At 34.2% G+C, this 121,896-nt stretch overlaps 5 protein-coding genes across 5 annotated transcripts; 3 read left to right on the plus strand and 2 right to left on the minus strand.

Moving 5' to 3' along the window:
• Positions 1–13,565: 13,565 nt before the first annotated feature.
• LOC134244779 (mucin-2-like) lies at positions 13,566–21,202 on the plus strand. The gene is made up of 10 exons (XM_062727020.1): positions 13,566–15,768; positions 16,046–16,137; positions 17,916–18,031; positions 19,346–19,438; positions 19,569–19,768; positions 19,877–20,054; positions 20,220–20,387; positions 20,530–20,662; positions 20,750–20,881; positions 21,101–21,202. The coding sequence occupies exons 1-10, from the start codon at positions 13,566–13,568 to the stop codon at positions 21,200–21,202; spliced, it is 3,417 nt and encodes a 1,138-aa protein (XP_062583004.1).
• A 39,575-nt stretch (positions 21,203–60,777) lies between these two features.
• On the minus strand, positions 60,778–78,078 carry LOC134244787 (FACT complex subunit SPT16-like). The gene is made up of 25 exons (XM_062727028.1): positions 77,929–78,078; positions 73,831–73,926; positions 72,949–73,107; positions 70,624–70,683; positions 70,433–70,525; positions 70,025–70,171; positions 69,477–69,628; positions 69,031–69,203; positions 68,729–68,893; positions 68,347–68,441; positions 67,979–68,140; positions 67,384–67,499; positions 67,152–67,234; positions 66,986–67,056; positions 66,751–66,878; positions 66,262–66,397; positions 66,021–66,147; positions 65,679–65,797; positions 65,392–65,517; positions 64,962–65,150; positions 64,457–64,626; positions 64,025–64,154; positions 63,624–63,756; positions 61,876–61,944; positions 60,778–61,459 (listed from the first exon to the last, which is right to left on the minus strand). The coding sequence occupies exons 1-25, from the start codon at positions 77,995–77,997 to the stop codon at positions 61,215–61,217; spliced, it is 3,213 nt and encodes a 1,070-aa protein (XP_062583012.1). The 5' UTR covers positions 77,998–78,078; the 3' UTR covers positions 60,778–61,214.
• A 2,832-nt stretch (positions 78,079–80,910) lies between these two features.
• On the plus strand, positions 80,911–95,145 carry LOC134244788 (DNA topoisomerase I, mitochondrial-like). The gene is made up of 20 exons (XM_062727029.1): positions 80,911–81,041; positions 81,316–81,349; positions 81,806–82,527; positions 82,622–82,704; positions 86,831–86,933; positions 87,122–87,219; positions 87,743–87,858; positions 88,035–88,156; positions 89,388–89,510; positions 89,604–89,791; positions 90,013–90,076; positions 90,619–90,699; positions 90,785–90,928; positions 91,101–91,355; positions 91,520–91,634; positions 91,715–91,842; positions 92,039–92,133; positions 92,710–92,788; positions 93,221–93,291; positions 93,397–95,145. Exons 1-20 carry the CDS (start codon positions 81,006–81,008, stop codon positions 93,497–93,499), a joined length of 2,760 nt encoding a protein of 919 aa, XP_062583013.1. The 5' UTR covers positions 80,911–81,005; the 3' UTR covers positions 93,500–95,145.
• Positions 95,146–96,591: 1,446 nt separating this feature from the next.
• Positions 96,592–100,940, minus strand: LOC134244793 (trafficking protein particle complex subunit 2-like protein). The gene is made up of 5 exons (XM_062727034.1): positions 100,843–100,940; positions 99,891–100,063; positions 99,657–99,744; positions 97,000–97,079; positions 96,592–96,741 (listed from the first exon to the last, which is right to left on the minus strand). The coding sequence occupies exons 1-5, from the start codon at positions 100,873–100,875 to the stop codon at positions 96,702–96,704; spliced, it is 414 nt and encodes a 137-aa protein (XP_062583018.1). The 5' UTR covers positions 100,876–100,940; the 3' UTR covers positions 96,592–96,701.
• Positions 100,941–100,981: 41 nt separating this feature from the next.
• LOC134244790 (uncharacterized) lies at positions 100,982–121,375 on the plus strand. Its single transcript, XM_062727030.1, has 5 exons — positions 100,982–101,308; positions 113,881–114,019; positions 116,524–116,660; positions 118,795–118,972; positions 120,412–121,375. The coding sequence occupies exons 1-5, from the start codon at positions 101,106–101,108 to the stop codon at positions 121,042–121,044; spliced, it is 1,290 nt and encodes a 429-aa protein (XP_062583014.1). The 5' UTR covers positions 100,982–101,105; the 3' UTR covers positions 121,045–121,375.
• The last annotated feature ends 521 nt before the right edge of the window (positions 121,376–121,896 follow it).

Raw genomic sequence — 121,896 nt, forward strand, 5'->3', positions numbered from 1 at the left:
GGTGGAATACAAGACTGGACCCTTTTGTGATTAAGAGTATTACTTATATTAACCGCGTTAATTTCATGTGATCCCACCTCAGGAATTTCCAAGGGTTTTTTTTTATGTCCTATTTGCAATTTTTTTCCCCAAGCTATTGCCCTGGGGGTAAATGCAGCCTCATTAGGGAATCTAAGATTTAATTATTATAAATTATATAAGTAAAAGAAACTGTTTGAAAACTTTTCAAAGTTATTTAGGTCCACAATAAATCAAATCACAAATTTTCAATGCACTTTGCGAATAGAGGTGAAAAAATATGGCAATTTTCCCTTTTATTCAAGATATTTAATAATTTCTTTCATGAATCTCTCCGGGTTTACGTAGGATATGTGGTGAATTCCTGACACTTGTTCTCCAGAAAATATGTTGCACATGGTTAAAAGCAATATTCTTAGCAAAGCATGTGCTTCATTTTTCTACAGTTTCAGAAACCTTTATTTTAATGCATATTCTTACAAAAATAAAAAAATTAGATATATACATTCAAGGATTCATTACAAATGATACTAGAGTTTTTATTACTCGATTCATATCTAATTATGGGTGTCCCGTCTGGATCCGGGTTAGAATAGGTCCTCAGTACCCCCTTGCTTGTCGTAAAAGGCGACTAAATGGGGCGGTCCTTCGGATGAGACCGTATTAACCGAGGCCCCGTGTCACAGCAGGTGTGGCACGATAAAGATCCCTCCCTGCTCAAAGGCCGTAAGTGCCGAGCACAGGCCTAAATTTGCAGCCCTTCACCGGCAATGGTGACGTCTCCATATCAGTGAAATATTCTGGAGAGGGACGTTAAACAGTATACAATCAATCAATCAATCTAATTATGGGTTGAAATGTGGGTTTACGTTAACTGAGGTCCACGACTTGTACTAGTATACCATCAGACTCCTAGAGGAAGTCTGACTCTTATGCAGCGATTGTTCTGTTTTCTAAATAAATATGACAATAATCAAGGCCTTGTTGTTATACTGAATAGATTTTTTTATCGAGGTATCCTTTATATTCCTTTGTATAACTTTGATCGTCCAGCGTGGCCCCAATCCTACCCCTGGGGGTACTTAATTGAAGAACTTGAATCTACAATACCTGAAGATGTTTCAACGTAATTTGAGTAATTCAGTTTTTTATAACAAGTTCTCTTTTTTTCTAATTCAGTGGTTGCTGAGAAGATATTTTTGAAACTGTCAAAAATTCTACCACGATTATTGCCGAGATCAAAGAAATGCCACGGACATTATTCTCCAATGCATCACGAACGAACGTCATCAAAAAACTATCAGATCAGAAACACGTATCAAACCTGTGCAGTTGAAATGTACATTTGACTTAAAAATGAAATGCATACTTAGACCACATCGATGTGTCGTCTTTCGCAACTAAAACACTGTATATTGCAGAAAGTAACTGATGAATGTAGGTTTCTAAAGCTAAGCGGGGCTGTTTCACGGACCTCCCTACGCCACATTTAAACTCCGTGACTTTAGTGATAAAGTGGTGGAAAAGGAAACGTATTTTGTTATTGTATATTCCAAAAGATTGATCTACTTAAGATACAAACATATTTATAATTAATAAAAGGGACTTTTTAATGAGGCAAAAGCACAAACCGTCTGCATTCTATTCACGGTAAACAAACAAATTTACACTCTGGTGGTAAATGAAACAGCGTTATTGCATCATGGTGACCATCGTCGGAAACCCACGGGTGATCTCGTCTTTACTTATCACCCGTGGGCAAACTCGCCGAAATATCGTCGTAAAATATGCTAATTTGTTGTTTTTAGTCAACCAATCAGAAAGTTGGAACTCTTCAATTTTGAAAAATACGTTTATTACTTTGCTATTTATGGTAAATATTTTGACGCTCGTTAAAACGTGCAAAGTTTTATTTAAAACAATGAAAATCAATTCGTACAGGTCACTGACATTAATATCCGTCAGATATTATGAAGAAGTACCTCTTTCTAACTGCAAAATGCACCGGAGAATGGATTTATCAGCTGTGTTAACTACGGAATGAGTTTTTGATGTTTTTGGCAATACCGAACTTGCATACGTAACGTGAACTGTGATTCGTTGTTACGCATCGCGACTCTGTAATGCGGCCAATCAAATGACCCATGCATATTTAATTACATACGACGATTTTTCGGCGAGTTTGCCCACGGGTGATAAGTAAAGACGAGATCACCCGTGGGTTTCCGACGATGCATGGTGACCTAATTGGTTTCTCTATAGAGAAACGATCAGCCGTATTTTACTGCTACTTAGTGGTATAGAAATAAAGTCCTTGTTGTTGTGAATGATGCAGAATAACATCCCCGGTCTCGAAATGATGTTTGAATATGAAAGCCTCGGTTAACGCCTCGGCTTTTATCTTTCAAACAACATTTCTCGACCTTGGAGGTTATTCCGCAACATTCACGAAAACGCAGACTTTCTCTCTTAAATCTATACGATCTGGTGAATTGATAAACTTTTTCTGAAAACTTGAAAACTTTGTCATTGGCTTACAATACGACTCATAGTATGTCAGGTTGATTTACTTTAACAAATGCATTTGAAAAGACCTTAGTTACGTTTCATTGTTAAGTTTTTAGGCATATTTATGATCTCCAAAACCGAAGAATAAATCATCCACAATACACGACCTAAGTTACATTAAATATCACTGTTTTTCGATATTGAACATTTTCTGATGACGAGTGTAGAAAGTGCTGATTATTTAACAGAGAGAGGAATGAGATATAATTGATGCTAGTGGAATATTCCAGAATTCTAAAAAAAAAAATCGGCATGGAAATTTACATCGGTAAGAAGTTTTTTCTTTGAACTAAATAAAGCAAAATCCAATATTCTTTAGCTAATGCTACTACAGAAACTGTTTTCAGACTCATTTCAAGTAATAAATCAAAAACAAAACCTATGATAAGCTGATTTAGATTTCGTTGATTTCATTACATTAAAATCACAACAAAGTTATTATTGCTTTTAACAACTTTTAATTATTGTTTTTATTATTTAAAAAAACTTTATTGAATGGTTTGTTTTAGTGCGCCCGTTCACGGTTGGGGGAACATTTTCTTTTCTTCGTGAATAAAATTGATATGAAGATAACGAACAGTATCAAAAGTCGATTGACCTTTAAAAAAAATCAGAGGTGGTGTCTTTCCTGATGTACTTTATTTTATCAAATAAAATATACAACATGACTATCGATAGTTATGTTGTATATCTTATTTGATAAAATAAAGTATATCAGGAAAGACAGTGGGATCAGGTGCCATGGAGAAGTGAGCATCCCTAACCGACCTATTACACCCACCGTCTGTTCCTTGATCGCGAAACAAAACGAAAACGGAAAAAAAGCCGCAGACGATTCAATGTGTAAATAATGGCCTAACGAATAAATATGAAAAACATCAGTCAGCATTACAAAATAGGTTATATTTATCTCTATAATCTCTTCCATTCTGCTCTATGTTCACATAAATTTTTGTGTGCATACATAACTTTGTTGTATTAATTTTTCAATGAATACCACTAACACGCGCAGTACGACATCTGCATCTTGCAAAAAAAATCTAAAGATTAGAAAGGATAGTTATGATAGGGTGTATATAAAATTTATTCAGCGTTGCAAAAAGCGAGATCATATTTAGTATCATTATATAAAAAATTCTATGCATTGTAAATATTCTGAAATTCAATAGCGTAAGTATTATAGATATCACCAAAATGGTCCGTATTCTAGTTTTAATTACTTATATCGTCTTCAGTTTAGAGGAATGGACTTAAGAATATTTGCTTGTGACTATATATATAAAGGAAAATTTGCTTAGCTTTTAATCGAACATACAATGGAGCGGTTTTGGAATGAACCAAAATTGTCAATTTATCCAATAGTCTTTTGAAAATTAAAATAAATTCTTTTAAGACTTTCAAAATGCGGAATCAATTTGAAATTTCTGTGCTTTTCGCTTAGTTTTTGGTAAATCTTGTGTAGTAGTTCAATGATTCGTTTTAACATAGACATAAAGCGAAGGTTCGCTTTAGGTCTATGGTTTTAACACCACATTCGGCAGGCCGTATACTGTTTTGATTTCAATCGGTTTCTGGCTCATTCTCGTTTAAAGTCGTCATTTCGAAAGTTCTTTAGTCGATACAATGACCTTGTCAGCAAATAAATTTATCATTGAGTCAAATGTTTTTCATCTTTATACAAAACTTTACAAGAAAAAACTTAATGTGTATCTTAAAATAAAGCATCTTAATTCTAATCTTGATTTTTTAAATAGCTTTTCCCGTGAAACTGTATAGTTTTCAACATACTTAATAAAATCAGAGATGTGTAAAACCTTTTAAAAACAATTTGGTAGGTAAAATATTCTACGGTATGTTGTCCATCGTTTCTACTACTAAATAAATGTATGTTAAAGAAATATGGAGATTATGAACAGTATTCAAGCTGAAAAAGTCCACTAAAACAATGCAAATGGGGGGGGGGAGATCAAACATGGACCTTCTGTTGACCGGTCATACCCGTCGTGTGCTCCTAGTCATGATCGGGAAAAAAAACAGAAGAATCCGTAGACAATTCAATGTTTAAATAATGCTCTAGCAATTTGTTTGAAAAACGTCAGTCAGCATTAACTTAATGTTAACGTTTTCGCTAGCAATGTCATTGTATCGACTATGATGACTTCAAACAAGGCTTTTGATATCCTTGTTTCATTAACGTGTTTGTCAGTACCTTGCCACGTTTTGGTTACTGTTCAGCATGCTGTTGCTTTTCGATTCAAATGAGAGATATAAACCCATATGCAGGAGATTAGGGCATATACATGTAACTACATAAGTAAACCTATTGAAGTTGACGATTGAAAAATAAAGTCATATCGTTTATCATAAAGCTTTGTTGATATGTTACCATTAACGTCATTTTCTAATTGAATATCCGGATATGAAACAGATTTGTCAGACCGTGATTTCTTTTATTTCAAGCGCTTTGGGATATATCGAGTCGACATATGAATGGAAGTAACTATTGTTAATCGATTAAACGTCGTCGATATACTGTATCTAAATGTCGAGTTGAAGACCAAAGCAAATGTTGTCTTCTTCTCATGTTGAATTTTATGAATAAATTCTTCATTTGAATACAAAAATTGGTCTGTTAATAAAGAGCGCAATTAGTACTCATGGAAATTTCAACAGATTGTTGGAAGACATGATCTCCAAAAACTAAACATATATTGATAATCAGAAACTCAAGAATCTTTTCTATATGAATTAAGAATACCTATGTGTACAATCAGAATGCTTTATAACAAAATAATTTTGCAAATGACCAATGACAAGGTAAATATATTTACGAATTCCATTATCATTGATAAAGCAGATGCTTATGGTATCAAAAACCTGAATTTTAATTTATTGTAAGGAATGATTATATAAGTTTCTTGGTTTTAAAGTATCCACAACTGATTCATAGCATTTGAATATATTGTTGTACAGTACGACATTTTCTGGATCCCGCTATGTATCTTTGATTGTAAGGATTTTTATGGAGTTTGGATTCCAGTATAGGTATGATGAGTCAATTTCTTTTGATTGGCGGGAATAATGGGAATAATAGCATTTCAAATATTTAAGACTGACATATGGTTTTGAAGAATTTCCTCCTTAGAAGGGGAACCATGGGTATAAGTGGGGATTACCACTGGCAGAATTAAATCCTAGTTCCTCTAAATACAATTCAAATAAAATACCTTACAAACATAGACAACCTGCTTTGTCAGCGGGGTCCAGTACGTACTGATCGTGTACCTAATTCTTGGTTCATTGCTGCATTGTCGAAGCCAGAAGGATAGATGGTTTTCATTTTGCCCCAAAATCGCTTAATGCGTAATTTCAACATCCATCTGAGACATGTAAACAATTTTAACAATATGTAGAGGTTTTCTTTTTCATATTTTGCTCATCGTTTTGCATAAGCTTCTACTAAATTCATATTTATGAAATTATGACGGCCAATTGAAGATCGGAGTTTCCCAAGCATTTTTCCTCTTATTATCTTTTGATGTTATTGATCATAAGATGCTATTCCAACGCCTAACTGTGTCTTATGGATCTGTGATGGTGCTCTTGAGTGAATCAAGTCTTACCTCAAGAACAGAAAACAATGTGTACGGCGCTTTCTTACAAAAGAAACCTGCAAGACCATGGTGAACGCCGTTATCACTGCCAGATTCAACTATGGGAACTGCCTTCTATATGGAGTTTCAAAGGCCGTACTAGAACGGATTCAGAAAGTCCAGAACATGGCAATCGTTTAGTTACAAGATCATCGAAACGGGAGCATATTACACCTATCCTAGCTGATATTCATTGGCTACCCGTTTCTTTTCGTCCACAATATAAAATCTTGACGTATGTCTACCATTCCTTACACGGGATAGCTCAATCTTATATCAAAGATATAAAAGATATCAAAGCCCACCAGATCACTGCGATCTGAGTCAACATCACGATTAGTTCCTAAAATTAGGACAAAGACATATGGCGAACGTCGACTTGGTTGGGCAGCTGCATTTTTGTGGAACGACCTTCCTTATAACATAAAACAGGCCCAGTCCCTGGGCATTTTTAAAAGACAATTGAAGACGCATTATTTTAGAATAGCTTTTTAATTATCTGGTGCGCAACTTTTAGCAGCAAATGACAAAAGATGTTCCTTTATTGAGTTTTATTAATGGCGTAACTGTATTTAGCAGCAAATCACAAGAGATATTCCTTTATTGAATTTTAATAATGGCGTAATTGTATTTTGTATGTAATTTTAATGTTTTAATGTTATAATTTCGAACGCATACACGAGTATGTCTTAATATTTTATATATGTTTTCATAGCTTTTAAATTATGTTTACTTGTGTTTTATTGTACAGCGCTTTAGAGTTAATTATTTAATATTTAGCGCTGTATAAATTCATGTATATTATTATATTATTATTATTAGAAGTGATTTAATATCCTCATTTTTAACTATATTTACATCACCAGTAATGACATGTCCAGCAGGAGATAAGTAGAAGGGTGAATAAGAAAAGAAAGATGTTGGATGTTTATGTAGCAGATGTTTGATATCTAGGCTCAGTAGAGTTTATTTTTTTTTGTAATAGAAAAAATTAAAGGTGAAGAACATTATGAAGACGTTGGAGGATTATGTTTCAGATACTCGATATCTCGGAACTCTAGTGGTTTTTTTTTAAATAAGAACTTTGGACATAATTGTTGACGTTTTGGTAAATTGAAGTTTAAGGAATAAACGGGTTATTTGAGCAGTGTCTTCTTCCGCGAAACGTGGATCCAAGCCTGTATTCTGGCGTTTTTTTAAACAATGTGTTGAAATAAAGAATAATGAGTCTCTTATTTGGCTATGTGTCTCTTACAGATTATTTTCTTTTCATTATGCCCCCGTAAACGAAGTTTCGGGGGTATATAGTTTTTGTCGTGTCCGTTCGTCTGTCCGTCACTCTGTCTGTCTGTTTGTCCGCAAAAACTTTAACCTTGCACATAACTTCTGATTTAGTTGAGCTATGAGTTTTATATTTCACATGTGTATTCCTTGTGACAAAACCTTTGTTTGGGTACCACCAAATTTGACCTTTTGACCTTGGAGTTTGACCCACTTTTACACAAAAATTTTGAACTTTTACTTTGGCCATTAAATACCAGACCTTTCATTGATTACCAACAACCTTGACCTTTTGACCTTGACCTTGGAGATTTCCGTACTTATGAAAAAACTTAAACCTTGGTCATAACTCCTACACGGTAAGGGATAGGGCTTTTTATACTTCACATATGTAATCTTTGTGGAAAAAAAACTCTTCATTGGATACCAAGAACTGTGACCCTTTTACCTTGACCTTGGAGTTTACCTATTTTTAATATGCAAACCTTGAACATAACTTTTAAAGGGTTAGGGCTAGTGCTTTCATACTTTACATATTTAATTTCTTGTGACAAGACCTTTCATTTGATAGCAAGAACTTTGACCTTTTGACCGTGGAGTTTGACCTACTTTTTAATTTTTTAACCTTGGCCATAACTCCTGAACGGTAAGAACTAGGGCATCCATACTTTACAACTGTATTCTTTGTGGAAAGAATTTTGATTGGATACCAACAATCTTGACCTTTTGAACTTGACCTGGGAGATTCCCGTGCTTATGAAAAAACGTTAACCTTGATTATAACTTTTGAACGGTAAGGGATATGGCTTTCATACTTCACGTATTTAATCCTTGTTAGAAGACCCTTCATTGGATACTAAGAACTTAGATCTTATCTGATCTCATGTTATTTAATACTTGTCACAAGATCTTTTATTTGATAGCAAGACCTTTGACCCTTTGACCTTGACCTTGGAGTTTGAGTTATTTTTTAAAATCTTTAACCTTGGCCATTACCTCTGAACGGTTAGGACTAGGGCTTCCATATTTCACATATGTATTTTCTGTGGCAAGACCTTTAATTGGATACCAATTACCTTGACCTTTTGACCTTGACGATTTCCGTACTTATGAAAAAACGTTAACCTTGGCTAACTTTCATACTTCAGAATTGTATTTCCAGTGAGTTTAATTTGCATTTAAGAATATTTAATCTTCGCTGTATCGCTATACGGGGGCATCAGTGTTTCACAAACACATCTTGTTGTATGTATCCTACAATCACCTGCGCATAGTGTTTATGTCTCCCAGCTAAATGGATAATCAAGGTTGTGTTCTGGACCACGATCAATTTTTATAACAGAAACAAGGTACTGACAAATACCTACTGACATGATTCCAATTTATTGTTTGACCATTTTGAGTAAGGATTACTCTGTTTATCTAATGTATGCCGAGGATTCTTGGCGTATATCAAGTAGACGGTGGATGCTGACAACTCTTGGGCTTCTTATTCAATCACTAGAATTCCTATTCATTTTTGTATTTGTCAAGTTTTACATTACATATATATATTTGCTTAACCTGAGTGAAAGAAAATGAAGCTAAATAGAATTATGTTACTAGTGTTTAAAGCTTTGGAGCTATATAATTATAATATTTGGGAGTCCACCCCGTCAAAAAAAATTTAAGCGTACCCATAACATTTCCCAACAAAAAAATTAATTAATGAAATGTAAAAGAAAAAAAAATAAAACAAAAATAAACTCAATTTCCCAGATGTGAAAAAAGTATTACTTGGTGGTGGTGTTGGGGTTCACGTTTTCCAGGTTTTGTCTATAGTCAGTTTTTATTTGCTTTATTGTATACTCTTAATAACTCTGCTGGGGAACGGTCCGGATCCCCATCCCCACACATCTAGATCCGCGCATGACAATGATTCCTTGATTTAAAAGAAAAGTCTGAAAAAATATATAACGGACATACGGGTATGTTTTCATATAAAGTTGACGATAAACTCGCAGTCCAACGTGTTGGGTGAATTCTTATTCAAATGTTTTTATTTCAGCTATATTGGGATTTTTAATAGAAATTACGAATGCACATCTAACAAATCAAAATAACGTCATGTGGACAGAGTCAGTAGACGAATCACTTTCTTCTGATTTAGTATCAGGTCAGTCTATTTATCTTGTATCCTTAAGGCAACAGCTTCACATAAAAAACAAGTACAGCTGTACAAGCACATTTAATCAAAGGATGACTGCACTTTTTTGTTTTCATTGTAGGAATGATCAACAGCTTATCTACAACTCTACTTAATCACAAAAATTTAAAGTATGGACGTATTTAAGGTGTAAAAATCTCTTTTCATATGGCGGGGGTTAGCTGCAATAATGTAGCCCTCTTCCGATTTTTTTTTTTTTTTACAATTCCACAGCATCTCCGTATTAAATGGTGCAAAAATTTTTTAAATACGAGTGCCTGCAGGCAGAATAAATTGCTTTTACATTCAACTTACCTCTAATAAGACGAAATTGTTATTCACTGTCGACAATATTGCCCGTTAAACGCGAAAAACATGTAAAATAAATCCATGAAATCTGTATACATGTATTTACTTTTCGCTTAACTCAGCAGCCATGACAGTTCACGCGTGACGTACTGAGACTTGCGCTTGAAATTTAGAAAAACTCAGTAAAGCAAATGTCGATATTTATAGCGAGCGCAGCGAGCGTCGCGAAGCGACGCTCGCGAAGCGAGCTCAATAGACTAACGTGTAAGAACAGAGGAAATTCGGATTGAAATCTGTACATACGTCAGCCAAATTTCTCTGTGCAACATTCCCAGAATTCCTGCACTACCCAATGTCCTTTGCGCGAATATTGCCGAATAAATAAATAAATAATAACGTAAAGCATATATATCAGACTTTCAGTTTGTAGAAATCTTTCAAAGAAACAAGAAATAACTCTGCAATGTTTTTCGACAAAAATTGCACTAGTTCTATAGTTTCAAACAGACGCTCGGCTGTCTCCGTAAGCTCCGACGAGTTTTGTGACGTCGTATGACGTCACAGCTAGTCGAGATGTCTCGTGCGGCTTGACGTTCGAAGTGGCTGATCTCAAGTGTTTTTAATGGTACAACTGCGCTCGCCCCAACGGTCACACCGTAAAACATATTAGCGAGCGCAGCGAGCGTCGCGAAGCGACGCTCGCGAAGCGAGCTCAATAGACTAACGTGTAAGAACAGAGGAAATTCGGATTGAAATCTGTACATACGTCAGCCAAATTTCTCTGTGCAACATTCCCAGAATTCCTGCACTACCCAATGTCCTTTGCGCGAATATTGCCGAATAAATAAATAAATAATAACGTAAAGCATATATCAGACTTTCAGCTTGTAGAAATCTTTCAAAGAAACAAGAAATAACTCTGCAATGTTTTTCGACAAAAATTGCACTAGCTCTATAGTTTCAAACAGACGCTCGGCTGTCTCCGTAAGCTCCGACGAGCTTTGTGACGTCGTATGACGTCACAGCTACATGTAGTCGAGATATCTCGTGCGGCTTGACGTTCGAAGTGGCTGATCTCAAGTGTTTTTGATGGTACAACTGCGCTCGCCCCAACGGTCACACCGTAAAACATATTAAATAATTGTGATAAATAGTAACACTAAACATCGATAAATAAAATCATTCCATGTGTCATTTTTTCGTAAACAGCGATATTTAGGCTTAGAATAAGGTAATTCCAAAGAAATCCGCTCCCTATAGATCTTTAATCTCATTAGCTGTTTCAAAAAAAAAAACTGTCAAGGTCAGTAAACATGGCGGAAAATTTAAGTTGAGATGTTGACATACACGAAAAATACGGATATATGGATTGTTCTCTACATTTTTTGGATCGATTTATGTCTGGGATAACTACATTTTTGGAAGTCCAGGTACACATAAGGTAAGACATAATATGTTTTACGGTGTGACCGTTGAGGCGAGCGCAGTTGTACCATGAAAAACACTCTAAAAATTGATCAGCCACTTCAAACATCAAGCCGCACGAGACTAGCTGTGACGTCACACGACGTCACGGAGCTCGTCGGAGCTTACGGAGACAGCCGAGCGTCTGTTTGAAACTACAGACCTAGTGCAATTTTGGTTGGAAAACTTTGTAGAGTTATTTTTTGTTTCTTTGAAAGATTTCCACACTGATCTAGCCTTTATGCTTTACGTTATTATTTATTTATAAAAAGGACATTGGGTAGTGCAGGAATTCTGGGAATGTTGCACAGAGAAATTTGGCTGACGTATGTACAGATTTCAATCCGAATTTCCTCTGTTCTTACACGTTAGTCTATTGAGCTCGCTTCGCGACGCTCGCTGCGCTCGCTATAAATAAAATAGCCGAAATCCGTGTGAGAGTGAATCGCTCCCGCTTTGCACCAGTACGGAGATCCTAAGAAGTTGTAGCCCCCCCCCCCCCCAACAAAAAAAGGGGAGAGGGCTACATTATTGCAGCTAGGCGGGGGTCAACACAATTTCTTCAATCTCCGTACGATAATGAGGACGCTCACTTTTTTTCATTGACTTTATTCATAGTCAGCGCATGTTTTTCTATTGTTCTCCTTTTAACAGTAGTTGTATATATGCATTAGTAATGTTGTGTTAAAAGGAGAACAGTAGACAAACATGCGCTCATAGTTTAAAAGAGAAAAAAACTGCTTCTTCTTACACTTGCTCTCTCTATTGTAACCAAGGGCAGGAACACGTTGAATATTATAATCTTTCCTCGGGTAATTTTGTGAATAATAAATTCCGTCACGTGACTTTTAGGTGACATGTTTTGGGCTAACTAGGACATTGAGTTTGAACACGTTACAAGTAGAGCTTTTTAAAAAAGCTTACCGTCTTTAGCAACAATCTTAAACAGTGAACTGATCTACAACTATCAGGCCGTATAATTCTTTTGAATTTCTTGATTTTGTATTTCTACATTAGCTTTTTACTGGTATTAGCGCTACCACGGTTGTCGCTCGGTCATCTCCGTAAACTGGCCCAGAGCTTTCGGCAAACCTCGGCTGATTCCATTCCCTTCTTCAAACAAGAAAGGGGAAAAGAATAATAACAAATTGTAAAGCCTGCAAGCAATTAAAATCAAATTTTACTTATAATGAAATTAAAGAGATCTTTTTATTTATTGCTATACAAAAAATCATGTTATTAGGAATTAATTACTGCTGATTTTGTTGTTCGTTTTGTCATTTTTATAAGATTGAAAATCTTGCAAAATTGTTAAGTCGTACGAAAATTAGATCATCAGAAAGTTATCTCCCTTGCCTTGAACAGCATTTCAACCAATGAAATAATTGAAAATTTTCTCATCATTCATTTTCTACCAATCACTAAAAAGAGGAAGTGCATAGTCCGAAGACTGTAAAAATCTTCAACTATACAATACCGTCTTCCAAGGAAGACGGTAATAACAGTCGGCCCTTGATTTAAAATATTCTTTACTTACACGGATGGTCTCATACGTGTTAAACCTTAGTAAATAATGTACTTGTGCCATATAAAATAAATAGGAAGATGGAAAATAAAGATCTCGTATTTTTTGATACGTCATTGTTATTTATCCAGTCTTAATTTTAACTCATTCTTACGATTTAAGCCCCACCTTTCATACATAATTATATTATGTTCAATCAGGGGCAGATAACTGTGTACATTATCTGTATTTGGAAAACCTTTAGGACAAAAACATGAAATTAAATATTGTATTGCAGTCTAAAATTGATTTTAACATTTAAATTGGATGTCAAATTGACGGACTTCTGTAGTGAATATTTAAAAGTGAAACAAGGTTAAGATTTAAAAGCAACAGGAGCGACTGAAAAAAGACCCAAAAGCACGGCGTTAAGCGCAGTCATCCTTTCTCTAAAAGAAAGTCAAATGAAATCCTAAAAAGAAATTAAAAGCATTTATACAAAATTTCGAATGTCATTTTCTATAAAACAGAAACAAAGAGTTTTCCAGCGTTCCCGACCTTAAGGCCACGAGCGGCAGAAATCATGAGTGATCACGATTCTCTAAGTAGTGGTACACCTCCTACAACAGCATCATCAACTGTAACTACGTCTCCTACATCAAAAACAAGTGATGCTTCGTCGTCTACAACAGCATCACCAACTGTATCTACAACATCTCCTACAACAAAATCAAGTGATGCTTCGTCTTCTTCAACAGCATCACCAACTGTATTAACAACAACTCCTACAACAAAAACAAGTGATGCTTCGTCTTCTACAACAGCATCATCAACTGTATCTACAACATCTTCTACAACAAAATCAAGTGATGCTTCGTCTTTTTCAACAGCATCACCAACTGTATTTACAACAACTCCTACAACAAAATCAAGTGATGGTTCGTCTTCTACAACAGCATCACCAACTGTATCTACAACATCTTCTACAACAAAAACAAGTGATGCTTCGTCTTCTTCAACAGCATCACCAACTGTATTTACAACAACTCCTACAACAAAATCAAGTGATGCTTTGTCTTCTACAACAGCATCATCAACTGTATCTACAACATCTCCTTCAACAAAATCAAGTGATTCTTCGTCTTCTACAACAGCATTACCGACTATATCTACAACATCTCCTACAACAAAATCAAGTGATGCTTCGTCTTCTACAACAGCATCACCGACTATATCTACAATAACTCCTACAACAAAATCAAGTGATGTTTCGTCCTCTACAACAGCATCACCAACTGTATTTACAACAACTCCTACAATAAAATCAAGTGATGCTTCGTCTTCTACAACAGCATCTCCAACTGTATCGACAACATCCCTTACAACAAAAACAAGTGATGCTTCGTTTTCTACAACAGCATCACCAACTGTATCTACAACATCTCCTACAACAAAATCAAGTGATGCTTCGTCTTCTACAACAACATCATCCACTGTATCTACAACATCTCCTACAACAAAATCAAGTGATGCTTCGTCTTCTACAACAGCATCACCAACTGTATCTACAACATCTCCTACAACAAAATCAAGTGATGCCTCGTCTTCTACAACAGCATCATCCACTGTATCTACAACATCTCCTACAACAAAAACAAGTGATGCTTCGTCTTCTACAACAACATCATCCACTGCATCTACAACATCTCCAACAACAAAATCAAGTGATTCTTCGTCTGCTACAACAGCATCATCCACTGCATCTACAACATCTCCTACAACAAAATCAAGTGATGCTTCGTCTTCTACAACAGCATCACCAACTGTATCTACAACATCTCCTACAACAAAATCAAGTGATGCCTCGTCTTCTACAACAGCATCATCCACTGTATCTACAACATCTTCTACAACAAAAACAAGTGATGCTTCGTCTTCTACAACAACATCATCCACTGCATCTACAACATCTCCAACAACAAAATCAAGTGATTCTTCGTCTGCTACAACAGCATCATCAACTGTATCTACAACAACTACTACAACAAAATCAAGTGATGCTTCGTTTTCTACAACAGCATCACCAACTGTATCTACAACATCTCCTACAACAAAATCAAGTGATGGTTCGTCTTCTACAACAGCATCATCAACTGTATCTACAACAACTCCTACAACAAAATCAAGTGATAGTTCGTCTTCTACAACAGCATCATCAACAGTATCTACAACATCTTCTACAACAAAATCAAGTGATGCTTCGTCTTCTTCAACAGCATCATCAACTGTATTTACAACATCTTCTACAACAAAATCAAGTGATGCTTCGTCTTCTTCAACAGCATCACCAACTGTATTTACAACAACTCCTACAACAAAATCAAGTGATGCTTCGTCTTCTACAACAGCATCATCCACTGTATCTACAACATCTCCTACAACAAAATCAAGTGATGCTTCGTCTTCTACAACAACATCATCCACTGCATCTACAACATCTCCAACAACAAAATCAAGTGATTCTTCGTCTGCTACAACAGCATCATCAACTGTATCTACAACATCTCCAACAACAAAATCAAGTGATGCTTCATTTTCTACAACAGCATCATCAACTGCATCTACATCTTATACAATAAAAACAAGTGATGCTTCCTCTCCTATAACAAATACAAGTGATGATTTCACAAAAGGTGAAACAACAACTCTAACAGTAGTAACAACAAGTGATACTATATCTCAAGGAGGTCCTGGGAATAACGAATTTCCCGTAGAACCCATCATTGGTAAGATTTAATTTTTTTCAGACGAAGTCTTCTAATAGACTTAGAAGACTTAATAATAAAATTCTTTTTAGAAAACCCGGATAGGTTTTAATTTTAGATTCATTAAAATATGAAGATTTTTTTTTTTTTTTTTTTTTTTTTTTTTTTGATTATGACATTATGACACATTTGCAAACAAAAACAAATTTTGTCTAAAACTTGTTTTTTCTTCATCGGCCGGAAATATTAAAATAAAAAAGAACACTTTTTAGATGAACTTTATACTTATTTTTTCTAGTTGCAGGAGCAGTTTTCCAGATTCATTTCATTTTTATGTTTAGCGGTAACGTTTTTGGTGATCCAAACTTCACGGAATCCTTGGAAGATCAGGTACATGTTGTTTTGATATAGTAGGGTCTATGTATGGCAAGCCCTTTTACTGTTTATTTGTGAAATAAAAATTTTCTTTCAATAAGAGAGATATCTCTCTAGCAAAGAAATATATCTTTTTAGCTTAGAGAGATATCTCTTTAAACAAAACAGATTTCTTTTTTTATTGAGAGAGATATCTCTTTTACTAAGAGAGATATCTCTTTTTTCTCAGAGAGATATCTTTATAAGCTAGAGAGATATCTCTTTAATCGAGAGAGATTTCTCTTTAAGCGAGAGAGATATCTCTTTAACCAGGTTAAAAGAGATATCTGTTTTAATTAGAGAGATATTGCTTAAAAGATTTTCAAAAAGAGATATCTTTCTGAGCTAAAGAGATATCTCGTAAAATGAAAGAGATATCTCTTTTCCAGTCATCCTTAAATTAAAATGATTAGTTCTCCCTTTTAAAACAAAAGCGAAACAGGAAGTAAAGTGTTGTGGAATAATTTCGCTGTTATAAAAAAAAAGACTTCGAGGAGCATGCAATACCCAGAATAATATATGTGCTATGTAGACAAAAATGCTATAAATCCCTTGTTTAAAACAACAAACAATAATGGCAACTTCGTTGATAAAAATGCTAAAACTTTATTATTCAGGAAAACGAAAGTAAGCATAAAATTTCAGATGCAATGGATCAAATTTTTTCATCTTATGAAATATCAAATATTACTAATTTGAAATCTAGACAACACTGCATTACTTGTCTTGTTTAGTAAAGCTATAATGTAGAAAATCATGAATATGTCGAAGTGTAAAAATACTTTAATGTACTTCCATGAATAAAATGCTTATTTCTATGGCAAGCCCTTTTGCTATTTATTCGGAAAATAAATTTTATCTGAAAATTACAGAGAGATATCTCTTACAAAATAGAGATATCTCCCAACTTAAAGAGATATCTCTTATTTTTAAGAGATATCTCTATAAGAAAGAGATATCTCTTAAAGTTAGAGAGATATTTTTTATACTTAGAGAGATATCTCTTTTTATAAGAGAGATATCTCTTCCACTTAAACAGATATCTCTTTCTCCTTGAGAAATATCTCTTGTGAAAAGTGATATCTCTGAACGTTAAAGAGATAGATCTTTCACCTGGAGAGATATCTCTTTCACCTAGAGAGATATCTTTCCAAGTTAATGAGATATCTCTTAAAGTAAAAGAGATACCTCTCTAACTTTACCTTAAGAGATATCTCTCAAAGTGAAAGAGATATCTTTCAAAAGTGTCTACAAGAGATATCTCTCAAGCTAAAAGAGATATCTCTTTATTGCGAAGAAATATCTCTCTTCATTATTTTTATGTAAATTCCTTTTGAAATGACTTCTCTCTTTACCGGAAGTAGGCTTTTTATTCATGGAAGTACATAAAAGAATTTTTAAATTTCGATATATTCATGATATTCTACATTACTATAGCTTTATTAAACATGAAAACTAATTCAGTGTTGTCTAAAGTAGATTTCAAAAGAGTAATAGTTGATTATTTCATAAGCTGAGAAAATTCGGTCCATTGTATTTGAGATTTTATGCTTACTTTCGTTTTCTTGAATATTAATCTTTAAGCATATTTATCAACGAATTTGCCAATGTAATTTATGGTTTCAAACAAGGGATTTAAAGTATTTCTGTCCACATCGTACATCTATTATTCTGGGTATTGCATGCTCAGTCTTTTTTCCTCCATTAGCGAAATTATTCGAGAGACTTTACTTCTTGTTTCGCTTTCGTTTCAGGGGCGGATTCATGAATTGAAGTGGAGGGGGGCGCAAGACTTAGGCAGGGGGTCTGAGGGCCGCCTTGAGGCCCCCAGTGGGTCCCGGAAGCTCATGGATTCCAGTGGTTTTGTAGGGTAAAAATGAGGTCCTTACAAAACTATGTTTTATGCTAACTTTGACAATTTTAGGGGACACGCGCCAGGTGCGCCCCCCCCCCCCTTAAATCCGCCACTGCGTTTGAAAGGGGAGAATTAATTATTTTATTTTAAGGATGACTGGAAAAGAGATATCTCTTTCATAAAAAGAGATATCCCTAGCTTAGAAAGATATCTCTTTTTGGAAATCTAAAGAGATATCGCTCTAACAAAGAAAGATATCTCTTTTAACCTTGTTGAAGAGATATCTCTTCGCTTTAAGAGATATCTCTCTCGCTTAAAGAGACATCTCTCTAGCTTATGTCTGTCTCTCACAAAAAGAGATATCTCTTTGCTTAAAGAGATATCTCTCTAAAGTATAAAGATATCTCTGTTAGTGAAAGAGATATCTCTATAAGCTAAAGAGATATCTCTCTATGCTAAAGAGATATCTCTTACGTTGAAAGAAAAAATATTTTACGAATAAATAGTAAAAGGGCTTGCCATATATTTCGGTAAAGGGAGAAGTCATTTCAAATGGAATCTAAATAAAAATAATGAAAGGGATATCTCTTTGCAATAAAGAGATATCTCTTTTTGCGTGAGAGATATCTCTTTTAGACACTTTTGAAAGATATCTCTTTAACTTTGAGAGATATCTCTTAAGATAAACTAAGAGAGATATCTCTTTCACTTTAAGAGATATCTCTTTAACTTAGAAAGATTTCTCCAAAAGTGAAAGAGATATCTCTCTAAGTGAAAGAGATATCTATTTCTCTCTGAGAGATCTCTTTTCACAAAAAAGATATCTTTCGGGGAGAAAGCGATATCTCTTTCACCTAGAGAAATATATCTCTTATAAAAAGAGATATCTCCTTCTCATAGAGATATCTCTTGAAAATGAGAGATATCTCTTAAAGTTGGGAGATATCTCTATTTTTTAAATAGATGTCTCTCTAAAGTGAGAGATATCTTTGTATTTTTAAGATAAAATTTATTTTCCGAATAAATTGCAAAAGGGTTTGCCATACCTATCACTGATAATATCTGTGATAACACAGTTGATTATAAGGCATACAAATAATGCAAAGGAAGTATGAATTTATGTATGAATTCTTTATAGATGAAAGAATATATATTCCTTGGGTTCGAAGACGTGATAGATGATATTAGGTAACTCATTGATATATTTCACAGTGACAATTCATACGTTCGAATAGATTATTTTTGATATATTTACTATACACGCTTAGGTTTTAATATTTCATAATCACAGATTAACGATTTTCGTATTGCACTTTTTGCACTTTGTAGAATTTCTCCATTAACAAACCCCAGGAGGAGGGAAAAACGAAATAGACATCTTATAGATGATAACAGCAATACTGATGGAAACCAGACTTTAGAGTATGCATAGTTTTTTTTGTGTTTGGCCAAAATCCACTCTACCTTAATATTTGACATATATTTTTGAAAAAAATATGTACTGCATACTTCTCTAAAATCCGACATTTTTTATATCCCCTTTCTTCTGTAGACAAAGGGTAAATACATCTGTTAAAATAGACGTTGACATTAGCGTGGCAGACTTGAGAGGTAAACAACTGAGTTTGGTAAATCTTGGACAGGCAGTGACAGACAGCATACAATCCAATCTGACCAAACTGAATACAACTGCTGGAAAAGTCTTAAATGACCTGGATGACATTATATCAAGTCTACGCAACCAAACAGAAGGTTCTCTCTCTCTCCCTTTCTTTCTCTCTTTATGACTGTGAGTCTGTGCAGGTGTTTATGTTTGTGTATGAACTGATTCACTTTAACTTCCATAACGTCTTTTACAAGGTAAAACTGAGTGTGATGCTATTCCTGTTGAAAAACTTTGTTTTCCGGGATACGACTGTACGCCTACTGCATCAAACTACACCGCTGAATGTGTCCATAAATGTACCTCTACGGGATTGACCTGTAGGAACAATGGACACTGTTATTTTGACACCGTAGTCCAGCAGACTGCTTGCAGGTTTTTGTTTTTGGCAGCATCCTGTTTTGAAATCATTTAACATTTTTTGCAACAGTCTTAAGATTCTGGTGTACGAGTGAAAACTTCCATGAATCTGAATGCTTATTTTGTTATGATGACTTTCTCTTGCCTCCTTTGATTATTTATTTGATTCTTGTTAAACAGTTGTCAAAAGAGTTTAATGACGATTTATTACGGACCCGAATGTGAAGAGAGGACTGGGAGATTTGAATACGTTGTTGGCCTGTCTGTCGGTATCGTTGGAGGATTGGTTCTCATAATTCTACTTACAGTCTGCTGCAGACGTATCTCTAAGCACGAAAAGACTGACAGGTAACAAAAATGTTTCTATGTTCTCTCCTTCACATGCATTAAAATTATCTTATGTTGTGGTATTGAACAAACCAGAATAATTTACTTGTGTTCACATTTAATAAAAGAACCATTCCACAAAGATGTACTGTTTTGTTTTTAGGGGAAAATTTGCAGAATGTGAAACAGATGTTTTAAAGAATAGATTTGAACTTAATGAGCTGAATTCCGAGATATCCATGGTAGAATATCCAGAGCCATACAAATATTCTGGAGCTCTAGGTGTTACAAACAAGGTATACTAGTCTTCTTATTGTGTTAGTTTTCAGGAAATTGCTATACAAAACATGGATAGAATACTGTAGAAATAGTTTGTTTCTTAGGTGTATGAGCAATTTGGACGTCAAAGAAAGTATATTTCTGATATGTACGTACCAAAGAAAACACTGTCTTTCCCCCAAAGTCCTTATTTGAGTGATCCAGGGGCAGTAGGAAATATTGGTACATTTAAAGATGTGAGTAGGAACAAGTTGTCAACAATGCTGTCAATGCTCTGAGGAGTTCCTCATAATGGCATACATTTGATACTTTAACACTGAAATTTTCTTATTTCAAGTGAAGGTTTTATTAATTTCCCAGACAATTTCCTATTTAGAGATGAATTATTTTGTAGGATGAGAGTCTTATTATTTTGCATTATCATTGTGTTTTTAACTTTTTATGTGTAATTTCAGTTCTCTATAAAGAGGCCTCAAGTTTTCAATAATCCAGTGAATGACCTGGACAGTCCATACTACAGACCGCAGACACAACAACGTCCCTATAGCCAGATATAGCAGTACATACCGTAATTTTACATAGAAAAATATGTCAGATAGAGGTATTTTTGTCTAACCCAAATTATGGGGATTCTTGAAATTTGCAGAAATAAAATCTAATAATCAAATGGGGAAAATTTAAAAATTCTTAATTTAAATGTTATTTTAAATAGCGACTTCGTTAAACTTAGCCATACTTTCTTAATGAGATCATAGGCAGGGGAAGAGCCTCGGTTAACATCCATACGCTCCTTATATACCGGTACCTCGGTTACGCGGCACCAAGTCAAAAGTATCTCGCTATGAACCTCTAGCATGCTGCAGTAGGGAAAACCGTTACAAAAATGTATTAAGATGGGCAACCGATTTAGTTTTTAGACACAGATGCGTACTTGAACTGCATGTTTTGAACGGTATGCATGATTACAGTCTTGGATAATAAAGTTTTATAAAATCTTTGTATATCAGCGTGCTTAAGTTATACACATACATGTATTACGACGCATCCGTCGATCAAAAAAGTGATTATATTTTTGTATGTATTTTTAACGAACTTAATGAACAACATTCATGCAATCATTAAAGTATCAATGAAAAAATATCTTCTATATTTTCTGTATTCTATTGAATCCATCAGAAAAATGTTAATTCATTATAATCAGTGACCATGAAGTCAACCTCAACAGAAATTTTGAAGTTGTTGATTACGTCCTATTGCAAAAACTATGCAAAGTTGAAATGTTAATATAATTGCATAAATTGAAAATAACTTTCGTGTCGCATATCAAAGGACACATTAGTGATGATTTGAATAAAAGCATAAAATCAAATATTATAATTAAGTACATGTATTTGAAAAAAATTAAATAATATCTATGATTAGATATATCATATAAAATATAAATATTATTACTCCATAAATATATTTCTATAGTTCTAATTACATGTACAGGATCTGCTATTTCTAATTCTACATCTGACCTTAATCTTAATTATACTTGACAAATTATAGACTCACTTTTTCTGAGGCATTTTTTCTGTATAGAATTTTCAAATCCCTACGTATACTTTATGACTTTTGTGAATAAACCCTTGTTTTCTATACATATATCTTGTCATTTACTGAATAAAAACATTATTTGTTCTTATACAAGTGTTCTGTCTTTGCTTACAGGGGCAAGAAGCAACGTTATATGAACTAAGGAGCATATAAACCTTTTAAAATAATTCACCCCGCATCTTACTGATTGTCTTTACAATTTTACACATGAAAACTTATTTGATATACAAAGTTGTCGAGATATTCGTCTTCAAACAACTATACAATAAGAAGAAAATTTTCCATGTTGCCAATAATTCAACATTTATATATTTATATACCCCTGCTTGAAAAGTGAGAGGGTATGTAGCAATTAGGATGTCCATCTGTCTGTCTGTACGTCCGTCCGTCTGCTACGCTTTGGAGTACCCATCTCGTATCCGCAACTCCTCTAATACCACAGAATGAAATTTGATGAGATTTTCACAGAATCTTTATTACATACCGGTCAGCAGGGGATGCTCACTCCTCCATGGCACCTGATCCCACCTCTGATGTTTTGGAGGTCCGTGTTTGCTCTGCTCCTATTTTTGTATCGTTTTATGGACTTTGATATTGAATATATACTGTTCGTTATCTTCATGTCTTTCATTGCATATTATTCCTGAAACAATAATAAAGCACTATACAGAAACTCATTTTTTGATTTAGAAAACAATGTTACTAGAATATTTACGACTGCATCTTCATCTAAACTACTTGGATTGAACCTTGTAGATTTAGGGTAGATGAGATCTATGTCTTGTATCCCACCGGTCCCGGACAGGAAGTCCAACACTAATGTAGATTTATCGTCGTGTCTCTTGCAAAAATGTTTAAAAATTTTAAAACGTGTGAAAGGAATGAAATTGTTGTACTGATATAGAGCTATTTATTAATTCTATAAGTTGAAAGTGAAATTAGAAATACCGGAGGCAAAGATTCATAACATTTTTTAAAATGATAGCAGAAACAATTTTTCCAGAATATATTTTATCGATTCTCAGACGACGATTGTTAAGTGCTACTAAGTAAATAAATTTATTGTAAACTACTATTTCACCTAAATTTTTTAATACCCTCATGGCCTCGTCTACAACAGAGAACAGTTGAAAAGACTACGACAATCAGTAGCAGTACAAAGCCTAGGGTACGTGAATCCTATCACCGTCGTTAACTTCTTAATTTGCCCCGTAATATAGTGACGGCAAAGAGGATCGACAACTGTTGGTGTAAATATTTTCCAGTATTTTTTTATAAATATATTTTCGTAGTCTCAAAGACTAGATGAATGAACTCTCACATCTTTACGATCAAACGAGGATTGTTCGAAATGTTCGTGGACGATGTCAATCTTCGTTATACTACTTTCAAGAAATTTAAATAAGCTGATTTCCGAGATGTTATGTCGAATATTATTAAAAATGTAGCTTGCAAATTTAGTTATTGTCCTGCTTTGTTCCCGAAATGTATGACTGAGATACCAACATCGATTGTAATATATTGCATTGGGATTCACTATAATATGAAAATTAATCAAGTTTCAACATGATGACACATATAGTAATGCAATTAATGGACAGGAGCGTTTTTTTTGCTGAGATAAATGTCGGGCTGACTACGGTCTTTTTCAGATGACTTTCTTCAAATGCTTTATACCCCATATGCATGGTTAGGAATAACATTAAACAGATTGGGGGAAAACGTAAATTCCGCTGTAATAGTGGTATCTCACTATTATAGTGAAATTACGCTATACATGTATTTCCTGTCGTAGATACCCTCAATTTCATCCGATACCATGCAAGGTGTTTGAACCGCAAGTCATGGTGGGTATTAATTAAAATGATCAAAAACTCTCATGCTTGCATGTTTTGAATTTTAATGAATTTTCTACCTTTGCGTTTAATAATGCTAGCACTCTTTTTTATAAACGGAAGTTGCATTTTTAACATATCAACCGATGATTACTGGGTATTGAAGCTTGTTTGAATCTCATTTATCCCTCATTAAAGTGCACAAATTGATGCTTGTTACAATTGTCAACTCGGACTGGAAAGGATTTATGGAATTAAACAAGAAAAAGGCTATTTCTGTCTGCATGGTTACGGGTACGGAGGCCCATTAGAGTAAACGTAAAGACCCATTATTATCGGTCGCCGCTGCTACGGCCGATCTTCTTGTGGTTGTGTAAGATAGTGCACATGGGAAGTGAGAAGTTATTTTTGTAATACAGTAAAATAATTCTTCATTGATAACATGTAGAAAATCATAGGTAAAATCTGCTTTAAATTAAATATTAATTGTTGTTATAATGTTTCAATTTCATTGTGATTTCTCATCAAGATATTTGATAATTTTGACTATATAAAAAGAGTTTACAAAAGGTACTATATAGATATAAAAGGAGATTATGATTTTCAAGATAGTAATGACGTGGTTTAAAGTCCATGGTTAAAAAAAATGAAAAACTCTTCAACTAGTAAAAATTCTTTTGAATATGTTACAGCTGCGAATGATACAAGGAACAACAATTATTAGAATAATAATTGTATTTATGTATTTAATGCGATAATTTGTTTGGAGGTTTTCGGAAACATTTACGTTGGTTAATTGTGAAAATTCTCAGATCCACGCCTTGCCTAATTGTAATGGAATGTGTAAGGTCACGTGGTCAGCTCAGCGAGTCATTCACACTCGCGCGCTCACCACCGCGCTAACATGAAGCACCTCTATTTTGAAGAAGGCTTTAATGTCAAAGAAGTAAAAATAAATATACAATTGGAGATCAGGACCCATTCTTTGCCGGGAATCCAATTTTGGCGTCATAGAGGTTTCTGGCATGACCTAAACTATCTGGGTCCTGATGGTGTAAATCTGTGCTGCACCCCCTCGCACGACCAACCTATGCGGAAGTTCCTTTGAAGTATAAGGGATGCAGTTATTCAATCGCCAAGCTTATTAAGGCCAGTATAACTTTTTGTCTCATTCTACATGAATTGCACACTGGGGTGCTTATGTTTGTGGTAGGCTACCAAGTTTCAAGGCCATAAGAGAGAATTAATTGCTCTGTCAGTCAGTGCTGTTCGTTAAAGGCTAGCTGATGACTTGATGGCTGTTTGCTGTTAGGCAATAAAATCAGTGTTCGAAATATTTAGAATCATGCATGCATGTTTGGTGAACTTGTTACTGACGAGACATATTCAGGACCAGGTGGCTCATAATGATAATGGTTTCGTCTTATGAAGCAGTTATTTATCTGGGCATTGTTTAGTATTATCTCGTTTCTTTATTGTTTATTCTTTCGTACAATATAGGTAGGAAACTAGAAGTCAAAGTATATATTCTGTCTGATTATTATTAATTACAATCGGTATGACGTTTAGGTCTTATGTACTTATCGTTTGGAAGTAGAGGTACACAGTCAACATATGAACCTACCCACGTGTTAAGCAATAGTACAGAGTAGGCCGCATATAAGTACTCATTGTATGGGAGTCTAGGTGCAAAGTTTATCTGTGCTTACCCATGTTTAACAATGGTACGGAGTAGGCCGCATATAAGTACTCATTGTATGGGAGTCTAGGTGCAAAGTTTATCTGTGCTTACCCATGTTTAACAATGGTACGGAGTAGGCCGCATATAAGTACTCATTGTATGGGAGTCTAGGTGCAAAGTTTATCTGTGCTTACCCATGTTTAACAATGGTACGGAGTAGGCCGCATATAAGTACTCATTGTATGGGAGTCTAGGTGCAAAGTTTATCTGTGCCTACCCATGTTTAACAATGGTACGGAGTAGGCCGCATATATGTACTCAGTGTATGGGAGTCTAGGTGCAAAGTTTATCTGTGCCTACCCATGTTTAACAATGGTACGGAGTAGGCCGCATATATGTACTCATTGTATGGGAGTCTAGGTGCAAAGTTTATCTGTGCTTACCCATGTTTAACAATGGTACAGAGTTAAGGCCGCATATATGTACTCATTGTATGGGAGTTTTTAGGTACAAAGTTTATCTGTGCCTACCCATGTTTAACATTGGTACGGAGTAGGCCGCATATATGTACTTATTGTGTGGGAGTTTAGGTTCAAAGTTGTTATGTACCTATCTATCCAAGTATTAAATAATAGTACAGAATTGTAGTCTTCCTTCATGTTTTTTTTCACCAGTCGCACTTGATTAAATGGTTTTGTCTATCAAGTTTCTAAACTGTGCTTATGTTTATGGTTTGTACCTAGGGATAAACATTGGATTTATAAGTTCTATATTGTTTTATTGCTAATGATTGTTTGAGGAAGTTCAATTGCGATTGCACTGTGTGCTTCACTTAAGTAATTGTTGATACGTTACCCAGTGTTTAGTTGAATTAAATTTTTCATTAATTTGCACATATCGTAAGGCGACAAGATATATAAAGTGATTGTTGGGTAACAGGTAAACATTATAATCAAGATTCTATCATTTTGGTATGTTTTACACGATTTTAGTATTGTTTTCAGTTAGCAATAGTACAGAGTATGCCGCATATATAATATGTACTAATTGTGTGGGAGTTTTTGGGTACAAGTTTATCTGTGCCTACCCACAGTTTTAAGCAATAGTACAGAGTAGGCCGCATATATGTACTTATTGTGTGGGAGTTTTGGGTACAAAGTTTATCTGTGCCTACGCACGGTGTTTATCAATAGCACAGAGTAAGCCGCGTATATGTTCTTATTGTGTGGGAGTCTAGGGTTCATTATTTATTTGTACCTATCCACATGTATAAGATAAGAACAAGGCTAAGGGTTTCTTTGTACCAGTAACAGTTTATGTCGTGTTATATTTTTTGATTTGGAGATTTTTTAAGTTAATTGTGGTCGAAGAAATGAAATTTCTCAAGATCAATGGCTTTAATTCGTTGTGCATTGGCATACCTATGTTCAAGGAGTTTGTTCCTGGTATCCTTGTAGATTTTACATATATACCAATAAGAGGTAGTTATCCATTTGTTTGCACTTTATGACATTTGCGTCTAATGTGGCAGGATTTCATTTAGTGTAGAGTTATCCGTACGCTTGATGTTCATGTTTTGTGCGGAGTTTATATGTATGCATATGGGTCGAAGTTATCCATACTTTCACTGTTTGGTTTTAAAGTAGATATGCCCTATTACATCTAAACATAGTGGCAACTTCATTTCATGTTCATTGCAGTCCATTGCAAGAAAGAGTATCACAATACTTCTTAGTTGCTACAATGTACGTGTTACAAATAGTGGTATCTCCTATACATGTGACATTTTATTCTTTTGTGATGGAGTTAACATATTTATTCTGATTTATCGACATTTCTCTAATTTGCTATTTGATAAAATTGGTAGAATCATGGAATATGTAGAATTTCGTCAAAGCGAATCCTCTCAGCAGAGAATTAATCGATTATTATCAGTATGATTGTAATACAATATATATTTGCTATAACGGTTAGTCTACAGGAGGAAATTTACTCTTTCTGTTCAATGTTGCTACATTTAGTGTTTCTATGAGCATGATAATGTACATGATGTATCACTTTGTTTACAACTCAGTTGTTGGTTTTTGGCGTCCTTTCTTTAAATGACACCTTAGACTTAAAAGTATTCATATAATTTTCATGTTTAAGTTGCAGATGCCTTTTGATGAATTTGCCAGTGTGCAAATTTGCTACATCCTAGCAGCCCGAGTGAAGAGGAAGCGTAGCTATAACTGTTAATAGCCCAGAGAGCCTAGCAGAATTGTGCCGGATGCCATGAATGTTAATGACACAGGTTTGAACTGTTTAACAAATATTGACTCAGCGAGCGGTTCTATCTAACAAATTGCATAAGATCCGCACCGCCGATGGATAATGTCCTAAACCAGCCCGTCCACTAGTGTTTTCTAAATACATTTTGACTTTACCAACAACTTTCATGCTATCAGCCGGTATAAGATCCATATGTTTGCTAGCTAAACTGCTTGCAGTGCTGCTACAGGTGTGCTCCAAATCAGCCGGGTAACCAGGATACCCACTACCGTTGGTTCACAAAGCATCCATACCAGCTAGAGCATTCAATTTGGTTTCGAATAAAACATTTACAGGCGAGTCAGCAAGTAAATAATATACGAAGATCCCTCCCTCCATAATATTTTAAATAAGTTCCCTATATAGCTAGTAAATATAGGTTTAATTTATTTTTATAAATTAGTACAGACCCCATGCACGGTCAGTACATTAAATGAAAGGATTTTCAATTTATGTCCCTTTTCGGAAATTAAGCATTGTCAGGCTAGAATACAATAATAATAATAATAATTATAATAAATTATTTTAAAATGTTTCTAATAGACAGCATAATGAAAGACATTGTTTTGATTTACTAGCTCATGTTGTACATTGTACGTTTCTGCGGTCTTTATCTTTAAATATTGATTTGCATTAATTAACCCCATGTAAAATTTTCTCAACCATTTATTTATATAAATGTTCTATTAAGTTTCAGTCTTGTTTGACATCTGTAGTTGAAAGATAATCGTTTTCTTTTGATGTTTAGGAAGGGCATTTTTGCACATGGTGGCAGTATTTCATTCTTGACATCTCTTTCCTGTCTGACGATAGCAATGTTATAAACTCATTCTTGTTATTAAATTTATGGTTAGATCCTAGGATTGCGTTCTTTGAATTTGCTATGCTTAGCTCTACCTAACAGTGTGGTAAATTAATGTCTTACGGATTCCCTATGCTCATGAAATTTTCTATCCTTAATTTTAATTGGCCGGTCAGTTTGAAAGTAGGCAGAGTTGTCAAAGAACCGATTTGTGAGTTTGTAAGGAAGGCAATCTAGGAACATTATTGTGTTATTCAGTTTTGTATTCTATCTACGAAATTTGTTCCAAATTTGTGAAATTTAGATTTTTAGACTTACAATAAATTCTGAACTTTAGAACCAACTTTTCAATTGACACAATATTACATGGTGAATTTAGTATAATCTAGGAATGTTACACTCTATTCAAAACGCTTAGGAACATAATGAATTAACCTTCATCGTGTAAAACTTCTTTATACTTTTTGGAATAGAAGTATGGTAGATTCCTCCATGAAAAGGGCATACTTCATGGAATTAATGGATACAACCTCTTGGGTCCGACAGTTCCAAGAGAAAGGGCTGTTATGCAAATATTTTGGGGTTGTTTATATTTGTTGAATTTCTGATACAAATTTTTGAAAAATTACAATTTGGAAGATACTCTTAAAACTGGTTAAAAAAAAAAAAAAAATAAAAAAAAAATAAATAAATAAATAAAATAAACACTCGCATAGATATAAAGTGAAATAATTCAAGGTTGTAATAAGTAGAATGATATCTGACCGTGTGTCCTACTCATGAGCACTCTCCGCATGATTCTTTTTCAATCTTCATAATTCTCTCAATATCAATTTATTATACCTGTTTTGTGGAACTAAAGTATGTACAGTAATTTAATTGTACGTTGATCTCAAATGGAGAGAACACAATATAGGTCCGAAGATCAAATATTGGTCAATGTTAATTATTGTTTTGTTCCACTTAAAAAAAAAAAATAAATAAATGAATAAAAAATAAATAAATAATTATAAATGAATAAAAATAATAATAATAATAATAATAATAATAATCTAGCATTTAATTGCTGTGTTTGTTCTACCCCCATTAGTTCGATTCTAGAATGTAGTTTAATTGCGAGTCGGTGTTTAACTGCAGTTCTGTTCTATTCATGATAAATAGTTAGATACTGTGATGTAGTTTAAATACAGGTCAGTGATTTAACTGCTGTTTTGTTCTACTCGTAAAAATTAGTAAGATATTAGGATGTAATTTAAATGCAGGTCAGCGATTTAACTGCTGTTTTGTTATTCCCACGATAAATATTTTGATACTCACTAAGTATGTAGTGTAAATACAGGTCAGTGATTTAACTGCTGTTTTGTTCTAGTCATGATAAATAGTTAAATATTAGGATGTAGTTTAAATACAGGTCAGTGATTTAACTGCTGTTTTGTTCTACTTTTACAATTAAAAATACCGTAAGGAACATGTTCATTCCCACATTGACAGGTCAGTGAATAACTGCTGTTAGATATCTAAATACTCCTCGTCTGACTTTGCTTACTTGCTGGCTCAATAAACAATACTTTTCGATATGTCATTTTCTCTGAAATTAGTTTTCTTCCATACTTACATGTATTACTCAATATTGTTATTTATTAACATTGCTCGGATATTATATTAATACCGGTATTTCCTCCATTATTTGACATGTAACTACATTTTAGTGATAAAAGGAGATTATGATTTTCAAGATAGTAATGACGTGGTTTAAAGTCCATGGTTAAAAAAAATGAAAAACTCTTCAACTAGTAAAAATTCTTTTGAATATGTTACAGCTGCGAATGATACAAGGAACAACAATTATTAGAATAATAATTGTATTTATGTATTTAATGCGATAATTTGTTTGGAGGTTTTCGGAAACATTTACGTTGGTTAATTGTGAAAATTCTCAGATCCACGCCTTGCCTAATTGTAATGGAATGTGTAAGGTCACGTGGTCAGCTCAGCGAGTCATTAGCCTATTCTGCAGAAACCAAGGGCATTATCACGTGATAAAGATCCAAGGTATCTGCATGTGATTCGTTTTTTTTTAATTTTTGACTGTCTTCAAAGCAATATAAATAAATAATTGGAAAAAATAAGTAAATAGAGATTTTAATGCATTTGCTCATCAGATGGACTCATCGATGTAATAAAGTCAATGAATAATATTTGGAATTTATTGAAGATAAAAATATACGCTTCTAAAGATTCTAGTTCAGCTTTGAATGTCTTGTGCTTCCATTGCATGGATATGCTTTCAAAATTGTGAAACTACTTTTTTTAACAAATGCTAAATTGTTTGCGACCGATTTGATTCTTTGCATCAATTTTTAATTGTTGAAAATTTGAATTGAGTCAATAATATTTTAGACACTTTTTGCTGAATATTGAGCAGTGGCGATTGGTTATTTGATGTTTCCCTGTGGTTTAAACAACAATACTCTGGCGTAAATCTAGAAGTCTGAAAAATTAATACTTTTAGTGCGATTTTTTGCGATATACTTTCATTTCATATGAATATAATTAGATTTATATATTTTTCGAATAACAAGAAAATAAAACCGAAAGCTATTTCTCTCAGATTTTAAAGTTATATAAATCGTTCTTGACTAAGTGTATAAACATAAAGCGTTAATAAATAAGATACGTTTGTGCGGAGTTGAAATGATTGTCAATTAATGATTATTTGAATATGTGTTAAAATAAGGTTACAGACACTCTTGTAAAATATTCCCGACATCAAAGTGAAGTCTTTTTTTTCTGAAATAAACAATTAACCTGTCGAAATTAAAAATTAGATATGTTTTCTACGATCGTTTTTATAAGTAATTTTTGGATTATTTATAATAAATTGATTTTGTTAAGATATTCGAGTTTATCAATATACTCTTTTTTTATGTTTGCCATATTGGGTCTTTGCGTTTACCATAACGAGCCTCCATACCCGTAACCATGCAGACAGAAATAATCTTTTTCTTGTTTTCATTATACGTGAATGATTTTGAGATGCAATTTATTAAAGAAAATTGTCAATGTATAGATGTACAAGAAATAAGTTTGTTTCTTCTTATGTATGCAGATGATATGGTGATTATGTCTGAAAGCCCAGAGGGTTTACAACAAATGCTGAATTCATTATGTAATTATACTACTATGTGAAATCTTAAGGTTAATATTCAAAAGACAAAAATAATTATTTTCAGAAATGGTGATAAGATTAGAGAAAATGAAAAATGGATTTATGGTAACGATTTAGTTGATATTGTTGACGATTTTAATTATCTTGGAATGTTATTTAATTACAATGGAAAATTTTGGAAAACTCAAAAACACGCCGCAGAGCAAGGTAGAAAAGCTTCATTTGGTATTTCTAATTCATTAAAAGCACATGCATTCAATGTTGAAACACAGTTATCTGTTTTTGATACTTACGTAAGTAGTGTACTTTTATACGCATCAGAGGTATGGGGATGGCATAAAGCTACTGATATTGAAAAAATCCATCTTAATTATTGTAAAAGAGTCTTAGGGGTGGGTCAGAAAACAGTCAATAATTTCGTATATTGCGAATTGGGAAGATATCCATTAGCACTAAAAATGAAATAAAAAATTTTTAAATACTGGCTCAAGTTAAGAGGGACTGATAATTGTATTCTTAGGGCTTGTTATGAAGATATGGTTTTACGTAACGATAATTGGATTATGTGTATTAAAGAAGAGACATTAGGTTTGAGCTTTTTATGGGACTCCAACATTGTTGATAGTTGTACACATAAAATAATTGAGCAAAGGATGGCTGATATTTATCATGTTTATAGACAAAATATTTTTTCATTTGTAACTTCGTCTTCAAAAAGGCAATTGTACCAGTACGTTGTAAATAATTTTGTATTACAAAGATATTTAACAAAAGTTACAAAACCTATTGATGATAAATATAAGAGAATGCTCACCAAGTTTAGATTATCAAACCACCAATTAAAAAATGAAACTGGTAGATATAATAAATACACTTAGATCTCAAAGAATTTGCACACTATACTCATCTAATGATATAGAAGATGAATTTCATTCCATATTAAAATGTCCATTTTATGAAAATCTTAAAAGTATGTACATTAAGAAGTATTATTACGTCAAACCAAGTGCATTTAAAGCTGTAAGTTTATTGAGTAGTCAAAATGTAAAAGAGTTGTCAAATTTGGGAATTTTTTTTTATATAAAGCTACTGCTCTACGAAAGTGTAATCTGTAACTACTATTGATATGTATATCCTTTGTGTATGTTTGTATGTAATATTTATTCTGTGCTCTATATCATGTTTTTATGCTATACTGATGAGCCTTCTGGCTTAAAGAATAAAGAAGTTAAGTTGTTTAATTCCATAAACCCTTTCCAGTCCGAGTTGATAATTGTAACAAGCATCAATTTGTGCACTTTAATGAGGGATAAATGAGATTCAAACAAGCTTAAATACCCAGTAATCATCGGTTGCTATGTTAAAAATGCAACTTCCGTTAAAAAAGAGTGCTCACATTATTAAACGCAACGGTAGAAAATTTATTAAAATTCAAAACATGCAAGCATGAGAGTTTTTGATCATTTTAATACCCACCATGACTTGCGGTTCAAACACCTTGCATGGTATCGGATGAAATTGAGGGTATCTACGACAAGAAATATAGCGTAATTTCACTATAATAGTGAGATACCACTATTATAGCGGAATTTACGTTTTCCCCCAACCTGTTAAATCATAGAAGTAAACTTTTCCTTTGGTTAAAATTTTTCTACAAAAAAATAACTAGATGCTGTCATGAGACAGTAATACCCGCACTAAGGTGTTTGCCTCTAAATGCACACTCCTCTAAAATTAGGCTTTACCAAAGAAAAAGTCAATATAATTTAATAATTAACATAATAGGGCCTCCATGTATTCATCAAATTGAGCAAAATATTCTTAAGTGAACATGTGATTCATGGGCCTCGATCTTATAGGTACATGTATTTCATATTCATAATTCATTACCAGTCTGAAATTAAACAACAGAATTCAATTAATGATGTAAATTAGGTTTGAAACAAGGGGGGGGGGGGGGGGGGAAATTTTTGGCCCATAATTGGAACTTTTTAAATCTATTTTCTCATATAGATCAACAACAAATATTATTCAAATTAGTTTAAAGCGTTTTTGATGATTTTTTCCAAAATGTACAAACTTTTTTATACTTGATTATGCAGAAACACCTTGAAAGCTGCCATATACCATGTATACCCAATCAATTTAGTCAACCCCCACCCTTCTCCCATCAACACACACACACGCAAACACACCCTATTTTCCTGTTTTTGGAAATAGGCCTAGATGGCAAAGTTAAGATAAAACATCTTTTGTAAATAATAATTTTAAATTTGTTCTTATACTGTAAATGTATCTGAAGACCTGCATCACATTGGGCTTGCGTCACGTACCTAACTTAAGTACTAGTTTTACCATTATCATTTTTAGATAGCACTGCACGTGCAGTACTAGGCCTAGTGTTGTGTACACATCATTGCATGTATGTCAGTTGGAATTATTTTGTGTTTAATTGGATTATATTTCATGAAGTTGGAGCTATGGCAGTCGGTAAGTACACGTTTTGGTATAGATTTGGGTAAAATAGTCTGAAATGCAACTGGTTAGGTTAAAGTTTAAAGGATCAAAGGTCATCCGATGCTGCAATAAGACGAATTTCACATTCTAAAGAGTTATCGCCCGTTATCGACGTTACATTCAGTTACAAAATACAGAATTTTTTTCTGAGAGGGAGGGGGGACTTCCAGACAAGAATTTCCTGAGAAGCAAATAAAAGGAGAAGTTATGGTGGTGTCTGTTTTCTAGGGTGGAGGGCATCCAAAGTCTTTTTTATATTATAGTCCTGCAAATTCGGGGGGGGGGATCTCAAGATACACTTCCAGTCCCTGTAAACAGTAATGGCAAATGATCATGTGACTCCTAAATAGTGGGAAACTTTTTCCATTTGACCATACATAATTTTGCGCTTTTTGTGTTATTATGTTATGTAAATTTAATGGTATAAAGGTTTTGAACCCCCTGGAGGTCATCCCCACTCTCCTAATGATTCTAACTGGAAATGTTCACAATATGACTGCATTAAGGGGGCCGACTATAGTTTCCATTGCGCTATATTTCGCGCATCATAGTAAAATGAAGCATATTTACTGTTTTAATGCAATTTTTTCGCTTAATTATTGAAATTAAACAAAATTACGAAATTATATGTATAAAAATGTAATTACAATTTGATATAACTGATTTTTTAACCGATTTTGCATTTGATAGGTAGGTTGACGTCGTTGCAGTGTGTTTTTGACGTTATGATAATCTGTAGCTCTTAAAGAAAGGGGTCATCAAAATATTATTAAAGAAAAAGTAATAAACATACAGTCTTAAAATTTAAAACATAGAAATTTAAGAATATCTCCAATATTTTTATTATGTTTTCATGTAAATCCATTGTGTACGTCACATTTTGTAATACTCTATAAAAACAGTAAAATTTGCTTATTTTTTGCATTTTGAGATGCCCCCTCTGGTAACCAGACGGTAGAATTTTGTGTTTCTTACATATATTGTATAATATAGTATTACTCATCAAATATTGTAGTTTGACCAAAATGTCTATTGTAGTATTTGTATAATTTGCTTTAAAGTGCTAAAAATTGGCATTTTTCTATATAATCCTATAGTAAATGTACCTGAATTTTGAGACGGTCCCTCAAAAATACCTGGACGGTAGATTTCCCCCAAACTTTGCATGTACACTGAAGTTAATGTAAGTTATATATGGTATAAAAATGAAGAGTTTCGCTATTGTAGTTTTCACACAATAAAACTATAGTCGGCCCCCTTAAATGAAATAAAAGTGCATCAATGATAAGATTGCTTGACATTTCATTCACTACCTATCCTCCTAGAATTAGGAATGATAATCATTCAAAGAGATGGACCACATTAAAGTATTTGTATATAGGCTATTAACATATTTTTTTAAAAATGTAAAACAAGCAGTAGTTTGCATACATGTCATGAATATAAACAGGGGTCTGGGATGGGGTGAGGGGAAGGATCGAGTTCCTGTCTCTTTACGTCTTAATGGTTGAAAACTCCTAAAATGAATGTTGACCTCAAATCTGACTTGTCCCCATTATTTTTCAAGTGGGTGTGTCTCCATTTGAGTGAAAAATTCCTGAGAGGGATGTTTAACAACAAACAAACAATTAAATGACATAAAAACACAATATTGATTTGCGTTAAGAAATATGCAGGGGATTTTTTCCATCATAAATCTTCTTCTCAAGAACAGCAAGGGCATTATTGTCCCCCATTTTGGGGGAAAGGGAGGGAACATTAAATCTTATTTGTCTGTCAGTCTGGCCATCTTTGACAGTATGTGCATCTGTCACAATAGATTTAACCTTGATCATAACTTTTGAATAATATGAGATAGGGCTTTCATATTTCACATGTACATTACCACAAAACTTTCTAAATGTACTATGATTTTTTAACCCAAGTGAGACCTTGACCACAAAATTTTACCTACTTTCCAAAAAATAACATTTTAATAAATTAATCATTTTGAAAGAGAAAAGATATGGCATTTGAATTATACATGTATATTACTTGTGAAAAGACTTTTCTAAATATATCATGACTTTTGACTTTCTGATCTTGACCTAGAAGTTTAACCTACTTTTCAAAAATATTATATTATATATTATATATATATATATATATATATATATATATATATATATATATATATATATATATATATATATATAACTTTTGATTGAAAAGAGATGGGTCTTTCATATTTGACATGTATTTTACCTGCAACAAAATATTTCGAGAATGCGATGATTTCCCCCCTTTGACCTAATTTTCATAAAGTGACATATGATAGGGATGCATATTTGATACACAATCTGCCATAAATTATGGCATCCCATTCACTTAAACACAGAAAGCAAAGGACCACAATTCTTTGAATTTGCATGTATAATCTTGATATGGAAACATCCTCATATAATGTATATTCAAGTTTTTTATGCTACACCATGATTAGGAATACATGTATTAGTTTTTGTCATGTCCGTCCTCCACCCTTCCATCTGTCTTTCCATCGAGCTCAAAGAAATTACTTTCTAGATATTTTATCAAAGTTCATATGCTGATGCATATACTGATGTAAACTATCCAACTGTGGCAATATTTTTTATGCGCCCGGATCGATAGATCCCGGGCATATATTGTTTTTGTCCTGTCTGTTTGTCTGTTTCAGGGGTTCAAAATTTTTTTTGTCATGGTCAAGTCCAGGACTTGAGGAGTAAATTTTAGGCAAGTCCGAGGAAGAAATTTCAGAGTCCATATATACCTATACATAATTAAATTTATGTAATTATAATTTATTTTCATTTGTTGCATTGAATAAATAAAGACTATATGTATTAATATATGTTTTATTTTTCCTCCATAAACTGTCATATAGTCATACATGAGTATTTCAACAACCAGACTGATAGATTACTTGTACATTACAATAACTTTTACAAATACTCACTACTGAATAAACCATCTGTTACAATAAGTAGAAATTAGAATGTGCTGTAAGTCACAGCTAAAACCGAAATTTAACAAACTCATTGCCGTTTGTCATATGGTAATGACTAGATGCTATGGCGTAAAAGAAGTCGAGCATGAGTTATCGTTCATATTACGAGTTATCGTTCATAAGATGCGTAATACGTCATCATAGAGACCTATTCACTCGTACATGGAATATTCCACATGTGTTAAAATAAACAGAAATAAAACAAGTTTGGCTTTCTAGAAAGCCTGAAATGTCATCTCTTTGGCTTCATTACTGTCAAAGAATAAACAGTAAAGTGTAACTTTTTTTCTCAGTTATTACAGATTTTTCTATTCCTCTAGGGATGGGGAGTGGCAGTTTACATGAACAATTTTAGATTGGGAAAAAAGAGTAATGATCAAACTCCAAAATCCTATGTTGTGGATAGGAAGGAAATATTTTAATTTTTTTTTTTTTTGGGGGGGGGGGATTACATGACTATACTTAAACAAACAGTGTGGATAGGGGGAGGGGGGGGGGGGCTTGCAGTGAACAATTACAACAATACAGGGTTAAAAGAGCTAGGGCACAGCTTTGTAGATTCGATTTTCCTAAATTACATGTATCTGAATAATATCATGATTCATATGTTCCGAAAGCATTTCACACTGAACTATTGATAATAAAATAATGTTTTTGAAAAAGAAATCTTTCATATGGAAATTATTTGTCACTTTATGAATGTCATTTGTATCTTGTAAAATTTTGTGTGTAAAATATCCATAAGATTTAATACCGGTAATTCAGTTTTTGGTGTGACGGTGGGACCCTACCCTTTTCAAGACTTCTGGATCCACCTGTTAATAAACGCTTTATAAAATATAAGCACATGCACACGGTACTGTCAAAATAAAGCACAAGATAGTGAAAACTGCCATCAGCATGATCAACGTCATTAATTTGCAAAGCACATAAGTCTTAAAATATGAAACCTTCGTTTCATACACACTTAGTTTATCCAAAGAAATAACGCACACGTGCTTTTAAAATTAGGCAAGTGATAACATTTAAATGCTCTCTACCAATATTAAGTATTTTCAAATTATCTGGAAAGAGTCCTCATTTGGAAACTCCGAACTTACGAGAGTAAACTTTTTTATGCATACTAAACTTAAACAATTCTGAATAATTATAATTTTGGCCTCATTTCAATAATATAGGAGAAAATGATTTGATGTCTTTGTTGCCATTAATGCAATTAAAACTGCATTAAGAAAATGATTAATTGCAAGTTCTTTAATTATAAACATGAAAACTCCTTAAAAAAGAATAGAATTAGACATGCAAGAAAATACTCATAATGACTCTTTGTGATCTTTAATCTTCCAATGTATGTAGTTTCTTATTGACATCAATGTATCCGCTTATAATTTAATTTTATTTGTATTCTCGCCTCTCATTGGTTGATTTCCAAAAAGGAACGCATAACATTTTGTATAATCTGGTTTGGTATGGAGACACACCCCCTTGACGACCAGCTTAATCATCATATCCATGCAATCCCCTCATTTTCAGTCCTCGGAATCCATGGAAAATTCCAGATTTAATAAATGTACCTTCAACTTTAAACAATTACTCGTTCTTACCTCATGTTAACAAACATCATGGCTGCTAGATCTATGTATCAGTCATTACCTCCCCTCGCTTCAAATCACTTCCGTTACTACGGTTGTATTATTGCGCGGTAAATTTGAACTTATAAAAAGCAACACAATTTTACATCAAAAGTTGTTTAATTATTTTAAAATTAAATTATAAGGAATGACTTTAATTCTTGGCCATATTATCGAGTATAATCTGGTTTGGGTCAGTTTGCGCTTTTTTATAATCCGCTTCGCGGATTATAAAGCGTAAACTGACCCAAACCAGATTATACTCGATAATATGGCCAAGAATTAAAGTCATTCCTTAAATAATATGTGCTTCTAATTTCTGAAGTTTCTTACATTCGATCGCTTAATCAGACTTGTATTATTTTTAAAAAATGACTGCAATTTTATAGAATGACTAATGAACCAAAAAATTAGAGTTTTCACCATCAATCCATATCAGTTAATGCGATTACTTATATGAATGTTTTAAATTTGATGCTGTTTATCTGTGAATTCTTGGATCCACGCGTAAGCCGCAGATGATCTTTACACATGCGCTGACCTAGTTAGGAGATTCTATCAAGTTCTGACCATCATTTACGTAATAACCAAGAAGACTATGCATAAGAACATACATGTACTGTGCACATGTATATTTTGAAGAACCTCCACCACCCAGGCGATGTGTGTCGGACTCTCTATGATTTCTGTGCAGCTTGTTTTCTTTCTGAATAATAAGGCCTCTTTAGCGCTCATTGTTTACATCTCAATCTATATTTAGAAAATCGCATCATCATCAAACTGACAGTTTGTCATGTTGTAAATTTTGAATTTACCGAGTGGCAGTAAATACAAAATTTACAACATTTTGTATTTACTGCCACCCGGTAAATTCAAAATTTACAACATGACAAGTTGGTGATCCTCGGGTGGCCTCAGTATTGAGATTCAATATATATAGATACGACACACCAAAACTATAGATATTTATAAGCATCGTACTTCTTTTCTAAATTTTCCCTGGCTTTCTTCAAATAGGCCTAAACCGAAAGTAGATCACACACTTCTTAGCTAGTTCTTCTAAAAGGAAACCAGTTTACATGCTACTTGGAACTCCTTGTGTAGATTCTCACTTGAGATATTGTAAAACTCGAGGATTCCCGAAAGATTAATGGAGGCTTACACTAGGACTTCGCTTCCGGCATACAATCTTAATGTGTCATCTCCCGAGGGAGATGACAATAAATATTTTTTAATCATATTTATTCGATTGGTAATTTATATTTATTTCATATGTAATTTACAATGGGGTTATTATATACAAATCCGTATGCTGAAAAATGGAAATGTCAGTATATATATAAACAATTTATCAATATAAATTAATCATCAAACATGGATTAATTATAGATAATTGTGGATTGATTTTAATGAAAAGTAAAAGGAGTTGAGGTATATTACTTGATATATTTTCTTTCTATATATTTATTTGTATTTCGGTTAATGCAGTTTGGTTGTTATGTGTATTGCGAATGGAGAATGCACGGGGGGGGGGGATTACCTACTGGAGACAGGCATCTATCGTTAAATGTGGTCATGTAAGAAACGAAAACCAAACGTTTTTAAATGCTGCCTTAAGATCCTTGCTCCAATTTTTCACTCATGGGAACACTAACAATTGCCGTTGGAAAGCTGCTCGACACCCTGGGTCATTGAGCAGTTAGGGACCTTTTTCGTGCCAGCACCAACAGCGACAGGAAGGGGTGGAGCGGTTGTTTGTCAGAGTTAAGGAGCCCACAACCACACTAAAATTATTGAATTATTAAATCTTATGCATATATTGTAAAGAAAAGGGGGCCTTGGTCCCCTGCACAGTGAGGGACCTTTTTCGTGCCAGCACCAACTGCGACAAGGGGCCTCGGTTTATACGGTCTCATTGGAGGACCGGTCTCCACGTCCTTCAGAGGGATTCAAACCTGCAACACAAGGATTATCTCCTTAATCCGCGACTTCAAAGTAGACTTTCTTACTACTATTTTACACGGCGACGCAGATTTCAGTGGCGAATCCAGGAATCTTGAAAAGGGAAAAGGGGTGGGGTGGGGGGAGCTGTTGTTTATCAGAGTTAAGAATTTGTCAATGTTAAAATATACAGAAATATAATGAATATTTTTTGATAATATTTATTCGATTGGTAAAATACATTTTATAAAAAATTATTGAATTATTAAATCATATGTATATATTCGACAGAAAAGTGGGCCGGGGTGGGGGTGGGGTGGGTGGGTGGGGTGCACTACCTGTTAACTAATCCGCCAGTGTAATTGAATGACTATTATACTGAGGTTGTGAGATAGAAATAATTATTTTCTTATTTTAATTAGAAACTTATACCTATACAACAGCCACTAATAAGAAATCTGGTATTGTTTCACATGGATATCCAGGTTAGCGATAAGACTTAATTTCTCACAAAACTCAAGTTTTTTTTTTCCCCGAGGCATATCCTAACGCAATAGAGCAAGGGATACCGTTACGTAAATCTACAAAACCTACATTTTTCGCTATTCGGCAGTTACTACTTTTCTGGGTCTGGTATACTCAGTACCTGGTATTTCACACTAGGTAATTCGAGTGAATTTTTTTTTATGAGATCCAAAGTACAAACATATGACATTATGCTTACTTTATTAATATTTCTTTACTTAGGGCAGTGATGTTTGTATAATACTTGTTGTAAAAAATGATTTAAAATATATTTTAAAAATAAAAAAAAATTATTAAAACTAATTATAAAGTCCAAATTACTAGATTTCACTTCTTATCTAATGACCATGTATTGAAGGGCAGCCCCGCGAGAATTCCGAAGCATTTAAGTTATAATGTATAGCGACCATTTTACGTACCTAATAAATGAATGGTCTGATAGTTTAAATCTTGATAGAATTTTGAAGATGGTATCAAATAATGCTTCACTGAGAATTGTACAAAACTTTTGTCCAATTAATTGCACCTTAAATTTTACATTATTTGAAGTTCTATGGGCTGCACATGTTTTTATTTAAGATATTGTAAAAAGTTATTTGATTTTCAATCAAATATCTTTGTAAATATTTGAATAAACTATATCTTTATCAAGTTATATACAAAAAAATGACTCCTTTACCGCAGACAATTTGAGAAATAATAAATTTTCTTCTTTTCATCAAATGCAGATAACTCTTCATAAACGTTTAAGGTGGAATGTCACACCAACTTTTTTATTTTATAGATCTTTGAGTCATCCTTTTTAAACAATGGTTTCAGCTCTGAAAGGCTGATATTAGCTCTTGATTATTTATATTAATTTTTGGAGTTTGACTCATTTGTCATGAAAATTTTAAACTTATTCTTTGGCCATATCTTTTGAACAGTAGATGCCAAGACATTTATACTTCACATATGTAATCTTTTTTGAAAGACCTTTCATTGGATACCAACAGCCTTGATCCTTTGACCTTGACCTTGTAGATTTCCGTACTTGTGAAGAAACTTTAACCTTGGCTATAACTTTTGAACGGTAGGGGATAGGACTTTCATACTTCATATACATGATCCTTGTAAGAAGTTACTGAATTGGATACCAAGAACTTTGACCCTTTGACCTTTGAGATTGAGCTACTTTAAAAAAGAAATCCTTGACCATAACTTTTAAAGTATTACGGCTAGTGCTTTCATACTTAACATATTTAATGCTTGTGAGAAGTTACTTCATTGGATACCAAGAACATTGACCCTTTGACGTTGGAGTTTGACCTACTTTTTGAAAAAATAACCTTGGTCATAACTTCTGACCGGTTAGGGCTAGGGCTTTCATACTCTATATAAGAATTCTATGTGGCAAGACCTTTCATTTTGATACCAATTACATTGACATTTTGGCCTTGACCTTAGAGATTTTTGTACTTATTTAAAAAAACTTTAACATTTGCTTACTTTCAAATTTCACAATTGTTTTCCATTGAGAATGCCTTACTTTTGGTACCTATTAATTTAATTTGCATTTAAGAAAAGTTTAATCTTTGCTATGTTGCCATACATCAGTGTTACACAAACACGTCTTGTTTATTAGGTATTCATATGATGCATTCATTTACAGCAAATTGTTTTAAAAGAAATCATCTAATTTGAATGTAAATAATCATAATACTACATGTCATTCATTGCTGCTGATTTATTTAAGATTGAAATTATTACCATGATCTTAAAAGGGTTTTCCGACCTACCTGTAGCTTGTACAAGCTAATAATTCGACATCGAACTCTGCAACTTCTTCCCTATTTACGGAGATTTAAAAAATAAGTATAACCTGAAGATATGTCCCAGATCTCAGAGCTCTTCTCACCTACCTGTACCTTGTACCAGATAAGAACGCGGCAAAATATTCGTCATATTCCCACCTGTGTTTCATAGATGCTGATTTATTTTATACTGACATTATTACCATGATCTTACTAGACAACTCCTTACCTGTTATGGAGATTCAAAAGATAGGTTTAACATGAAGATATGTCCCAGATCTCAGAGCTTTCTCTCACCTACCTGTACCTTGTACCAGATTAGAATACAGTAAAATATTTGTCATAATCCTACCTGTCATTCACAGTTGCTGATTTATTTAATGCTGAAATTCTTACCCAGGTCTTACTAGGCAAATCCTAACCTTTTATGGAGATTCAAAAGATAGGTTTAACATGAAGATATGTCCCTCATCTCAGAGCTTTCTCTCACCTAATTGTACCTTGTACCAGATAAGAATACGACAAAATATTCGTCATTATTTTACCCGTCTTTCATAGATTTTGATTTATTTTATACTGAAATTCTTACCCTGCTCTTACTAGGAAACAGCTTACCTTTAAAATAGACTCAAAAGATAGGTTTAACATGAAGATATGTCCCTGATCTCAGAGCTTTCTCTCACCTACCTGTACCTTGTACCAGATAAGAATTCGGCCGTATATTCGTTATATTCTTACCCGTCCTTCATAGATGCTTATTTATTTTATACCAAAATTCTTACCCTGGTCTTACTAGGCAACTCCTTACCTTTTATGGAGATTCAAAAGATAGGTTTAACATGAAGATATGTTCCTGATCTCAGAATTTTCTCTCACCTACCTCTACCTTGTACCAGATAAGAATAAGACAGAATATTTGTCATAATCTTACCCGTCTTTCATAGATTTTGATTTATTTTATACTTAAATTTTTACCCTGCTCTTACTAGGCAACACCTTACCTTTTATATAGACTCAAAAGATAGGTTTAACATAAAGATATGTCCCTGATCTCAGAGCTTTCTCTCACCTACCTGTACCTTGTACCAGATAAGAATAAGACAAAAAATTCGTCATATTCCTACCCGACTTTCATAGTTGCTGATCTATATTTTGTTGAAAACTGACCCTGGTCTTAGAAGGCAACACCTTACCTGTTATATAGATTCAAAAGGTAGGATTATCATGAAGATATGTCCCTGATCTCAGAGCTTTCTCTCACCTACCTGTACCTTGTACCAGATTTGAATACAGTAAAATATTTGTCATAATCCTACCTGTCATTCACAGTTGCTGATTTATTTTATGCTGAAATTCTAACCCAGGTCTTACTAGGCAACTCCTTACCTGTTTTGGAGAATGAAAAGACAGGTTTAACATGAAGACATGTCCCTTATCTCAGAGCTTTCTCTCACCTACCTGTACCTTGTACCAGATAAGAACGCTTCAAAATATTCGTCATATTCTTACCCGTGTTTCATAGATGCTGATTTATTTTATACTGACATTATTACCAAGATCTTACTAGACCACTCCTTACCTTTTATAGAAATTCAAAAGATAGGTTTAACATGAAGATATGTCCCTGGTCTCAGATGTTTCTCTCACCTACCTGTACCTTGTACTAGATAAGAATACAGCCAAAATATTTGTCATATTCCTACCTGTCATTCTTAGTTGCTGATTTATTTAATACTGAAATTCTCACCCAGGTCTTACTAGGCAACTCCTTACCTGTTATAGAGATTCAAAAGATAGGTTTAACATGAAGATATGTCCCTTATCTCAGAGCTTTCTCTCACCTACCTGTACCTTGTACCAGATAAGAAGAGGACAAAAAAATTTTATATATCTAACTGTGTTTCATGGATGCTGATTTATTTTAAACTGAAATTCTGACCCTGATCTTACAAGACAACTCCTTACCTGTTAGGGAGATTCAAAAAATAGGTTTAACATGAAGATATGGCCCTTATACCAGAGCTTTCTCTCACCTACCTGTGCCTTGTACCAGATAAGAATACGGAAAAATATTCGTCATATTCCTGCCTGTCTTTCATAGTTGATGATCTATATTTTGTTGAAAATCTGACCCTGGTCTTAGAAGGCAACTCCTTACCTGTTATATAGATTCAAAAGGTAGGATTAACATGAAGATATGTCCCTGATCTCAGAGCTTTCTCTCATCTACCTGTACCTTGTACCAGATAAGAATACGGCCGTATATTCGTTATATTCTTACCCGTCTTTCATAGATGCTGATTTATTTCATACCGAAATTCTTACCCTGGTCTTACTAGGCAACTCCTTACCTTTAATAGAGATTCAAAATATCTGATAAACATGAAGATATGTCCCTGATCTCAGAGCTTTCTCTCACCTACCAGTACTCTGTACCAGATTAGAATACAGTAAAATATATGTCATAACCCTACCTGTCATTCATAGTTGCTGATTTATTTTATGCTGAAATTCTTACCCAGGTCTTACTAGGCAACTCCTTACCTGTTATGGAGATTCAAAAGATAGGTTTAACATGAAGATATGTCCGTTATCTCAGAGCTTTCTCTCACCTACCTGTACCTTGTACCAGATAAGAATACGGCCGTATATTTGTTATATTCTTACCTATTTTTCATAGATGCTGATTTATTTTATACCAAAATTCTTACCCTGGTCGTACTAGGCAACTCCTTACCTTTTATGGAGATTCAAAAGATAGGTTTTACATGAAGATATGTTCCTGACCTCAGAAATTTCTCTCTCTTACCTGTACCTTGTACCAGATAAGAATAAGACAGAATATTTGTCATAATCTTACCCGGCTTTCATAGATGCTGATTTGTTTTATACCGAAATTCTTACCCTGGCCTTACTAGGCAACTCTTTACGTTTTATGGAGATTCAAAAGATATGTTTAATATGAACTCTTTACGTTTTATGGAGATTCAAAAGATATGTTTAATATGAAGATATGTTCCTGATCTCAGAACTTTCTCTCACCTACCTCTACCTTGTACCAGATAAGAATAAGACAGAATATTTGTCATATTCTTACCCGTCTTTCATAGATTCTGAAAAATTCTGAAAATACTGAAAAATACTGAAATTCTTACCCTGCTCTTACTAGGCAACACCTTACTTTTTATATAGACTTAAAAGATAGGTTTAACATGAAGATATGTCCCTTATCTCAGAGCTTTCTCTCACCTACCTGTACCTTGTACCAGATAAGAATATGACAAATTATTCGTCATATTCCTACCTGTCTTTCATAGATGCTGATTTATTTTACACTGAAATTCTTACCCTTGTCTTACTAGGGAACTCCTTACCTGAATTTACCTATTTATTTTTAATTGTAATAATTATCAATAAACTAATTGACTTATTTATTCATTAGGAAATTTATTTGTTTGTTTATTTATGAATATATTCTTTTCTTTATTAATTAATTATTCTAATGAGTAATAAATTCTTGTATTTATTAATTAAGGTTTATTTATTATTTCTAATAATTAAGTAAATGTTTGATTTTCTTATTAATAATTTATTTATTTATGATATTTATTCCTTTTTTTATTATTCTTTTAAAATTAAAAAAAATAATTTATTTACTATTTTAATTACTGTAAATCGTTTTAATTCCACGGTGTTAAAATTGCACGATTTTTCAAAAAGTACCAATCGCGATGGTTTTATTTTGACGATGCAAGAAATAAATTCAGAATATCCTATAAGCATTTAAACGTTTCTAAAAAATAATTATGACATTCACGATGGGTATAATATCGCTGAAAAATGATTAATTGCGAACATAGCGAAATCAAAACCATCGTGATTATTTGCCAATCTACAGTATCTTTTTATTTATTTTGTTATTTATTTATCTTTTGTTTTATTTATTTATTTATTGATATTTTTTTGTATAGACAGGTTCTGTTTATGTATTGCCGGGTTTATGTTCCCATCACAAGGGTTTGTATACCCATCACCAGGGTCTATATGCCCATCACCAGGGTTGGTATACCAATCACCAGGGTCCATATAACCATCACCAGGGTCCATATTATCTATCACCAGGGTTTGTTTGCCCATCTCCAAGGTCTATATACCTTTCACCAGGGTCTATATACCTATCGCCAGGGTATGTATTACCCAGCACCAGGGTCTATATACCCATCACCAGGATCTATATACACATCACCAGGGTGTATATACCCATTGCCAGGGTTTGTATTACCCATCACCATCACCATGGTCTATATACCTATCACCAGGGTTTGTATACCCATCACCAGGGTCTATATACCCCTCACCAGCGTCTATATACCCCTCACCAGGGTCTATATACCCATTACCAGGATCTATATACCCATCATCAGGGTCTATATACCCATCGACAGGGTCTGTATTACCTATCACTAGGGTCTATATACCCATCACCAGGGTCTATATACTCATAACCAGGGTTTGTATACCAATCACCAGGGTCTATATACCCATCATTAGGGTCTATAGTATCTATGACTAGGGTTTGTATAGCCATCACCAGGGTCTGTATACCCATCACCAGGGTTTGTAAACCACTCTACAGGTTCTATATACCCACTACTAGAGTCATTACCGCTATTATTACCAATAATCAAGGTTTGTATATTTATATATAGGATAGGTATTACCTGTCACGTACCAGGGTATACAAATTATTACCAGTCTCTGTATATTGATCACTTTTCTCTATATTAACAATGGTGTATCAGAAAGAGTCTGTATTTGCAAGGATTTGGTTTTTAATATAACCAAGAGTATGTACATCGCAGAGGGCCTGTCAAGGGTCTCAGGATCAGCAAGGGTCTATGACTCTATGTATCACAAAGGGTCTTTGTCACCAAAGGTCTATGTTTCATAAAAAGTATGTATATTATCAATGCCCTGTGTTACACCAACGGTATGTGTATCACCAAGGGACTGTGTCACGAAGGTTATGTGTATCACAAAGTTCTTGTTTGTATCACCTAGGGTCTATTTGTCACCAAGGGTCAATGTATTACCAAGAGTCTCTGTATTACCAAGGGTCTGTGTGTCACCAAGGGTCAATGTATCACCAAGAGTCTCTGTATTAGCAAGGGTCTATGTATCACCGAGGGTCTGTGTATCACCAAGATTCTGTTTATCTCCAAGGGCCTTTTTATCACCAAGGGTCTATGTATCTCCTAAGGTATATGTATCACCTTGGGTCTGTGTATCACCTAGGGTCTGTGTATCAAAAAGGGTTTGTGTATCACCTGAGGTCTTTGTATCACCACGGATCTGTATACCACCAAGGGTTTTCTTCTAGGGTCTATGTATCACAAGGGTCTATGGAACACCTAGGGTCAATGTATCACCAAGGGCCTATGGAACACCTAGGATCTATGTATCACCTCGGGTCTGTGTATCACCTAGGTTCTGTGTATCACAAAGGGTCTATGTATCACAAAGGGTCTGTGTATCACCTAGGGTCTGTGTATCACCAAGGGTCTATGTATCACCAAGGGTCTGTGTATCACCAAGGGTTTGTGAACTTTTTGTCCATCAGCAATGATCATTAACCTGTCAGAAGAGTGTTTATACACTGTACTTATAACATAAGTCTGAACAGCCATATTAAGGATTTTCCCTCTTGTGGGGTCGAAGTACCTTATTTTCTGCAGGGTGTCCAACATTTTTTGCATTATCAAAATGAAATCCAATTAATTTTAAGGATGTCTTTGGGTGTGTTCAGTTACAAGGTTAACATCTTGTAGAATAGGCCTGATCGAATTGTATAATGAACTATAATGATTTTCTTGAGATTAAAATTTATTGATTTAAAGTTATTATTTTATGTTGTCGTTATAGCATACCTTTTTTTATTTTGTAGTTGATCCTTTTAAGGGGGAAGCAAAGGGCATTGAACTTTATATCGACAGACAAAGATTTTAACAAGAGGCGAGCACTGAGGCTAGCATAAAAGCAGAAATTAGATTATTATTGAAAAGTTTAAACCCGAAGTCCAAACCATTTCTTAAAGGGGAGATGGTATGATTTGCACAAACTTGAATCTACACTACCTGAGAAAGCTTCCATATAAATATGACCAATCAAGACTTCGTTTTTCTTGAGAAGAAGATTTTTAAAGAGTTTTCCCTTATATTTCAATGTAAAACTTTGGTCGGCCATTGTGGCCTCGCCCTACCCCAGGGGGTCATGGTTTGAACAAACTTGAATCTACACTACCTGAGGATGCTTCCATATAACTATAACCAATCATGTCTTTGCTTTTCTTGAGAAGAAGATTTTTTAAGAATTTTCCTATATATTTCTATGTAAAACTTTGGTCGGCCATTGTGGCCCCGCCCTATCCCCGGGGATCATGATTTGAACAAACTTAAATTTACTCTACCTAAGGATGATTACGCATGAGTTTCATCTTTCCTGGCCCAATGGTTCTCGAGAAGAAGAAATTTTTAAAAATACCATTATTTTTTCACTAATTCATGATTATCTCCCGTTGAAAGAAGGCGTGGCCCTTCACTTGAATAAACTTGAATCCCCTTCACCCAAGGATACTTTGTGCCAAGTTTGGTTTAAATTGGCCAAGTGGTTCTTGAGAAGAAGACGAAAATGTGAAAAAGTTTACAGACAGACGGACAGACGGACGCTGGACAAAATGTGATCAGAAAAGCTCACTTGAGCTTTCAGCTAAGGTGAGCAAATAAAAAGGAATAAACATGATAAATAAATAAATAAATTAGTAAATCAAACATTTACTTAATTATTAGAAATAATAAGTAAACCATAATTAATTAATTAATAAATAAAAGAATTAATTACTCATTAGAATAATTAATTAATGAAGAAAATAATGTACTAGTATTCATAAATAAACAGACAAATAAATTTCCTAATGATAAAATAAGTTACATAGTTTATTAATAATTATTACAATTAAAAAATGAATAGGTAAATTCAGGTAAAAAGTTGCCTTGTAAGACCAGGGTAAGAATTTCAGTATAAAATAAATCAGCAACTATGAAAGACAGGTAGGAATATGACGAATATTTTGCCGTATTCTTATCTGGTACAAGGTACAGGTAGGTGAGAGAAAGATCTGACAAAAAGGGACACACCTTCATGTTAAACCTATCTTTTGAATCTACATAACAGGTAAGGAGTTGCCTAGTAAGACCAGGGTAAGAATTTCAGTATAAAATAAATCAGCATCTATGAAAGACAGGTAGGAATATGTCGAATATTTTGCCGTATTCTTATCTGGTACAAGGTACAGGTAGGTAAGAGAAAGCTCTGAGATCAGGGACATATCTTCAGGTTAAATCTATGTTTTAAATCTCCATAACAGGTAAGGAGTTGCCTAGTAAGACCTGAGTAAGAATTTCAGTATAAAATAAATCATCATCTATGAAATACAGGTAGGAATATGACGAATATTTTGCCGTATTCTTATCTGGTACAAGGTACAGGTTGGTGAGAGAAAGCTCTTAGATCAGGGACATATCTTGATGTTAAACCTATCTTTTGAATCTCCATAAAAGGTAAGGAGTTGCCTAGTAAGACCAGGGTAAGAATTGCAGTATAAAATAAATCAGCATCTATGAAAGACAGGTAGGAATATGACGAATATTTTGCCGTATTCTTATCTGGTACAAGGTACAGGTAGGTGAGAGAAAGCTCTGAGATTAGAGACATATCTTTAGGTTAAACTTATCTTTTGAATCTCAATAACAGGTAAGGAGTTGTCTAGTAAGACCAGGGTAAGAATCAAAGTATAAAACAAATCAGAATCTATGAAAGACAGGTAGGAATATGACGAATATTTTGCCGTATTCTTATCTAGTACCAGGTACAGGTAGGTGAGAGAAAGCTCTGAGATCAGGGACATATCTTGATGTTAAACCTATCTTTTGAATCTCCATAACAGGTAAGGAGTTGCCTAGTAAGACCAGGGTAAGAATTTCAGTATAAAATAAATCAGCATCTATGAAAGACAGGTAGGAATATGACGATTATTTTGCCGTATTCTTATCTGGTACAAGGTACAGGTAGGTGAGGAAAGCTCTGAGATAAGGGACATATAATCATGTTAAACCTTTTTTTAAACTCCATAAAAGTTAAGGTGTTGCAGAGTAAGATAAGGGTAAGAATTTCAGTATAAAATAAATCAGCATCTATGAAAGACAGGTAGAAATATGACGAATATTTTGCCGTATTCTTATCTGGTACAAGGTACAGGTAGGTGAGAGAAAGCTCTGAGATCAGGGACATATCTTGATGTTAAACCTATCTTTTGAATCTACATAACAGGTAAGGAGTTGCCTGGTAAGACCAGGGTAAGAATTTCAGTATAAAACAAATCAGCATCTATGAAAGACAAGTAGGAATATGACGAATATTTTGCCGTATTCTTATCTAGTACCAGGTACAGGTAGGTGAGAGAAAGCTCTGAGATCAGGGACAATATCTTGATGTTAAACCTATCTTTTGAATCTCCATAACAGGTAAGGAGTTGCCTAGTAAGACCAGGGTAAGAATTTCAGTATAAAATAAATCAGCATCTATGAAAGACAGGTAGGAATATGACGATTATTTTGCCGTATTCTTATCTGGTACAAGGTACAGGTAGGTGAGAGAAAGCTCTGAGATAAGGGACACATCTTTATGTTAAACCTATCTTTTCATTCTCCATAACAGGTAAGGAGTTGCCTAGTAAGACCAGGGTAAGAATTTCAGTATAAAACAAATTATAAGCTATGATGAAAGACAGGTAGAAATATGACGAATATTTTGCCGTATTCTTATCTAGTACCAGGTACAGGTAGGTGAGAGAAAGCTCTGAGATCAGGGACATATCTTGATGTTAAACCTATCTTTTGAATCTCCATAACAGGTAAGGAGTTACCTAGTAAGACCAGGGTAAGAATTTCAGTATAAAACAAATCATAAGCTATGAAAGACAGGTAGGAATATGACGAATATTTTGCCGTATTCTTATCTGGTACAAGGTACAGGTTGGTGAGAGAAAGCTCTGAGATCAGGGACATATCTTGATGTTAAACCTATCTTTTGAATCTCCATTACAGGTAAGGAATTGCCTAGTAAGACCAGGGTAAGAATTTCAGTATCAAATAAATCAGCATCTATGAAAGACAGGTAGGAATATGACGAATATTTGGTCGTATTCTTATCTTTTCATGTTAAACCTATCTTTTGAATTTCCGTAAAAGGTAGGAAGTTGCCGAGTTAGATTTAGAATTATTAGCTGGTACAAGTACAGGTCAATGTTCTTGTTATCAAATGAAAGGCCCTGTCACAAGGATTAAATATTTCAAGTATGAAAGCACTAGCCATAATACTTAAAAAGTTATGGTCAAGGTTTGCTTTTTTTTAAAGTAGGTCAATCTCAAAGGTCAAGGTCAAAGGGTCAAAGTTCTTGGTATCCAATGAAGTACTTTCTCACAAAGATTACGTAAGTGAAGTATGAAAGTCCTATCCCCTACCGTTCAAAAGTTATGGCCAAGGTTAGAGTTTTTTCACAAGTACGGAAATCTACAAGGTCAAGGTCAAAGGGTCAAGGCTGTTGGTATCCAATGAAAGGTCTTTCAAAGAAGATTAAATATGTGCAGTATAAATTTCTTGGAATCTACTGTTCAAAAGATAGGGCCAAAGTAAAAGTTTAAAATTTTCATGAAAAATGGGTCAAACTCCAAAAAGTACTATAAATAATCAAGAGCTAATATCAGCCTTTCAGTGCTGAAACCATTGTTTAAAAAGGATGACTCAAAAATCTATAAAATAAAAAGTTGGTGTGACATTCCACCTTAAACGTTTTTGAAGAGTTATCTGCATTTGATGAAAAGAAGAAAATTTATTATTTCTCAAAGTGTCTTCGGTAAAGGAGTCATTTTTTGTATATACTGTAATAAAGATATAAGGTAGTTTATTCAAATATTTACAAAGATATTTGTTTGAAAATCAAATAACTTTTTACAATATCTTAAAAAAACATGTGCAGCCCATAGACTTCAATTAATGTAAAATTCAAGGTGCTATTAATTAGACAAAAATCAAAGTTTTGTACAATTCTCAAGTGAAGCATTATTTGATACCATCTTCAAAATTATCAAGATTTAAACTATCAGACCATTCATTTATTAGGTACGTAATATGGTCGCTATACATTATAACTTAAATGCTTCGGAATTCTCGCGGGGCTGTCCTTCAATACATGGTCACTAGATTAGAAGTTAAATCTAGTAATTGGGACTTTATAATTAGTTTTATTAATTTTTTTTTTTAATTTTTAAAACATATTTTACAACAAGTATTATACAAACATCACTGCCCTAAGTGAAGACATATTAATACAGAGAGCACTATGTCATATGTTTGTGCTTTGGTTCACATGAACAAAAAATTCAATAGAATTACCTAGAGTGAAATACCAGGTATACCAGACCCAGAATAGTAGTGACTGCCGAATAGCGAGAAATATAGGTTTTGTAGATTTACGTATCCCTTGCTCTATTGCGTTAGCATATGCCTCGGGGGAAAAAAGAGTTTTGTGAGAAATTAAGTCTTATCCCTAAGCTGGATATTCATGTGAAAAAATAACAGATTTCTTATTAGTGGTTGTTGTATAGGTATGAATTTCTAATTAAGATAAGAAAATAATTATTTCTATCTCACAACCTGAGTATAATAATCATTCAATTACACTGGCGGATTAGTTTAGAGGTAGTGCACCCCCCCCCCACCCCCTTTTCTGTCCAATATATACATAAGATTTTAATTATTCAATAATTTTTTAATTCAAATAAATGTAATTTACCAATCGAATAAATATTATTAAAAAATATTTATTTAATTTCTCTATATTTTAACACTGACAAACTCTTAACTCTGACAAACAACAGCACCCCCCCCTCCTTTAAAAGATTCCTGGATTCGCCACTGAAATCTGCGTCGCCGTGTGAAATGGTAATAAGAAAGTCTGCTTTAAAGTCGCGGATTAAGAAGATAATCCTTTTGTTGCAGGTTTGAATCCCTCTGAAGGACGTGGAGACCGGTCCTCCAATGAGACCGTATAAACCGAGGTCCCTTGTCACAGTTCGTGCTGGCACGAAAAAGGTCCCTCACTGTGCAGGGGGCCAGGGCCCCCTTTTCTTTACTATATATACATAAGATTTAATAATTCAATAATTCTAGTGTGGTTGTGGGCTCCTTAACTCTGACAAACAACCGCTCCACCCCTCCCTGTCGCTGTTGGTGCTGGCACGAAAAAGGTCCCTCGATCACTGCTCAATGGCCCAGGGTGTCGAGCAGCTTTCGAACGGCAATTGTTAGTGTTCCCATGAGTGAAAAATTGGAGCAAGGATCTTAAGGCAGCATTTAAACACGTTTGGGTTTTTTTCTTACATGACCACATTTAACGATAGATGCCTGTCTCCACTAGGTAATACCCCCCCCCCCCCTTCTACATTCTCCATTCGCAATACACATAACAACCAAACTGCATTAACCGAAATACAAATAAATATATAGAAAGGAAATATATCCAGTACTTTACCTCAACTCCTTTTTATTTTTCATTAAAATCAATCCACGATTGTCTATAATTTATCCTTGTTTGATGATTAATTTATATTGATAAATTGCTTATATATACGGACATTCCCACTTTTCGGCATACGGATTGAAATTTAATAACCCCGTTGTAAATGACATATGAAATAAATGTAAATTACCAATCGAATAAATATTACTAACGAATATTTATTTTATTTCTGTTTATTTTAAAACATGTGGAATATTCCATGTACGAGTGAATATGTCTCTAGTGATGACGTATTACGCATCTTATGAACGATAACTCGTTATATGAACGATAACTCATGTTCGACTTCTTTTACGCCATACCATCTAGTCATATCCAAACTTGACATTAATAACCTTGTGACTAGTCTGTGACAATATTGACCTGTTGTGACGTGGTAGAAAGGAAATCTGTAATAAAATCAATATTGACCTTTGACGTGAGAAAAGATTTATCTGTGTGAATATTAACCTGTGACACTGTGACGTGGTAGAAGACTGAATTATGACAAAATTGACCTGCGACATGGTATAACTAATCTGTAATTATATTGACCAGTGACAGGGTGAAATGGTGAACTGATTTGTAATTATATTGACCTGTTGGATCAGGTACTATCGATGAGTGACCGGTGGCACCTGCCGTGTTTTTTTTTTATCACGATCGCGAAATAACGGGAAAACCCGTCAGCATTTCAGTGTGTATTTAATGGCCTAACAATTAGTAAGAAAAACGTCAGTCAGCATTTGACTTCATGATAAATTGTATTTAATGACAAGTTTATTGTATAGGCCATAGAACTTACAAAATGCTGACTTTAAACCAGACTGCTGATATTCTTGTTTTAGCAACTTGCTACCACATAGATATTGATTATCAGAAACCCAAGCATCTTTGTGATATTAAAGCTGAACACGTTTCATAAATAGGCACTGTCAGACGGGTATATAAACCGTCCGATTTCGTTACACTCGGTTGCACATTCGAAACTCGTATCCGACATGTAGTACTCCTTGCGTGGTCTTAGATTTTCTGCATTTTTCCTTGTTTTTATGTGCATTTTCTGCTTGTATATAATGTACTGACCTGTATTTTTCATGATATTATTGTCCTTTTTTGGAGAAAATACGATAAATTTGATAATTTCATCTCGCCCGAGTTGCACGGCTGTGTAAGATGTACGTCTACACTCGTCGGATCTCTATAGCAAAATACGTTGAACTGATAAGCAATCTTCTCCTTATATATGGGCTGTGGGGAGAGCGTTGGACAATGAGAAATATGGCGGCCTATGCCTATTTATGAAGAGTGTTCAGCTTTAACTTCATTGTACTTGTTTGTACAATCAGAATAACAAAATTATTTTTTGCAAATTATATTGAACTGTGACAAAGTGACGAGGTAGATAATCTGTCACTGTGGCAATGACATGTGATGTAATGGCGTGCCGTGGTAATTGATCTGTGATATTGACCTGTGACTTGATAGAGGACATCTGTGTCAATATTGACCTATGGCATGGTGACATGGTACCTGATCACGACAGTTTTGACCTGTGATACGGTGCCGTGGTACGAGACTGATGTGTGACATGGTGACGTGGTAACTGATCTGTGACAATATTGACCTGTGACATGTTAATTGATCACTGACAGATTTGACCTGTGACACGGTGCCGTGGTATGGGACTGTGTGTGACACGGCGACGTGGTTACTGATCTGTGACAATTGACCTGCGACACGATACCATGGTAGAGGACTGAATAATGACAATACCTGCGACACGATACCATGGTAGAAGACTGAATTATGACAATACCTGTGACACGATGACGTGCTTACACAAAGTTCACCAGAGTAACTTTGGCACTGCAAATATTCAGCTGATTTATCATTTTCATCCTTATAATACTTACTCCTGTAACCCCAACCAACATCTTTGAACAATTTAGATTCTACACTACATAAAGAAGCTTCCACGTAAATTTCTGGCACATGCAGTGGTTCCTGAGAAGGAAAAAGGATCACTTCATTATAAATAGGGATCTGACCTATAGGACCGGGCTTGGTTTTTTTCTCTACAAAAAGCTTGTCGATTTCCGTTCCGATTAATGACATTAGGCCGAATACATTTAACAATTTGTTTTTTCCTAAATATTTATTTCAGTGAGTAAAGGTAGAAGAAACCTTTTCATTGATTTTCTGAGTTTGTTATCTCCAAATGTAATAATTGATATTTGTCTTTACTTGTCACTGTGCATAATGGTAATGTCTACTGTCTCTGAAATTCTATTCTTTATGTCTAGGCTATTTATCCGTGGATATAATAAAAAATGTCATTAATGTGTGCGAATTATATAGGTCTAAATGAAATCCAAGGGAGTACAGTTACTGATATATGTAGCCAAAATCAATGTGATTAAATTCTAAGGAATATATACAGTTGAAATTCGACGCAGCTCAATGCTGTCAAGAATATCTGTATCAAATAACACAGAGTGAGTTACTCTTGTCCTCGGAGAAAGTGTGCGTATACTGAGGTATGTTCCGCCTGACTGACAACTGTACATTTGATTGTTACGATTTGACATCTCTTTAGTTTTTCTTGTATCAAGAATGGGCATACATAAACGATAGATAGTTGAAGGAAAATACACAAGTCTATTAAAAAAAAATTCAATGGTCTTTGAAATGGCAAAATTTAAAACTTTAAAAGTGTGGTGCCAGGTGGATTCGAACCCGCGACTTTAAAAAGAAGCATTTCACGGAGTAAAACCAACTCATATATCAACTGAGCTAGTCCGTCTATAAAAATGAAAGGTCGAAATTTGAAGCAGATTTTCAAAATCAGGTTTCCTTATTTTTTTGTAGGTTTTTTTGGAATTTCGACCCTAGGGCAGGGGTGCCCCTAAAAAAATCCTATCTTAAATCATTCCTTACATCATAACCTATCAAAATATCACAATTTTATTTAGGGGCAGGCCTGCCCTGAAGGACTTCTAGGCCAAAATTCATGCAAAAATCAACGCTTCAACGGACAAAATGGTGTTTCAGTCAACTTTGAAGGTTTATTGTAAAGTTGTAGATAATAAATTTTAGGTATAAAATACAAATTTGGAAAATTTAGACATATGTACGGTAGAAAACAACAAATAAAGCTTAATTATTCAATGTCACTTTTTCCGGGAAATTGTTCTCTCCTATAGGTCAATTCTTTTGTTGAAGCGAATACATCCTTTAAAGATTATTCCTATATACTTTGATGTTGAACTTTGATTCTCTGTTGTGACCCCACCCTCTCCCGGGGGTGGATGGGGGCATAATTTGAACAGTTTAGAATCTACACTACCCAAAAATGCCCTCAGCTTTTCTTGCCCAGTGGTTCTTGTGAAAAAAAAATTATGACTCCACTATAATTTTGTCTTGATTATCTCCTCTTGTAAGGGGACTTCATTTTAACAATTTAAACCCCCTTCATCCAAGGATGTTTTGTAATAAGTTTTGGTTAAAATTGGCCCAGTAGTTCTTTAGAAGAAGATCAAAATGTGAAAAGTTTACAGACGGACGACGGACAACGGGTGATCAAAAAAGCTCACTTGAGCTTTCAATGCAGGTGAGCTAAAAATATGGCACAAGTATCCTTATACCGATCATAATGATCATTATAAAAGTATCCAGATACAAGCATTTCCGAGTCACATTTCTTTATAATCATATAATTGTGTATCTTATAGGAATGAATACAACTACTTCAAAGAAAGTACGTTACAAAGATATGATACCCACTGGTTTCAGTAAGACTACTAAAGGAAATAAAGGGAAGACGTATCGGGTTAATAACTGAGGAGAAAATTAAAAAAAATTCTACTCCAGTAGTCAGAAAACAAATGGAGAGTCATTTCATATGGCTGATAAATATCCTTTTGTATTAGGATAATTGTTGAAATCGGTTTATTGGACTTGACTTCTTTTAACCCAGTTAACTGTACCATCGTGGTGATAAGCAAAGAACCTTTCGGGAACCAGGCATGTCGGAGAACATTTCAGATTCACGGAGGAGAAAAGTCTGCTGGACCAGAGTCCCACTGAAGAAAACATCAATAAACTTGACGCATGTCCTTTTTGAATCTTCAAAATTGTATTCATTGACAATACCTTAATTATATGTATTGTGATTGGCTATCATAGAAGAAGCATTTCCTAAGTACTGCTAATCTGTACTTAGCTTTCTCAATTTTTTTAATGAATTTATTCTTTACGTCTACTGATTTGTATTTTGGTTATTGTATTTTTCTGAAGATAAACTACTGTAGTACTTCTTTCTTTTCCTTTTTTTTTAGAAGCCGGGATATTTTTATAGATCATGTAAATGTAATAAAGGAAGAATAATTTAAAACAGTAAAACTGCCGTATTTGAATTAGGAATCCAATATCCTAATACTGCCGTATTTGAATTAACTAAGATCAATAAGTAAAAGGAATAGCTTTGGGAGGAAGGACAATGGCTTGTAAATGATGCTTATTAACAAGCATCACTTTCTTATCTTACTAGAAAAAACGTTAATAGCATTCTATTGACAAGAAAACTTTATGATGAACAGGGTAATGACTTGAACTTCTCTATCGTCAACCTCTCTTACTTATGTAGCAATAAACCATTATCAACCAGTTGATTCCATACGCAAGAGTATATTCTATGTACATACAATTCAGTTACATTACATAAGTATCTTAGTACGTCTGCTTATATGTACCAAGTTATATTGACATCAAAATTGACTGTTTAAGGAGTGGAATTTTCAAGAAAAAATTTATTTAATTTATTTTAGTAACCAATGTGATATTGTTCGTTGATACCAAAACCATACATAGAATTATGTATCCGAGTGTAGTCTACTTATATATTCTAAATTACACTGAAATTGGACCAAAAATATTACAAAGAATCACAAAACTTGTTTACAACTGTACAGCTAGACAGGACAAACTACAGCACAAGCTCTTCTGGCCTCTGATCAGTAGGCTAATTTTTTCACTAGAGAATTGTTTTTTGAGAACTGGGTCCAGAAACCCCAGAGCCCCACCCACGGCTTAATCACTCTGTCTCTCCTTTTCAGTTTCCATGAACACCATATTTATACATTTTTATAATAAAAACAAAGAAAGATAATCCAAACAATTACAACTGCTGAAAACATGGGTAATTGGAATATAAACCTTGTTCGGTACCAAAAATAATTTTATGAATCACTTGCTCTACATACACATCCCCCTCACTTTTACAATTGAACTGTGTGCTAAATATGTAACTGAAAATTTAGGGACACAAGTACTAAGTACACGTACACAGGTATCCAGTATACAAGTACCAAGTACACAAGTGTGCAGTACACAGGTACCCAGCACTGGTGCTTGACATCAAGCACCTGTGGAATCCAGTACACAGGTACCAGGTACACAAGTATTCAGTACACAAGTACCCAGTACTCAAGTACCAAATACACAAGTATGCAGTACACAAGTACTAAAAACATAAATTTATACCCACAAGTACCTAAAACAACACCAATAATCTAGTTTCACTTCTTTCCATTAGAAACCAGCACATTGCACATCAATGAACAATCAAGTACATGTTTAATAAAATTTAATTTACTTTACTTTCGTAAATAAAAAGTTCTTACAATAGGTTACCTCATGATTCTTAATTTTGTACAATAAAGCTATTTTTTCCTTCATGCCTTGTACACTGAAAATTTTACAAACAATTAAAGACATAACACAAAATTTAAAATATAATTTTCAATTTGTTGTATACCAGGATCTTTCTTAGACATACATGTCTATGTATATTTCAAAGCAACCAAATTTTTACAATATGTACAAGATACATGTTTTTTAAGTTAATTTTTTTTTCAACACAAAACAAAGAACTAAATACACAGTACACTATTTAGCACTTTATCGAGACTTGTCTGTTTTGTAGAGTATCCCGCCCTTGTGATCTTGCGAGTCTGCGACAACACTTATCTTCTCCACTGAGCTCACAAATTTGTCCTCACAAGTCTTATCTTCTCCTCTTCTTGTCCTTGTGGCGGTCTCCACTTTCCTCTCGTTTACGTTTGTGGTCCGACTTGTGAGAGGACTTATGTGGTGACTTATGTGGTAATTTATGTGGCGATTTGTGTGGTGACTTGTGTGACGACTTGGAGGACGACTTGTGCGATGACTTGTGGTGTTTAGAAGATGAGTGTTTGTGATGAGATGAGGATTTTCTGTCGTCAACTATTTCAAAGTTGGCCTCAGCATCAGCTGTAATTTTAAGGAATTCATTTTTAAGAAGCAGAAAAGCAATATTTTGTATACAATAAAGAAACTTCCTCTCTCATTTTTTTTTAATTTGACATATGAAAATCATTATCAAGAATTTAGTATATAAACATGAAATTATGGTCTTCATTTCTAACTTGAATAAGAATGTAGGTTTGATTTTTTTCAGATCAAAAAGTTAGGGCAAAAATTTAAATTGAATGGGAAATGGACATAAGAAAAACATTCCATATAGGTAACATGATCATCTCACATAGGTGTAATGTATAAATTCCTTATATCTATTGACATTTAAGAGTAAGCTAGAGAAGGGATGTAGATTCCATGTATCTAATGTCACTTAGGAGTTAAAGATAAACAGAATGTGTTTGTTGGTTTGTCTGTTGGTTATAACTGACCTCTCCTGGCCTCCTCCTCCAGTTCGTCCCAATCTTTACCGCTCTCCTCACTCGATCCTAGTTCCTCCTCTGTAAAAAAAAAAAAAAACACATTAACGTCAATCGTTTGATACTAAAGGAGAAAAAAACTCTGCAGTAAATGTGAGAAACTACAGAGGGAAAACTTTTTCACAGTAAATGTGAATTCCTTATTGGCATGTTTGCTTTATGACTGTGTTTTACTCTATTCATAAAGTAAATCATATGACTGATGTAAAGGTACTAGTACAGTAAAACCTAATCTAAAACTGGATGGGGCCAAGATTAAACATCAATATACCTGATGATTCAAAATAACCAAGGTAAAAAACATTGGTTTATGCTGCAAATTCTTTTGGACCTATCCCTTGTATTTGAGATTTTGGCAGTTGAGATAAGGACGTTCAACTAGTATAAGGCTGTGACCAGGCTCAGTGTTTTCCCCAGAAAATTTTTGATGCATGGGGGGAATTTTGCTGAATTGACGGCGTGCGGTGTGTCTCGGTTAAGTTAATTGTACATGTATTTAAATGTTAAAATGTATTTATAAAAGAAAAATACAAATTCAATCATTATTTAATTAAAAACATTTAGAACAACTTGTCAATTTTACTCAAAAAATATTCAAAAATTGGATTTAAAAAAAAAAAAAAAAAAAAAAAAACAGAACTAGGATAATTCAAAAAAAATTTTGCTCTATCAAAATTTTCTATAAAGCTATTGTCATTTTACTGTTTTGTGTATTGTGTTATTTTTGCTTTCTACAAATAGACCCCTATAGTGACATCCACCTTTTTATTATTAGTTACTTATATCCATACTTTAGTCTTTTGCAGTCTACTTGAAATTAAAAAGGTGCTCATTAATATGTAGCACTAATGCTTACATGTAAAAATTGTGACAACTTATTTGCTTTCATTTGATGTTTGATTTTTCCCGCTTTTGAATATAGGTGAAGGTCACTGTGTATTAAAAGCACATGTTTGAACTAAGTACCTCCCCATAGTTTATAAAGTAAATAAACATTGATAATGTTAATTAGACATGTTTATTTTCAGCACTTTAATGCAAAAGATGTCTTAAATATTATGAGTTTAACTAATGAAACAGTTTTTATGTTGGAGCATCAATGCTATTTATAGAACGATCTGTGAATGTTGGAAAAACCCACATGTGCATTAACAAGTGTATTGCTTTTACCGTGTATACTATCTGACAGCAATTAATTACTTTTTATGGTTATAAATTAATTTTTAACAAATTAAAAGCATGATACTTAGTAACATACCAATAAATTGCAATAAACAAACATTGACAGCTAAGTCTAGATATTGCATCATACCCCGTACCGTGATTCGCATCAAGTTCACAACAGGTGCTCAGTACACGCGAGGATTCTAGTGATTTGAATTGTTTTATTGAAATATTTGTAACTGATATCATTCACGTGGTACACAATTAATAATTCATGCATAGCGGGAAGCATGGCGGCAACATGTTATGCATGGCGGGAGATCGTGAATGCATGGCGGTACCGCCATGCAAAAACGATCTGGGGAAAACACTGCAGGCTCTGGGGCCATAAAACTTAGTCGATTTCACTTTTGATCTCAGTCTCAGTTCTCTATTGATTCCCCGTGTAAGAGTGAGGCTAAGATCAGGCCCCCAGTTCCCAGACTCGTCTATTTTTACATTTTATGGCCCCAGTGCCATGACTGGTCTATTTTTACCTGAGGAGTCCTCTGCTTCTCCTGACCAATCACTCTCCTCGCTGTAGTCGCTGGAGTCCCCCTCCTCACTGTCCGCCTCCGACGGCGTGTATGCTTCGTCATCTTCATCATCATCGTCATCTTCAGCCTCATCCTGATCAATGAAAAATAACAATTAGAACTCTGAAGGAAGAGGAATTTCTAAAAAAAACAAATCAATCTATGAAGAAGAAATTCTGAAAAACACAAACAAGAAATTAAAACACTGGATAAAATCCAATGATCTCATAATTTATTAAATCAAAATACATCATTTGTTATCTATTTAAGGAGAACTGTAGTTGAAATAAATGAGGTAGATAAATCCATGGTGATTTAAAATCTGAGTTTGATAACTGGGAAGAGTTCTAAGTCTTACTTACTGCACTCTCAGGTTCTAAGAATGACCATCCTCCATTGTCAAAGAACCCCTCGGGATCATCAGTGATGGTCTTCATAATCTTGGCCCAGTTCAAGCTCTGTATGCCCTCCGTGTAATGGACCTCACAAGAACTAAAAGTTAGAATTACTTCTAAAGCTTTACTTTACAGATAGATCTATCCTTTTTGATTTATTATAATGAGGAAATTCATGCATTGGGGAAATTTGTATACATGTACTAAGAACAAAAAGTTACACCTTCATACATTTTTAGTTTTAAAAATACAAAATCCCAGTATCATGAAAATTAACCCCACATTTAATGTCCCTTTTATTAATTTAAGAAACTCATATCATGTACTGAGAGGCAAGATTATATTTTACATAGAGTCTTTTCATCTGACAGCATAATGTTTTTCAGGAGAAGAACTTACTTTAACCAATCTTTGACATGGTCCAACATGTTCATTGGTATTGAGTTAATCATGGCCGTTTTCTTGCTGTAATCTTTGAACACGAACACCATATCAAAGTTCTTCAGCTGGAATTGAACTCGCTCAAAGTGGATCAGCTCCACTTCATCAAGGGACACAACAAATGGAGGCTACAAGAATAAAGTCAATCATCATTAGATATTCAGCGGGTCCTTGTGTTCATGTTCTAACACAGTGATAATGCACATTTTACAATAAAACACTCTTATCATAAAGAACCAGAGACAGACAGACATATTTACTTTGTTATAAGTGTTATTTTTTATATCCGGAAAGTGTTGGTATTTTAAAGTCAAGAGGAATGAAAATCATAAGCATCAATTCATTATATGTGTGTTCTTTATAAGTGCTTTTCTTTATTACTTTCAATCCTGTTTTTATCTGCTATTGTTGAAGTATTCGTTGCATAAACTATCAACCAACAAGAAAATACAGATGTTGATACCCATTCAGTGAGGTTGACCACGCAGCCGCTGGTTGGCTGCAAGAGAACGGTACTTCTGAATGGAGCTCCGTAAAATCCGAGTTCTCGGAACGGTGAGTCAAACTCTACTTCCCCTTTTGTAATAGCCTCGACTTTTTCACAGAATCCCTTGAAGGCGGCCTTCAGTTTTTGCCTCAGCTCCCGTTCGGCCTGAAAATTACATTATTTCTTAAGGTTACATAGAGAAATGTATAAAACTCATGAAAAGAAAGCAACTTATGCTTACAACAATATCCTATGCATATGCAATTTTTTAAATTAAAATTTCAATAGATAATTAATGGACAATTTTGATTTTCTCCTGATCACTGCTTTTATTTTACAATTTACATTAAAAGGATTTCTGCAGTTTATGCCATTGTGGTGAATTCTTCGTCTGAGAAGTGAGTACCTGTTCAGCGTGAAGGTCATCCCTGTCATGCATGTGCTGATGTTTCCCCAAGTCTGTGGTGACCTCTCCTACTTCTGTATAAAACTGTACATCTACATGCTTCTTCTTTCCAAACAGAATGGCATGCTGCAATATACAACAGAATTTTGCATTTACATGTATTTGTAGAGATTTCCCCCTCCCTTTATTTACATTTTGAAACTTTGAACAATTCACATTGAAATAAGCTTTATGTGCCACGTTTTCAGAAACAATGCATTTCCTGCATGTCTGTCTTCTATACTGACCTTGAGATGAAAGTGTAGGAGGATGACCATTTCGCCGTCACACGGCTGGAAGAAGGCGTTTTTGATGTTGTTGTAGAGAATATCAACCTTGTCTCCTCTGATGGAGGTAAAACGGAAACCTGGCGAATGTTTAAACAGACAATTTATTAATACCAAGCTCAAATTTAAACAGAAAGACTTTATCTCATGCAAGAGATATTGTGTAAGGAAAGCATCCTTCAATATATATACGTATTATTATAAACATGATATACATTCAATACAATTTGTTCTAGAATCAGTATAATTTGTATAAAAGAATGTGTCAGCAGCCTTATCAAGTTCTCAATAAATTGATCTCACCATTGGTGTGAGCCTCCAGAGTTCCTGATATTCTCTTTGACACGATGTTTGGTCGGATGTAGAGGTCCTTCAGTTTGGGGTTTCCTCTGTTGGGATTGATGATCAGTGTGTCTTGTTTTACAATGCCCTACACAAACAAAAAGAACATATTCAAATCATGCGGGTAAATCAACATGTAATCTCAGTTTTATGAAATTTAGACACTATACAACTTAAAAGGTATAAGTTTAACACCCCTCACCTCTTTCTCTCTTTCCTCTGCCTCTCGAGTCTTGAATTTTTTCTGGACCTCTTTGATCAATCTGTAAGCTGTGTTCAAGTTAGAGGAAGGGGCAGATAACTCCCCAGGCTCTTTTGTGTTTGAACTTCGGTATGTTCTGTTGACAAAAAAAATTATTGAGTTCAATAGTGTGTTAGAAATGCATTTTGATTTTTCTTTTTACAGACATTTGTGCAAACCAAATCCGCTGCGGTTATTCTCTTTTCTGCAGTTGTTATAAAGATATACAATATTCACTGGCACACGACTCTTCCAAAGAATCTGACAATTGCAGAAGGTTGATCTTAATTCAAATACACATATTCATTTTAAATCTCTAATCTACAGTATACATGTATGTCATACACACATATGAATCTGGAAATTGTCTTTTTTTTCCACTAATATTTACATGTACAATAAATATAATAATATATAACTACTCTTATTCAATACATGCTGAGATCTTACATTTCCTTCAGGAATGTGGCATCAGGCTGAGGGAAGCTAGTGCCTTCATTCCGTCCCAGGGAGGACCCGGGGTGAAAGAAGTTGATACGGAGATAGGTGTAATCCCCTTCAACCGACTGGCTTATGTTCTTTTAAAAGAAAAACAAGCTTAATCAAAATTGTTAAATACAGAAGAACAAAAAAGTTACACAAAATATCAGTGATTTGAGAGCATTGCACACATTAGTGTTCTTACCTTTATTGTGGCAATGTGAAATGGAGTTGGGGTTCCAAATATAGGCAAAATTACTGTTTCATATTTACGATCTGAAAGAAATTAATAATAAAGATGTAACCTTCTGTGAGATACAGCTGAAATTTAAAGCGATCTGAATATATGTACATTTTTCTCCTTAACTTACCCACAAACAGCTGTAGATTTCGTATCTCGGTCTCCTGGGGCATTTTTGATGTTGAGGAATAAGAAACAACAGATTTTCTTACTCTACAAAAACAAAGTATCTCTGTTGACTTCCTCACCACTTTTACTTTACATTAAATTAAACATGTACCTAGCAGAATACTCAATCTTTAAGCATGGTACAATCATAATATTAAATTCTATAAGGGCAAAAACAATTTAAGTCCTTTTACTTTTTTTCCTCATTATCTCCCTTGAGTCCTTTCAGTCGTTCTCGGGCATCTTCATTGATTTTACTTGCCAGTTCTTTTTGATGTTCTTGTCTTTTTTCTTCTGAGGTCATTTCAGTCTGAAATAAACATAAAATAAAGTAATTTTTAGATTCTACAGTTTTAAAAAGTCCATCGAATTATTCTCTAGAATTTGTTTTGTTTTTGTCCTATAATGCAAAAAATTATTTATGTTTGTTAAATTTTACTTGATTTCCAGTATGTCCGACAATTGGACCAACTTAAACCATTATGCCTAGGAAACTAGTCTAGTCCTGAACTATTACCCGGGTTCAACTCTCTATGACGGCATTCCTTTGACCCCTCCCTAGGCGTTCTGGTAGATTTATCTTACCCTGGTCCGACTCTCTACAAGGGCGTTCCTTTGACCCTTCCCGAGGAGTACTGGTAGATTTATCTTACCCTGGTCCGACTCTCTACAAGGGCGTTCCTTTGACCCCTCCCGAGGAGTACTGGTAGATTTATCTTACCCTGGTCCGACTCTCTACAAGGGCGTTCCTTTGACCCTTCCCGAGGAGTACTGGTAGATTTATCTTACCCTGGTCCGACTCTCTACAAGGGCGTTCCTTTGACCCCTCCCGAGGAGAACAGGTTCTTCCTCTTTCTCCTCTTCTTCCTCCACCTCGTCTGGGTCTTTAAGAAAGATACACACATGCTTGATCTTTTTCTGTTTGGTTGTCAACAGTGAAGCTGGGGAGCCCTGTTCAGTAATCAAAAGTAATTTTTTACTCACATATACATTATATTTTTCCACTTTACTTAAGTTAGGACATAATTTTGAAATAGCAGTCTTCTTTATACTATATAGGTTTCTTCCATGCATATTTTATAGGTTTCTTCCATGCATATTTTATAGGTTTCTTCCATGCATATTTAATATCAGAAAATTCTAGCCTTTGTACAAACCTCATTGACAAGGACTGTGTCTCCCAGAAAGAGAGCATACTTCTTGCCTTCGTGCTCCAGGTCTCCGAAACCGACATTGATATTGAAAGTCATTCCTGCAATTAGTCAAATATTATGTGTAAACACTCAATACTTGATATTTTTCTTACAGTGGCAAAGGATCAAAACTGTTCTTGGTTTCTTGTCAGCAACAAAATGGGAATTTTCTGTGAAAAACAACTGCTTGACAGACGTTTCACTTGTTAAGTTCTTAGATCAGTAACTGTTGTAACAGTATTTTCTATATTTCTTAACTTATAATTTAGTCACTCTTGCAACTCCATTATATTCTACCTTTCTCGACTGATAGTTCATTAACTGTTGTAACTAGACTATTTCTTACCTTTCTTGACTTTGGCGCCTGTCTTCGCAGAAATCAGTAGTGACCCCTCCCTGAACTCTATCCCCATGGCGAACCCCAGAGACTTGGTCATCTTACTCTCCAGATCTGACCGCTGCTTCTTTACAAACGAGACGACGCCCTCATACACTTCACTCAGCTTGGTTCCTGCAAAACCAAGTTAAATGTGTGTTCATCTGTGCATTTACATGTATATAAATAAATCTGTAAAATGCAAACTCAACCATTACGCACTGTAAATAAATTTCATAATTTCCTAACTTCAAGTGTAAAAGTGTTCGTACCATCCTGTAGTTTGTTGAGAATCTCCTCCTCTACTTTCAGGAGGAAATCGTAGTCTTTCTGTTGTTTGTCTGAGGGGTCCACCATCAGCGTTCGTACTATGTTAGCGCAGTAAGACTTGTATCTCACCCCCAAGGCACAAATGATGGTCCCAAAGTCCAGGTTAGAGTCATCACTATCAACATAAAACAAAATTTATAAAATTTTAAATATTCAATTTACAACAAGAAATAAATCCAACTGTTCATTTTAAGTTACAACAAAAATGTTTAATTGTTGAATAAACGTGGAGAACAAGAAAAGGAAACAGATCTGTTGATAATATTTAATTAGATATTACCAAATTCCGGTTAAATTCCCGTTTAAAATAAATTACAATGAGTCCTTGACTCATATACATGTAAACTCTTTAAATGTACATGTAGAACAGTATTGAGTACTCCTGTACCTGACGGTGGAGAATTTGAGGCTGTACTTCCCTCCACTCTGTATGATGGCGGGGTAACACATGTCTAGCTGTCCCACGTCTACCCCACTGACTATCTTCTTATTCTGTAGAGCCTGCTCCACGCCATCAGCCAACTTAGAGTGTTTCACTTTCTGTAGAAAATAAGTTGAAAACCCTGGATGACAATACATTCAATGTCTCCATCCTGATAAATAGCAAGATGTTGAAGTAGCTTTCTTCAACAAAAGTTATACATGAATTTGACTAAACTTTGGAATCTCAGAAAGTCAAATATCTTAATTCTCAATCCAATGGCAGTGATTTATCAGGAGCAAACAAATTTGCGACAATTAATTTTTTGCAATCCATCCTTTTTTTTTGATCTGTTGTTTATAGATACAGAGACCTCTCATTCACAGCAAGAAATATTTGCGATGATGAGGCTCTCACGAACCTTGCAAACATTTCTCGCATGCGAATAAAAGCTGGTTTACAGTAGTAGAAATAGCATTTCTCTTAATGAATACTGAGAATGTTTTGTGTCTTGCCTTTTCAGCATCAATGATTTCCATGATCTGCTCTCGTAGATATTTGGAGAAGACTTCACACGTGACTGCTGATGCCTTCTGCATGGTTTTGATCTCCGACTCTTCTTTTGTAGCCATAATATAAGCCATAACTGAACTAACATCCACCTGTAAAACCAAGGACCAAAGTATGATTATCTCATGACAAAAACTTGTCCATATATTTCATTTAAGCTGGCAAGACTTCTCAAAGATTTTCAAACTTCCAGAATTTTGATACCACTTTAAATCCAGTTAATGATTAGATCTAGGTCATTTCACTATACATGTAGGTTCACAGCTCACTATTGGTGTAATATGGAAAATCTATTTTGGCAAGCCACAATTTCTCAAACCATAAACTTTACTTAGGAATAATTATTTTGTTACCTTTTGGAATGAAGCGCCACCTAGTGCTGACCTCCAGCTCTCCATGAACTCCCCGGGAAACTTGTCCTTACTGAACTCTCCCACAGATTTACCCTACACCAATAAACAATGTTAGTATTCAAATGAATGCTATGATGGATATGAAAATTATGCTGTAATAATTATAGTCTACAGAATCTGAGTGGATTTACCTTCTTGCTGGACTTGATTTCACTGATCAGCTTCTGAAAGTTCCCTTTGTCCTTGTCTCCCTGTAAGAAAATTAATACTAAACACACCATTTCTGACTTAATCTAATCAAACACAAAATTTAAAATACCGTAAAATCTCTTGTATTGGACACACTTTTTTTGTTCAAAAGTAGGGATGCGCTCAATGCATAAGAACAAAATTCAACCCCCTTTTTTTCAGGTCACATTCTCAGTGCCGAGGACCATTTTCCTGATCCATTTTAATTGATTACCCTTTGTAACCAATTACGTCAAAATTAATCTAATTTCAGAGAGTTTTATACGTAAGCCCTACCTGTTGTAAAAATAAACATATACCCTAAGTGTTGAAAGAAAGAAAACCGTTTCAAAAATAAAATTCTGATGAAAAACGGTCTTTGTTTTACTTTATGCTTTATTTCCAATTGCATATTTCGCCATTTTGAACTACAGTCGCTTATATCATCAACGAAATGCATGTCGCTTAGACATAGATGTATTTAATTAATACCTATAAATGAGTCAACAACTATAATCTTTTTGATGTTTTCTGAATTATTCTCAATTCTATAACTTATTTTAATTTTTTTTAATTTTAGATATGTAATTCGAGTTATAAATCGTTATGGATTCTATTGCAGCGTCATTGCTATATTTAACTTCAGTCTATGTTGTCACGTAGGCCATGACCATTGTTTATATAACAATTATCACTTCAACACCTGCTTTATTAAAACACTAGCCAGTGTAAGCACATACAGTTAATTCTCGATAAACCGCCACCTTTTGTAATTTAGAATTCATGGCGGTATAACGAATTTGGCGATGAATTGAATTTCCCATCTTTTTGGAAATAAGACGTAGTTATCGTTCTTAGAAATGCCATTTAGCGTTTCTATTTTTATTATTACATGTAAATGTATATATAAACATATTTCTAAATTTGAAAATAATTCAAGTAATTTTTTACGTACAATTGCGCTAAAACAAAATATTCAGTTATGAAATTAAGACAAGTATATGCATATGTGTATGCATGTAAATCTGCACGTCTGATATTGAAAAAAAATGCTGGGTCGATCGTCGTGATATATTGCCTTTAGTACTTAAAATAAGTTCTTGAATAAATTCATTGTTTATGAAATCATTGTTAATGAAACGTTCACAATTTTTGACTTATAATTATTTCTCAAGCAAACTTTGCATTGTTTTTAAAAGCAGAGATCATCAAAATAATATCGTTATCGGCGTACTTTACAACGACCGCTTTCCTGGCGAAGCCTTGACTAAATGAATATATTATACAGAAAACAAAATTATTTTAACAGTTCATGTTAAAATTATTGTTTACTTAATTGCATGTACCTTAACTGGCTTTGCATGTTTTACAACAGGGATAGCGTCAACCAATTAGCCGCGCTTCACTGACCACAGGCACCTGTGGCGGTATTATCGAGATAGTTGACACTTAAAAATGGACGTTTGTTGTGAAAACAGGGTGGCGGATGGCGGTATGCGAATTTGGCGTTATAAAGAGAATTTTATATAGCAGGAAAAACGTTCTTGGGAAATCATGGCGGTATTGCAAAAATGGCGATGAATCGAATGGCGATAATTCGAGAATTGACTGTATAAACGTATTTGTAAAAACAGTCAATTACATTCAAGAAAATTATCAATGGATACCAAGAACTGTTTAATTACTAAAAAGCCAAATTTTGACATTAATATCGCTTAGGTATGACCCACTTTTGTTTACGTACATACTGACACGCGCTTGGTATATATCAATATATGCATTCTACTGGTAAGCATAAATTCATAACACGCTTGGCTTGGAATTAATTAAAAAGAAAATAATCAAGTACATGTATTATTACCTCTTGTTAGATAACTATAACAAATATTAAATTAAAATGTTCACACATGCACACTTGAATATGTAAAGTGAAAAAACTGACGTTCTACTTTTGTTTGAGATTCATAAATTTTTCATTATTTTATTTTAAATTACTGTACTAGAAAAAGTAATGTCACATCCAATTTCTGCGTTTTTGGGATGCTCTTTTTACATAGGACCAGCGTTTTTCTTAGGATTTTTACCCCCAAAGTTCTGGGTACATCATTTTAAAATATTGCGCTCTATACTTCTAATTTTACAGTAAATCCAGCCTTTGTTCAAACCTGATGTTATAATTTCTTAACTTCACAATCATCAAATACCATGTACAAAATGCAAGAAGAAATACCTTAAGTCCATCTTTATCAGTCCTTAACATAAATCCTCTTAGATTCGAGTTTTCTCACCTTGTCTCTGGTCAACAGTTTGATCTGTGGCTGGTCATTTTCTTTGGATGCCTCTAACTGTTTAAGGAAGTCTATCTTCTTTTTACTAGCAAGGATAGAGATGCTTTTTTCACAGAACACCATAATGGTGTCTGTCAATTCGTAGCCAAATAGCCATGTCTGAAATGAAAAAAGAATGAACCATAAACAACGACAAAAGACAACCATCTGGCCAATACAAATTCTAAATCAAAACATTTTTTTCAACAACTACTTTAATAGATATTGCCAAAAAAATTTTTGCTAGGTATTTAACTTTCTAAAAAAATTGAATATTGCTTCAATGTGGGATATCGGCTTTCCTCCTTCAAAACATATAAATTAATGCCTTCTCCAACAGAAGTGCAATACAAAATTAGTCTCAGTTAGTCCTTATCACTTAATGTACATACAGAGTTCTGTGACTTAGCTGTAGAGCTGTTGACTTGGACCTGACAGCCGTAACCTGGTAACCAGAGTTCTGTGACTTAGCTGTAGAGCTGTTGACTTGGACCTGACAGCCGTAACCTGGTAACCAGAGTTCTGTGACTTAGCTGTAGAGCTGTTGACTTGGACCTGACAGCCGTAACCTGGTAACCAGAGTTCCGTGACTTACCTGTAGACCTGTTGACTTGGACCTGACAGCCGTAACCTGGTAACCAGAGTTCTATGACTTAGCTGTAGAGCTGTTGACTTGGACCTGACAGCCGTAACCTGGTAACCAGAGTTCTGTGACTTACCTGTAGAGCTGTTGACTTGGACCTGACAGCCGTAACCTGGTAACCAGAGTTCTGTGACTTACCTGTAGAGCTGTTGACTTGGACCTGACAGCCGTAACCTGGTAACCAGAGTTCTGTGACTTACCTGTAGAGCTGTTGACTTGGAGTACACGACTTCCTCGTCCACGCCGACAGCCGTAACCAGAGCATCAATCTGACTCAGGGCATCGCTGGAGGATTTCTGAAACACAGTCAAACAATGTGATGTGTATTTCAAATGTATAGTGTATTACTTCAGAGGGTCCACGGTGATAATTCAAGCATTATGTCTTAGGAAAATCATCATTTGAAAGATCTGTAGTTGGTAAATAAAAATACAAGAAATATAACGAAAACAGTGGTTAAAGCCAGATAGGGGTCCAAAATGGTGTCCTCCCTTGTGTTGTTTTTGTATCCTTGGAGATCTATGAGTTCCTCCTGACATAGTTGTTACCCAAATTTGATCGCGTCAGATTTGAAAATAAATTTAAAAAACTATTTCATTTCTTAAGTCATAGCTTAGTCAAATATTATTTTTCTTTAAATTGAACTGCTACTTTAGAAAAATTATGCCTTTATTGATTGTTTACATCTCATTTCAAAGTACTGATGTTTACCCGGGAACATTCTGAATGACAGGCCTTAGGGGCATGACCTTACTAGAAATTGCATTAATATTGAGGCCAAAAACCCTAAATCGGAAATGCAGGGATTTATCTAGCTATTTTGTTTTACTACCATTTTATATGTAAAGGGGAAAAATGAGAGCCGCAGGCTCAATCTGAGCGCCGGAGGCGCGAGTATTCTAGGGGGGTCCGGGGGCATGCCCCCCCGGAAAATTTTTAAATAAATGGAGCAAAATCCTGCATTCTTAGAGCTTCTGAGGGTCATTTGTAGACCTTTACAAAGGCCACAAAAACTTCACTTTTTAGGCAAAATACTAAATAACACGCACAAAAAAAATTTAACCAGGTCAGGACTTTATTTAATTTTTTCTCTAAATATCTATCACAAATCAATTCTGTTTTTCATGTTTCACTACTAACATTGTTTTGTTGTTACTCCATTCTTCCGATTCATAGTGATATAAGCTCCATCTTACTCATCTACACTTTTCTTTTTAACAATGCAATCGCACGCGTTTTTTTCGACATCATGGACTTGGCACATGTTTTCCAATCATTATCAAATAAAGCTTGAATAATATATTCTTTCTTTTGAAAGCGTTTGAATAACTAGGATGGTAAATTAGCTGTAAAACTTCAATCGGACAAAAACGGAAAATTTCAGAACGATGTTTTAAATATTCTCCGTTAAATCGGAGAATTTTCTATCTGAAAAAGGGGAATTTTTGCACCTTTTTTACCGTTTACCGGTAGTAAAAACAGTCTTGATAAATCCCTGAAATGCGACTTTTGCTGACCATGTAAACAACGCTCAGTAACACCAATACACTCAAGACACGTCATAAGAAAACAATATTTTAGACTTTCTTTTGTGGTTATACTGTTATAGCGGATTTATAGTGAAAATTTTGTTTCAGACTATATTTTTCATCTTATTTGATCTTATCATTATCAGCTGTTGTGAAATATGATGAAATCAATCAAAATAATTTTTTCTACAATGTTTATTGCAGCAAAGGACACAATCTTGCAAGATACTCAAGGAAAATAAAAGGTCACAACTCTAGAACCATAACGAATTTGGGGCCTCCAACGATTTTTCATGACTTTTTAATAAATAATAAATACACATCAGGAGTAGGCCCCTGTGAGTATTAATCCATCTTAAACTGAATTTGAGGGATAAATTACTTTGATTACAGAATATTTTCCTAAAAAATCATCAGTCAAAAATCGTCGCGTCGATTTACCCAAATGGAACCCAATGGAAACAAATGGAAATCAAATGGAATATTAAATATGTATTATCGTATTTTATAACTTATTTAAGCCTCCCTCCCCTTTCCATTCCTCTGGCCAAAGAAACTATCAAATACTTCAGTTTTGTATTCAATTACGTTTAATAGTTATTACAAATAGAATTAATTCGCATTTTTAAAAACACAATTGAAGAAAATAATGAAAGCAAAATATATTCTCTTTTTGTTAACATGGTTAATTTCATTATTTTCTATATTTTATATAAGTAAAAACTTGAGAATACAATATAATATATATATATTTTATATTCCATTTGGGTCTATTTGGGTTCCATTGGGTAAATCGACGCACCCGTCAAAAATTATTCAATGTTTACAAAATCAAAACATTTCATGGAAAGCTACGGCAGACATACGTCTACAATTCCATATTTATTATAAAGCTGTGAATCAAATACCACATTTTCCCTGATTTAAGGTCCTGGCAACACAAGTACTGACTAGCAAATATACGTTTATACCGAGAACGTGGTTGAAGAACGCTTTTTTTAGCAATGACAGGCATGCGCGAGTTATGGCACTTTCCTATTCTGCTCCATGCTAAATAGGTCATGTTTATAAGTGAATTAACAGCTTAAATTTCTGTGCATACTTTAATTTCTTGATTCAGATTAAAAGTTGAAAGACCATTTTGGAAAATACATACATCGATTCCTGACAAAAGTGCGTAAAAAAATGCATAACACGAGATACTCGCACGGTTATATAGATAACAAAGACGTAATGGCGGCCATTATGTGAGAAAACCCTGATGTTATAAATAGGCATTATAATGCTTATGCACGTGATATTAGACATTCATATGAATGTTTTACGAAGGCTGAAAGATAGAGATTTCTAAAAACATCTTGGGTACGTAGATCAAGTCCCATAAATAGAAATTTAAAGCGAAAGTTGATGACATATATATATATTTGACAGCAATAAACAGAAGGAGAAATCATTTTTCTTTCATTTGGTATATAGTTTCTTAAAATAAACCGTTGCGCATAGGTGCGCAATGAGCTTTAACCAGTTATGCTTGACAAAAACATCGACATTTTTAACAGGGGCAGATAACTGAAATTCCCGCGCAACATCGTAGATTCTGAGGAGGCTTTATTTCTAAGTTGTATATTTGTTGATCAATGTCAATCTCAAGATGTTATATTCTTACAATGCTTAAAAAAAGATAATAAAGTAAATAAAATGCATGATTTTAATGAATCAGATCTATGAACTTTGATTAGTATCACTGCATTCTGCAACTCTAGGATACCATTTGCAGTAATTGGTGTAATGTATGGATAATTATAATTATTATAATAGATCTATATGTTTTCATTTTTTAAATTCATATATTTCTTTTAAACAATTTTTATAACAGAATATCAAGTAACTGAACAGATTAAGGGGACCTCGAGTTCATACTTGGAATTTCTTTTTCAGGAATTTTTTTTTATCAGATTTATACACATGTACCAGTATATCGTACAGCTAGATTAGCATTATTTTAAAATTTGAATTGCTCAAAATAAAAACAATGAATGCTAATACTTTTGATTGAAGTGTTGTTTAAATATTAGATTTATATTTTAATCAAATTGTTTCAACAAAAAAGAAATAAAAATATTCTAACAATATTATTTTGCAATATTTAATAATACATTTTTATAACAACATATTTAAAGATATAATAATTTAAAATCCATGAGTATGTAAACAAAATCTAATTATATATTCTTTGCTGATGTGTACTTCATTAAAAGTACTCATGTTCTATCTTACTAAGTGCCTGGTTTCCCTCTTTGGTATAACATTAAGTATAATTCTGAAGATCCTACAATTTATACCTATAAACTGAAAAATGATCTGGAATCAGGGGCTTGAAAACAAAAGTTTAATAGATTTTGCATTTGATTCTCAGAGTAAAATCAGCAGTAAATGCTGTCATTATTTAAAGTTGTTAAAAATGAATATCAATTTACATTTCTTCAAGTGTTATTATTATTTTTTTTACAACCGAAAAATTGGCAGAAAACACGAAATGCTACTGAATTTCAAATACTTATATCTTTTTTGTACATTGACCAATCTGAATAACCTCTACACCATTGAAATCCTTGTAAACTGACCTTTCTTTTGATGTAAAACAAGTGTGGTTTCAAAATTATTTTAAAAATTGCCTGTTATTGCTACTTTTTTTTTATTTTATGTTGATCACAACATGGGATCTGTGTTAAATAGAATAAAAGAGGTACGAGCACATCATACACTTACATTCCAGGCTTGGTAAAACCGTTTCACTCGTCTGAAAAAGGTGTCTTTATCCACATGTAAACTTGACATGATTTAACAGCACAAACTTCTCTTCATCTCAATCAAGGCAATGCGCTGAATGAGCACAATGGCGGGAGAACGCAGAACAAAAACTAACTAAAAGCAAGAAAAGTTTTGGGAAGAATATTTATTTCCGAATTGCCGAGTTCCGGCCTTCCACTGGAAATATTGTGAAAAATTGTACTGTAAATATTGAATATAATGTACATGTATAAAAAAAGGAAACGGCTTTTTTTATTGCACATTCTCAAAATTTACAATAACTTCCATGTCCGTGGCGGTGGGGGTATAAAAAAAGTGTCATCTGAAAGTCCGGTTCCCCCCAACTTTTTGTTGAAGAATAATCAAACAGGGCAATGAAAAATATTATGAAAACATTATGGCAGATAATGACAACAAAGTCGTCAATTTAAAAGAGAGAGAGAGAGAGATGTCCATAGGTTAGGTTTATAATTCTATAATTCATGTTTAAACTATCAGAAAAATTCATCAAAAATATAATTAAAAAAAGAATGTTATAGGATTTTTTTTATATCTCTTAAGCTCTCCAATTAATTCAGGATATTTTGTATTTTTTTTTTTATCAATTACATTTGCAAAGGACTTGTAGGACTCAGGGGGTCTGCATGCCCAGTCCCCATTTCCCCCCAAAATATAACATATGACTTTTACTGTATGTTAGTGGAAAATATTTTTTTTGTTACACCATAGTTAAGTCTGGTAAATTGGTAATATATAATTTTTTGAATTTTTAAAAAGTTGGAATTTAAAAACAGCAACCCCCTATAGAGTTTAGAGGTGACGACAGGCACGTACCAACCGGGGGATGGCCTTACCGACCCTCTCTTTTTCCCAAACATAATTTCTACCATAAAAGACCGGTTGCCCCCTCCCCGCACTTTTTGTTACAGTATATAGTCAAAGATAGATATTGGGGCAGTATATGAGAAAAAGATGGTACAAAAAGAAGCTGGGGCCTATCCCTCTACCCCTTCCCTAGCTCTACCTCCACGAAATAGGATTTTAAGTTTCAATAAGTTCACTTTTATTGCTGGTCAATTTTATTCTGGTATTAGGTAAGTTGAATCCCCCTTTCAAAAATGATGCTACGTCCCTGGAAATAATTTCCGTTTTAAAAGAATTTTCGGGTGGGCCCCCCCCTTTCAAAAACGATAGCACCCATTGATAACAAGATGTGTTTGTGAAACACTCTTCCTCGTATGGCAGCTTATAGCGTGGGTTGACTTTACGTTTCTCAATTTAAGCAAGTCAAATCCCGAGGTCAAGGTCAAAAGTTTTAAAATTTTTGGCATCCCAATTTAAAGGAAAGTCTTGTCATGACGTAGGAAATTATGAAAACCCAAGTACTAACCGTTAAAAGGTCATGTCACAAGGAAAAAACATGTGGAGTGTCAGGCACGTAGCAACAGAGGGGGGGGGGCTGCCCTCCCCCCACTTTTTTTCCCAACATTACCTTTACTATTGAAAATGTCCATTGAAAGGTTGGTTGCCCCCCCCCCCACACTTCTTACCAAGGTATGGTGATATAAAGGAAATACAGTATTGTGATAGCAACCGTAGCTTTAAAAAATCGTGTTTTATCCAAAAATCTCTTTTAAAATACACTTTTCAATTTTTTAAAATTATTTCTCAGTATTATTATAGATTGACGCATCCTCAAATACCAAAATACCCACAATCTGAATAATAGATGATTTAAAAAAGCATGAAAACTGGGTATTTTATATTGACTTAAGATTTGGTACAGGCTTCGGAAATTTTACTAATTCTAAATTATTAGAGGGCTATTCTGCAAATTACACATGACAACATCTATAGAAATACCTTACTTGTTACGTGCAACCGGACTTTTCAGAGACTATCTTGATTTGGGGTCATAATTTCACTGCTTTACAACTTGTTCTAAGAGTTTTCAACATATTTATTTCTGCTAGCAGCCGTACAATTTTCGAATAGCAACATTGAACGCAGTTTTGTTCCGATAGCAGCCGTTTAGGTACTACACCGTGATTGTATGATTGTATGCCAAAAAAATTGGAAGTGAAAGGAAGGTGGCCTTGAAAAAAGTTGCCCCCCCCCCCCCACGAATAGGATTTTCGAGTTTGGGCAATTTCCTTTTTTTTTTTGCTTGTCAACTAATACAGGTAAGTAAAAAAAATTTCTCTGGTTGCCCCCCCCCCCCACTTTCAAAAACGATGCTACGTGCCTCAGTGTGAAAGCCCTAGCACCATATGTTCAATCAAAACTAAAGTTATGATCAAGGTTGGAATTCTGTGTCAAAGTGGGTCAAATTCTAAGGCAAAGGCAAGAGGTCAAATTTAGTGGTACCCTAAAAAAAGGTCTTGTCACAAAATTCACTGAAATCACAAGGAAAACATATGAATAGGAAAGCCATAACAGTGCCGCCTACTCAAAAGTTTGGGGCAAGATTAACGTTTTATGGACATACAGATGGAAGGACAGGGCAAAAACTATATACCCCCCAAATCTTCGATTACGGGGCATAAAATTTTTTCATTCTTGTCAGTGAAAATTGTTATTTCTGTTCGATCATCTTTAATAATGCAACACTAAATTTAACAGATAATTTTTTTCTGCTACCAATCTCAGCAGTTGGTGGCTACCAAATTTCATTGATGGCAACAAATTTTACAAGAAGTCGATTTTAAATTCACCATTGTAAAATTCTAATCTACTTTTAAATTTTCCCGCCACCATTGGAGAGCACTTGATTTTAATTTTCCCCTTTACAGTTTACAAAGAAGAAGAACAGAAATACAGTAAAATATTTGTTATCCTCTCACATATTATGATAACAAGAAATAAATGGAAAACAAAATAAAAGAAAAATATGGCAAAAATAAACATCCCTTAGTGAGCTGACACTCATGACGACAGCATTGCTGCGCATGCCCACTCATCATCTTCTCGCACTTAGCCGTTCGGCGATACTTACACATCGTGCTGATTGTACACAAAAATAATTTTTACTGAGGATGGATTTAGTAGATGGAGAATCGAGTGTAAGTCAGGTCAGTAATTTGATTGTGCTTTTCTCAGTAAATTGGCGTAGAAAAATTGAATTGAACAGTCGTAGATATTTCTCTGGCGTCGGTAAAAGTTAGGGTAACAAAGGACGATGAAAACGACTAAGTCAAGATGGCCGCAAATTTTCTAAGTCCACATCGACTGTCTGTTTTTTAGCCGATTTTGAAACCAGCATACAAGTTATGAGACAAGAATTTAAATGTTTTAATTGATTGGATCTTTTGATCAGGTAAATATCTTTGTTTTTCTTCCGTTTAGGAAGCCGTCGTGTCCCCGGGAATCCACGATAAGGGTAAGAAAATGCCTCCATCTGCTAAGATTGTAGACATGGCTGCGCGGAGACTAAGTCCTGTCGATATTCCGACTTAGAGCAGAACATGCAGTCACCTAATAACAAACAAGAAAAACACATACATTGAATCAGTAACTTCATATAAATATTTTTAAACACTTTAAGAAGGAGATTAAGAATTTCCTAGATAAATTTGGATAAGATGTAGATAAATGAATATTAATTATTTTGTGGCTTTTAATTCTTTCTAAGGGAAGTAACTCTAAAATGGTATTATGAACTGCATTGTAAAATAAAATGGTCCTTTTTGTTTAGAAAGAAATTGTTTAAATGAAAATTTTTTTTATCAGTTAAAAAGTTTCTTTTTTAAAATTTTTTTTAACTAATTAAAAATATCATATGAAATATACAATCATTGTGAAAAAATTATTTGATTTTTTTTATTGCATTGTTTAGTTGATTTAAAAGCCAAGATGGCAAGCAGTGAAGTAAATCATGCCAATCACGCTGAGCAGAATGGACATGCAACTCTACCGATGATCAAAGATGAAGATAAGCACAAGAGCTCTAAGCATTCCTCTAGCTCTAAGCATGGCTCTTCATCCTCAAAGCACTCAAGCAGCAGTTCCAGCAAACACCATAGTAGCTCAAGCTCATCCAGCAAACACAAAGAGAGCAGTAGTTCTGGTTCCAGCAAACACAAAGATAAGGAGAGGAGCAGCTCAAGCTCAAAGGATAAGAGCTCAAGCAGTAAGCATTCCAGCTCATCTCACAAGTCCAGCTCAAGCAGCAACCATAAAGAAGGTAGTTCTAGTAGCCACAAGGAGGGGAGTTCAAAGGAGAAAAGTTCAAGCAGCAGCAAGGAGCGGGGTTCCAGCAGCCACAAAGAGGGCTCGAGCAAGCACAGCTCATCAAGCAGTCACAAGCACAGCTCGTCTTCAAGCAGCCACAAGCATAAGGACGGGAGCAGCTCTAAGCACAGCTCTTCATCTTCAGAGCAAAAGCATAAAGAGAGAACAAAAGAGGAGGTTGAAAAGGTAAAGGTTAAGTCTGAGCCATCTTCCCCAATAAAGTCGCCAGTACGGGAAAAATCTCCTAGCAAGTCCCCCAGCAAGAAGGAGTCCTCACCTGTTAAACACGTCAAAGAAGAGGAGATGAGTGATGATGAAATACCTTTGGTAAGATTATCGTAACAACTTTACAATATCACATGCCATATAAGTCGCCTGTATTTCTAATGTAGTCTGATGACAACTTTCAATATTAATGTAGGCTACTAGGATAAAGAAGGAACAGCCCCCAGAGAAGAGACCACATGAATCTGACGATGACGATGATGAACCCCTTTCAGCAAGGTAGAGATTCCTCAAATGCTTATCCTCTGAAAATGTATAGTAGATTAAAGATATACACCTCAAATAATTTTCTCGTTTCCCACATAGGAGAGTTACATAGCTATTTTTAGCTCACCTCAACGAAATTGGGGGAGCTTATGTAATACCTTCAGCGTTGGTGTCAGCGTCCCAGGTTAAGGTTAAGTTTTTTGGAGCAGTTTTCTATTTAAGGTCAAGATCTAGTAAATAACTTGAAACTATATTTTTGGTGCTAGATCCATTATGACGTCATAATCAATTTCAACTTTCTTTTTCCCGTACTTTATGGCTTTAGCAGAATTATGTAGGAAATAGGGTATTTTCAAGTCATTCAATTTGAAATCATATGAAAAGTAAACCGGATACCTATATTAAATTTGATATTGATTTAAAGAAGAGGCCATGAACATACTAATTACCATTTTCTGAGAGACTGTAGGCAATCTGGATACATTTCCTTTGCCAAATACGAAAAAAACTCCCATATTTATGTCTGGTTTTCTTAATTTTTCATTGAAAATGACAGTTTGAAATACAGTTTTTCATCTTGTTTACCTACAAATTATGCCCCGAAACACCTTATTTGACCAAGCTAAAGTTGTAAAGCATCAATAAAAGAATTTATTTCTCAAGTTTGATAAATCTGTAGGCACCTTTCATTTACTAGATCTTGACCTTAAGTACAAGTTTCTTTGTCCTTTATTGATTCTAGTGTGTTTCATTGTACCAGTCAAAGTTTCAGATGCTGCAGTTTCAGGGAAGGAATGACTAGGTTAATGTTTTTGGAGCAGGTTAACATTTTTGGTGCAGTTTTTGATGTAGGTCTCATTTCCAAGGAACTATAAGACCTACCGTAATTTTCGGGTCATAGGTCGATGGGGTATATAGGTCGAAAGGCTCATTTTCAGCCTTAATTTTTGAAAAATTCTAAGATAGGACGAACTTACTATATAGGACGAGGCTTTGTTTCCCGTTTTCTAAAGATTCTTACGCAGATACAACGTATCAGAACAGGTAAACCTCTAGAATTACCGGGGTTATTCCGTGACATGAACGTATCAAGAAAACAAACAGTTATTTTAATGAGTACAGCATTTAAATAAAGTTTTTTTTAAAAAATGTAGTTAAAACTTCTTTGAATTGTGTTACTACTTATTTTTCTCCAACTTGCCCGTTCAATGCCTCCGTAGTTTCATACTGTTGTTAAACCACAGGCATAAATAACACGTAAATACGTTCTTATTTTGCAGCTATAATTCGGGAAATACCCGAGAACAAAGAATAATCAGTCTGATTTCAGAACAACTTGGACACATTCCTAATATATTTTATTCAGACATTATTTACCGGTGGACGACAATCGCTTCGATGTCCGCCATTTTCAGTTTTGTTCTTCAGGGATTTGCTAAAACCCGCAAACGACCATTGAATGTATATATAAAACAACAGTAAAGAATTGAAATAATATTACCACGCTATAAGTTTAATTATATATTTAATTGAGAGTACCGGTACATTCACAATTTGACCGTCATTATGAATTTCATGGCTTTGTTTGTTCAATGATGTGTAACACTAATACCCTATAACGGCACGTGGATTTGCTAATCATGCCTGCGGGTATTAAACCAACACAGGCGTTAAAACCTTTGCGTGTACACACAGTGTAAATCCTTTTATCTGTGAGACAATTAAAATTCTGTTAGAAGCCAATCTTTGTATAGCGCTAATTCGTTTGACCGGCATTATAATTAAATAAAATAAAAAAATATATAGTAATGACTATCGGTTTATTTGGTAATTAAATTTAGGAATTGACTGGCAAATATTTATTTCACTCATTTTACACTTAAATAAATATAAGACTGTCACAATAAATAAAATTAATACTATTTCAATTTATCTACTAATAAATGGTAAAACCTTGATATTTTTTCCGTATTTTAAATTTTGATACGGTTGGGGTTTTACTTTTAGTAAACGGTAGTGACTTCCTAACTTCACAAGATGGCTACCGCATGATGGCAATGGATAACACGCTGAGGAATTATTTTTTTGATGAAGCACAGTTTTTTCCTTTGTCATCAACGGATATGTAATGGAATTTATTTTGTAAGAAAGCTATAGAATAAATATTTTATTGTTTACCTGGGCATTAATTTTTCTGCGTAAAATAATGAAAAAAGTTATGAAAGTGGCACAGATTTGCTTTGAAATTGACGTAAATTTTATTGATTTTGGGGCATTTTTCGTAAACTTGAACCTTAGAAAGGTCGAAATCGTATATTGGTCGACCTCAGCGGCTCTGAGAAAAAAAGTACCGACCTATAATCCGAAAATTACGGTATGTTGACCAAACTTGCATGGATGATACATCTAAAGATGCACACTACCAGGCTTGCTTCGGATGCTGAATCTGACCTACATTTTGCATGAGTGAACAGGTTAAAAGTTTTAGGTGTAGGTCTTATTTCCAAATAACCATGAGCCCTATGTTGACCAAACTTGCATGGATGATACATCTAAGAATGCACACTACCAGGCTTGCTTCGGATGCTGAATCTGACCTACATTTTCTGGTTGAGTGAACAGGTTAAAGTTTTTGGTGCAGGCTTCATTTCCAAGGATGGATGGTACATCTTAGTATGCATACTACCAGGCTTGCTTCGAATGCTGAATCTGACCTACATTTTCTGGATGAGTGAACAGGTTTAAGTTGTTGGTGCTGGTTTCATTTCCAAGTTACTATGAGCCCTATAATGACTAAACCTGCATGGATGATACATCCTAGGATGCATACTACCAGACTTTCTTTGGATGCTGAATCTGACGTACATTTTCCGGATGAGTGAACAGGTTAAAGTTTTTGGTACAGGATTCATTTCCAAGTAACTACAATGTATGAACTCTTTAATGACCAAACTTGCATGGATGATACATCTAAGAATGCATTCTACCAGGCTGGTTTCGGATGCTGAATCTGACCTACATTTTCTGGATGAGTGAAGAGGTTAAGTTTTTATGCAGGTTTCATTTCCAAGTAACTATGAGCCCTTTGTTGTGCAAACCTGCATGGATGATACATCTTAGGATGCACACTAATGGACTTGCTTCGGATGCTGAATTTGACATATATTTTCCAGATAATGGACCAGGTAAAAGTTATGGGTGCAGGTCTATTACCAAGAAACTATAAGGCTTATATAAACCAATCTTGCACAAATAATGCCTCAAGGGATGAAAACTCTCAAACTTGCTTCAGATGCTGAATTTTAATTACATTTTGTTATGAAGATTGAAGAACTAGTTTGAAGTTTTTATATAGGTCTATTCCAAAGTATCAGATCAAAATTGCATAAATTTTGCATTTTTGGATGTACACTCTTTGTTGGGTAATTGTGTGACTTTGCCTTACTTAAATACAACATTCGTTGAGGTGAGCTCTATAATCTCTGATTACCTATGTTTAAAAGTATTCTTTTAACTGAAATCTAATCTGGAAACTTTATTAGTGTAAAAAGAGACTGTTGAAAAAATTCTTCGAACATGTCGAAATTTTATGATCAGAAAAAGCCATTCATTTTTAGAAAACTATATTGTCTTAAAAATTTCAAATTCACCATTTTTCACCAAATAACGTAGCTCTGTCAAACATCAGGGCTCATTTCTGTCAGAGAAGCGTAAGTTTATAAGGAAGTTGATAATCATAATGTGTCCCATGTCCACCTCTTTTAAAAAGGAAAAAAGGGGGATAATTGGTTTAGAGTTAATTTATTTTCAAGATGGTACACCTCAGAAGACAATTCAAAAATATATAATTTAAGTTATGTAAATTAAGGACCATCAATACACTGCACACAAAAAAAGAGTCATAAGTGATTATGCAGAAAGACTTATATGCCCTTAGATCTCAATTGAATTTATTTAAATTGAAATAGATCTGCAATTTATATCACTTAATTTGAAATCAAGACTTCCTAGCACTCTATATTTGGCCTTAGATGAAATTATTAATTGGAAGGTAAACTTTATCTTCGTTTCAAAAGTATTCTTAGTGAAGGTAAAACTGAATTTGAAATGTGTTAGTAAGAAAAGTATTTTTTTTTAGAATTGAAAAAGAGAAGAAAAAGATAAAGAAAGAAGCAAAAGTAGAAAAGCCCAGCAGTGCAAAAAAGAGGAAAACTAGTGACTTTGATGATGAGGTTCCTAAGGTAGGATCTGAAAACCAAGCAGAGATTTATATTTATACTTACACAACAAACACACTCAAAACTTCTCACAATAAAACTTTAAAAAAAAAAAAAAAAAAAAATGTTTAAAAAGACGTATCTTAATTTGTTCAAAGAAGTTTGTTGAAAAATCTTGTTTAAAATGATTTATATGAGTATCTCTTTTACAGAAGAAGAAGAAGAAGGTGAAGACTGAAAGTGGAAAACAAGAAAACAAATCGCCCTCCAAGAAAGTGAAGGAGGAGGAGACACATGAAGTTTGGAGATGGTAGAGTATCACAAAGTATATAAGGCCAAGCTTAAAAAATTCTTTGTTTGCAGTTGCCGACCTATAATCTTTTGAATGGGTAGGTAGGTAGGCATTCTTTTTTTTTTGGAATTCAGTTTTTGGATATTTGTGAGATAACAAATAATAGAGCTTTTCATAGGTCTACTAAACAAGAATAATCTTGTATAAACCACAGACTGATAAAAACAAAAACTAAAATCAAACAGTTTTAATATCCTGAAAATTAAAAAAAAAATTAATATAACAAAATGGCCCCAAAAAAGTTTGGGTCAGGTGAATTTTCAGTGGGTCAGTAGGCAACTGCAAACAAATCAATTTTTATATGGGTCTTAGAAACTTTCTCTCTATAACTGTAACAGATGATAGATTACACATAAAATGTTTTATGCCTACTCTCTGTAGCTGTATTTAGTGAGAATCGATGTGAAGATGTACTATATTAAGACAAGTCAGGTACCATACATTTTTACATATCTTGATCTGCTTTGATTGCTTTGTGTAGGTGGGAGGAGGAACGTAGGGATGACGGAGTGAAGTGGCATTCACTGGAACACAAAGGACCATTATTTGCCCCTGATTATGAACCACTGCCAGACGACATCAAATTTTACTATGAAGGTACGGCATTTTATGTCCCTTGTCTTCCTTTTGTCAGCAATATCAATAGAAAAAAAGGTAAAAGTAAACACTTAATAAATTGAATGTACTGTATTTTATTTCCCTTGTCTTCACTTTTCTACAACTTAAAAAGAAAAATTTTAAGAGTAAATACTTGATAAATTCTTATTTGACAGGTAAAGTGTTTAGATTGTCGGAGCCTGCAGAAGAAGTGGCCACTTTTTACGCCAAGATGTTGGAGCATGATTACACCACCAAGGACGTCTTTAACAAGAACTTCATGAAAGACTGGAGAAAGGTGAATAAGTAAACATGTCACAGGTCAAAAGACTGGTGATAGTACTAATCCATTGTCAAAAGTTCAGAAGTTTGGAATCAGGTAAAATGATGGAGAAAGGTAGATAACCACAGGTGAACACTGGTCAGAAAACTAGAAATAGGATTATTCAACGTTATCACAGGTTAAAAAAATAACAGAAAAAAGTAGGGAAAGGCATACATGTTAACCTATTGGGATGAAAAAGAGGGAGATTCAGACCTCAAAAGCGGTAGCATTGCGCGCGTGTTGTTTAACGCTTGGATTATCAATATCTTTCATGTAATATACATGTATATTATAAGCCTTAAATGAAATCAGGTACCTGAACTAACTAATCTTAAAACAGCAAAGAAGAAGACAGAAACACCTTAAGTTTGACATAAATTGTACAAATTCAAATATTTTTCATGCTCATCATTTTGCTTGGATTGGCTGCTTTACTTAGCCTTTTGAAGAGTGATCTTTGCTGAAATAGCCTAGAAGCAATAATTCTGAATGTTCATTCAGTTTTTAAACAAATGATGGCATGGTTTAATCTAGATCCAAAACAAGTTCGTATCTATAAATCAGATTTCCCGCGATGATCGAAAACGAATTAGAGATGTGCCACATGGCTTGGTCAATCGAGTGAATTCTATTGACTTTACTGATAAAGTTGTGAGCTTCTGTGCTTTTAAAGACGATGTCAAATGTTTTTATCTAATTCTTAAAAGCTGTATCTCCTTTTTCATGGCAGGGATGTTGATTAATTTATCGTAACCAATGTAATCACTGGTAGTCTTATGTTGTTGTCGTTGTCAAATCGGTGCTTGAAATCAATGTACAAAAAAGCGTTTGTATGATTCCTAGTCAAATCACGCGATATCTAGCGAGATTTTATGAGAGTGGCTTCAAAAATGGATACCCAAGCGAACCAAAAATACTTTAAACGCAGCTTTTGTAGAAAAGCGGTAGATTTCTGAATTAAATCGGTAGGCGGGAGATGGAGTGAAAAAGCGGTAGACTCCCGCCTAAATCGGGAGAGTTAACATGTATGGGAAAGGTAAACAATCACAGGTGTGCACTTGTCAGAAAACCAGAGATACATGTAGGAGAATAATTACAGTTGTCATAATTACAGGTAAAAAAAAAAGGGTCCAGAGGAAGTTGATTATCATTTACACTGTCATAAGCATTGAGGAATAGAAATAATAAATCTTTGTTTTCACAGACAATGACATCTGAAGAGAGGGATTTGATCAAGGATTTGAAGAAGTGCAACTTTAAGGAAATGGCCGAGTATTTCAAGCTCAAGTCTGAGGAAAGAAAAAATCGCTCTAAAGAAGAAAAAAAGGTATTGAATGGGGATGTTTGTTATTCATTTCAAAACCAGAAGTAAAATCCACTCTATTACTTTACTGCACGGCTTACATTTTAATGTTTTCAGGCTGAGAAATTGAAAAATGAAGAAATTCAGAAGGAGTATGGATTTTGTACAATGGATAACCACAAGGAGAAGATTGGTAACTTTAGGATAGAACCTCCCGGTCTCTTCCGAGGTCGAGGGGACCACCCCAAGCAGGGCATGCTGAAGACAAGGACCCTCCCCGAGGACGTTATCATCAACTGTAGCAAGTAAGTTACGGGGGTCAAAAGGTCAGGTTGTAGCAAGTGAGTTACAGGGGTCAAAAGTTCAAGTTGTAGCTAGTGAGTTACAGGGGTCAAAAGGTCAAGTTGTAGCAAGTGAGTTGCAAGGGTTACTAGAGTTAGCAGGTACTGAAGTGGAAAATAACTTAACACTTGTGTGATGTATGGGTAGACTGTATGAAAGTTTGACCTTGTATGTTTTATTTCAGGGGTTCAAAAATACCTAGCCCTCCACCTGGACATAAATGGAAAGAAGTGCGACATGACAACAAGGTATGAGTTGTGTTAATTTAGGCCATAATAAATAAATTGCTAGATTCTCATCCGAATTTTTTTAAAAATCGTGACGGGCGGGCGGCTTTTATTTTATATTTTTTTATTTTTTCAATTTTGCAGATTTTTTATTGACCTGGTCGTCAATCGGTGTAATTTTATCTACAATACCCGAATAAAAGTCATAGTAAAGGTTTAATTTCTCTTCACATCATCACCAATCTTTTTCAACCAATGACCCTTGCTTAAAATATATACGCATGTACATGTATTACAGCAATTACCATCTTTTCAGCTATCAAAGTCATGTCGACTTTCGCGGGATTTAAAACAAAAGTAGAATGGTAGATGAATACCGATCACGATCAGAATTAAGACGAAGGAAAACAGAAATTAAAAAAATCGAGGCGGGGTATAAAATCGGGGCGGGCGGGCGGGGATGAGAATCTTGGAATATTTTTATTACGGCCTTATGATGATATATGATATTTATGATAACCTTATCTTTGTACAATTAAATTAATGGAATCTTGTGGTTGCAGGTGTCTTGGCTTGCCTGCTGGAATGAAAATATCCAAGGGAGTACTAAGTATGTCATGTTGAATGCAGCCTCCAGACTAAAGGTGAGGAAAAGTTAACATATATTGTTGATATGAATATGACAAATTGGTCTTGTGTGATTAATAAACATAATTCATGATCTGACAGGGAGAGAAAGATTGGCAGAAGTATGAGACAGCTAGAAGACTACATAAATGTGTGGACAAGATTCGAGCCCAGTACAGAGAGGACTGGAAGTCCAAGGAAATGAGGATCAGACAGAGAGCTGTGGCTCTATACTTCATTGATAAGGTAAGACGGTTATATCATGAAATTCTCCTCTCTTCTTTCAAAAAGGAAAAATTTCCTTCAAAACAATCCCTCCTAAGAATTTATTTTGTTTCAATATCTGCATTTTTACATATTGTATTTTCATTTGGCCCTTATACACTGATCTGAAATGCTTATGTGTTGTATTATATAGCTTGCCTTGAGAGCTGGTAATGAAAAAGAAGAAGGCGAGACCGCAGACACTGTGGGTTGCTGTTCTCTAAGGAAGGAGCATTTAAACCTCCATGAGAAGTATGATGACCAGGAGTATGTGGTAGAGTTTGATTTCCTGGGTAAGGACTCCATCCGATACTACAACAGAATTCCCGTGGAGAAAAGAGTCTTCAAAAATCTGCAGCTCTTCATGGAAAACAAAGCAGGAGATGATGATGTCTTTGATCGTCTTAATGTAAGTTTGAAACTTGATTTATTGTCTATAAAATCTTTAAAATGCATAACCTCTGACTGGAATGAAAAAAAATCTCTAGCAATAAAATTTGAATGAAAAAAAGAAAATGTAAAGATAGAATTAAAGTTTGTGTCTGATTATTAAAAATAGCCCTTTATTTTTAGACCACTATTTTGAACAAACATCTTCAGGAACTGATGGAAGGCCTTACAGCTAAAGTTTTCAGGACGTATAACGCTTCACGAACGCTGCAAGAGCAGCTCAATATCTTGACAGAAGGTAGAGATTTCACAGTCTATCAGACGTTAATTTAGCAATGTTTCTGTAGGAGAGATTCTGACGTGTTTTTATGTTTACAGCTGATGATGGTGTGGCGGCTAAGTTACTGTCCTACAATCGAGCTAACCGTGCTGTCGCCATCCTGTGTAACCATCAGAGGGCCGCCCCCAAAAACTTTGGTAAACAGATGGAGAACTTACAGAACAAGGTGTGTAACTCTTACAGTGCTCAATAAGTAACTAATTATTGGAAGTAATGGGGATAATGTCCCCTCTTTTGTTATTTCACATTTGTCAGTACTATTTGTATGATTCTTTCTGTCTGGGATGTTTGTAATTTTTTTCTGCTCTATGTATAGTTGTTAGACCATGTGAGATGTTTGTATTTCTGGTGTATTTTGTCAGATTGAGGATAAGAAAGCCGCCATTAAGGAAGCCAAGAAGAATGTGAAGGATGCCAAGGCCGACTACAAGGCCACCAAGACAGAGAAGGCTAAACAGTAAGATATAAACAATACCACTACAATAACAATAACACTACAGACAACATGGCAGATAACAACACAAGGCCACCAAGATAGACAATAACACAGGGGTGTAGAAATAACAGTACCATAAAAGTGGAATACATTGCAGGGGGTTTAATTTCACGGTGTTCACAATCAAACAATGTTCCTCCCATACAATGTTGTATGCTGTAATACACCGTTTTCAGTTTCCATTTTAGTAATACTGTAAATTTGAAACATATAAGGTTTATAACTATGGCTGATTAAAAATAATTTTTGGATACATTTGTTATAAGTAAAAGAAATTCAGTGACTGTGAAATTTAAACCACTATGCATTGTACCAACATAAAAATTCTTGAAATATTAAGTAGATTGAAAGATTTTTATTGTAATTTAAAAAAAAAATGATCTGGAAAGACATAAAACATTGACAAAAGAACATGGAATGTGAACATTGTTTTGTAAGGAAGAATGTATTTCAGCTTTATTTATTTAGAGTTGAACTGCAATATTTTTAGTTCATGAAAATTTTAGTATTAAAGCAAACTATAAATCAATCATTCAGGGCTCTGACAAAAAGGAAGACCCAGTTGGAGAGATTGGAAGAACAACTGACAAAGCTGGAGGTTCAGGCCACAGACAAGGTAACGGTGTACTTCTGTCATATAAAGAATTTCCTATCCTAACTTTGTCAGTGCCTGGAAACTGTTAAGAGTTGTCATACACTCAATGAATAATTCTAGAAATTGTTTAAATTTAAACATTTTTTTCAACATACGAAAAACAAATTTGAGAGTCTGCATGTGCTTATTTGTCTTTTTTTGCAATATAAGTAGAAAAAATAAAAATTTAGCAGAATTTTGGGGGGAATATTAGTATCTCACTTATAGCAGATGGAAAGGGAGAGAACTTTGTAGACCTTATTTTTAAAGCATGTTTAAAGTACATGTATATCCTGATATTCCACATTTTGTCACAGCTTCTGAAGAACATTTTATCTAGCAATTAGATACTTTTTATAATGCTCTTTAATTTACATGCATTAACAGCATCTTGATTAAATTTTATTTTAATAGGAAGAAAATAAAGAAATAGCCCTTGGAACCTCCAAACTTAACTATCTGGATCCCAGAATTTCTGTTGCATGGTAGGTGAACATGTTTTTTCCTCATTATTTTAAACATTATGTGGCTCAAACCTGCAGACTATATCAGAAATAAGATTTGCTGATACAATATGTAACTCATTTCAGGTGCAAAAAATGGGAGGTCCCTGTAGAAAAAATCTACAACAAAACCCAGCGTGAGAAGTTTAGGTGGGCTATAGACATGGCGGAAGCTGACTATGAATTTTAACAACAGTGATGCATTAGCTGAAGGAAGAATTCTTTATTATGGATACAATGGGCATGACTGTATTAGACATTATCTGATGCAGATACTAATGTGTACTTGATGCAAATGATTAATTGGATATTGTGCCAGATAAACTTTATAGATTATTCCATTGAAAGAAATATAGTCATCAGATCTTGTTAATGAAGAAAGAATTGTATAAATTACATTTTTGTAATATAAGCATTTCTGTAGATTTATAGGAAAGTATTAATTTATGGTCTACAAGACTTGTATATTTGCATCCTTCTAAATAGTTTGACAGAATGTTAAGTATGCTGCATGTTTTAAATTATGAATATTTTAAATCAGTTTTGTCAATGAATAGAAGGCATTTTAATCATGAATTGAATCCTGATTGCTAATTTCATCATGTTTTACTGTATATTTTTAAAAGAACAGAAGAATGAAATGTGTGTTAGTGTGTTACACAAAATAAAACAATTTTTGCTGTATTAGGTATAGTAGGCTCTTGTCATTATAAAATGATGCATATTTTCTGAAATCATTACTGAAGTCTAATTTTATTTTTTTTTCTTAGTTGTTCCCTTTTAAAAACTTCTTTTTAGGATTTTAGATTTAAATGTGTAAGAAGACAAACATTTATTAAAAGAACATAACTAATGACTGTATGGTGCCAGCCATTTTAAGTATGGTGTGAATTATGTACACTGCAGTAATATTTAACTTCATATTGCTTAAAGAAAAAACAGGAATATAAAGTCATTATTAGCAATCTCACCATTGTAAACAGGCTATACTTTCTCTGTACATAGATATAGCAGCATGGTTTAACTTTTAATGGAAGTCCTTTACTTTGTAGCATGTATTAAAGTTATAGATAATGTGGTAAAAATTTTGATAGTAAATATTTTTTTTATCAAATATGCATGTCAACAATTTTGAAAAATAACTTTACTTACAGTTGTAACTTTGAATGAAAGATTAGTTTGCTCACAATCTCTACTTCTGCAGTGGGATTGGTTTGAAAATATTTTTTATTCTTTTTTTTTAAAAAAAGATTCCTGTAATATTTTTTATTTCAAAATATTCATCAGATAACTTCTGTTCAAAATGTTCATTAAAGAACTGTATATATAACAAAGAGCAACAAAGTGCCTGACAACATAGGAGAGTTATGGTCCTTTATTAGTCTACCTCACGTCTGGCACTTATTTTATGTTTATAACACAACATATCTGTCATAAATGTCAAAGTTTTGCATGTCACAGTAGATGCTTTTAGTCTTTCATTTACACATATTTTATTCCAAACACCGAAGACATTTGCCTTTTCATGTATCAGCATGTAAAAATAGATCTCATAAGTTCAAAAAAATATTTCTCAAACATAAATTGTAAATTAGAAGTTGGTAGGTTGTGTCTATTGATTGAAGAGAAATCCTTATCAAATTCCACGGTATTTTTTTTTTGATATTCCATTACGTCTTGTAAATCGGTATCATTCTGTGATGTGTTGACAAGCTACGTTATATCTGTGTGATACATTTGTTTTTGAGCTGTTTTGTCGTTATCAGATGAAATGTACACAACCAATAAAATATCAGACATCTTGTTATTACTGTCCAAATAAACTTGGTATGAATACATCTTGTTTTGTTATAAATATAGTGGCTACTGGTTAGGCTTATGAACTTTGTTATGTATGCGGAACATACACAGGGACCAGCATCACACAATGTTCAAATTTTATGTAACCACTTCAAATCCTTTTAGTGCACGTATATATATAGTGGTGCTAACATAAAATCAAATATAGAATGTTACTGGCCCCTGTGGCTACATACATGTAGTTTGAATTTGTTTAGGACTTCTAATACTTGAAGGATACTTGAAGGACTGTGTGCTACTCTTAATGTCTACATATGGTGCTGTACAATCTTGAATAGATGTCAAATAATTTTTACCCATTATTCTCTGGGTATGTTAAAAGAACCCCAGAGATTGTCAACCGAAAAAGAAGTCCCCATGACCTTTTGAAACTTCATGGCTATATTTACATGAAAATATTTAAGATATTAATTGGCCTAGAATTATTGTACTTCACTTGATGCATCTTTGGTCCTTGTAATGTGTCAACCTTAAAGTAGGTCATGTTGATCTACTCTTGGAATTTTTTGACTATATCTTTATATTTCAAGTACATGTAATAAGAGGCTTAGAATCATCAAAATTTGTTAGTTGATGCATCTTGATTTAGGAGTATTTTTAAAATGCAGGCACACAGCAATGTGAAAACCCCCCTCTTTTTTTCCCAACATTACTTTTACTATTGGAAATGTTTAAACTTTATTGAAAGGCTGGTTGGCCCCCCACTTTATGAAAAGAATGATATAAAAATGTATTGAATGCAAAACAAAATTGATATGAAAAAAGTCCTAGGTCCCTTTAAAACTTGCTGCAATTTTTATGGTAATTGAAGTTTAGAGACTGTCTCAGACATGTGCATCAGTATTCTCACGTGCTAAGCTGTTCCTGTAAGTTATTTATCCATAAAACTAGATGAAATGTTCATAACATTAAGAATAATATTACTATATAAGACACCCCACTGCTAGATATCACTGAAAGAATTCATGAGGTTTCCTTGCCATAATAACCTGAACAGTTGCTGTAGTTATCTAATTCCATTCATGTCTAGTAATGCATGTGGCTGTTCACCCTCATAAAGCCAGGGCTCCTGAATCAACACTTTGCATTTGGACCCCTAAGCTAGCATATTTCATTCAATATCTGTGGGCTCGCTTCTCTCTTTAAGAAGCACCAAACAATTAAAAGCTTTCAAAAATAGATAAGGATTCAGTTGACACCTCAAATGCACAAGTTTATCATAGAACGGCATAATGTGATTGGTTGAGAGACAAGAAAAACGATCAAGATTTGTAATTTTTCTGGATTTTAAGACATCGCTACGGTCAGCCAACGAATATCTAATGAAATGTGGCAGGAGTCGAACGGCAACTTGTTGACTCAGGACCCCTTGCCTGGGAGGATGGTGTTCTGTTCTTAAAATGAAAACTATGGAACAGTAGATTTACATAAATTTGTAATGTTTAATGTTAAACAGGTATCTACATTGTGTACATTATGATTATAACAGTATTGCACAATCAAAAAGAAAAATGGCATTGGTTCCTCATTACTCAGTCATGCATCATGGATATTACCACATTCTCAAATGTCCTGTAAAAGAAAGCAAATAATAGCAAGGCAAGCAATACGTATAGTTCTAAAAAAAAAAAAACAATAAAATAAAATAAAATTTAAGGAGACAAAATACACCTAATGGAAGATGTATGATCTTAAGGCTGATTAAGAAGATAAATAATTTGTTCATAACTTCACATTTGTAGTAAATACTAAAATGTCTATCATGTAGGTAAAGGATTAAAACAAAAGAGAGAGGTTTTCTTCACTAAATTATACGTCAAGTTAACTCACTGTGATGTAATATTTTCTCCTGGTGTGTAGAAAGGATTACATAACATGTCCACATACGCATTGTGCAATTTTCTGAACATCTGGAAAATACATTACCTCACCATTACTTAATTTCAACAGAATCATGTGATTTCAATAAATATTGATGCAATATGAGGGTTGTCCCAATAAATCATAGGAGGAAAATAATTTAGTTTTTCTTTGCTTATTTTTAATGAGGAGGAATTTCAAGTTTCATGATAATTACACATAAAATAAGAAAATAATGTTAAAAAAAGCATAAAAGTGTTTGTAGGCACAAGAAAGTGAACATAATTTATATTGCATTATAATGCCATCATCATTTTTTTCAGTACGCCTATGAATGAATTACTCTACTTCTTATATGATTCTGTGTGGAGGTGAAAAATACTTTTAAGGATAGTCCTCCGCCAGGATAACTCCAAAAATTAATATTTAATTTGAAATGCATCAAAAAGAAGCTTGAAAATGAATTAATCTTATAAAAACAGTACTCTACTTTTTATATGCCAATCTATATTCTGTGTGGAGGTGAAACTGTCTTTGAATTTCTAAAATATATTTGTTGATTAATTTGCAATTAGAAAATGCACTTTTAATTCTACAATCTTTTTTAAAGAAATTGTGGATAAATTTACATAAACCTTTTTTATATATCTAATTTTATAAACCTGAGGATCGGACTACCTTAACTCTACAATTTTTTGGGACAACCTTTTTAAATATATCTATACATTACTGTCACAGGCACCTGACGTTACTTATATTTTTTATAATAACAAGAAATGTTTGTAAAACACTTATGCCCCCCTCCCCCCAAATTGGAATTTTTCCAAGTCCAAAAGGGCAAAAATGGCGCAATTGTACCCAAAAAAGAAACTGACTTAGATATTCATCTGATAAATCTGTATACTAAATTTCATTTCAGTATGTGTCATGGTTGCCAAGAAAATGAACGGAAACTGCAAATAATTGGAATTTTTCTATGTCTAAGGGGGATAACTCTGTCAAAAATGGTGCAATTGTACCCAAAAAAGAAATTGACTTAGATATTCATCTGATAAATCTGTATACCAAATTTCATTTCAGTATGTGCAACGGTTGCGAAGAAAATGAACGGAAACTGCAAATAATTGGAATTTTTCTAATTCCAAGGGGCATAACTCTGTCAAAAATGGCGCTATCGTAACCAAAACAGAACTTGGCCTAGATAATTCATCTGATATATCTGTATACCAAATTTCATTTCAGTATGCGCAATGGTTGTGAAGAAAATGAACGGAAACGAAGTGGACCAACAGACCAACCGACAGACCGACAGACAGCAGCAAAGCAATATGCCCTCCCTTCTTCGAAGGGGGGCATAAAAATATACCCCCTACCTAATTATTAGGTAGGGGGTATATTTTTATTATTAAAAGAAAAATAAGTAAAGTCAGATGCCTGCAATTACTGTCAGTTATCAGTTTTGAAATACAGTAAAACTTGCTTATAATGAACACACTTATAATGAAATGACAATTACAGCGAAGTGATTTTCACTCCCCATAGCTTTAAATTATATTGTGAACTTATCTGATATAAAGAATTAAAATGTTTATAATCATCCCTGGCACTTTGTTATAAGCATGTTGATCTTTACCATCATCTAAAGCTTGCAATTCTACAAGTATGGCTGTAAACAGCTAGGATAAGGCTACCCATAAAATATCAAACTGTTCAAATTGTAGTAGCTTCTCTGAACTACCTAGATATGACGTCATAATAGAATATGACGTCAAGTCACTGTACACTTGAGCTGACATGATGGGGAAAGTGTCATAATTTTTACATAGCATGTAGATTTATTTTGGGGACTTGTTGTTTAATTCAAGTGTTAGGATTGTTTTTTAAGCTCGAGTGTGCAGTTATGATGTTGAACATTTGAAATTTAAATATCCCTATTCCTTTCGCTGGTCTGATATGCACATATTCAAACAATAGCGAAAAATTATGTGTGAAACACTCCCCTTATACGTCCGTAGACAGAGTTAGAAGTTTTGAATCGTGTTTATATTGGACTGTCACAAATGATATACAAGGACAAATTGAAGATATTCTGTGTGAATCTACGAGAGAAGTATGTCCTCTAACTGAATTTTGCTTGGGGATTGTGTGTAGTTTATCCATTTTTGTACAAATCACGATAAAGAGTGGAAAATACCCCTTCCTATGTTGGTAAGTTTAATTTCTCGTAAAATATTTTCTTAACGAGTAAAAATTAAACCTGTCCCCAGTACTTTCTATGTCCCAGAGATCAGGATGAATTGATCTATGTAACAAACTTTGCACAATATTTTTGTTTTGCACTTGTGCTGAAGCGATTTTTGTGCAACAATTAGGAATATCATAAATCTACGTCACATGATCAACACAGTCATTTGACATCAGAAAAATGCTTTAAAATAAAATCTGATTAAACTATTTTCTCAAGTTGACTGCAATTTCAAACAAGGATTACATATTAAAATTAAAATCTAGCTCAAAATAAAATGTATATTTTTGTTAGGCATTTTAAGCCTTCGGATAGCCTTATCATAACTGCATAAGTAACAAACTAATTTTTAAAATTTTGAGGAGTAGTTTTCCATACTTACACTTCTTATTTCATTGTCCCTTAAACTTGAATTAATGGATTCTACAACAATTACAAATTTCACTTTGGTATTTGTGACATAGCCATATCTAATATTTCAGTTAAGGACACAGAGCAATAATAAAATATATAATTTAATATAAACATAAATTTGAATTAATTTAAAACCTCTGCACAATCCCTTCTTTGTGAGTTGAGGGATGTGTTATTTACTGAGCGCGATTGTAAAGGATACACTTTGTAGTCTTCTGTTGGGTATAACAGTCCAAGGTACAGTTCTCGAAGTTCATTTGTGTTTTTCCCCACGGAGGAAATTTTCTCTTCTACAACATCAAGTGAGGTATGTACAGTGTAGTAGAATTTCAATTCATTATCTGTTGGAATGGTCTTGATAAAAAGTGGGTAGTTCTGAAAAAGAAATGAATACACATGTACATGTATTGCAATAAAAAATAGTTTATTGCCAATCAAAAGCCCCCAGAGAGACATGAAAGGTACATTATTTAGCAGACAAAGGCAGTATAATCAATAAGGAGATGAAATAAAATTGTGTAAAGTAAAATACACAATTACAGGAGGAATTAAAATTACTTTCTATGTAAATTATTGTACAAAAAGCTGTAGTGATAATATTGTTCAGAACTATTCATCCAAATACCTACATAGAATGTCCAATCGTAAAAATGTTTATGTCCTAAAGACCAAGTAAATTAGATACAATATTAGTGAGGCCAGATGGCTTAATTGTCCCTAGACACAACCTAGACAAATTTTATTCTATTAACGGTGTAGAATTATATTACTTGCAATAATGACATGTTTTTTTTCCCTGTTGTATTTTATCTGTTCATTTGATTTCTTATTTTGACTGTATACCAACATGGTGATGTCAATCAATAGAAATTGAAATAAACCACCAAATACATGTCTATCTCAGATGGTTTATATCAATATTACAACATTGGAAACTTCAAAAATTATACTTTTTTTGGAAAATAATCTCAGACTTATGAAAATATATAGACAGACTGATTATGAATTGATAGATTTGCTGCATATGGAAAAAAAAAAGTAAAGAAAAAAGCTCTTAATGTAGTTTCATCAAAAGGTAAGTAACTTAGTGATTGTTTTGTCCGAAAAATGAAAGTAATCAGATTATTGTGCTTCAGGAAAAACAACAACATTACCTCTTTTGCGATGACAGCCACACAAACTGCCATGATGGTGAAACAAAACCGAAAGTAAAACCATTCGTACTGAGAATAATTCGAGGAAGGTAAATATTACATAATGTGATAAAATATGTCAAAATGTTTGGTTTTTAGGTACGCCAAAAAAATGCTTATTATTGTTACAAAAATATAAACGTGATAAAAACTTGATTAGCAGTTGAAATATCATTCTTTTGCATTTTGACACTTTATTTACTTTTACTTTCATTTTGTCTGCAATGGCAGTGAAGAGAGTGGCGGTGATCGGGGCTGGAGCAGCCGGCCTCTGCTCTGTACGTCATCTCAGTGCCAGCCCTGATCTCTTTAGTGTAGTTTGTTTTGAACTAAGCTCTACTGTAGGGGGGACATGGAATTACACGGACAACACAGGGAATGATAAGAACGGTCTACCAATCCAGTCCTCCATGTACAAAAATCTCAGGTCAGTTACATCACGCCCTCTTGAAGTCTCCTTTGTAATTAAGTCTTCTTATTGAATATTAATGGTAAAACAGATACGTGAGCTCTCTGTCTAGCTCCGTTTTCTCTTCCCTTTATTACTATGAATGTTTGGCAAACGGAGGTGGTGTTAATTTGATTAGGTGGAGGAATGGCTTTCATATGATATTTCAGATTGCGCGAGACTGCGGTTCATCAGCAGTTTTATACATAATTTCTGTGGAGGTTGCAATCCGCTTACAGCTAAATATAAAGTCTTATTCAAGGTCATGGAGCAGTTAATTATTGGTGGCACATGCTTGGCAGGATTCAAACCTTTGACCATGTTGACCTTGCAATTCTTAGTTAGACAAGTCAATCGGCCCACTGAACCATTTTTCCATGGAAAATGCAATTAAGAAACAATACAACCATTGAGTTAAGCCTTTCTTTCGAAAATAAAATTGTTTTAAACACAGGACTAAAGCATGGTCAACCCAACTAAGGCCATAATACCAAAACATTCTAGAGTAGATTAATTCTCATGTATCTTCACCTATCCCAAGTGGGTTTTTTTAATGGTCTCATTTTAATCTTGATTATCTCCCATATACAGTGTATTTAATAAGGGACTATGGACAGAATTTCAATACATGTATTGACTGTAGATTATGTATCTGTCCAACTTATTCATTTAATGAATGATCATCGGTAACTGGAAATTCCAGAAGCCCCCCGTTTTTTGGAGAATACCCATACAGGAGGGTAGAAGCCCCAATAAAGTGGTAGAAGCCCCATAAAATTGAATGATTTAGGGTACATAAAACCCTAAGGTGATGTTTAAATGACTTATATTGATATCCGTAAACTTTTATAGCCAATCTTACCTCCGAGTCGACAGAAATCGGGCGCCACTTCTTCTATTCTTCATATACCGTACACCACGCCCGATCTAAAATCGCGATCGCTGAAGTCGTTTCGAGTAAATCATTAGCGTAATCTTGATCAAAAGTGAATAATATAATATATGATTTTTATGTTCAAAAAAAAAAATATGAAAGGAAAGTTAAGACTATAAACGAAGCATTAAATATTTACATATTTCCTAAATGAAATAAAATATGAATTATGATTTAATGTGAACATATGTCATTGCCTACTTGAATACTTTTATACACACTTGTTTGTACCTACCAAAGATAATTTTATATCGAAAATCATTATGGAAAATATGAAAATATTTGTATAGCTGATGATGTGTACTGTCACATAAAAACGTTGTGATTTAACCTGTTGATAGACATTACAGTGAAAATACTAATTGATTGATTTTTTTAATGAATTTAACTAGGCAATTAATCAATTAATAAAGTTCCTTTTTTCTAATTCCAATCATTTATAATATATAATTAATTAATACTAAGTAATTAAGATTAAGTAATTAATCAAGTTGTTAATTTAATTAATTTCTAAGGTATTTAATTTTTTTTGTCTTTCTATTTTTATTTAAATTTGAAATTCAGTATTCATGCATTCATTATTATTTTCCAGTTACTTAGATTTGTTTTTTATTGGTTCTGTTTTATTTGGGGGAGTTCTTTTTTTTTTAATTATTATTTGTGTGTGTGTGTGTGTGTGTGTGTGCAATAAAAATAATTATATTCATTGATATTAGAAAGCAATATGTATCCATTAGAATGAAATTATTAGAATCCAGGTTTATGAAATGAAAAAGTTTCATAAAAATTAAAAGATGTGCATAATTGCTAAGCACTTGTAAAGTGGGTATTATGAGAATATGGTGAGAATATTATTTAAACATCAGCTAGCTGTGTTGTGTTGTTTTGTACTGGGATAGAGAGGCACCCCAGTGTGTGTGTGTACATGCACTATATACACAGCTGTTGACACTTGGTCAAGTTGACAATAAACTCCTTTTGTTCAAACACCTGTTCTCAGCTAGTCTGACCAACCCCCCTCTGGCAGGGCATGTGTATATACACTGATCATTGTTCTTGACTTTCATTATTGAATTGTAAAATAAATGATTTTGTAATATGATCTTCTTTTTAAAACCTGGTGATATGTTTTAAATATAAATTTCATTTTAAGGACGTTAGCACACACATAAGGAAAATATGAATTTTGATAATTTTGATACTAATAATAATGATAAATTAATAAAGACCTTTTCAATTAGTACCTGAATAATATTCATAGTTTCCCTATGTTCCCAGCTCTAGCCACGTGGAGGCCTCCTTAATTGTAGAGCCATGATTTGAATTTTGAAACAAAAATATTAAAGCCAAAGGACCGAAAGATGACCGAAAGATAAAAAGAAAATAAAAAACTTTAAAAAAAAAAACACATTTTATCATTATTCCTAGTCAATCTTTTGTTCATGTAAAAACATATTACAGCCAAATGAAAGTAATTGACAATAAATTAATAATTATAAAAAAAATTAATAGAAAGGAATTTATAATTCAATTAGCAACATTTATAAAAAAAATTATGTTCCTAACCTAACTTAACCTAACACAACACCAAACAGTATTCACTGGTCAGCACCCGTCTGGCGGGGGAGGAATACTGCCTGATACTAACCCTATTCTAAGTTCTAACCTAACACAACACCAAACAGTATTCACTGGTCTGCACCCGTCTGGCGGGGGAGGAATACTGCCTGATACTAACCCTATGCTAAGTTCTAACCTAACACAACACCAAACAGTATTCACTGGTCTGCACCCGTCTGGCGGGGAGGAATACTGCCTGATACTAACCCTATGCTAAGTTCTAACCTAACACAACACCAAACAGTATTCACTGGTCTGCACCCGTCTGGCGGGGGAGGAATACTGCCTGATACTAACCCTACTCTAGAAAAAAATAAATACTTTTCTTTAAGTTCTAACCTAACACAACACCAAACAGTATTCACTGGTCAGCACCCGTCTGGCGGGGGAGGAATACTGCCTGATACTAACCCTATTCTAAGTTCTAACCTAACACAACACCAAACAGTATTCACTGGTCTGCACCCGTCTGGCGGGGGAGGAATACTGCCTGATACTAACCCTATGCTAAGTTCTAACCTAACACAACACCAAACAGTATTCACTGGTCAGCACCCGTCTGGCGGGGGAGGAATACTGCCTGATACTAACCCTATGCTAAGTTCTAACCTAACACAACACCAAACAGTATTCACTGGTCTGCACCCGTCTGGCGGGGGAGGAATACTGCCTGATACTAACCCTACTCTAGAAAAAATAATAATTATACAATTTTAAAAACATTTTTGGGTTCCTGGTTTAAAACTGACTGATTATTGGCCTTTGATCTACTGATCTACTGTATTTTAGATTTTTTGAAAGTTGTAGTCCTGTCCACTTTTTTACGTTTTTGTTGTCCAATCTTTTTACCTAAGGTACGTGGTCTAACTATAGTGGTAGTACCGTCAGTTGATGTAAGCGTCGTTTTATCTGGCGGAATAAAAAGTTTGAATCTTTTGTACAACCTATCCCGTTCGTCCGTCGTTTTGGTCACCCACACTGATTTTGAAACTCTGAAATGTTCATGTGTGTCTACTAGTTTTAATTGTCCTACGCCAACAAGTGATTTTCTAAGGTCTTTAAATTGTGATTCTATAAGTGTTGTCAGTATATTAACCAAATCAAGGAGTGGTTTTGATTTCCAATCAATTGCTTGTTTTAAGACATGATTTAATGACTCAGAATTATTATTTGTCCACGGTTTATCAACAATGTCATGCCTGATGGGGTTGTTGACTTTTTCTTTGAGATTTGGTTGAATTTTTTTGAAATATTTTAGAAATTTTCCTGAAAGGTCCTTTGATAGGTCTTCTATTTGCTCCGAAATGTGATCAAAACAAATACTGTCGTCAGAATTTATCAACCCGTCATCACTGAAAATGAGGTCCAATATTTTTTGTCTGTCTGCCTTGTCTACACTATCATCAACAAGTTTTTGTTTTGTATTTTGATAAAGATGTCTCTTACACAAAATATGGTTTGATTCAGGAAAACATTCAGTAATTGCTTTTACTAGTGCCTTTTCTTCATCTGACCCAAAGATTAATTTTGACTTATCAGTGTCTGAGAGTTTTGTCCTCAAATGAAAGAAGAAATTACTGTATGACTCAAAGTCACTATTGTCATGAATAAATAAAGGTCCAAGAAAGATTGGGGGTTCTTTTGTTTTGTCTTTTGTTACTCTAACTTGTTTATAGCATGTAGCAGTGACATGCATGTCACAAAGATTAAAAGTTTTGTCAACACCTAAAATTGTCTGTCCACTACAACATAAAGTTTTTATGTCATTAATTTGGTCTTCTGTGTATAGGATTAAACAGGGTGCTTTCCCTTGATCTCTAATGACTGACTTGACTAAACTATTGCCAGATGTCACTAAGCTATCTATTTCCCTAATGTGGTCAGCAATATTCCGTCTGTTTGTAACATGTCCAGACTCATTTTGTCGCATCTTTTTGTTGTCATATTTTTTTTTGTCATGTACCTGATGTATACTAGAAGGCCCACTTAGTTCATCATATTTAGCATTTAATTCACTAAACACTTGAAGTGGTTTTTTCTGTTTTAGAAGTTCAGACATTTCCTGCAAGACATTATGTGGCGTACGTACATATTCCTGTTTACGTTTAGAATTTCCATGAGGGGCTAACCCAGGGAATAAGCCTAAATATTCTACCAAAAAAATGTCCCCTGAATTTACCCATGAAACGCGTTTTTTGTAAGAGGAATCCAGTTTTAGGGTTGTATAACAGCGAGTTAAAGTCAAAACCATGGAAGGGTCTGGTTGTGGTTCTAATGGAACATAAGTCAAATTACCCTTAATTTTTTTTCTAAAATGGTAAAGATTCTGTCTAAAAAAAAGTGGTTTATATTCCCCAGATTCTTGTTTCAAGAAATGAGTTTTTGGACAACCAGTTCCTTTTGACCAGGCCCCACATTCATCAGGGAATGAATTTCTTCCACTTTCTACTATGTTGTTATGATTCTGAACAACAAAATACACATTGTTTTTTAAACCCTGAGGAATTGAGGGATGGGCTTTTGAAACAGGGTAAGAAGTGAGAATAGCTAGTAAGTCTTCTTGATTTAAGAAGGATTTGTCTACGCAGCCATTTGCCAATTCGTGAACTGACTCATTATCTATGAATACGGTGTTCTCTACCAATGAATTTTTTATGTAACTGTCAGGAGTTAACGGTACGTTTTGCTCACTTTTAATTTGAGAACGAGGAGTGCTACTAATGTCAAAGGATTCGTCCGATTCATTTTCATCATTATGAATGTCATTGTGGACAGGACCTACCCGGGTTTGCTCACTTTTCACATTGGAATGAGAAGTGCTACTGATATCACAGAATTCATCTGATTCATATTCATCATTTTTGATAGGCGATAAGCCATTTGACTGATTGTGGGCAACAGTTTGTTTGGACTTCTTTTTAGAGTCAGCAGACTCTCTTTATCAATATTTGAGGGAGACAGGTCATGGGAATTGAAATAGTCACAAGTTTGGTCGGTGCTATTCAGGGAGGGGAGATAATCTGTATTTGCTGTAGAATTAGGGGATTCCTGTTTTAGTTTTCCATAAGGATGGTCTAAGCTAGAGGTTGTGTTTGGGGACAAGGGTGGGAATTCTGATAATGATGAAATATCAGGGGAGGCAGTTACATTTGGAGTTGATATATCAATAACATTATTGGCAGCAGGGGACAAGAGGGGAACAAAATGATTTGTTTCAAAGTAGTCAACCGGTTTTGACATACTTGACCACAGAATATGAATTTTGTGCTTGCTTTTGAGGGCCCGGGGATGAAATTCACAGTTTAAAATGGAAACTGATGGGTCAAAAAGACCATTTGCAGATGGAAAGAAGGACTTGATACACCTAGATGTAACTGACGCAGCTGCATGCATAGACCATGCACTTGAAAAATGGTAATTTCTACCACAATCCCTAAGTGACTCCTCATACTTAGGAGCTACATCTGACAACCTATCACTCTTGTGAATGCTTATATAATAATCTCTATGGTAAAACATTTCTAGACAAGTCCTAACCCTGATTTCGGATGCAAGATTTTCATCCCCCTGAATAGCCATGGAAATAGCATTAAATAAACAATTACCATTTCCCCTAACTGACACAGGCACATAATCTGACTTCCCTAACAAATGATTGGCCACATGATCTACCCTCATAGATTTATCAAATTTTGTAGCTTGCGCAGATGGCAAACGTTTCGGTTGTGCACGCATAAAGATTGTTTCCATCCTAACCCCCATCTCAAAGCAGCCAGATCGAATGGCAGATTCTAACCGATTAAGAGACTCATCATAGTCAAAAAACCCCCATTCATTTACACAACATTTAGAACAAATGTAGGGCAAGGTGCATTTTTGCAAATAAATAAAATCAGATTTAGACAATCCCTCACAACTTTGGTGAAACCATCTTTCACAATTGTCACAACCTACATCTTTATAACCATCACAGTTATCGTGGCAAATGCCACATGGATAGTCACAGACAGCTGCAGACATTATCTAACTATTTTGAGCCTTATAAACTCTTTAGGAACTATTGAATTCAAAACTATTGCAACAATTTTTAAAGCCAACTGGAATTTTGTAGTTAAATAATTGAACAAAAGCACTATTCTATTTAGTTCAAATGTAACAGCACTGAGGAGCACTAGTCTTAAGTCAGATTAAACTATCTTACCCAAATGGAGACCATTCAGAGGAGAAAAACCTGTGTGATACAATTCAAAAATGCAACTCTATATATATCAGAAATACGGGTAAGTTAGTGTCATGCCATGGACATGCCAAGGACTTGCGGGGATGACCTTGGCGCATACCAGGAACACATAAGGGAGCTGAAGCCAACCTGCCAGATACAAGACAGGGACTTACAAGGGGGCTGAAGCCCACCTGCCAGATACAAGATAGGAACCTCTCTCTCTCTCCCTCTCTCTCTCTCTCATATAGTAGAATTTTTAATTAATAAATATTAATTTTTTTATTTAATTAACAAATAATTTACTATGAAAACAAATACTTTAAATAATAATCAATACATGTTGGAAGGAATAGAAGACTTACTATAGTATATTTCTTTTTAAAATTATAAGCAAAACTTTTTACTTATGTTTGAAAAAAAAAGATTAAACCATTTTTAATACATTTTTAAGTCAATTTGTATTGTGTTATATATTTTTGATAATGTAATAAATTATATTTTTGGTAAATACAAATTCCTTAATTTTGTCTTAACGTGGAGAAAGAGAGGTAAGTCTAAGATGAAATGTCTATTAATGTAAGAAAACAAATTAACTTTCTAAACATCTGTTGTAATTAGCAAGCTAACATTTCTGATTATAGAAGTTAATTTGTTTCAAATTATAAGACTAGTGAAATCACTGAGAATCCTTAATTGGCACTGACATCAAAGTGATATTTTATTTAGAATAATTATATTAATTATAATTAGTGTAAACGGTAAGCTGAAACCAACACAATCTATGTATAATTAGCACTTACTTCAAAGTGAAAACATTTGACTTTTGACAATTACTCAAATTAAAAGTATGTTTAAAAGGAAACCTGAGCATAGGCACATCAGTCTTACTTGACAACCTCAACAGAACTAGTGCTCTGTATCCTCTGCCTTAAAAATTTTTTATTTGCCAAATTTATTTCAATAAATTTGTCATTGCTAATCATGTCTTCTCTTACAGGCCCATTTCTTATTGCAGGTCATTCCCAGGCTAAGTATTTCCATCAGTATTTATCTTTGTCTAATGTTGATGTTTTGTCTTTTTCAGGATTTCAGGTCCATCAGATGTTTGAGAAGATGAAACCCACCGTCCACAGGTATCCAGTGGTTGTGCTGCATCTTGGTGCCAACGACCTTTCCCGTGGTTTATCTGTGAGGACCATGCTGAGGGAGTTCCAGGCCCTGACCAGCAGCATATGGACGACCAACCCATCTGCCCACATCCTCCTGTCCGGTGTGCTTCCGAGAGCCGAGAACAACTTTCCAGGGGCCTTGCCAAGACCTGACTTCCTGATGGACTTCAACGCGAGGGCCAGCCAGCTCAACCGACACCTAGCATTCCTGTCTACAAGATTCCATCAACTACATTATGTTGGCCACCCTTCGTTCGTGCAGCATGGGGAGATTGAACGACATCTACTCAGCAGAGATGGACTTCACCTGAGCAGAAAGGGGACCGCCACCGTCATCCGAAACATCGAGAGGGCCATTCAGCACCTGGACGTCACCTCACCACCAGCCTCACCACCTGCATCACCACCTGCATCACCACCAGCCTCACCACCTGCATCACCACCAGCCTCACCACCAGCATCTCCAGAATCACCATACAGGACAGCTCTACTCTCATCACCAATTGTGAAGACACCAACCACCGAGACACCTACCCTGACCATCAGCAAGGAAGAGGATTGGCCGCTGCTACCCACAGCTCGGCCATCAGGTTCTATCTTGTCTTGTTTTTCACCTCCTCCTCACACCTCATCTCCTCCCTCACCTCCTCCTCGCACTGCATCTGCTCCCTCTCCTCCTCCTCGCACTGCATCTGCTCCCTCTCCTCCTCCTCGCACTGCATCTCCTCCCTCTCCTCCTCCTCGCACTGCTTCTCCTCCCTCTCCTCCTCCTCGCACTGCATCTGCTCCCTCTCCTCCTCCTCGCACTGCATCTGCTCCCTCTCCTCCTCCTCGCACTGCATCTGCTCCCTCACCTCCTCCTCGCACTGCATCTCCTCCCTCACCTCCTCCTCGCACCGCATCTCCTCCCTCTCCTCCTCCTCGCACTGCATCTGCTCCCTCACCTCCTCCTCGCACCGCATCTCCTCCCTCTCCTCCTCCTTGCACTGCTTCTCCTCACTCAGCATCTCCTCCTCCTGTCACAGCATCTATTAAACATCCAACTGCAAGCTCCTCTCCTGTTCCAAATCCAAATCCCAGCTCTCCCATCTACTTCAAGGGAGAGCACCATATCCTCTCAAACTTCTATCCATGTGTTCTAATGTACCAGGGTCTTATATTTCAGAGTTCGGAACATTTGTATCAATACTTAAAAGCTGTCGAGCACTCTGACCCCTATTTGGCAAACCAAATTCAAAACGCTCCGACAGCTAAAATAAGTAAACAAATTTCAAAACTTGTAAATACCACCTCTCATTGGCATTCAATCAAAAACAAAATTATGCTAAAAGTTTTGGCTATTAAATTCAACCAATGTGCTGAGTTCAAAAAATACCTTCTCAGCACAAACAAAAGGGTACTGATGCATAATGTTGCGGACTCATATTGGGGCACTGGTTGCAATGGCAAAGGTAAAAACATTCAAGGTAAACTCCTAATGCATTTTAGGCATAAAATGGCCAATGCATCCAGTGCTCCATCAGTAAGTTCCCCTACAGTTCCAGCACCCATCACAACAGCAGCTTCATCAATTCCTCACCCTGTATCCGTACCAAGTCCTCCAGCAGCTCCTTCAACTATTTCCCCAATTACAATGCACCCTGTACCTGTCCAAGTTCCTGCATCAGCTTCGTCAATTCCAGCGCCCATCCCTACTGCAGCTTCACCAATTCCTCCTGCTTCAGCTCCGTCAATTGCACCAGCTACAAGCCATCATGTACCCACCCTGAGTCCTTCAGCAGCTCCCTTAATTACTCTCCCAACAGCTCCTACAACAGCTTCCTCTGTAGAAACCCCTACATCTCCTCAGTCACCTGGTCCATCTATTACTTATTCAGAAAGAATTGCGGTAATTGGGCAAAATCATGTGCTAGAAGTAGGGAATAGTGTAGCAAATGGTTCTGTGAATTTTAAGTTGCCAAATAATTATTGCGTTCAATTTTTTAGTGACATAGATACTACAACAAAAAGCTTTATTTATAGTCAATCTTTCGGAAGAGCAGTTGAATTTTGTCCAACAAAAGTGTTTCTACAAGTGGGAGAAAAAGATATAAATTCATCTTCTGTGTCAGAAATAGTGTTAGGAATCCAAAACATTATTGAAAAACTGTTAAGAAATGACGCGGTTCAAAAAATATTTATTGGAAGTCTGTTTAGGCAAATGATTTGTGGAACCATGGATCCAGGAAAGTACAATTCTACGGTTTTTGACATAAATAACACACTACGAAGGAAATATGGAAATTCTCAGAATGTGATATTTTGGAGATGTAGGGGTTTAATGAATTCAAATAAAAACATTTGGCATGTCAATGGGATTAGTTTGAACAGAGAGGCAATGGAAATTTTTAGTCGACAGATTCAACTGGCAATGAAATGTAAAATTACATAAAATACCTATGCTTGGAGATGATAAAAGATTTTCAGTTCACTTTCAACCACTCAATTCTTTCATAGTTAAAATTCAATAAAAACTGTTATTTTATTTTGTGGTTTTTTTTTTTTTTTTTACTTTACTTTTTTTTTTTTAAAAAATTTTTTTAAATCATATTTGTTTTAATTTAAAGACAATTAAAAATATAAACAACTGATGTGAAATATTCTAAAAATCTGATTTTTTTTCTAAAAAAAGAACTTAGAAAGGATACTTTGAAATAAACTATTTATATACAGTGTATTTGAAACTTGATATTTGAAAATTGATATTAATTTACTAATTTCTTTCCAGGTTTCAGTGTTTTCATACTTTAACATTTAAGTAATTATTACTTTCATTTTTAATTATTATTGTTGCTTTGGACTCTAAATTCAGACTTTCTCTAAAATCTTAAAAACTTAAATTATGGCTCTACAAAAAAGGAGGCCTCCACGTGGCTAGAGCTGGTAACATTGGGATAATATGAATTAAAATACACAAATTCATATTATCTTAATGGCTAACGTCCTTAATTTTTTTTAAATATGTATTACATAATATTTTCTACATATCTTGCATAAAAAACATTTTAAAATTAAAATAAATTATTTTAACTTTATCTATACGATGATAAACAGCAGCTCGCTTCGAATTTAGATCGGGCGTGGTGTACGGTAAAACAGTATTAGCGCCCGATTTCTGTCGACTCGGAGGTAAGATTGGCTATAAAAGTTTACGGATATCAATATAAGTCATTTAAACATCACCTTAGGGTTTTATGTACCCTAAATCATTCAATTTTATGGGGCTTCTACCACTTTATTGGGGCTTCTACCCTCCTGTATGGGTATTCTCCAAAAAACGTGGGGCTTCTGGAATTTCCAGTCACCCAATGATCATGCATAAATCTCCTTTTTATGTCACATTGGTTTGGTGACGAGTGGGTTCGCCCCAATTACACGTTCACTCCGAGTGGTTTCGCGGTGTGTGGTTTCACCCCGTTTAAACTACAGGTAATAAATTTAATAATTTATGACTATATATGTATATTGAATAGGGTTACTTTCAAAACAACGAAATTAAATACTCACAAAACTATTTTAGATGGCAAATCAAGGAAATTTTATCTTTAACACAGCAGTAATATTATAATTAAATAACATTCAATAAATTATCTGATATAGAATGAAATAGATAAATAAACAAATAAACAGGGCCTAAATAAATAAATTTATTCAATAATCCCCTATAATTTTTTAGTTTAACAAAAAAAATTCTTACAGTTTATTGATGGATACATCAATGGATACAGCTACATGTAGCCATTGTTAAAAAAAAAAAATGGTCAGTATATTGAATAAAACTTTCGTATATAACATGTAAAAAGCACGAAGGCCCTTTCATCCTTAATTTTTACTAAGTTGCTCATCATTACCCATCAAGCAGACATTAATCAATTATGTTAATATTATGGGTAAACCTAATCGGGGCGAATCCACTCAGCGCGAACAAGTAAAAGGGGTGAAACCACTCAGAGTGAACAAGGAATCGGGGTGAAACCCCCCGCATTCCATTGGTTTGTGTGTATGCAATTTACCTTATTGATAAATGTGTTTACCAATTTGTTATTTCAAATTTTTATTTGAGCGAAGATGGTCATAAATGTATTAATAATGACTCCAATGAACAATTAGGCTTGGAATAGAAAGCCTTAGAAAAAAATAAATGTTTATTATGTGTGATTTCAATCTCCTGTGACATGCAGAGAGCTCAGTTGGTAGAGCATTTGACTGGAAATTCAGCGGCCTATATTCGAATCTCGGTTTGGTCTGCTGCATTTTTCTCCTCTCCTGTTACGTTTGGTGCCGTGCCATGCCTTGGAACTAACAGGTGAAAGACCTGCCAGGGATGAGCCTGGATTGGTATCTTCTGAGGCTGAAGACCTTAAAGGAGGGAGGAATGTGGCGGTCAGATGGATTTCGATCTCCAGTGGCCAGATAGTACAGTTGGTAGAGCACCTGACTGGAGATTCAGTGGTTGGGTCATCTGCATTTCTTTTCCAGAATTGTTAAACATTTGATGCCATTATTTATATTCCTAGACCATGACCCTCTGTAATAAAATCTAACATATCTCGGATTTTATTTTTAGGACTAATTTACCAAAAGAGGTCATGGCTTTCCCACACTTTCCTTTCAAAACTTCTTTGCCTTCATATATAACACACGAGTCTGTGTTAGAGTACCTGAAAAGTTACACCGACCACTACAACCTTCATAAACACATCAAGGTAAGTCAACATTCTACAGGCTTTGAAATCTACCCTACACAATAAATGTATATCATGTAGATTTAGAAATCTACCCTACACACGAACTGTGTATTGTATAAACTTAGAAATCTACTCACACAATAAAGGATAGAAATCACTCTACACAATAGATGTAAATTGTATAAGTCTAGAAATCTACTCTACACAATAGATGTATATTGTATAGGTCTAGAAATCTACTCTACACAATAGATGTATATTGTATAGGTCTAGAAATCTACTCTACACAATAGATGTATATTGTATAGGTCTAGAAATCTACCGGTCACAATAGATGTATATTGTATAGGTCTAGAAATCCCTCTACACAATAGATGTATATTGTATAGGTCTAGAAATCTACTCTACACAATAGATGTATATTGTATAGGTCTAGAAATCTACCATTCACAATAGATGTATATTGTATAGGTCAAGAAATCAACTCTACACAATAGATGTATATTGTATAGGTCAAGAAATCTACCCTACACAATAGATGTATATTGTATAGGTCTAGAAATCTACTCTACACAATAGATGTATATTGTATAGGTCTAGAAATCTACTCTACAGAATAGATGTATATTGTATAGGTCTAGAAATCTACCATTCACAATAGATGTATATTGTATAGGTCAAGAAATCTACCATTCACAATAGATGTATATTGTATAGGTCTAGAAATCCCTCTACACAATAGATGTATATTGTACAGGTCTAGAAATCCCTCTACACAATAGATGTATATTGTATAGGTCTAGAAATCTACTCTACAGAATAGATGTATATTTTATAGGTCTAGAAATCCCTCTACACAATAGATGTATATTTTATAGGTCTAAAAATCCCTCTACACAATAGATGTATATTGTATAGGTCTAGAAATCCCGATACACAATAGATGTATATTGTATAGGTCTTGAAATTTACCCTACACAATAGATGTATATTGTATAGGTCTAGAAATCTACTCTACACAATAGATTTATATTTTATAGGTCTAGAAATCAACTCTACACAATAGATGTATATTGTATAGGTCTAGAAATCTACTGTAACAATAGATGTATATTGTAAAGGTCTAGATATCTACTCTACACAATAGATGTATATTGTATCCCTCTACACAATAGATGTATATTGTATAGGTCTAGAAATCTACTCTACACAATAGATGTATATTGTATAGGTCTAGAAATCTACCCTTCACAATTGATGTATATTGTATAGGTCTAGAAATCCCTCTACACAATAGATGTATATTGTATAGGTCTAGAAATCTACTCTACACAATAGATGTATATTGTATAGGTCTAGAAATCTACCATTCACAATAGATGTATATTGTATAGGTCAAGAAATCTACCATTCACAATAGATGTATATTGTATAGGTCTAGAAATCCCTCTACACAATAGATGTATATTGTACAGGTCTAGAAATCCCTCTACACAATAGATGTATATTGTATAGGTCTAGAAATCTACTCTACAGAATAGATGTATATTTTATAGGTCTAGAAATCCCTCTACACAATAGATGTATATTGTATAGGTCTAGAAATCCCTCTACACAATAGATGAGTATTGTATAGGTCTAGATGAGTATATTGTATAGGTCTAGAAATCTACTCTACACAATAGATGTATATTGTATAGTTCTAGAAATTTACCCTACACAATAGATGTATATTGTATAGGTCTAGAAATCCCTCTACACAATAGATGTATATTGTATAGGTCTAGAAATCTACCGTTCACAATAGATGTATATTATATAGGTCTAGAAATCTACCCTACACAATAGATGTATATTGTATAGGTCTAGAAATCTACCTTACACAATGTATAATATCATATAGGCATAGAAATCTACCCTACACAATAAAGGATAGAAATCTTTCTTACACAAGAAATTAATATTATACAGGATAGAAAACTACCCTACACACACAATAGATATTTATTGTATAGGTTTAGAAATCTACCCTTCATAATAGATGTGTCCATCTTCACTAGCCAAGGGTTTTCAGCCAAGCCAAAATTTACACTAGATTTTGGATCGGACACCCTTGGCTAGCAAGGATGATGTGTATCATATAGACTAAGAAATGTACCTTGTATATTGTATGGGCAATAGATGCACATGTAAATCATACATACTAAATATCTACCCTACACAATTTATCATCCTACACAATATATCATAGAGACTTAGAGGACAAATTCACAGTGCACCTGATTAAGTGTATCTTTATATAACAGAGGCTTTACATCTACTATACCCAAGATTAGGTGTATCCTAGAGGCTCTGAATTCTACCATATGTCAGGTTAGATGTATCTAATAGACTTGGAAATATAACATGCAGAAGATTAGGTGTATCCCAAAACCTTTTAAAAATCTGACATACACATTACTACAATTCAATCATATTCAAAATAACATGTCTATTGCAATAATATTTAATTATTATGACAGCTGAATACAATGGTAACCACTGTGAAATCAAGACCATGTGATGGAGACAAGGAATTCTGGGATATATCGTACTGTGCTGTAGACGATCAGAGCAATGTTCACAGAGAAGAGTTTGATGCTGTTATGGTGTGTAATGGGTAAGCTTATTTCATTATTATACCCCCGCAAACGAAGTTTAGGGGGGTATATTGGAATCACCATGTCTGTCTGTCCGTCTGTCTGTAGACAAGATTTTGTCCGGACCGTTTCTCAGAAACTATTGGATGGATTTGTCTGAAAATTTGTACACTTATTATTCACCATATGAAGGTGTGCACCTGGTATTTTCATCATGATTGGATGATTTTTCTGCATTTTACAGGCATTTTTTCTTCTTTATTTTGTTGTTTTGTTTGGCTCATAACTAGAAAACTATTAGACTTACAATCATCAAACTTGGCCAATTTATGCATCTTGGGTAGAAGGTGTGTCATGACCTATTTCAAGGTCACTGTGACCTTTAATTAAAGTGAAATTTAAAAAAATAACTGTCTTTTACTATTGAATTAAACAATCCCAAAAAATGTAAGAATGTTGCAGTATCCCTATTTAAAACATGTTAAATTAAGAAAATATTTTTTTTATTATATACTTTACAGCAATCCATAACAAATGTTATTTTATAAGAGAAAATCTACCTCTCCCAAGGGTATAATTATGAAGCACTGGTCAAGGAGAATTTTGATAACAGAAAATTGCATGTCAAATTAGAGAGAAATTAATTAGTGTAGTGTAAGGGGCTACTTTGTAGAACATTTCTGATCAAGAACTTGTTATCTGTCTCTTGGGAACTGGGCTAAGGAATCAGCCTTAAATAGTTAAACCGGCCTTAAGATCCATTCATCCCTTGATAGCAATTAGTGGGCATGCATCCAGTCAAAGATTAATTAATGAGTTCTATGTAGGGAAGCTTAAGCTGTCTCAATCATTTATGTTAGAGCATATCTCTGATCAAGGAGCTCTTATCTGTGTCCTTTGGGAATTAGACAGAAGAACTGCTGGTCAGTTTAAATAGCATTTGTCATTTGATGGCCAGTCTCCTATTTCTAAAATCAATTTGGTATAGATCAAGTTTTTAAGACATATTAGTTAAATTGATATATTTTTTTATTGTTGAAAATATCAAGTGACCAATTTCAGATCATCATGTCCCACATGAAAGACATGTGCATATGTGTATGTTTGTGGAGGAGGGGCATTTGTCAAGCTATAATGCAACCAGTTGATGATTATTTGTTATAATTAAAGCTTGCACCACAGGAGATGTTTAAACAATTATTATAAGGAATGGAAAAATCCCCTTAAAGGTTGACATGATTTTCTTGCACTCTAAACTGTTTATAATAATTGAATGAACAATATTTGATGGGAGTATCATGCTGAGGCTGACTGCACTTTATTATTTTTAAAATGAATTTGATATAAATTTATATAGATTAATTTGATTCTGTATAATGTTTTTTTCAACAATCAATTTGCAGAGTACCATGACAAATAGTTGCAATTTATTTTTTCAATGAAATAAAAAAAAATATTACAATGTATTAGTTTTGATGTTTTATTTGGTTGCACCTCAGTTTCATTAATAAAAAAAAAATATAATGAGCACTCAAATTGTTTCTAAGAAAATAGTGAACACCTCTTAATAGATCCATAAATATTTGTAAATTTGCACCTACTCTGAAAAATCCAGCGGGGGTATTTGTCCCTATTGGACAGTTCTAGTCCTAACATTAAATATGATAAGCTAAAGCTAAAGATGTCACACCTAACAAACAAACGCTCACACATGGACATTCACACATGACAAAACAAATGTAATCACACATAATAGAAAAAAATAAAACATTACATGTACTTACACTAGTTACATAAGCAACAAAAAAAGCAATTTTATACAAAGTATGGAGCACTTCCCTCTTTAGCATATTAAAAGAATGAATAGAATTGAACACAGACATAAATAGGAAAAAAATAAGTAGTTGATACAGTGTTATTCAGTTAATAAGAGAGAGATTAAGCAAACTAACGTACATGCACATTATACCAAGGATTTGCCTATACATGTACATATTATACATCTCTAAAACAATGAAATCATGTACAAGTAATTTGAACTTGAATTTTACACATGTTATAAGTAGGTCTGCTATACCTCTTTTACATATAATGTACATTATCTACTTTTCAAATTACAGTATACTAAAGTATATATTTTATTTTATATTTCAGGCATTATTCCCTCCCTTTGTATCCCACAATTCCTGGCATGGAAAGCTTTCAGGGTCAGGTGATCCACAGCCATAACTACAGGAGTCCTGAGATGTTCCGGGACAAAAGAGTGGTGTGTCTGGGAGCTGCAGCGTCAGGACAGGATATCGCCATCGATGTCTCGCGGGAAGCCAAAATGGTACGCTTCAGAATGTGTAATTATAAATTACCGGTATTTTTTAAATACATGTAAATAACTAGAGTTACATGTATTTGTAGTCTGTGTGTGCTGTTTTTTTAATTCTAAAGCAATAATATTGTTTATCTCAATGAAAAATTAATATTCAGAATTACTGTGCCTTCAGTTTGTTTAATATTTGCATGAAAGTGTTACATTTAATATAAAAATCTTTATCTTGACATTTAAATGGCTCTCATTATTAGCCTCAAGACCTGAAATAAGGGATGTTTTTCTAGGTTACACTTCTACACAAGGTGATAATTAATTGGCAATTGATCATGTTGTTTTCTGTCTGCTCTAGTTAACATTTAACCTTGAAAACTCAAACTCTTGACCTCTCGAAGCTTTTTCTCTTTCCCGCAGACTTCCAAGCATCAAGAGTTACCTGAAGAGAGTTACTCCTTAATAACGACGTTCGATCCTGATATTTAAAGTCTTAAACTTTTTTTGCCAAGTATATTTTCAGTTTCTACCTACATAGCTTAATTAAAATTCAAATCAAAAAATTAAAGCTTTTGGCACTTTTTATGACCTTATTGCACTGAAATTTATTGCACTGAAATTTATTGCACTGAAATTTATTGAAATTTATTGAAATTTATTTATTGAAATTTATTACTTGAATGGAATTTAATCGCGGTTTTTTTCATTGAATATAGTTAAATTTGCACTGTAGAATTCAGATTTAATGTAAGAACTTATAAATGATGCAGAATTTTAGAAATACAGGACCTGACCAAAATACTCTCAAAATCTCAGGATCGAAGATCGAACGTCCTTAAAGCCACTTTTTAGCTCACATGAGCCGAACCACTGGGCCAATTTTAACCAAGCTTGGTACAAAGCATCCTTGGATGAAGGGTAGTTGAAATTGTTGAAATGAAGGGCCAAATCCCCTCACAAGGGGAGATAATCAAGAAAAGACAAAAAATAAGGTGGAGTCATTAAAAATTCTTCTTAAGAACCACTGGGCCAATTAAACTTATGTGGAAGCATTCTGGGGTAGTGTAGATTCTAAATTATTCAAATCATGACCCCTTGGGTTGGGCGGGGCGAAAATAGGGAATCAAAGTTTTACTTAGAATTATATAGGAAAAATCTTTAAAAATCTTCTTCTCAAGAACCTCTGGGCCAGAAAAGCTGAAACTTATGTGGAAGCATCCTGGGGTAGTGTAGATTCTAAATATTCAAATTATGACCCATGGGGTAGGTTGGGGTCACAACAGGTATTACAAAGGGGAAATCTGGTAAAGAACAGCATGGTCAAAGCTACTCAGGTGAGCGATGTGGCCCATGGGCCTCTTATTTTTATGATCATGATCTTAACTTTGTTAAAAACCCTTTTTTTTATTTTATGTTCCACCATTTATTAAGTGTGAGGAGTTGTCATTTTACAGGTGTGCTTGAGCCACAATAAACCTCCCCTACAGACCTATCTCCCAGACAATGTACAACAAAAGCCAGGGATTCGGGAGTTAGGGGCTAATTCTGTCACATTTAACAACGGTGACGAGGTCCAGATTGACGTCCTTCTCCTGTGTACAGGATATCACTATCACTTCCCCTTCCTCTCTGCGGACTGTCAGGTCCAGATCTCAGATGAGAGAATCACCCCACTGTACAAGCATTTAATCCACATCGATCACCCCACTATGGCTTTCATAGGAATTCCTAAGACAATCTGTCCATTTCCACAATTTGATGTTCAAGTGCGATTCTTTTTGTCTTCTTTATCGGGAAAATTCAAACTTCCGTCAGGAGAAGAGATGAGGCGGGATACGGAGAGTGATTTTGAGAGGAGGTTGGCTGTGGGATTCCCCCCGCGGTATGCCCATGTCCTTGGGCCCAGACAGTGGGAATATAACGACGAGCTAGCTGAGTTAGCGGGGGTGGAGCTCATTCCCAGGGTTGTCCAGAATCTTTATGACTATGTCCATGAGACCAGAGTTAAAGACATTGTACACTACAAAGACATAAACTATAAACTTGTTGATTCTGAAACTTTTAGAAATTCAGTAAAGGAGTCCTGATTCCTGAAGAGAATAAAATTGGAAAATTCAGAAGTCTATTACTGTTAAGTGTTAATGACTTTTTAATAAAATTTTGTTTTTAGTCTTATACAAAGAACTGGGAAGTCCCTGTATTGTTTTACTGTCTACCTCCAGCTCAGGTTTCAAGTGTACATGTATTATATTTGAATGATTTTTAATAACCCCCACAAATAAAGTTTTTATTTGATGGGGGTATGTAGGACTCAACTAGTCTGTCTGTCTGTCCATCTATCTGTCTGTGCAATTTTGTCCAGGCCTAAAACTTTGTAATTGAGAATCACTGGAAGCTCATACTTAAAAAAAAGAATAAGAAATTAAATCAGGTGGTCCACACTCTCTTTGTACACACTGTATTGCCTTTGATTGTCTTTGTACACACTGTATTGCCTTTGATTGTTTTTAATTTATTAAGTAAAAGTATTTAATGTTATTGTTTTCATGGATGTCTGAACCATAGGCACTCCCTAACTAATTTCTTAAAATGATGTAATGATGTCTACACAGGTCTATTTCATAGTGTGCAATGGTAGACCTATATCGAAAGCACTGAATTAAAAATATAAATAAGGAAGAGCTGAAACATTTATCTGGTGTGGGATATTCATTTTTAATTTAAAAATGGAATTGCATTGTTATTTACAGTATGTATTGTTAAATCTAAATAAAAGTGGATAAAAAAAAGAATTTTCTTAATTGTGTTTTGCCCTGGCTAAGAATTTATTAAAAGAACCTCATATTTTTAATATGATTTGTTGGCAGTCTTATCCGACCTTCACTAGCTCCTTTTGATTTTGATTGCTGTATAAAGGAGTGGGGTACAATATTTTACTC

The sequence above is a fragment of the Saccostrea cucullata genome, unplaced genomic scaffold (assembly GCF_032062105.1).
Source record: "Saccostrea cucullata isolate Sc308-1 unplaced genomic scaffold, CSIRO_AGI_Scuc_v1 ctg249, whole genome shotgun sequence".
Lineage (NCBI taxonomy): Eukaryota > Metazoa > Mollusca > Bivalvia > Ostreida > Ostreidae > Saccostrea > Saccostrea cuccullata.

Excerpts from the sequence above, each read along its gene's own strand:
- LOC134244790 (XM_062727030.1), top strand. The coding sequence starts at position 101,106 with ATGGCAGTGAAGAGAGTGGCGGTGATCGGGGCTGGAGCAGCCGGCCTC. Across the intron at positions 101,309-113,880 it reads TCCATGTACAAAAATCTCAG|GACTAATTTACCAAAAGAGG; the intron begins GTCAGTTACATC and ends TTTTATTTTTAG. Across the intron at positions 116,661-118,794 it reads GCTGTTATGGTGTGTAATGG|GCATTATTCCCTCCCTTTGT; the intron begins GTAAGCTTATTT and ends TTTATATTTCAG.
- LOC134244779 (XM_062727020.1), top strand. The coding sequence starts at position 13,566 with ATGAGTGATCACGATTCTCTAAGTAGTGGTACACCTCCTACAACAGCA. Across the intron at positions 16,138-17,915 it reads CGGAATCCTTGGAAGATCAG|GGGCGGATTCATGAATTGAA; the intron begins GTACATGTTGTT and ends CTTTCGTTTCAG. Across the intron at positions 20,388-20,529 it reads AAGCACGAAAAGACTGACAG|GGGAAAATTTGCAGAATGTG; the intron begins GTAACAAAAATG and ends TTTTGTTTTTAG.
- LOC134244787 (XM_062727028.1), bottom strand. The coding sequence starts at position 77,997 with ATGTCAAGTTTACATGTGGATAAAGACACCTTTTTCAGACGAGTGAAA. Across the intron at positions 69,204-69,476 it reads CTCAAATTCTCCACCGTCAG|TGATGACTCTAACCTGGACT; the intron begins GTACAGGAGTAC and ends TTATGTTGATAG. Across the intron at positions 63,757-64,024 it reads TCTTAGAACCTGAGAGTGCA|GATGAGGCTGAAGATGACGA; the intron begins GTAAGTAAGACT and ends TTCATTGATCAG.
- LOC134244788 (XM_062727029.1), top strand. The coding sequence starts at position 81,006 with ATGGATTTAGTAGATGGAGAATCGAGTGTAAGTCAG. Across the intron at positions 89,511-89,603 it reads GCTCTAAAGAAGAAAAAAAG|GCTGAGAAATTGAAAAATGA; the intron begins GTATTGAATGGG and ends TAATGTTTTCAG. Across the intron at positions 92,134-92,709 it reads AAGACAGAGAAGGCTAAACA|GGCTCTGACAAAAAGGAAGA; the intron begins GTAAGATATAAA and ends TCAATCATTCAG.
- LOC134244793 (XM_062727034.1), bottom strand. The coding sequence starts at position 100,875 with ATGGCAGTTTGTGTGGCTGTCATCGCAAAAGAG. Across the intron at positions 97,080-99,656 it reads GGGACAATGAAATAAGAAGT|ATGTTCAGAAAATTGCACAA; the intron begins GTAAGTATGGAA and ends TGTATTTTCCAG. Across the intron at positions 96,742-96,999 it reads GGAGAAAATATTACATCACA|GACATTTGAGAATGTGGTAA; the intron begins GTGAGTTAACTT and ends TTTCTTTTACAG.